General features: G+C 42.3%; 1 protein-coding gene across 1 annotated transcript; it reads left to right on the top strand.

Moving 5' to 3' along the window:
• Window positions 1-74,047: 74,047 nt before the first annotated feature.
• On the top strand, window positions 74,048-128,083 carry BOD1L1 (biorientation of chromosomes in cell division 1 like 1). The gene is given in 27 exon segments (XM_055326360.1): window positions 74,048-74,489; window positions 79,476-79,600; window positions 84,050-84,240; window positions 84,944-85,558; window positions 86,160-86,309; window positions 88,870-89,036; window positions 90,517-90,628; window positions 91,250-91,388; window positions 92,379-92,451; window positions 94,391-100,424; window positions 102,246-102,310; window positions 103,213-103,297; window positions 107,972-108,015; window positions 109,628-109,688; window positions 111,355-111,425; window positions 112,004-112,076; window positions 113,521-113,600; window positions 115,241-115,325; window positions 115,664-115,737; window positions 117,255-117,330; window positions 117,531-117,565; window positions 118,633-118,678; window positions 120,964-121,013; window positions 121,111-121,195; window positions 121,609-121,762; window positions 127,843-127,883; window positions 127,886-128,083. Coding segments are annotated over 27 exon segments (9,111 nt in total). The 5' UTR covers window positions 74,048-74,183; the 3' UTR covers window positions 127,960-128,083.
• The last annotated feature ends 16,096 nt before the right edge of the window (window positions 128,084-144,179 follow it).

Here is a 144,179-nt window from a genome sequence, read left to right as displayed (position 1 = left end):
AGTTAGGAGTCTCAAAGTCACTTTAAAAGCCCTTTTTGCCTCATGTAACTTCTCTGAGTGTAATACATAAGATGAAGTGGTACCAGATTTCTCCTAAGTTCTGCTCCTCCAGGAACCTCCAGGAATATCCTCCCATTGTGAATGGCCAAACAAGAGATAGAAACTCCATTTTTAATGCTTCCAGGAACTGCATTCATAACCCACCCAGCAACCTTGTGAAGTTGGCAAAAACATCCCCATTTAACAGATGAGAGAAAGCAACTAGCAGATTAGTTTGGTAAATTTCCCAGTGATGTCCAGCTGTGCAGCAAGTCCGGGATGTGAATGCAGGTCCCTGCACTTCAAAACATGTTCCAGCCATGCACCTGACTCCTTCTGTGGCTGCAAGCCATACTTTGATGGGCTCTGTCAAGGAGGCACATCTGAGCTCACCCACCTTCAGTTAAACCACCTTCAGGGAGTAGAAATGAGGTCGTCAGGAAAACTTCCCGTAATGACCACTTTGTAAGGGAAAAAAGACAGGAAGTTCAGACTTAGCCCTTGGGAACAAGCAGTTGGCAGAGAAGGCCAAGATGTTCTTATCAATAATCCCATTCACTTTTACCCAAAAGGACCTACATTCTGGTTTATTGTGACTCTGCCTAGTTGAGTCTAGCATTGGCTTTTTTTTTTTAATATTATGGGCCCAAATAACACTTCATGGCATAACTGAAGCTTTAGCCAATGTAATCCTATTTGGTTAATAACCTTATCTAGATGCACAGGGTTAGCAAGGCCTGCCTGGGAAGACCGAAGGGAGGCCTGCTGTTGGAAGCAAATGCCACCACATCCTTTCATTTACAATCATGTTGAGCAGAAATGAAATGGAATTTTCAAAAGAGGAATGTCCTTATGAGCCTTTCCATCCTTCCCTCTGTCAAAAACCAGCTTTGGTCCAGATAAAGGATTGCCTCAGTTAAGAAAACAAGAAAAATAACAATTTATTCCAAGGTTTTGAGTTTGAATGGGCCCAGATCAGGTGATTAAAGCACAATTTACAGGGTTTCTTCCCCATGTTCCTCTCCCAAGATTACTCATTTTATCTATAGCTGGTCTTATAAATGCCAATTCTAGAATCTTTAACTTCTTCACACCCCTATCCCATTTCCATGAAGACTAGGCTCCACTCTTGTCTAGGCAAAAGGATGGAGAGAAGTGAATGAATTGAAGGGCTCTGAAGAGGTAGATTTCAGGGCTTGGTGACTGATGAGGTGTTGGAAGGGAAAAAATCTAGGATGACTCCCAGGCTTCTCCACAGAGCTCCTCAATTGTTTCCTTGTTTGGCATATCAAGACTGGCAATGGCTCTGGTTCTGCACAGGAAATTGGCCTCAGAAAATGCCATTTCCCCTTGCTGATCCAGAGGCTAAGATTGCACACATCTTCATGTAATCAAGTGAAAGAAGAATAATGTAAATATGAACATAGATTTGTAGCAGAAAATTGTATAGGCAGACCCTGACTCGCAGCAGGAAGGCTCTACAAAGCATAGTCCATGATATTCTCAGGTCATTCAGATCCCAAGTATTTCTTAGTTAAAAAGATTTGTGTAGATAAAGGTAAAAGTTGTGCATTAGCACTTGGTTTAATTTCTTCTTACTTTGATGTGCCCAAAGTGTTTGCAAGTTTGAGACTCATCAAGCATTCCTTACCATGCATACTTCTCCTAAAAATATCCTCCCTGTATATGCTTTCTTCTTTTGTTTATGAGAGCATGTGCCAAAGCACAGTCCAAAATTCTTGCAAAAAATGCATCATGGGCTTTTAACTTTGACTGTTATAAAAGAGTGAAAAAAATGTTTAACATGTGTCTACTGTGTGAAGGCATAGTGCACCGGCTATATATCAGAAATGGTGAAAATGTTAGCCAGCCCTTTCAGGGTCTTATATATACATCAGTGCTTCTCAAACTTTTCAGCTGTGGAGGTGCCTACATCAGCACACAGAAGTGGTGTGTACAGCTGGGGAGCTCTAAAGATAGCCTGAAGTGAACAATACAAAAGGAAAACTTTCCAAATCATATATTTTAGATTATGCATTCATGGAAATTTTGCATTATACTCCCAAACATGCTTGCTGTTATATTGATAGAAGAAAATTCTTTGTGCTTGCTTGTCCTATAGTTTTACATTACTCCCATCATGTCCCTATGTGTCCAGATGCAGCTATACCTTAGGGGAAGGAATACTGACTTCAAGTGTGTGTCCTAAAGACCATAGCCCTACCACACGCTGGGTTCAACACAGAAATGGGGCTCTGACCCTCTCACATCGATGACAGCCTTATTTCCCATTCCCCATGGAGTACTCTCTGCTTGTGAACCTAACTACAATTTAATTTGATTTTGCTCCATTTCTCTTCATCTAACATGAATCCTTGGCACTGTTTTCTGGCTCTAACTTTTACCTTGCTCCTTCATTCTCATTCTCAATGTGGTCCCACTGACCACATTGTTTTGACACTCTTTGGTCCCTCCCAGAGCCAGTCTCTATCTTTGCTGAGACTATCCATGTGATATACCCTTATCAGATTCTCCCTGGATCCAGGAGTGAGTCCCCACCCTCCACGGAAAATGTTAATATTTGTCTCACAAAGTGTTAAGAAGACCAAGTCTGGGGCTCAAGTAATATCCGATGTATATATCCTAGGGCTGTCCTAACAAAGTATCACCAAGGTAGCTTATAACAACAGAAATCTATTCTCTCACAGCTCTGAAGGACAGAAATCTGAAATCAAGATGTGAGGAGGGCCATGCTTCTCCAAAGGCCCTAGGGGAAGAAACTTTCTTGCCTTTTCTTGCTCCTGATGGTTGTCAGTAATTTTTGGCCTTTGGTTTGTAACTACATGACTTCTGTCTACCTCTATTCTCATATATGTTCTCCCCATGCATCTCTTCCTCAGTTTTCTCTTCATACGAAGGACCTCAGTCATTAGATTAGAGCCCACCCTAATCCATATGACCTCATGTTAATGCATTACATTTGCAAAGACGTATTTCCTAATAAGGCCATATTCTAAGGCCGCAAGTAGACATGAATTTGAGGAAGACACTACTAGTCCCACTACCCCAATAAGCACTGATTCTTTCCTCTGAAATGTTGGGAAAGGGAGAGGTGATGGGCTATATGATTTGTATCAGAACTGAAGGTATTGGACAGTCTGGGTGGCTCAGCGGTTTAGTGCCGCCTTCAGCCCAGGGTGTGATCCTGGAAACCAGGGATTGAGTCCCACATCGGGCTCCCTGCATGGAGCCTGCTTCTCCCTCTGCCTGTGTCTCTGCCTTTCTCTCTGTATCTCTCATGAATAAATAAATAAAATCTTAAAAAAAAAAAAGAACTGAAGGTCTTTAAATCATTTTATTGGTCTGTGAATTCTTCAACTCTGGTGCCCTCCCTTAGACACCTTCTTGTCACTGGATAGTGCCTATGCTTTGGGACACCTGAGACAATTGCCACATTTTGCAAAGTCCCAGGAATGATCTGGAAACTTTTGATCTTGTGTTTGTTGTAAGAATAGGGACTGTACCAGGCACACCCCAGAGTTCTCAAGTGAACCAATTCCCACACTCCTGATGACTTCGTTTGCCTTCACTAGACTCTGAGCACTCCATATGACCAATGATTGATGTTTACATCCTTCCCAGTACATGTTCGCTAGTTGTTTTTGAGTTAAACACATAAAACAATACCAATAATGCACTTAACAATTACTGAGGAGGGGGGAGGGGCAAGATGGCGGAAGAGCAGGGTCCCCAAATCACCTGTCCCCACCAAGTTACCTAGATAACCTTCAAACCATCCTGAAAATCTACGAATTCGGCCTGAGATGTAAAGAGAGACCAGCTGGAACGCTACAGTGAGAAGAGTTCGCGCTTCTATCAAGGTAGGAAGACGGGGAAAAAGAAATAAAGAAACAAAAGGCCTCCGAGGGGGAGGGGCCCCGCGAGGAGCCGGGCTGAGGCCGGGGCGAGTGTCCCCAGGACAGGAGAGCCCCGTCCCGTCCCGGAGGAGCAGGAGCTGCATCAACCTTCCCGGGCGGGCGGAAAGGGGCTCGCAGGGAGTTGGAGCAGGACCCAGGAGGGCGGGGATGTCCTCGGGCTCCCGGGGACACTAACAGACACCTGCGAGCGCAGGAGAGTGCGCCGAGCTCCCTAAGGGCTGCAGCGCGCACGGCGGGACCCGGAGCAGCTCGGAGGGGCTCGGGCGGCGGCTCCGCGGAGGGGGCTGCGGGGCGGGAGCGCGAATCCCACAGCGCAGGCCCCGGAGCACAGGGCGCCGGGACACAGCCCAGGATCCGGCCTCCCCCGGGACAGGCAGAGGCCGGGAGGGCCCAGGACAGCAAGGACGCTCCTGCCCCGAGCTGAGCAGATCAGCGGCCCCGCCCCCGAGCCTCCAGGCCCTGCGGACGGAGAACCGAGAGCCCCGAGCCCCGTAGTTCCTGCGGAGGCTGAATCCAGGCTTCCAGAGTTGCCATAGCAACTGCGGCTGTTCCTCCCTGGGTCCCACGGGGTAAACAACCCCCGCTGAGCCCGGCAGCAGGCAGGGGCAGAGCAGCTCCCCCAAGTGCTGACACCTGAGAATCAGCACAGCAGGCCCCTCCCCCAGAAGACCAGCTGGACGGACCAGTGATACTCCCCCGTGTTCCAATACAACTTGTTTTTGGCCACTCTGCACTGAGCAAAATGACTAGAAGGAAAACCTCACTTCAAAAGAAAGAATCAGAAACAGCCCTCTTTCCCACAGAGTTACAAAATCTGGATTACACTTCAATGTCAGAAAGCCAATTCAGAAGCACCATTATACAGCTACTGGTGGCTCTAGAAAAAAGCATTAAGGACTCACGAGACTTCATGACTGCAGAATTTAGATCCAATCAGGCAGAAATTAAAAATCAATTGAATGAGATGCAATCCAAACTAGAAGTCCTAACAACGAGGGTTAACGAGGTGGAAGAACGAGTGAGTGACATAGAAGACAAGTTAATGGCAAAGAGGGAAACTGAGGAAAAAAGAGACAGACAATTAAGGGACCATGAAGACAGATTAAGGCAAATAAATGACAGTCTGAGGAAGAAAAACCTACGTTTAATTGGGGTTCCCGAGGGCGCCGAAAGGGACAGAGGGCCAGAATATGTATTTGAACAAATCCTAGCTGAAAACTTTCCCAATCTGGGAAGGGAAACAGGCATTCAGATCCAGGAAATAGAGAGATCCCCCCTAAAATCAATAAAAACCGTTCAACACCTCGACATCTAATAGTGAAGCTTGCAAATTCCAAAGATAAAGAGAAGATCCTTAAAGCAGCAAGAGACAAGAAGTCCCTGACTTTCATGGGGAGGAATATTAGGGTAACAGCAGACCTCTCCACAGAGACGTGGCAGGCCAGAAAGGGCTGGCAGGATATATTCAGGGTCCTAAATGAGAAGAACATGCAACCAAGAATACTTTATCCAGCAAGGCTCTCATTCAAAATGGAAGGAGAGATAAAGAGCTTCCAAGACAGGCAGGAACTGAAAGAATATGTGACCTCCAAACCAGCTCTGCAAGAAATTTTAAGGGGGACTCTTAAAACTCCCCTTTAAGAAGAAGTTCAAGTAACTCTGAACGTGAATGGGCTTAATGACCCCATCAAAAGGCGCAGGGTTTCAGACTGGATAAAAAAACAGGACCCATCTATTTGCTGTCTACAAGAGACTCATTTTAGACAGAAGGACACCTACAACCTGAAAATAAAAGGTTGGAGAACCATTTACCATTCAAATGGTTCTCAAAATATACCCTAAAAACTACAGAACACTTCTGAAAGAAATTGAGGAAGACACAAAGAGATGGAAAAATATTCCATGCTCATGGATTGGCAGAATTAATATTGTGAAAATGTCAATGTTACCCAGGGCAATTTACACGTATAATGCAATCCCTATCAAAATACCATGGACTTTCTTCAGAGACTTAGAACAAATTATTTTAAGATTTGTGTGGAATCAGAAAAGACCCCAAACAGCCAGGGGAATTTTAAAAAAAGAAAACCATATCTGGGGGCATCACAATGCCAGATTTCAGGTTGTACTACAAAGCTGTGTTCATCAAGACAGTGTGGTACTGGCACAAAAACAGACATATAGATCAATGGAACAGAACAGAGAACCCAGAAGTGGACCCTGAACTTTATGCTCAACTAATATACAATAAAGGAGGAAAGACGATCCACTAGAAGAAAGACAGTCTCTTCAATAAATGGTGCTGGGAAAATTGGACATCCACATGCAGAAGAATGAAACTGGACCACTCTCATGCACCATACACAAAGATAAACTCAAAATGGATGAAAGATCTAAATGTGAGACAAGATTCCATCAAAATCCCAGAGGAGAACTCAGGCAACACCCTTTTTGAACTTGGCCACAGTAACCGGAGAAGGACAAACAGTGTATGTTCTCATTCATTTGGGGAATATGAATAATAGCGAAAGGGAATATAGGGGAAGGGAGAAGAAATGTGTGGGAGATATCAGAAAGGGAGACAGAACATAAAGACTTCTAACTCTGGGAAATGAACTAGGGGTGGTGGAGGGGGAGGAGGGTGGGGGGTGGGGGTGAATGGGTGACGGGCACTAAGGGGTACACTTGACGGGATGAGCACTGGGTGTTATTCTGTATGTTGGTAAATTGAACACCAATAAAAATTAATTTATAAAAAAAAAAAAAAAAAAACAATTACTGAGGGTTTACTACTTTCTAAGCCAAAACTATCTAATAGAAATACAATGCAAGCTGAATATGTTACTTCTAAATATTTTGGTAGCCACATTTTAAAAAGCAAAAAGAACTAGGTAAAACTCATTTTTAAAATATGTTGTATTTAACCCAATTTGCCTAAATATTGTCATTTCAACCCAATATATCCAAAATATCATTTCAGTATTTTAAAATTCTTAAAATGCACTTTACTTTTTTTTTTCATCCTAAGTCTTCAAATCCAGGGTGCATTTTCTATCCACAGTACATCTCAATTTGGACTAGCCACATTTAAGGGTCAGCAGCCACATGTGGCCAGTCACTACCATATCAAAACAGTACAGTTTTGGGAACTATGCTAATACTTAGCAAATATTAATTATTTAAATGTCATGGTAACCTGCAAGAAGATATCATATGTGTTCATATTTTTCAGATGAAGAAAATGAGACCCACAGAGGTTGTATGATTTGCCCAAAGCAACAGAACTAATGATTGCACAGCAAGGATTCAGCTGTATTTTTGATAGGATCCTATGCTCTGAACTGTTGCACTACATCAACACCCAGCCTGGATAAATGGATGGGTGGATGAACATAAGTTCTTTAGAGGTTACTCTTTGGATTCTGGCTGCTTGATCCCTTTTTTTCCCCCATTTTACTGCCCTCCAACAAGCAAGTACATGCAGACACATACACTCATGTGCTTGACCAATACTCTTCAACTCTCCTCAAATTAGTTACCACCTGTGGGGATCCCTGGGTGGCTCAGTGATTTGGTGCCTGCCTTTGGCCCAGGGTGCGATCCTGGAGTCCCGGGATCGAGTCCCGCGTCAGGCTCCCAGCATGGAGCCTGCTTCTCCCTCCTCCTGTGTCTCTGCCTCTCTCTCTCTCTCCCTCCTTCTCTCTGTGTCTACCATAAATAAATAAATAAATCTTTAAAAAAAATTAGTTACCACCTGCATCAGAATCATCTGGGCCTTTCAGATTTCCAGGATCTACTCCTATATGATTCCTACCCAGGAGATAAACAAAAGCTCGAGTTTGTGCTATTAATTTTCCAGATTAGTGATTTGGATGCCCACTAAAATCGTGTTCACAACATTGGCTGATAATAGAATCACCTGGAACTCAAAAAAATACCATGCTCAGGCTTCATCCCCAAGCACACTCATGTAACTAGTCTGGGATAGGACCTGAGCATAAGTATTTTAAGATGGACAGCTGGAGTTGAAAATTCTGCACTGAAGTAGGATATTCACTCTTATGCATCTCTCTTCCAAACCAGTCTGAATAATTATGCATGATAATATTTCGAAGAATCCAGAGAAATGAATTTAAAGCTGCTAAGCTTCCAGGTATCCAGGTGGTCAATTAGGACAATGAACCAAACTGAAAATAACAATTGAGGCTTTATTTACCCACTTCAACAATGAAAGCAAGAAACAAAAAAAGAGGGGCTGATTCCCCAGTGCTTCACTTTTCATCCTGGCACCAGGTAAGTTCAGATGGATGCAGCACAAATGGGGGGATGACCTGGCCTCCTACTTTTTTATGAACATGTAAGCAAAGGGTATAGAAGGGAAGGGTAGAGATAGAAAGATACTGAGTCAGAGTGAAGAAAAGTGCCTCAGCCAAGGCTCCCAATAGAGGCCTCTGAATGAATGTACCCATCTTGGAATTGCAGATAAATGTTTATGAGCATGGCTGCTCAAGGGGGAATCCTGAATCCTTGCATCTCCTTCCAGAAAACAGCATTGCAAGTTCAGTATAGGGAGGGTAGCTTCCTTCCCATGAGACCTGCCAGGCAAAGCCTTGTAATTGCCTTTAGTTTTGTCTAAAAGATCACATGTAGGTTTTTGGCCAACTCCTCAAAACATCTATTAGTCTTATAGCTGTGTCGGACATTTTAAGTCAATCTGCACATCCCAAATTCTCTGTACAGGCCTGTTTTGAAGAGCAAGCCAGCTCCTGACCATTGTGAATTAGTCAAAGCTAGTCATTAATGATCCACTTTAACACCCTGACTGGCTTCCATAGGGAGTCCTTTACTATATGCTTCCTTAGACACCCAGGACTATTGGCTACTCCAGGTATAAGTACTCATTGGGATTTTTATCAGTTAAAAATGACAGAAAATCATTTTAGACTAGCTTAAACCATAAAGACAGTTTTTCTTCCAAGCAACTAAACAGACCAGATGCATGGATGACTTTAAACGTAGTGAAATACAAAGGTCCAAATATGCCATCAGGAATCATTCTTTCCAACATTCTTTTCTCCTGCTCTCCATCACAAGGGCATCATCCTCAGGAAGCTCTTTGTACAACCATGAGAGATAGCCACCAGCAGCTCCAAGCTTACCCTTGCTCGCAGCTAGCTTTCTGAGGGAAGAGAGCAGCACCTTACCCACCAGCGACCACAGCAAATTCAAGTAAAAACTGATTACCTCCTCTAGGTCATGTGTCCATTCCTGAGCCAATCACTGTGGCAAGGACAGCAGAGCTACAGAATTGTCAGCCCCACCAAAAATACTTGGAGAGAGAGAGGAGAGTTCTCAAAAGGAAGAGATAGTCTTTGGGCAAAGTATGTTACAAAGGAAGAACTAAGCAACATTCTATCAAGGCTTGATGTGAGGAAATAGCTTTGAAAAGTTTTTTTTTTTTTAAGAAAACTGCTATGTTTGCAGATCCTATGTTCCTGAAGAGCATAAACCACTTCCAAAAGAAATGTTTCTTTTCCCAGAATACTTAACAGGAATCAAGTCATTAAGCCAAGAGAAGAAAGAGGAGTTTCTTAGTGGACTGCACAGGCACTGAATCTAGCAATTTTTCTTTCATTTTTTTAAATCATTTCTTTTTTTTTTCATCATCATAAGTGAAGTCTTTAATCCCTGTCTTCTATTCCACACATCCCCTACCCACTTCCTCTCTGGTAACCATCAGTTTGTTATTTATAGTTAAGAGTCTGTTTCTTGGTTTCTCTCTCTCTCTCTTTTTTTTTTTACTTTGCTCATTCATTTTTTTTGTTAAATTCCACATATGAGTGAGATCTTATGGTATTTGTGTTTCTCTGACTAGCTTATTTCCCTCAGCATTACACTGTCTAGCTCCATCCATGTTGTTGCAAATGGCAAGATTTCATTCATTTTATGGATAAATAATATTCTAATATATATATATATATACACACACACATATATGTGTGTGTATACATGCATATATATCATATCTTCTGTATCCATCCATCTATAATGGACATTTGGGCTGCTTCCATAGTTCAGCTATTGTAAATAATGCTTCAATAAACATAGCAGTGCATGTAGACTTTCAGTGTTTTCGTATTTTTGAGGGTAAATACTCAGTAGTGCAATTACTGAATCATAGAGTAGCTCTATTTTTTTTTATTTTTTGAGCTCCATATTGTTTTCCACAGTGGTTATAGCAGTTTGCATTCCCACCAACAGGACACAAGAGTCTCTTTTTCTCCACATCTTTGCCAATACTTGTTTTTTCTTGTGTTTGAGTTTAGCCAATCTGACAGGTGTGACGGGCCATTCAATTTAAAGAGGCAGACTCAGAGCACCTGGGTCACTCAGTCAGCTAAGGGGTCAAATCTTGGTTTCAATTCAGGTCATGATCTCAGGGTCCTGGGATTGAGCCCTATGTTGTGCTCCAAGCTCAGTGGAGAGTCTGCTAAAGTTTCTCTTTCCCTATCCCTCTGCCCACCCCTGACCCAGCCCAGCTCATGCATTCTCCTTCTCTCTCTCAAATAAAGAAATAAATAAATATTTAAAAATAAATAAAGAGACCAACTCATGGAAGCCTCGGAACCACCACCAGGCAAGATGAGAAAACTGGCGTCCAAGATAAGGCACTTGCTCAAGAACCCAGAACTAGTACGTGATAGAGCAGCTCTTCTACGCCATGTTCATTCTCTAATAAAAATGCTATGTTTTCTTACCATGACCACCTGGGCTTTCCTACAACATGATTATATATTATCTCATTTGATCTTCACAAGAGTGAAGAAGGAAAATAAGGCAAACATTATTATAGTTATTTGGTAATACTTCCTTGAGGTCAGTCCCTAGAAATAAAGTTGTGGAAATCCATCAGGGAAATAAAACATTAGAGTGTATAAGGAATCCCTGGCACCTCTGAACATCACATCATCCAATCAGGTGAGAGGACAGTGACATTCCTGGCTCCACCTATCTTCAAGTGGAATCTCCCAGAGAGAAATAACACATTCCTGGTGCATCTTCTATGTGTCCCCATTCCTTTCCCATAGGCCCTCCCTGGAGGACACCAAGGAGACTGACCCAGCCCAGGTCTGGTTGTGTCCCTAAGCACAATAGCCCATCACAATTGAGAGTGCTCAAATGCTCATAAAATCAAACTAATTTGATTTACTTTACATAATGGCACTTGGTGCTTAAACTTTTCTAGTCATTAAGGAAAAAATATAAGGTAATGGGAAGAATTCAATCTGTGGAAGAGGGCAGCCCAGGTGGCTCAGCAGTTTGGCGCCACCTTCGGCCCAGGGCATGATCCTGGAGACCCGGGATAGACTCCCACATCAGGCTCCCTGCATGGAGCCTGCTTTTCCCTCTACCTGTGTCTCTGCCTCTCTGTGTGTGTCTTTTGTGAATAGATAAATAAAACCTTTTTAAAAAAAAATCTGTGGAATAAAGTAGATGATGGTTTGAATCCTGTCTAGGACAGTTTCCAGCACATAGGAGGTGTATACGCTGTTGGGTTTTTTTCCCCCCTTCTTCAACTGTATATTTCAATCCAAATGTAATGAAGTGGAAAAAACTTGAACTAGAAGCCAGAAAATGTGTATTCCAGCCTTCCTTCTGCCACTATTTTCCTCTGTGACCTTTGGAAGGTGATGTAGGCTCAATGTTCCCTGGTTTCCTCAATCTTTAAATGAAAACAATAATGCCAGTCTCACTCAACTCCAGACTATTGCAGGGATTGAATAAATGAATGTTCATGAATTCACTGTAAAAAGTATAAAGAGCTACCTAGATATTAGGGATCACACTGGGGCATAGCCTTCATCAATAATCTTTGGGACAGCCTTTAGGGAACAGGAATGCTGGCAGAAAAAATGCAAAGTAGCTGTTACCTTTGCAAGGTCACTGCTGTGCTACAGGCATTGACAAGCCTGAAGAAAATGCAGGTCGAATACCAGGAAAATCTTTCATGCAACAGAAGATTTTTGTCAGCAAAACTGAGTGGAATGCCAAGTCACAGACGGTTCCCTAAAAGCATGGTTAACTTCCTGATCAACATTTTGAAGCAATTTAGAAAAATCATCAGAAGTTTAGATGAGGAAGGGAACCTCGTAATTTATAAATCCCAAATATTTCCTTTTCCATTTGAGGAAACTGAGGCCTGGATTCACACTGCTAATTTCAAGTCTGTATTCCTTTCTACTACACCAAGTATTTCCTTATGATATAAACTAGGAATAAGAATGCTCAAACTCCTAAAAATCATTTAAGTAGAGTCATTACTGCATAGAGCCTTTCAACCTGGACCTCAGAGGGCATTGAACCCTCAAAGGGTTTAAAATATGGGCAGAATACAGAATCCCCATAGACAGCATAATTTGTAAAATTAGCATGGCATTTGAGGCACTTCAGATGAAAGTCACCACAGAAATGCCCAGCTTTTTGTGAAATAACTAGAAGGAATAGAGGGTTTCACATTATATTATAGCTCGCAGGTTTCCATCACATTTCAAAGTTGCTGTGTTTAGTTGAAAGAGTTCGGCCCTTCCTGAAATGACTAACTCCAGAGTTTTAACTTTTCTTTGGTAATTTAATATGACCCTGTAAATTTTTCCTCCAGGCTAGAAACTGGGTTTTGCCACAGAAGAGGTGACACAAAAATGAGGTAGCCCCCAGCAAATGGTCCCACCAATAAGGAAGTAGGAGGCCTCTTTGTCTTTATTCATTGGAACACTATGATCTTGTTAGGATAATGAGAGAGTTGTGTTCACCGAAGCAGAAGTAGCTCACAGAGGGCAGGCTCACAAACGCTGTGTAATCCTGGAGATGAGTCACACTCTTCCTACCTGCAAAGAAAACACCTAAAAAGCATCCTCCTACAGTCTCAGGCTTGAAAGACCATTAGATATTCCATTATTACACCTCAACCTTTCATAAATGTGATACGCTTAGATACTTTCTGTTATAGTTTTCATTGTAGCCCCCAAAAAGATACATTAAAACCCTAACCCCCAATGCCCTATAATGTGACCTTACTTTGATATAGGGTCTTTGCTGAGGAAATTGGTTAAGATGAGGGTAGACCCTGTTGTAGGGTAGACCCTTCATCCAATATGACTGGTGTCCTTATAAGAAGAGTAGAGATACACGGGGCACCTGGTTGGCTCAATCAGTTAAGCATCCAACTCTGGATTTTGGCTCAGGTCATGATCTCAGAGTTGTGAGATCCAGTCCTGTATTGGGCTCCATGCTGGGCATGGAGCCTGCTCCTGCTTGAGATTCTCTCTCTCCTTCTCTCTCTGCCCTCCACCTACTCAAGAAAAAAAGAAAGAAGAAAGAAAGAAAGAGAAAGAAAGAAAGAAAGAAAGAAAGAAAGAAAGAAAGAAAGAAAGAAAGAAAAAACAGAGTCATACACAGAAAATGCCATGTGACAATAGAGTTAGATTAGAGTAATGAGGTTGCAAGCCATAGAACTTCAAGGATCACCAGCAACATCAGAAGCCAAAATAAAGGCATGGAATGGCTTGTCCCCTAGAGCCATCACAGCAGGCACAGCCCTGCTGACATTTTGATCTGGAACTTCCAGCCTCCAGAGCTGTAAAGGAGTAAGTTTCTATCGCTTTAAGCCCACTCAGTTTGCAGTGTTTTGTTGTAGAAGCCCTGGGAAATGAATACACCTTTCAACTGCAAGAAGGACAAAAAAATCAGACCTGGGACAAGAAAAGGCAATGGGACAGGAGTGCAGAGCAAGTCAGCCAACTTCTTCACCTGGCAGGATGGGCACTTAAACTCAGGTTTGAAAAATGGTCTCTCCTGTCACGCGGCTTTGGAGAAAGGGTGAAGCCACCTTTATTGCTGACCTGGCATCATAAAAATAATTAGCAAATTGCCACAAGGTGCTTCTGGAAGGTGATTCAGATGTCCTTGTCGTTCAGCCTGGTAGAGTAGCACAGGGTGGCCGCCAGCCTGCTAATGCATCACTCTCTGAGCGAACAGCCATGTTTATGAGCAATTATTACTCTAAATTGTTCTCCACAGCACAGAACATCTTTTCTGCACCAGAGCCATCCAGACTTAGCTCACAGAGAACACCCTCAGGTGAGCAATCAAGGTCAAGTCTTTCTGAATAAGTGGATGTGACAGCTCCCATCAGGCTCTGAAGCCAAAGGACAGCCAGTGGGGCCACCTGGGACCAGGAAGATTGGTTGTCCAACTTCCCACAAATGGGCCATTGCCCAGGAAGTTTAGAATGCTGGACAAGGGCCCTCAAAATCAGTACCTGCGGAGCTTCACAGGCCTATAAGCATCTAAAAAAGGAAAAGTTAAGTGCTTCGCTCTAAATATGTTTGGTAAGATGCTCTCAAACTTGATGCCCGAGCTCCACCTCAAGTTCTAGCTCTCATTCTTTAACCCAACCCTAAGCATGCTTTATTTTATGTACATATGTAAGGAATCATTTCATGGCTATCATTTTAATTTTCATTTTCTATTATGCACTGCAAAGTTACATGTTGACCTTGAATGTAGAAACAACAGGGCAAGACAGAGAGAGCAAATGATGATTCTTGCTACTACCATCTACTGATGGTTTGGGCATTCCAAACAGCATGCTGAACTCTTTAGCTATATGATGTCTTTTCATCCTTATTATTCTGAAATCACAGATGAGGAAATCAAGTCTCAGATAATTTATATGGATTGTCTTCCCCAAATCCCATCACAAGATCAGGCACAGGTGTAATTCAAGTAGAGAGCTGTTTGCCTTCAAAATCTGTGCTACATATACTGCCTCATTTTTGCAAAGGAGAAAAAAAAAACTGGGTCCAGTTTGTGATTCTAACACTGTGAGTGAATCTCCATGGATCTCAGGGACATTCTCTCTATATTTCCCAGGGCAAGTAAAGATCTGTACACTGCAAAGTGTCATCCTGTAGCCAATGGACAAGTTTCTCTTTTGCCTCCCCCCTCCCCTGCCACTGGCAATGTTTAGCACGTGCCTAGCAGGCACTTTCTCTGCTTCCACAGGATTTTGAACAAAGCCAGTTGTGTAGATGCTCTATGCAAGGCAGGCAGCATGAGCAAGCAATTGATTTTTAAAATGAGATTAGTAGCAAGGGGAAGGGAGGAGGCACAAAATGAAGTGGATTCTCTACCCAGTATAGGAACGGGGGAGAAGGCAAAGGAAGTCTCTAGACAAAGATAGTAATTAAGTCAACACAATCAAGGTACAGAACTATCCTTGGTTCTCCCTTGTGAGAGTCTCTGACTCATGGGGGAAAAAAATCAATTGAGAGCTTGCAACAAAAAGCAACTTACTTTGGATTATTGGAGAGCACCCTTCTCCCTGTTGGAACATATAAAATGTCTTACTTCCCTGCTTTTATTTTTTTTTTATTTTTTTTTTTACTTCCCTGCTTTTAAATCAAAAACAGGGAACTTTATTCAATAAGTTCCACAAATGGTTAAATAAATTAAGGTATAACTAACTATAGATTAGAATAGTATGGCCTTAATAGAAATCATATTTTCAGAATATTTAATGCCATGGGACAATGCTAATAAGAGAATTTAAGCATAAAAAATAGGATTCCAAATGAAATATTTAAAAAAAAAAGGAATTCAAGGGTGCTTGAGTGGATTTGGGGTCTGATCTTTCATTTCAACTCAGTCATGCTTTCATGGTCGTGATCTCAGGGTCATGGAAACAAGCCCCACGTTGGACTCTGCACTGAGCGTGGAGCCTGCTTGAGATTCTCTCTCCCTTTACCTCTGCCTCTCCTTTGCTCATTCTCCCACTCTTTTTCTCTCTCTCTAAAAAAAAAAAAAAACCAAGATTCCAATGGGACTCTATAACAGAATCATATCTCTTTGAAACATATATAATGTTTGTTGATCTGATGGAAAAGAGTGAAATGAAACATACCAAAATTATTAATGGTGGTTATCTCTGGATGAAGTGATAGCAGTTGATTTTTATTTTTTATATATAGTTTTCTATATTTTTACATTTAATTTAATTAATTCATTTATTTATACCTTTTATTTAAATCCAATTAACTAACATATAATGTATTATTGGTTTCAGAGATAGAGGTCAGTAATTCATCATTCTTATATAACACCCCATGCTCATCATATCACCTGTCCTCCTTAAAGCTCATCATCCAGTTACCTTATCCCCCCATTCACCTCCCCTCCAGTGACCTTCAGTTTGTTTTCTATGATTAAAAGTCTCTTACGGTTTGTCTCCCTCTCTGATTTCATCTTGTTTTATTTTTTCCTTCCCTTCCCCTATGATCCTGTTTTGCTTTTTAAATGCCACATATGAGTGAGAGCATATGATAATTCTCTTTCTCTGATTGACTTATTTTGCTCCTCATAATACCTTCTAGTTCCATCCACGTTGTTGCAAATGGCAAGATTTCAGTTTTCTTGATGGCTGAGTAGTATTCCATATCTTCTTTATCCATTCATCTGTCGATGGACATCTGGGCTCTTTCAATAGTTTGGCTATTGTGGATATTGGTGCTATGAACACTGGATGCTGTACCCTTTCGTTTCACTGTATATGTATCTTTGGGGTAAATACCCAGTAGTGCAATTGCTGGGTCATAGGGTAGCTCTATTTTCAACTTTTTGAGGAAACTCCATGCTGTTTTCCAGAATGGCTGAACCAGCTTGCATTTCTGCCAACAGTGTGCAAGGGTTCCCCTTTCTCCACATCCTCACCAACATTTGTCATTTCCTGATTTATTAATTTTCTGTATTTTTAAACATATTTTAAACAAAGGCTATATAATGTTTTATAGCAAGAAAAACTAATCAATGTATTTAAATATTTCTGGCAAATACTAAATAAGAATATTGAGCACAAAATCACAAGAGCCACATTTCCAGTCCAACTCTGCTTCAAATCCCTTCCCTGGGCCACCTCAGTTTCCTCATGGACAAAACACAGGTTACTGTTAATATCTAGGGTCCCATGCCTCCTTTATACACCAGGCCCAGGCAAACATTTACATTGTAAATGTAGGCAAGCAGAAAGCATGTAGAAGAAATTGAAAAGAGCGGGAGATATGGAGGAGTCAGACAGGGAAGAAAAATTGAGGGAAGAAAAATTGAGAGAAGAAAGAGAGCCAAGGACCGAGGGATACAGAAAAAGCAGGTGTGAATGCAGAAGATTTTTTAGATGAATGCTGACTTTAAGCCACTGCCTACTGTTAATTGGGCCCTATGTTTAAGTCACAGCACTTAGAATTTTATTCTTCACAGATTTTCCATCTGCTTTAATTATTAAAATTCTAAACATCTTGCCTAATGGTTTTACCACACAAGCCCACCAGGATAAAAATTAATCTCTGTGTCAAGGCAGGAGAAACTAGAGGAATGTGATGAATTCAAACCAAAATCTGGATCTGGTGCCTCAGGCTAGAAATTACTCACCCTTAAAATAAAGCAATTATTTGCCTTATCTGCCCACTTCACCTTTGGCCTTTGGTTTATATTGAAAACAATTCAGTTAAAGACGGTACTGATTAACTCCACTCCACCAAAACACTTACAGATCCTTTCACTTTTGACCCCCCCCCCCCCCCCCCCCGCACTAGTGACCTGAGAACAAAACTCTCTCCTGTCTGAAGGCTCCCAGGGCCTGTGTTCTGAAGAGCATGATGTGGGAAACAATCGTTTTCACTCTACTAATAACATTGAGATCTCCCTTTCTTGTCTCAGTAATGTCCTTCAGAACATCCAGCTACTCCAAATACAGGACACACTCAATAAATACTTGAACTCTGGGGCAATCATGATTTTTCAAGCCTAAAGACCTTCATGGAAAATCAGAAGCCATCAAAATCAAGGAACAAAATATAGTAGAACTTTAGCTAGAACCATAGAATGATTGGACCATTATATTATCAGAAGAAATTCCTTAATTCCTTACAAGTACACACCACTTTAGAGTCCACTCATTCATAACCTGGGGATAGGCAGGAAAGCATTGACTTTCTGAATTTATAAAAGTTACTCAGATTTCAATATTTTCGTTCAGGAGACTTAGGGCTGAATCCCCTCCTGATAAGATTTTACTCATTTCTGCAAGAGGCATTGAGTGAAGTAGTTGAGAAAGCAGATCCTGGGGCCAGATGTCTGTGTTCAAATTCTGACTTTGGCACATACTAGTTACTTAACTCTCTGTGGCTCAATTTTTCTCAACCGTTAAATGAGGTAAGATTATGGTACCACATAGAGTCATCATAAAAATTAATTAGTTAAGCTCTTTACCTAGTCCCTGACATAGTACCTGAAATCATTTTAGGGAAATGGAGTAATCACCAACTCCTACTTGATTATAGATGTGCTTAGAATTTATCCCTTACCTAATTTCTACGAATTTGAGGAAACTCACAATATAGGAATATCAAGGAATAAGTATACTTTGCAAGTTAGTCAATGTGTTTTGTTACTCATATCAGAAAGTATCTGAGCCCTGAGAGGAATGAGAGAGCCCAACAGGAGACTGGGCAACCTGCAGTATGTTCATACAGTAGAATACTACTCAGCAATAAGATTTAAGGGGAAAAAACTGCTACATGTGATAATAGGGCTAAACTCACATAAATATGGTATGGAAGAAGTAAGATGCAAAAGAGCACAAACATTTGACTCCAGCAAATAACTAGGCAAACTTAATCAGAATTGTGGGCACCACTGTGACCAGCTATCCTGATTTGCCTGGAACTTTCCCAATTTTAGCACTGAAAGTTTCACATGTCAGGAACCCCCTCATCTCCAGGCAAACTGTGACTATTGGTCACCCTATGACCAGTCCATAAGAGGATTTGCAGACTAGAAAGAGTCACAGAAGAAATCCATTGAGACTGGGAGTAGAGAACTTGATTTGTGTGTGGTTACAAGCTCTGTACACATGCAAAAATCATCATGCTGAGCAGCAAAGATTAGCATACCCTGTGCACATTATAGTATGTATATCCGGCCTTTAAAAAAATGAACTAGGTGTAGAAAAGATACTGAGCAGCTGGAAAAATGAGATGGCCAACAGTGCAGGAGATGGCACCCAAAGTGGGTATTTCCCTTCCCCTACAGATCTCTGCATCCACCTCCTCACATCTGACTATTGATCCCCAGGATTTGGCACTGCATCTGTCCTCAAGGAAGGAAGAGGTGGTTGAAGGAGCCAGAATTCAGCAATCCATCAGCTTTTTATTCATGGTCCAAACCAATTGTGAAAGACAATTTGATTAAAGATGGTACTGACTAACTCCATTCCACCAAAACACTCACAGGTCCTTTCCTTCCAGACCTTCACACACTGTCAACTTGGGGACAGAACTCCCTCTTGTCTCAGTGCTACCAAGGCCTCAATGCTCTCAAGAGCTTGACATGGAGTCATGAGGAGTCACCTCTCCCACAAAGCCCCTGAGGCTATACTCCCACTGAATCCAAAGCCACCTTTGGAATTAGTCAACACTACTTGTGCTGCCCCCACTTTCTCTGACTTTCATGGACCTGGCTTCCATTCCTGAAAAGCCCCTTCTGACTGGTATTTTAGTCATGTTGTTTGGCTCTCTCTAGCCAGCTTCACCTCTGGAAGCCTCTGGAAGACAGAGAACTTAATCTCCAGACCCAACATGCCTGAACATTCCCAGCATTACCATAGTCCCTACTCCTACCACTGGAGAAATCTCCTGGTGGTCCTAAGAAGCCTGCCCTCATCCTCTGTCTCTATCCAAAGAATTGGTTGTTGAGTATTTGGCATACACATCTTCAATCTGCCCTACCATACCCTCAACAGAGATCACTCATCAATGCTGATTCTCTTCTTTGGACATGGATGAGGTGTTGGAGTCTTCATTAGCCCAGGGCTCTGTGTGTGAATCATGGTTGAGAGAAAATGAAACTGACTTGCTATCCCCACACTGGCTTCCAAGTTCCCGGAGAGACCTAATTAGCTTTGTACAAGGCCAGAGAAGCAAAGGCAAAATGGTGCCTGCAGTCTGGCCAGCTTATATGCTACTTGTAGATCACCTCAGCCCCCTAGCTTCGTGTAATGAATTTAGTCAATTCTCCAAGCAATTGGTCTGGCCGGGGTAGGTTTGCCCTCCTAAGGTCCTAATCACCCCAAGTATCAGCTGCCCCACTTCTCTTTGTTATTTGTATTATTTTTATTGGTGTACTGATATCAGTAAAGTGCACTCATCTTAGATGTTCAGCTTGATGGGTTTTGCCAAATGTACCCTGGGCCCTGTAACCACAACCCAAAACAAGACAACATTTTCCATCCCTTCCAAAAGTTCCTTGACGGTAGAACATTGGCAAAGTTATCTATCACGGTGAAAAGCTGGCAAAGTTATCTATTCCCTTTACACGAATGGGATCAGATTCCTAGCTGTCTTGTTAAATTGCACTCTTTCAAGGGACTAGTCCAACTACAGCTATAACCTCAAACAGCGCCTTGTAATTTTCTATCTAAAACAAAGAAAACTCCATTTTGTTTCTGTCCCTGAACTATTGAGTTTTATCTCCCCAGGCTTTGTTGACCTTCTAAAGGTTTTTTATATGTTTTCTTATATCCTGGTTTCTCCGCTTATCTTCTTTATTGAAGTATCAGTTTTTCAGAATAGACTGTGTAAGTCCTTTTATAGTGTTGCACAGCAATCTTATATATTAGGTATCTGGTAGGAGAGCTGTAAACTCAGGAGATTGTGGTGGGTATAGTGCTTGGGACCTGCTAATCTTTTTTGTGTCTTCGCTCCCTGTAATATCACACATGATTAGAGTGTCTGACTTAAAATCCATCTGGTTCTCAACCTGTGGGTTATGTGATATGTTCCACATAATCTTTCCATCCTATTCCAGAATTTTCTCAAATCCATAGACCCCACAAAAGGAGAAGGGTTTGTTAGAAATGCAAAGAGTCATGAAGTGACCTCGACTTCCATAAGGCAGTCATTTTGCCAGACGAAGAGTATGTGCCAGGTTCTGTGGTTCTAGGTACTTGCCAACCTCTATGCCCAAGCAAGTTAGGAATAAAACATTTCCAGGTATTTCCATATGATTCAGCAGTGACCTGGACAGTACAAACATGAAAGACACCCAACTTGATTCATCTGAAAAGAGACAGACACAGGCAAAAGCATGAAGGAGGGAGTGAGAGGTCCTGTCCCTGCTGTGTTTCAGACCTTCATTGCTGCCTGGCTGGATTATTTCAAAAGCCTCCTAATTGGTCCCCTGACACTGGTCTCACCCCAGCTCTGCCCTCTATACTACTTCCATGGCTTCCTATATCAATCTGCAATGGCTTCCCCATAACTTTAAATGAAGTCCGAACCCCACTATGCTGTTCAAAGATCTCCAGAGAGTAGCTCACCTCTCCCCTGCCTCCTCTGTTCCTACTGCTACACCTGAGGGTTATCTTCTGCTGTTCTACAGACCTTGGCCAGGACAACCTGCTATCCCAGATTCCCTTACATCCACAGCTGCTTTTTCCTCTGCCTATGTTTGTTTCTCTTTCTCGTTAGTTCTGCATCATCATGAATTAGCCTGGATGTCATGTCTTCAAAAACTCTTCCCAAATACTTCTGAATAGCTCATGTCTCCCCCTCTACACTCCTGTAACCCTCTGTCATAGCCTCTTCAGTGCTTCTGCACACCCCCCAACTGCAGGGATACCATTCCCATTGAATACAATGAATGGGACTCCCTGGAGTTATCCAACATGGAGGCACTGAGCCTTTGCCCCTGAATCAGTTGTGTACCTGCCTATCTCCCACCCTCTCCTCCCACTACCCCCACAGTTAATCTTCCACTTATAGCCATGACAACAGCTCTTTTTCAGAAACTCTCTCCTCCACCTGTGTGTCTCAGGTTCCCTTCTGGATCTGCCCATCCTTGAAACCTATTGACTCGACTCCATCAAACAAACGCCTTTTGCAGACTGTATGTTTTGGAGTTTGAAAGTGTTCATTTTTTTCCAATAGTTCTCAAGTTCACCTCTGTCTGAGTCAGTATCACTGACTTCCACTAGGGTCGTATCTGCCATGGATAGGCAGTACAAATCCCCACACAGCCCTAAGCCCCAAAACTCCACCCTGGCCAGAGTCCCAGGGCTCCTTCCAAAAATGAGAATTTAGCCACACAGTGGTAATATGGAAGGGTTTGAGACCCCCCCCCCTTGCCTCTTTAGTCTCAGTATTAGCTCCTTACAGACAGCGGTCGCATCTTCTATCTCTTTAAATCTTTTCTCTCTCCTCAGGTGGAGTGACTTCATTTTGAAGGCCAAAGAGGTTGACTCCATGGTCCTACTAGACTCGGTGGCATTTAGGTTAATTTCAGTCCCAGAGAGCAGCCATCAACTTGTCTTTACTCTGGCTGCTGCTTCTAACAAAGGCTTAAGGAGAATGAATTAGAAACAGCCCTGTTCTTTGATGCACATACTCTTTGTTTCTAGGTTTGGGCAAGCCAAGGATGCTGACAGGTTGGTCAGTGCTGCTGCTGCATAAGTAAGGATAGAAGGCAAATTTGCATTGAAGCTTCATTAAAAAAAAAAAAAATCGAGCAGCCCCAGGGGCTCAGCGGTTTAGCGCTGCCTTCAGCCCAGGGTGTGTTGCTGGAGTCCCTGGATCGAGTCCCACAACAGGCTCCCTGCATGGAGCCTGCTTCTCCCTCTGCCTGTGTCTCTGCCTCTCTCTCTCTCTCTCTCTCTCTCTCTCTCTCTCTCTCTCTCTCTTTGTGTGTGTGTGTGTATAAAATATTTAAAAAATAAAAATAAATAAAAATTTAAAAAATCTATTTATAAGACACTCAACAGCCAAATTAGGCTTTGAGCAGATCTTATCTAACAACAGTAACTTCGGACAGAGCAGGAAGCCCACCTGACCATGGCATTAGCCCCAGGGCACTGTGTTCGCCAGTTTCTGTGTAGAACACAGGCATCTTGGGATCCTTGTTCTTATTTTTCAAGATTTATTTGTGTATTTATTTATTTTCAAGATTTGTTTATTTATTTATTTGTTTATTTACTTATTTACTTATTTATTTGTTTATTTATTTATTTATTTATTTGAGAGAGAAAGAGATATCATGAATCAGGAGGAGAGGAAGAAGCAGACTCCCCACTGAGCTGAGAGTCCAACGTGGGGCTCAATCCCAGGACCCTGGGATCATACCTGAGCCCAAAGCAGATATTAACTGACTGAGCCACCCAGGTGCTTGGGATCCTTGTTCTAATGTTTTCCTAGTCTTAGGGATGAGAGGGCTGGTAAGACAAACAAACAATAAAAAAAAAAAACACTCACCTTTCTCTTTTCCAATTCACTAAATTATAAGGTGTACACAGTAATTACTCATTTAATGATTTTTAGGTAAATGCACTTATAAATTAATGAATAATTTGGAGGTAAGAAACATTCTTTATCTTTAGTTGAGAGACATATATTCTTAAAATAACAAATAAAAACTAAACCACAACCCTTTTTGAAACATAAGAATCTATGCGCTATCTTGTTGATTTTATTACTATACATTTTCTGCAAACATGAGAAGAGTTGCTTCTAAAAGCCTGGAAGAACAAATCATAACAAAATGCCCAATTTGGTACCTATGATCAATAGACAATCTCTTTGACAGGGAGCATCCTCCATGATGGATAGGTTGTATTTTCCTTACAGGTTGAGTGTTGCAGATTCTCAGTTTATTCCTAGAGACAGTAAAGTCTCCCAAAATCATATATTAAAGGCAGATGTACCATGAGAGAGAGGAGGATGGGAGCAGTGGGGTAGAAGGCAGCTTATCGGTTTATTTCCTGACCATGGAAGAGCATCGTTCTCTGCTTTCAACCTTGGTCCTGTAGCAACCTTGAGTTTCCCACTTTCTGGAACAGCCCATAGCCCTAGAGAATCAATCTGCCTGAATGAATTTTTCCTCATTAAAAAAAAAAATCAACTTGCTCTTTTGAAACCTTCGATAGTCAAGTGAAATAATTTGTTTCTTACTCTCGAATCCTCGCTCTGCTAGGTAGCTAACAGTGGTTGGCGTGTCTGCCTCTGGATCTTTGGTCAAGTTCAGATCATATTCCATTCATCATTGTTGATTATAAATCAGTTCTTCTGGTCTTTTAATCACCCATGTTGTGTTCTAAACTGGCTCCAGGGCAGTAAATCAATTAGGAAATGTTTGTAAAGTGGCTTTAAAAAATAGAAAGTATGGATAAGTACAGCACATCATAGAAACAGGTCAGTGCACTTAACAGTGAATCTGGTGCTCTAGGTATGGCCTTTGTGAGCACTGGGGCATTCTTCTAATAAATTTCACAGTTATGTACTGAGGTGGATTGATTCATTTCCCCTTTGATATTTCTCTTATTTCCTAGAAGCAAAACCAAATCATTTTTCTTTGAGATATTTGCCTGGGTTGAAGGGAATTTTTTTTTTTTAACAGCAGGAGAGATTGTATTTGGATACGAACTTTCTGATGGCTAAACAAGCAAAGAGATGATCAACAAAAGAAGACTGGAGATTCCATCAATGGAGATCTTCAGGAAAATAAACAAACAAGCAAAAAGAGAGTGTGCTTGAATTAAGACCAAGGATTTATTTCTCATTCATTTGGGGAATATAAATAATAGTGAAAGGGAATATAAGGGAAGGGAGAAGAAATGTGTGGGAAATATCAGAAAGGGAGACAGAACATGAAGACTTCTAACTCTGGGAAACGAACTAGGGGTGGTGGAAGGGGAGGAGGGCAGGGGGTGGGGATGGGTGGGTGACGGGCACTGAGGGGGACACTTGACGGGATGAGCACTGGGTGTTATTCTGTATGTTGGCAAATTGAACACCAATAAAAAATAAATTTATTATAAAAAAAAAGACCAAGGATTTAAAAAAAATAGGCCTCAAGTTAAGTTGAATTTGGATCAGCTCTGATCCACTGGTAGCAGCCACCTGTAAAATGGTTTTAATCAAGAATGTGGAGGCCATGTCCAGGCTCATCACTATTAGCAATCCCTTCCTTGAGTGTAGAGAAGGCAGATAGAGGCATGCATAGTACCTATCTGCCTTTTGATGTTAGACTACCTGAAGGCAAGATTTATAGATGCTGGTCTGACATAAGAAATCCATTACCCTGCTGTCAGAGATTCCACATTTTGATTAAAACAACCTCACATATGCTCCACATTCCATATAGGATATGAAGCCTATCAACTAACATAAACTGTATGATTGTTCCATACGGAGATCTATGCTAAGTTGGAGGTGGTGAGCAAATGCATTCCACTTGTTTTATACTGAAGTTTACAAACATTTACACCTATGTTTTCTTATTTTACACTCATTTCATTTTCAACATGTGTATTTTGTGCCTAGTAGGAGTTAGGTAGTACATTAAGAGCTGGACATAACTACTACATTGAAAATAAAACAAGGCTCTGGCTCTCTGGACTTTACATTTTCAGGAAGGATAAGAGGGAAGAAAACATTCTGTATGGAACCCAATTTGGAAATAAGAAAACTGATGTTCAAATAACACATATAATTTGTCCATTAAAAAAAAAAAGTGACAGGCAGAAGAACAGGACTCTAGCCAGCAGTTCCCAGTGTCATTTCTCTCTGCTTAGACTTAGCTTCTACTCCATTGTTTCACCCAACCCCCATCCCAGAGCTGGGATCCCACTGCTTCCCCTGCTCTGACACCCTGAGGATTGCTTATCTCCTGGGCAAAGCTGACATTCCGGGGCCCCCTCCAACACCATGAGGGCTTCTCCAGTGATAACCTCAATGCCACAGACCCCTGATGGCTCCTTCAGAAAATAAGGACCTGGTCTGGAAGGGTCAAGAGGTTCTTGACAAGCAATGTGGAGTCAAGCCTGACTTCAAACAGCAGTTAAGATCTGAGGTAGAGAAGAGAAGGAAAGGTGTTATGAGTGGAATGGAATGTAAGAAGCAGAAAGGGCATGAGCTGCATGTGAAGGTAAAAAAATCACAAAAGAGGTAGGTGCCTTCAGGGAACAATGAGTAGACAGCTTTAATTACCAAAGGGAAAAATATATATATATATAATATAAAAATATAAAAATAAAATATAAAAAATTATATATATACAATTATATATATATATATATATATACACATACCTGCCATAGGCACTGAAAAATTCCATTTAATCCTCACAGCTACTGCATAAGTAAGGAAAGCAGACATCTTCACTCATCACAGATGAGTAACTAATTTTCATCGCTGTTAAGTAACATGCCCAAGGTCACAGACTAATAAGTGTCAGAGCCAGGATTCATACTCAGGTCTGCCCCTCTCCACAGCCAGCGTTCCCTCGTTGTGAGTTCATGGCGAAGCATGCAAGATCCTTGGACACAGGAAGGCAAGACTGGGGGAAAGAGCGAAAGCAGTTATCAAATTGGGTGTAAGAGAAGACAGGCAGACCAGCTTTGCCAATTTGACAATGTTGTTGTTATCCATCCTGGCCTGATGCATGATGTGTTCAGGGGAAGATGGGAGGCAGCTCTCCATCAACAAATCCAAGCCTTCTGTCTGCCATGAAAAGAAACCCTTGACTGTTTCTATTTTAAGGAAAGTTAGAAACCTAGAGATAAATTCCTCATAGGTCCTCAGTTTTCTCCTGCCACCTTTTCTCTCTAGTCAATTCCCTCCCCACCTCTTTGTCTCTTGCTAAAGACACAGCTGGTTGGCTTCTTAGTACTGACCCCTCTCCTTCATCTTTCCTACAGAAGCTCAGCTTTGCTCCTTCACATCCTCCCTCCTCTATAAGGCCATGTGTGTCAGAGAAGGCAGAATGGACCCCCAATCTCAGCAGGGGATTCCACCTTAATCTAATCTACTCTAATCTAAGCCAGACATGGTGTCCCATTCCCCTTACTCATGTGGACTTAGATGTGAGCATGTGATACAATTGGGCCAATGAGATATGAGGATGAGTCAGCCTGGAAGCTTCTGGGAGATGATTCACTTTCAAAGGATTACAAGGGAGAAATGATCTCTACTTCTTCGGGATATATATTTTTTTCATCTCTGTGTGATGCCTGGAACTGTGGCAGCCATGTTGCAAACACAAGGGGACCAGGCTAAGGACAGACCAAGGTCACAGACTAGTAAGTGGCAGAGCCAAGATCTATACCAATTTAATAGCATTGCCCTTACCAGCTCTTGCCTGACATGTAATATTTTTTTAAAAGATTTATTTATTTATTCATGAGCAACACAGAGAGAGAAAGAGGGGCGGAGACATAGGCAGAGGGAGAAGCAGACTCCCCAAAGGGAGCCCAATGCAGGACTTCATCCGGGATCCCGGGATCTCACCCTGAGCCCAAGGCAGAAGCTCAACCGCTGAGCCAAGCAGGTGTCCCTGACATGTGATGTATTAAAAGGAAGATGGTATCCTGTGCTGATTCACTGTGCGAGAGAGTGGTTTTTTTTGGGGGGGGGAGGGATGCTTGACAAAAAAGGAGGTTCTGAAAAGGGGAGGAGTATGAACTATAGGAGAACGGGGATGGAAAAAAATTATAAGAAATATCACTTCAGTTATTAAGTAACATCCTTTGAGAGGAAGGAAAAAATAATGGAACTTTTAAAAATTTTTTGGTTGTTGAACGATGCTTCTTGAATGGAACTTTTTAAAAATTTTTGGTTATTGAACGGTCACTCGGAAACTAGACCACAGTGATCACGGCTTCAATGGCATGAAAACAGGACTAAAGGAAATGAGTCACAGCACAGGAGGCAGCTGTCATATGCACATTTGTTGGTTTTGTGTACTCTTTACCATGGAACGGGGGTCAGCAAAGTGCAGCCCTGTGGCCAATTCAAGCCTGCTCCCTGTTTTTATAAATAAAGTTTTGTTGGAACACAGCCAAATCCACTTGTTTACATATTGTCCAGAGCTGCTTTTGTGCTAAAATGTCAGTGTTGAGTAATCACAGCAGAGACTGTATAGCTCGTAAAGCTGACCATACTTTCTATCTGTCCCTTTACGGAAAGTTTGCCACCCCTGATTTAGAAGGAAGAGAACTGAATTGACAGGCTGAGTATACAAATGATATATATATCATCTACAAATAAGATTTGGTGGATGACTCCCCTTTCTATAGCTAGTTCAGGATAAATAGCCTTCACTTTTCTCATCTGGCTGATCTCTGTTGATTTCCACAGAACTGAGAGAATTTGAGTCCTCATCCTGGATCTGCCAGTCACTCCATATGTGACATTGAATAATTCACCTCACCTGTAAGAAAATAAAAATTAAAAATTAAAGAGGCAGAGTCCCTGTTCGCAGTAGTTCAAAGGCTACATATACTACAAGGGTGAGATTATTACCATTGTGTGTGTGGGTGTGTGTATACATATATATACACATATACAGCCAACTAAATATAAAAATGACTCACCTATACATGTGGCCAACAAGCACACAAGAAAATGCTCCACATCACTGGTCATCAGGGAAATACAAATCAAAACCACAATGAAATACCACCTCACACCAGTGAGACTGGGGAAAATTAACAAGACAGGAAACAACAAATGTTGGAGAGGATGTGGAGAAAGGGGAATCCTCTGGCACTGTTGGTGGGAATGTGAACTGGTGCAGCCACTCTGGAAAACTGTGTGGAAGTTCCTCAAAGAGTTAAAAATAGATCTGCCCTACGATCCAGCAATTGCACTGCTGGGGATTTACCCCAAAGATACAGATGCAGTGACACCTACACCCCAAAGTTTATAGCAGCAATGTCCACAATAGCCAAACTGTGGAAGGAGCCTCGGTGTCCATCGAAAGATGAATGGATAAAGAAGATGTGGTTTATGTATACAATGGAATATTACTCAGCTGAAGTAAGTCAATCGGAGAAGGACAAACAGTGTATGTTCTCATTCATTTGGGGAATATAAATAATAGTGAAAGGGAATATAAGGGAAGGGAGAAGAAATATGTGGGAAATATCAGAAAGGGAGACAGAACATAAAGACTCCTAACTCTGGGAAACGAACTAGGGGTGGTGGAAGGGGAGGAGGGCGGGGGGTGGGGATGAGTGGGTGACGGGCACTGATGGGGACACTTGACGGGATGAGCACTGGGTGTTATTCTGTATGTTGGTAAATTGAACACCAACAAAAAATTAATTTATTTTAAAAAAAAGAATATTACTCAGCCATCAGAAAGGACAAATATCCTGCTTCGACATGGATGGAACTGGAGGATATTATGCTGAGTGACATAAGTCAATCGGAGAAAGACCATCATTATATGGTTTCACTCATATGGGGAATATAAGAAATAGTGGAAGTTATTAAAGGGAAAAGGAGAGAAAATGAGTGGGAAATATCAGTGAGGGTGATAGCACATGAGAGACTCCTAACTCTGGGAAATGAACAAGGGGTAGCAGAAGGGGAGGCAGGCAAGGGGATGGGGTGACTGAGTGACGGGCACTGAGGAGGGCACTTGACGGGATGAGCACTGGGTGTTATACTATATGTTGGCCAATCGAACTCCAGTAAATATATATATATTTTTTATATATATACATATATAAAGAAAAAAATGACTCACCTAAAGCCATGTGAATTCTGATCCACAATCTGCAGCAACCAACCTAAGAAACCAATCCATGACCCACAAGAACCAGCTCAGGAAGCCAACATACTAACTGTAAGTCAGACTTGTTGGAAGTGAGACCATTATCTCTAGAAACTGATCCAGAAAGTCAAACAATAAATCCCGTAACAATCAGGGCAAAACAATCAGGTCTTGATTAATAACTGACAACTCTCCTAATTTGCATCTTCACTTCCAACAAAGGACCAACCAGAGAAAGTCAAATATGCACCCCAACCAATCACACAGGATATTTAGCTTCGAAATATCCTGCCTGCAGCTTTCCTGTGCCCACAGTCTCCAGTCAGGACATACCTGAAGCCTTCTTTGTTTCCCACTAACATGCTTTCTCATTTCTCTGCCTGTCTTTGAGTCTGCCAAAACACAAGTGATGGTAGATGACTCTTTTGCTATATTAAGTTCAGAATAGATAGCCTTTGCTTTCCTCATTTCGTTGATCTCTTGTTTATTTCCATAGAACTTTGAATCAAAGGATCTCAGTTCTAATCCTCGATCTGCCACTCATTCCATATGTGACATTGAATTACTTGCCTCATCAGTTAAAAAAAAATTAAAAAAATAAAAAAATAAAAATAAAAAAATAATTTAAGAATTTAAAAAAAATTAAAAAGGTAGTGTCCCTACCCATCATATCTCATAGGCTACGAACACTCTAAGAGTGAGATCATTGCCAAACTGAAACTATGTGCAAAGGACAGAGGTAGCTCTGAAGAAGGAATGACAGGTTGCACCTGAGCCCAGCACTGATTAATTGATAATCATTGTTTTCTTTAGCCATTATGAATAGAGTCATTGAGAAACTATCTCTCTCCTAAATTCACAAACTTCTTCCTTCCCAAGCAATACTACAATCCATTCATTTCAAATTATGATACAGTCATTTGTTCGAAAATCCAGTTTCACAAATGGCTCATCTGTTAAAGTAATATTTTAATGGATCTTGATTCAAACTTTACTCAAACCTTCTTTTCTAAGCTTTCCATTAGTAGACTCAGTTGAGTTTGTCCAAAGCACTATCGGTTTGTGTCATGGGTGCTTAGAAATTTCCACAAATGACACACTTCTGAATATTTTTGGGTGTCCTTAATCTTTTGCAGAATACCTACTTGGTTTATGGTGTGCAAAACAAAAGACCAGTTTACAGAGCTTTCATTAAAATATAATCAAGTTCCTTAGGTAATATTATCATGATTTTATTGTCTATGATCATTCTACAAATGTCCTTAACCTTTTAAAGCTACAGTTTCCATTAGTTAAAAAAGCAAGATATAAATATTTATTTGGATTTTTTAGCTGTAGCCCAAATGTTATGTGACATATAAGCAAAACCCATCTTATAAGTTCTGTAACATCCCAGATTCTCCTACTATATACAAATTGAAAAGTACACTGGACAGTTTGGGGAATCCTGGCGTCCAGTCTGGAATCTACCCCTGATTAAGCTCCAGACACTAACATTACAATTTTGGATCCTTATTTCCTCTTATAGGCTATTACTAAAGTTCATCTCAAGACTAAAAAGCTGGGCAGCCCGGCTGGCTCAGCGGTTTAGCGCCGCCTTCAGCCTAGGGCGTGATCCTGGAGACCTGGGATCAAGTCCCATGTCGGACTCCCTGCATGGAGCCTGCTTCTCCCTCTGCCTGTGTCTCTGCCTCTCACAAATAAATAAATCTTTTAAAAAAAAAAAAAGATTAAAAAGCTATCATCCGGGACACCTTGGGTGGCTCAGTGGTTGAGCATCTACCTTTGGCCCAAGGCATGATCCTGGTATCTCAGGATCAAGTCCCACATCCTGCCTCCTGCATGGAGCCTGCTTCTCCTTCTGCCTATGTCTCTGCCTCTCTCTCTCTATTTCATAAATATATAAATAAAATCTTAAAAAAAAGGAAGCTAACATCAGTGAGCTCCATGAATTTTAAGAAATTGTAACAGAAAATGACATTTTCCAGATACTCAACTGGATGGTGTCCATCTGGAGGAGGTTTAATATCATGGAATCTCAGCAGTTCACCTCAAGGAGCACTAGATTCAAAGTGGAATCTAGGATGACTCCTGTTGAGATAGTGTTCCTAGACAGAACAATATTTAGTTAGAGTCATCAGCATGGATGATTGAAAACGTCAATGAGGGGAAGGCCTTGACTCAGTCACTTATAGAGCAAGGGCTAGGGATTTGGGAGTAAGACACTACCCCTCCAGATGCCACAGCAAGTGAGGAGAGAAGTCATTTGCAAATGAATAGAGACCATTCACTTGGCTCTGATCTCACTGCAGGACCCATCTGGTAAGGGAATATAAGGGAAGGGAGAAGAAATGTGTGGGAAATATCAGAAAGGGAGACAGAACATAAAGACTCCTAACTCTGGGAAACGAACTAGGGGTGGTGGAAGGGGAAGAGGGCGGGGGGTGGGGGTGAATGGGTGACGGGCACTGAGGGGGACACTTGACAGGATGAGCACTGGGTGTTATTCTGTATGTTGGTAAATTGAACACCAATAAAAATTAATTTATTTTAAAAAAATAAATAAAGATATAAATGATTCTTTTTTATCATCCTAGGTAGTGTGGTAGTTACCAGCAGTAAGTCTGAAACCATGCTTCCAGGGTTCAAATCCCCACTTTGCCACTGGCCAACTTTGTGATCCTGAGTGTTACCTAGAAGTCCTCTGTCTTAGGCTTTTCCTGATCTAGAAAGCATGCATAATAGCAAGAGTTTTTGCTAATAGCAAAACTCATGAAGTTTTCTGAGTATTAATTAATCAATATGCTATTTCACATTAGAATCCACAGTACCATACATCTTAAGGCAGAGTTGTTAGAGAACTATAGCTTCAAAGTGCAAGTGATGCAAATATTTTTATTTCCCACAAGAGGGCCAACAAAACACTGTGAGATTCTTCTGATACTGTACAACAATCTAAATTAATAATGGTGAAACAAAACAAACTGCCATTTATATTTAACAAGTATGAATCGCCACACGTGAAAAGCACAACCAACAGACCGCCCTGATGATGCATAATAACTGATTGTCCCTCCAGAATATAGTGGGAATGCCAGCCTGGATGCAGCCATCCGTGGGAGGCTGTTTTTTTTTTTAATTTTATTTATTCATTTGAGAGAGAGAGAGAGCAAGAGCAGAAGGTAGAGGTGGCAGAGGGAGAGGGAGAAGTAGACTCCCCACTGAGTGGGGAGCCCTACTTGGAGCTCGATCCCAGGACCCTGAGATCATGACCTAGCTGAAGGCAAACACTTAACCAACTGAGCCACCCAGGCACCCCCATCTGTGGGAGCTTCTTGAGGCTGCCTGACTTTTTGCTGAACACCAATTTCAGCCTTCCACAAATTCCAATAATATTTAACTTCAATTTCTAAATACTAAAATTTAATATCCCTTAATGAATCACATAAAAGGTAGAAGTGCATGGTATTCGGTTGTAGAAAAGAGAGAAGAAAGAGGAAGAAGGAAGGAATGAGGGAGGAAGAGTAAGAAAATCTCTGGAATTTTCATCATCTACCAATAAGAATTAAAGAAAGGATATCCTCCTAATTTTTAAAACCCTTTCCTCCGAAAAGAAGAAAAAAAAAAAAACTTTCCTCCCAAAGTCTAGCGTACAGTCCGGACTATGTGTGCCTTTTCTTTTCACTGGAGCTGGGAAATTCTAGGAGGTCATGGTCAACCCAAAAGGAGAAATCCCATCTGGCTTCATCCTATAGTTCTGTCACTTCCACTTCACCAACCAATTAACAATTCATAATTAGGTCCAGAGTCAAAATTCCTTAGTCACTGCCCCCTGTGAGGGGAAGTTTTCAGTAAAACAAGACAAAAAATATGTCACACTTTTCCACTTGGAGCTGGATCAAGCCCACAGCAGTTAGCTGGAGAGGTGTGTGAGCCCCCGTCACTACCCTACCTCTGAGCACCTGTGGCCAGGCAAGACAGCTGGCCCACTCCCTTCAGAGAATCACAGGACTCTTATTACACCTTTAAGGACGGCACTTCCGAGCATCTTCACCTGTACCCACATCCTCTTCTCTGCTGGCTTGTTTCCCCTCTCACGCCTTGATTTCCGTGAATATCTCTGTGGGTTTTATTAATACAAATGACCCCCCCACACACATAGTAGTAGGTACATGGCTTCATTTTAGCATATACCAACATTGAATTCCAGCCCAAGTCTTGGTGACTCTAAAATACCACATCTACCACCTTTTCTCATTCATTTTTCTTTCTTATAATCTGTCCATTTGTATGGAGATTCTGAGACCATAATTCCCCCCTCCTTTAAAACTGTTCTTTCCTCTAAGTCCCCAGACACAGTCTGCATCTCCGTTCTCTCTGAGTCAGACTTATTATCATCCGGAGCAATTATTTCTGTGAATGTTTCTCCCTTCCTGTCTGTATTAGTTTCCTAGGACTGCCTTATCAAAGTTCCAGAAACCTGGGTGGCTTAAAATGACAGAATTGGGGACATCTGGGTGGCTCAGTGGTTGAGCGTCTGCCTTCAACTCAGGGCATGATCCCAGGTTCTCTGGATTGAGAACCTCTCCCACATTGGGCTCCCTGCAGGAAGACTGATTCTCCCTCTCTCCCTCTGCCTATGTCTCTACCTCTCTCTCTGTGCCTCTCATGAATAAATAAATAAAATATTTTTTTAAAATGACACAAATGCATTAATGGTCTTGCAGTTCTGGAAGTTAGAAGTGCAAAAAGCTGTTTCTTTCTACAGCCTCTGAGGGACAATCCATCCCATGCCTCTCTCCTAGCCAGCAATCCATGATGTCCTTGGCTTTAGAGGCATCACTTCAATCTCTGTCTTCACAGGGTCTTCTTCTAAGGACACCAATCATTGGAATTAGGGACACCCTAACTCAGTATAGCCTTGTCCTGACCAATTACATCTGCAAGATCCTATTGCCAAATAAAGTCACATTCGCAGGTACCGGGGTTAAGACTTCAACATACCTTTTTGAGGAGACATGATTCTACTGAGAACATCATTCCTTTTCATTTTATTTTCTTTAAGATTTTATTTATTTATTCATGATAGACACACAGAGAGAGACAGAGACAGAGGAAATAGACAGAGGGAGAAGCAGGCTCCTCACAGGGAGCGAGATGCAGGACTCGATCCCTGGACCCAGGATTACGTCCTGAGCTGAAGACAGGGTAGATCAACTGCTGAGCTACCCAGGCATCCCTCCTTTTTATTTTAGATCCTTATGCTTCAGTCAGCTGAACTTCAGAACAATTGACCTGTTCTTTATCCCCAGGGATGGAGCTAGCCCAAGGAGCCATCACCATCTCCTCCTGAGCTTGGAATGCCAATCCCATGATGCAACCCCATGTACACAGCCAGCCATGGCCCTCCCAAAACTGCCACTCCCTAACAAGATCAAAATATCTATCAGAAAAATAATGAAGCCCTGCCTGTGTTTTCCTTCTTTGTGGGAACCTTTCCCTGCTGGTGCTGTTTTTCCACACCTACTTAGGAGGAGCTGATAATAAGGTACAGTAGGCCCTAGGTCACAACCTAAACATACCCATCATGAAGACATCCAGGTTCCATTTTGGCCAGATTAGGTGGTGAGAATGAAGACACTTATCAGACATATCTGGATGTAGTTAAATCCTGGCTTTGCCATTTACCACCTATATGACCAGAAACAAGATATCTCACCTCTTTTTGCCTCAGATTTTATATCTGAAAACGAAGTTATTAACAGTATCAGTCGTGGGATTATTATAAACATTAAAAATGATTACAGATTTTAGGAGGGAGGGGCAAGATGGCGGAAGAGCAGGGTCCCCGAGTCACCTGTCCCCACCAAATTACCTAGATAACCTTCAAACCATCCTGAAAATTTACGAATTCGGCCTGAGATGTAAAGAGAGACCAGCTGGAAGGCTACAGTGAGAAGAGTCCGCGCTTCTATCAAGGTAGGAAGACGGGGAAAAAGAAATAAAGGAACAAAAGGCCTCCGAGGGGGAGGGGCCCCGCGAGGAGCCGGGCTGAGGCCGGGGCGAGTGTCCCCAGGACAGGAGAGCCCCGTCCCTCCGGAGGAGCAGGAGCTGCACCAACCTTCCCGGGCGGGCGGAAAGGGGCTCGCAGGGAGTTGGAGCAGGACCCAGGAGAGCGGGGATGCCCTCGGGCTCCCGGGGACACTAACAGACACCTGCGAGCGCAGGGGAGTGCGCCGAGCTCCCTAAGGGCTGCAGCGCGCACGGCGGGACCGACCGGAGCAGCTCGGAGGGGCTCGGGGGCGGCTCCGCGGAGGGGGCTGCGGGGCGGGAGCGCGAATCCACCAGCGCAGGCCCCGGAGCACAGGGCGCCGGGACACAGCCCAGGATCCGGCCTCCCCCGGGACAGGCAGAGGCCGGGAGGGCCCAGGACAGCGAGGACGCTCCTGCCCCGAGCTGAGCAGATCAGCGGCCCCGCCCCGGAGCCTCCAGGCCCTGCGGACAGAGAACCGAGAGCCCCGAGCCCCGTAGTTCCTGCGGAGGCTGAATCCAGGCTTCCAGAGTTGCCATAGCAACTGCGGCTGATCCTCCTGGGGCCCCACGGGGTAAACAACCCCCGCTGAGCCCTGCAGCAGGCAGGGGCAGAGCAGCTCCCCCAAGTGCTCACACCTGAGAATCAGCACAGCAGGCCCCTCCCCCAGAAGACCAGCTGGACGGACCAGTGATACTCCCCGTGTTCCAAGACAACTTGTTTTTGGCCACTCTGCACTGAGCAAAATGACTAGAAGGAAAACCTCACCTCAAAAGAAAGAATCAGAAACAGCCCTCTCTCCCACAGAGTTACAAAATCTGGATTACACTTCAATGTCAGAAAGCCAATTCAGAAGCACCATTATACAGCTACTGGTGGCTCTAGAAAAAAGCATTAAGGCCTCACGAGACTTCATGACTGCAGAATTTAGATCCAATCAGGCAGAAATTAAAAATCAATTGAATGAGATGCAATCCAAACTAGAAGTCCTAACGACGAGGGTTAACGAGGTGGAAGAACGAGTGAGTGACATAGAAGACAAGTTAATGGCAAAGAGGGAAACTGAGGAAAAAAGAGACAATCAATTAAGGGACCATGAAGACAGATTAAGGCAAATAAATGACACTCTAAGGAAGAAAAACCTACGTTTAATTGGGGTTCCCGAGGGCGCCGAAAGGGACAGAGGGCCAGAATATGTATTTGAACAAATCCTAGCTGAAAACTTTCCCAATCTGGGAAGGGAAACAGGCATTCAGATCCAGGAAATAGAGAGATCCCCCCCTAAAATCAATAAAAACCGTTCAACACCTCGACATCTAATAGTGAAGCTTGCAAATTCCAAAGATAAAGAGAAGATCCTTAAAGCAGCAAGAGACAAGAAGTCCCTGACTTTCATGGGGAGGAATATTAGGGTAACAGCAGACCTCTCCACAGAGACCTGGCAGGCCAGAAAGGGCTGGCAGGATATATTCAGGGTCCTAAATGAGAAGAACATGCAACCAAGAATACTTTATCCAGCAAGGCTCTCATTCAAAATGGAAGGAGAGATAAAGAGCTTCCAAGACAGGCAGGAACTGAAAGAATATGTGACCTCCAAACCAGCTCTGCAAGAAATTTTAAGGGGGACTCTTAAAACTCCCCTTTAAGAAGAAGTTCAAGTAACTCTGAACGTGAATGGGCTTAATGACCCCATCAAAAGGCGCAGAGTTTCAGACTGGATAAAAAAACAGGACCCATCTATTTGCTGTCTACAAGAGACTCATTTTAGACAGAAGGACACCTACAACCTGAAAATAAAAGGTTGGAGAACCATTTACCATTCAAATGGTTCTCAAAATATACCCTAAAAACTACAGAACACTTCTGAAAGAAATTGAGGAAGACACAAAGAGATGGAAAAATATTCCATGCTCATGGATTGGCAGAATTAATATTGTGAAAATGTCAATGTTACCCAGGGCAATTTACACGTATAATGCAATCCCTATCAAAATACCATGGACTTTCTTCAGAGACTTAGAACAAATTATTTTAAGATTTGTGTGGAATCAGAAAAGACCCCAAACAGCCAGGGGAATTTTAAAAAAAGAAAACCATATCTGGGGGCATCACAATGCCAGATTTCAGGTTGTACTACAAAGCTGTGTTCATCAAGACAGTGTGGTACTGGCACAAAAACAGACATATAGATCAATGGAACAGAACAGAGAACCCAGAAGTGGACCCTGAACTTTATGGTCAACTAATATACGATAAAGGAGGAAAGACGATCCACTGGAAGAAAGACAGTCTCTTCAATAAATGGTGCTGGGAAAATTGGACATCCACATGCAGAAGAATGAAACTGGACCACTCTCTTGCACCATACACAAAGATAAACTCAAAATAGATGAAAGATCTAAATGTGAGACAAGATTCCATCAAAATCCCAGAGAAGAACTCAGGCAACACCCTTTTTGAACTTGGCCACAGTAACCGGAGAAGGACAAACAGTGTATGTTCTCATTCATTTGGGGAATATGAATAATAGCGAAAGGGAATATAAGGGAAGGGAGAAGAAATGTGTGAGAAATATCAGAAAGGGAGACAGAACATAAAGACTTCTAACTCTGGGAAATGAACTAGGGGTGGTGGAGGGGGAGGAGGGTGGGGGGTGGGGGTGAATGGGTGACGGGCACTGAGGGGTACACTTGACGGGATGAGCACTGGGTGTTATTCTGTATGTTGGTAAATCGAACACCAATAAAAATTAATTTATAAAAAAAAAATGATTACAAAAAATGTCTGCCTTGATGTCTGTCATGAGCTGAACTGTGACCCTCTGAAATTCATATATTGAAGCCCTAAGCCCCAGTACCCAGAATGTGACTGTATTTGGAGGTGGGACCTTTAAAGAAGTGAATAAGTAAAAATGAGGCTGTTAGAGTGGGCCCTAATCCAATCTGACGGTGTTCTCATAAAAAGGAATTTGGAAGCAGAGAAAGACACCAAAGATGCGTGCACAGAGAAAAACCCTGTGAGGACACAAAGCACGCACATCTGTAAACCAGGACCAAGCCTGTCCAAACCTTGATCTTGGACTTCCAGCCTCCAGAGCTGTGAGGGAATACATTTCTGTTGTTTAAGCCATCCAGACTGTGGTATTTGAGGTGTTTTTTTTCCTTCTGGTTTTCTTGAGGTAAACTTGACAAATAAAAATTGAATATATTTCATGTGCACACTGTGATGTTTTGATACAAGTATGCATTGTGAAACAATTACCACAATCAAGCTAAATGACATAGCCATCACCTCACATAGTTACCATCTTTCTTGTGTGGTGGGAACACTTAAGATCTACTCTCAGCAAATTTCATGTGTACAATACAGTATTATTAACTACAGTCACCATATTGCACAGTAGATCTCCAGAACTTACGCATCTTGCATAACTGAAACTTTATACCCTTTGACCAACATCTCTTTATTTCCCCTTCCCCTCAACTCCTGGAAACCACCATTTTACTCTCTGCTGCTATGAGTCCAACATTTTTAAACCCCACATATCAGTGAGGTCGTGTAGTATTTGTCTTTCGGTATCAAGCTTATTTCACTTAGCGTAACATCCTCCAGGTTCATCCATATCGACATGAAAGATAAGATTTCCTTCTGCTTTTCAGTGAGTAATATTCCATTGTAGTTATACACTGCATTTTCTTTATTCATTCATCCATCAACAGACAGTTGAGTTGTTTTCATATCTTGGCTATTGCAAATGATACTGTCATGAATATGGGGGTGCAAATAATGAGATGCTGATTTCATTTCCTTTATATATAGACACCTAGAAGTGAGACCACTTCTTAATTTTTTGAAGAACCTCCCTACTGTTTTCCATGGCAGCTCTACTAATCTACACTCCCACCAACAGGATACGTGGGTTCCAATTTCTCCACATGCCCAACGGCATTTATTATCTTTTCTTTTTGGTAATCACCATTGTAACAGGTAAGGTTAGGGACACCCTAACTCAATGTCATTATAGTTGTTTTGTTTTGTTTTTTTGGTCTTGGTTTTAGTTTTTTTGTCATTGTAATTTTGATTTGCACTTCCCTGATAACTAGTGATGTTATGCACCTTTTCATACACATGCTGGCCATTTCTAAGTCTTTTCTGGGAAAAAGTCTATTCAGATCCTTTGTCCATTTTTTTAAATCAGGCGTATTGTTTTTCTTAAACTAGTAAGTTGTTTTGAGTTTCTTATATTTTTGGGGTATTAACCCCTTGTCAGATACATGGCTTGCTGCTCTTGCCTTCTTCCTCCATCAATCAAATTCCAAAAGTCTTTCAAACTTTAGCTAAAATTCTGCCTCCTTGATAAATGCTTCCACTGGGAATCATCTACCCTTTCTCTGCCACCTCCCGGATGCCTGGAAACAGAGTCCAGATCCACCTCCATTTGGCTTCTCTGTATGTATGAGCACAAGGCCCCACAAATTCTGTTTGAAATGAGGGAAAGTAAACATAAAGCTGCAGCCTAGAGTAGAGACGAGGAGTGCCAGTGCATTGTCTACTTAGGAAACAGCTTTATGTTTGCAACTTTGGCAAAATTCAAAACAGGAAACCCTCACAACTTGAATTCCAAATCCAATTGCATTCTCAGGGAGGGAGTTCTACCAACCTCTCCAAGAGACATGAATCCCCCAGGCACAATGAGGGGAAAAAATTTCTTGCCTAGTACCCCAGATTCTCAGCAGCTCCTGAGTGAAGGAAAACGAGTGGCTTCCGGAGGGAACCGCAGAGGTGGCAGCGGTTCCAATGGTCTCTACACAGCTAAAGACACAAAGCTTAAATGGCTTTATAGGGTAATTTAAATGAAAATGAATAAAACCTAAGTGCTGTCAGAGGCAAGCTGCAAAAGTTGAAACCTCAGTGTGTACCCTCCACAACACGCACTGGAGCACTGGGTCCCCAACCCCCAGGAGGCAGGCTGGCCCGCAGGGGGCATCAGAGACAAGAACTGGACCTCATAGCCAGATGGCCCCATTGTTTATCGACAGGATAACTTTGGACAACTTACTTAACCCTTCTGGGCCTCAGTTTCCACTTATCCAAAACTAAAGCCTTATGAGTTAACGTTGAGCTCTTACCACACACCAGATGCTTTGCCATTGGCAGTATGTAACAGGATTGAGTGAGTTTACATGTTTAGGGCTCCTGGATCAGAATCCAACACAGGGTCCACACTGAAAACAGTAAATGGTGATTATTGTTGCTGCAAAGAAAGATATTATCTCTCGAGCCTATGGTCAGATGGATTGACGGATTTTTCGTTTCTAAGAAACTTCAAGCCCTGGCTTTGTCCTCCACCAGCTACATGGTCTTAGGTAAACTTCTGAAGCTTCTCAGCCTCCCTGCCTCTGATCTTCCAAATGTGCATAACAGCCTCAGCTTCACAAGGTCATTGGGATACCCAGGTGAGATCTGGAGGTGAAAGGCCTTGAAACTTAATGTATTGAATGCACATATCAAATTATTCTGATTACTGCTCCCACCACTGTGTTATTTTCTGCCCCCATTCCCATGGTAAATGGCCATGATGACTTCATGCTTCAGGGAAGAGAAGCTGTATACCAGGCCTCCCCAAGAGCAAGTGCATGGTGGCAAGCTGTGACTCCATGCTATGTGTCACCCCAGAGGTCTGAGCCTTCTATCCTTCAAATTTAGAGGCCACTAATAAGCCACACCCTGGTAAGGTCAACAGAGCAATAAGTGAGCCAGCCTATCAATTCGGTCAATCTCTCTGTTATCTCCACAGCTGTCACACCACTCGGGCTGCAAGGAGGACCAGTCTACTTATAAGGTAGTTGCAATGACAATGAACTGCATGATAGCCTGACCAAATAATGGTGGGGTGGAAGTGGGGTGATTCGAAAGGGAAACATGGATTTTGGAAATGCACAAGAAATGTATACTTCTAGCCCCTGCCTAAGTGTACTTCTCCTAAAGTCTCTCCTGACCATGGTGTCTTACATATCCCACCTTTCCTCATGACTTTTTAGCTCTGTGCCTCAGTTTCCCCTTCTAAAATGAAAGTAATAATTATACCTCTTTTAGGACAATGATATGGATGAAATGGCCCATATAGGAAAATGTTTACAACAAGTATGGCACACGGTGTTTCAGCCTTTATAGGAAGGACTGTCTCTGCACTAAGTGCTTAATAAATATCAGTTGGTTGGATGAATGAATAATTGAATGAGTGAATGAATAAACACTCCCCACACTCACCAGACTCATCTCTCCCATCCCAACAATATATTTATAGAATGCAGTTTCTTACGTAAAGTTTTGGCATGAAGAAATAGGGGCATTGAAAAATCAACTTGTCCACATAGGAATGTGGGTGAGCAGTAGGCCAGCTCTATGCCAGGCACCAGATAAAACCCACTGATTGACCGTTGACTGATTTATCCAGCTTTGCGGTCCTCTCATTCCATAAATATATATTAAGTTCCTGTCCTGGATCATGCACGGGGCTCCTCTGCCCCATCCACAAGGAGGCTGCCTTTAATCTAAGGCTGTACCCCACTGTTGTAACCTCAGTATACACGTCAGAAAGCAAGACTTGGAGTAGATCTCACAGTGAAGGGGAAGCCAGGGGTCACAGCCCCCCCACAGCATCCCTCCTGAAGCATCTGAAAGCACAGTGGAGTCTTTTCTCCCTGTGACACCTGATTTCCTCTTAGATGACTGTCACAGCCAGAGCTACATTGTCCCAAGGACAAGGCCATCGGGGTTCAGTTTCGAGAGCCTGCAAGTGTAGCTTTGTTTGTTCCAGTGGGGGCGGGGGTGGGAGGATGTTGATAAGCATCACCATGATCCATGACTTACCGTTCATTTCCTAATCAGTCATCACATTTTGTTCAAGCTTAATGCTGACCTATCGTATTTAACGCTACGTTCCGCAGCAAAAAGCTACTGCTGAGATTACTGAGGGAAACCCGCCAGCTCTTGGCCTTGCTGCTGCAGCAAGCAAAAGAAACTTAGATTTTCAGGATATTTTCCCTCTTGTTATCTAAGGGTTTTCACGTTGTTCAAAGACTGCGTCCCCCTCTTCTTTCCTTTTTCCCTCCATGGTGCTGAGACAACTTGAATTACTGAAAGCAGAGCCATATTTGGCTACTATTTCGACCTGCTCTCCCTGCTTCATCCCTCCCCACCCCAAAACTGCACACACACAAATGCGCATACACGCACACACGTTAGTAGCCAACAGAACTCTGTGACCTTCGGCCAGTCACCTCCCTCTCAGCTTACATTTCATCAACTCTAAAATGGGGAGATTGGACTGGATCAACTTTTTCTGTTCTGAAATGACACAATTCCAATTTTCCTTCTGATTTTAAAATGATGGCATTAGAGTCCTGAATTATCTGAGATGGAAGGCACGTGTAGAAATAATCCAATACGGCATCCTCCACGTTTCAACCATTTAGAGCCATTTCATTGTGTTACAGCATCTACATACCCCCATCCTATATTTACTCAACTATTTTCCTTTAGGTTGACTTTTTTGCCTAAATGCCTGCTTTTAAAAAGGACAACATATCACTACTATAAACAGAAAACCATAATCTTTTGTCATAAATAGAATCATAACCAAAGAGAAATAAAACAACCAAAGAAAATTCTAGCTGGGTACTATTGCCCCCCCCACCCAAGGACACCAGCCTGCTGCTTGTACCTCTCTGTTGAAAGGGCACTGTAGCTCTTGTTGAAAAGTTGCTAAAGTGTTGCTTCCACAAAAGGTGATTTCTCCTGGTCCTACTCAGCATTGGAAAGGGCGACAGCTCTCTCCCCAGGTGTGCTGGTGATATTTGTCACAGAGGCTGGATGCCATGCCACCCAAGATCACTCTCACATACTTCACTTGGGGTAAAAAGTCTTCAAGGTTGTTATTTGTTCACTATTGTACTTAGTCCATGCGATGTTCCAAAGTGTCCAAATCTGCATCTTGACCATCTCCTTCATCTGTGAGCACTGCCAGGGAGTGGGGATGAGGACGCAGGAATCCTCAAACATACACTCACACACAAGCACGAAATGCTCCCCTGCAGCTTGGAAACAGCACTCTGCCGCCTTCCCTGGCACTTCCCCAAGTCCACAGCTCTGGGCATCTCTGACCTTGGGCAGTTCAATGCTGCTGCCTTTTGAAAGGAATCACTGCCAGTATACACCCAAGAACAGCTTCCCCCTAAACATCTGAGGAGCCTCTCAGGGGCAGCTTCTCCTTCTCCCTTTTCTCTCTTCAGAGACACCAAGAGGAGAGAGAGCAGGACAGAGACTGGGGGCAGAGGCAGCAAAGAGAGCACAGGGGGAGGCACTGCCTTGGTTTATTTAGTATGATGTCGGGGAAAAAAACACTTCAGTGTTTCCTCCTTGGTTGCAGTCTGGCACCCATCTCCAATTCTATCATTTTGCAGCAACATAAACTTGGGTGAGTTGCTCATTCTCTCTGAGCTTTCATCTCGTCCTTTGCAAAATGGCTCCTATTGTGAAGATGTGAGGAGTTCTGGCAGGAACCGGGCCAGCCAGGCGCAGAGACAAACATTCCCCCAAGATTCATTCTTTCAGCCTTTCTTAACTTTGGCACCCTTTGTGAAGGTCCCAAATCTGCCCCGTTCATATTTGTTTGTTTATTTGTTTGTTTTGCCTTCCAAATCCTGGGTCTCATCTGCAAAGTAAAACAAAGAGAGAGAGAGAGCACGCGCTGTGAATTTTCATAATTTAAGGGTTTTCTCCTCCGACCTGATTATGGAAAGTATGTATGGGGGCCCGAGTGGAATGACAAGGGAGCAGAGAAGAGGGAAGAAAGACTTTACACCGGCAAGCCCAATAATCAGCCCCTTTTGAATAATCATTAGCAGCCTGCTGGAAGCTCCAAGTCCCCAAAAGGTTTTCGGGATGAGAGAGCAACACCATGAATCTAGAAAATGTGGTGCATTTTGTGCATAGATTTGAATTAGAGAATTCTTGGTTGGTTTTGCATCTGAAGTTGGGGAGTTAGACGAAGGCACAAAGAAAAACGGAGAAACACTTCCCCCTGCTGGCAGAATGGTAAATAGCAGCATAGATGTAAAAAATTTCCATGAGCATGGATGTAAAAAATTTCCACTCATGCCCTAAATGTTTGCAAAGGATTCACTATGTGCATTTGAATTTGAATTTTATGGAATACATTTCCCCATCTGAAGCTACCTTCAAAGGTTGTAAAAATGATCACAGAACAGAGGCCTGCTTTCCAACGATTATGTTCTTCACTGGGCATTTTGCTATTTCTTTACTTGAACAGGAAATGCATTGACAGGATTTTAAAATCAAAACAATATAAAAGCTATAGGTTGAAAAATCTCACCCCTGTTTCTGCCTTCTATCCTTATCAGATATTGTTATTGTCTTTTTTAATATAAATATAAGCAAACATAGCTATATTTTTTTCCTCCTTTCTCATACAATAGGTAGCTACTCAACACTGTTCTGCATATTGCTTTTGTCACTGACCACCACACCTCAAAGATGTTTCCATTTCGGGACACTATAAGCTTCCTCCTTCTTTTTTCACCAATACATTTTAAATATAGAAAAAAAATACATTGCCAGTTGGGAAACCATATACATTTGTTGACTTATTGCAAAATGTCAGTAATACAAATTTTTAGTATAGAAATAACGATCGGCCCACATCACCCACAAACACTGTCCATGACCCTTTGTAATAAACTTGTCTCCTGCTTAGATTTTTATTCTGGTGTTCCTGCTGATTAGCATCTCTCGCCTTGGTACCCACTGCGTTCCATGCCAGAACAGAGCTTTGTCACCAGTGAACTTTACAAGCTGGCGCTCAGAACTAAAACGGCTTCATGCCACCAAGATTTCTATTAAAAACCCAGGGTGAAGAAAAAAGCTTTTTGCTTCAGCTGAAATGCTCTTGTAAAGGGCAAAATGGAAAATACAAACACTACTGCCTTTTTACTGGTTGGGTACCGCAGCCATCAGCACCTCCTGAACGTGGCAGTGGGAGCCAGGTTTGGCTTATTATATTTGAAACAGTTAGAAAATGGTGCTTCCAGTGTAGACAGCAAGCCGGTGAGATTGTCAAGGTCAAAGAAAAAATTATCTATAGCAAACACTGACCGTACAATTAAATTATACCAGTCAGAAAACGTTTGATCCTCTGCAACTGGCTTTTCCAGAAAATTCACCCTTACATCAGTCTGTGTCATTGATTGGCATCCAGCTGACCAACTTCCTTTTGTCATCCAGCATCCTGCAACATGTCACTAGTAAATACGTCGGTGCCCACTTACATCTCTGTAGTCCAGCCTAGAATTCACCCACAGCTTCAGTGGAGTTCCCATGCACACATGGAGTTCCCGTGCACACAGATATCTTATCATCAATGAACTGCTTCTCAGTGCCCAAGGGCTTTTTCTGGCTGCAGAACTATGCCCTGGCCAGTCCAAGCATGCAAGACAGGACAAAAGCACCAGGATGCTAAGGCCCCCATAGAGCAATGCTCAACCAATGAGGGATGGAAATTGTTGGATTCATACCATTCATATTCAGCCCCCTTGCCTCTTGCTGGAGCAATACTGAACTGTGTGGCACCCCGACTCTCAAGGTGACGCAAGTGTGAATGAGTGTCAAGTGCACTCATTAGCACATTCTTTATTGGCTTTTTTCCTTCTCCTCTCCCTCGGGTCACCTCCTATGATAATCTGGGTCCAATCAAAAGACAGAAACCTTAGTAACTCGAACAGAACAAGTTTAGTACAAAGAACCACGAATGATGATTGAGTAACTGTAAGATACAAGGAAACTTTACAAGGCACCTTATGGCTTAGGATGAGTATCCATGCAAGAACCAAACTTGGGAAGGATCCGGACATCTCTGGAAAAGGTGTGACTCTGCCCACTGGAGAGCAGAAAAGTCTACTGCTTTGGCCAGGCTGGGGCTGATCAAGAAGTGCTAGGAGTGCAAGAAGCCACCCTCCAGAGAGCATGTGAGAAAGTAGACAACCAGAAACTGATCTTAGAATGGGGAGTCAGGGAGCCAACAGGCCCAGGAGTCCTTCAGAGAGTATGGCTATGCTGCCATGTTGAAAGGGCTGCACAAAGCCTTTGCAGAGCCTGCAAAGTTGCCAAAGGGCCGCATTTTGGCCCATAGCTAATGGAGGCCGCATTGAATGTCCTCACCCCCTTCATTGAGCTCTATCTGGTAGAAAAATGGCAGGAGACCTTCCTCTTCTGCAATATCCATCCCTCCAGCACCCCCTACTGAGAAGATTGACTTCATGCTCACTTTAAAGGAGAAATACGTAAGGGAATTCCTTTATCATGGAGCATATATTGAAGGGTGCTTCAGAGTTGAGGAGCAATATATTAATAACATATACTCCCTCCAAATAAACTACTAGCACCCACATCCTTCTCCTGGAGGCTGCTTTTGAAAGAACCCAAATCAGACTTGATTTCAAGGTTGGCTCTGTGATCTGGAGGAAGGAATTCAGCAGTGTAGAGTCCTCACTTTCTCATTTGTAAAATGGAAGTAATAGTAAACAATATCGACCTCCCAGGGTGTTAAGAGAATGAAATAGACTATGTGCAATTCATCTGGTACAAAACAAGTGCTCAAAAATGTCTTCATCAGAATGAGCACTGGGAGGGATGCCTGAGTGGCTCAGCGATTGGGCGTCTGCCTTCAGCTCAGGTCGTGATCCTGGAGTCCTGGGATCGAGTCCCACGTGGGGCTCCTGCGTGGAGCCTGCTTCTTCCTCTGCCTGTGTCTCTGCCTCTCTCTCTGCATCTCTCATGAATAAATAAATAAAATCTTTAAAAAGAGAGAGAGAGAGAATGAGCACTGGGTGTTATATGCAACTGATGAATCACTAAATTCTACCTCTGAAACTAATGCTACACTATATGTTAATTAAACTGAATTTAAATTTAAAAAAATTTAGGGACACCTGGGTGGGCACCTGCATTCAGCTTAGGGCATGATCCTGGGGTTCCAGAATCGAGTGCCACATGGGGCTCCTTGCATGGAGCCTGCTTCTCCCCCTGCCTGTGTCTCTGCCTCTCTCTCTTTATGTCTCTCATGAATAAATAAATAAAATCTTTCTTAAAAAATAAAATAAATTTTTTTAAATGTCATCTTCTGTCTTTCCCCAAATCACAACCCCAAGGTTTCTTCTTAGTGTTAGGATGCTCCGAGCTACTCGGCCTAAAACATTTTGTCCTTGACTGTGGTTTGGGATAGCTTTGGTGGGGAAGGGATTAAAAGGACACTTGGACCTGGAAAAGGATTGTTTGAAGTATTGGAAACAAAAGATAAAGCTAAACTAGTGCTTCTCTACAGAGAAAAGTTCAAAAGAAGAATTTCCCCAGCAATGTAATGCACCAATTTCTGTTGGCACTTAAATAAATGAGCTTTAAAGGGATATAATAATAGGTACCATGTATGGAGATCTCGCTATGTGCCAGGGATTTGTATTCATAATCTGGCTTAATCCTCACAGCAAGTTTTTAAGGTAAATGTTATTTTTTAATCTCAGCTTCACAAATGATGAAACAAAAGCTCAGAAAGATGAAGCAGTTTGTCTAAGGTCAGAGCTAGCATTGGAACCCAAGTCTACTTGACTCAAAGACCCAGATCCAACTGCAATTGTGGACAGAATCTTCATGTAGACCAAGGAGTCAGGAGACTATGGTCCATGCCCCAAGTCCTTGCATGATCCAGGAGACAATTCTTTTCCCAAGATTTCCCCCATCCATAGAATGAAGGTGTTGAATTAGACCTGTGGTTCTCATGGGGATCGTACGAAGGATATTTTGGGAATTTGGGGGATAATTGGCACTGTGACAAGAGGGCATTACCTGGTATTTCACAATTGAGGACCATAAAGAGTAGACACTCTTTGTGATGCATGAAATAATCCTGTTCAATGAAGGATATGTGTCATGCCACATATTTCCCACAGAATGTTCCAGTAGTTGAAGAAGTTATTTGAACCTAGACCCCAATTACATTTCACATAAAGAAAGCATTCTGACACAGTTTTAACAGGCAATTAATTTTCCAGAAGCAAGTGAGGGAAGATTGTACTATTATACTATCTTCTATTAGAAATATTACCAAAAGTTGATCACCACTTGGAAAATCACACCAACAACAGTGCAACTCAAGACAGGAGTTACAAGACCATCAGATCTCTCTCACCTCACTCTGCATTTGTATGGATCACATGTATAGCTGCAAGTTACCCATGTGTCTCATTGTGTCTTCCGATGCAGTCATCCCCAGGCATTTGTATATTGAAATTCTCATTACCTTACTATAAATTACTTTCTTTAGTTTTTCCTTTGTAGAAGAGTTAAAACACCATAGTGATTTAAAAAAAAAAGATATGTGGGCAGCCCCAGTGGCACAGCGGTTTAGCACCGCCTGCAGCCTGGGGTGTGATCCTGGAGTCCTAGGATCGAGTTCCACATTGGGCTCCTTGCATGGAGCCTGCTTCTCCCTCTGCCTGTGTCTCTGCCTCTCTCTCTCTCTCTCTCTCTCTCTCTCTCTCTCTGTCTCTCTCTGTGCTCTCTCTCTCATGTGTGTGTCTCATGAATAAATAAATAAATGAAATCCTAAAAAAAAAAAAAAGTCAATCTTTTTAAGGGTGGGGGTGGCCTGGGTGGCTCAGTCAATTGAACATCTGACTCTTAATTTGGGATCAAGTCATGATCTCAGGGTTGCGAGTTTGAGCCCCTACCTCAGGCTCCACACTCAGTGGGGAGTCTGCTTGAGATTCTCTCTCCCTCTCCCTCTCTGTCCCTCCGTGCCTGCTCACACTCTTGCTCTCTCTCTCTCTCTCTCTCTCTGTACAAAATTAAAAAAATACGAAAATATCTGTTTTAACAGGGTTGTTCTGGGCACAGGGAGAGAGAGTCTGACCTCTGTTCAATGAAACATGACAGCCCCGAAATGAAGCTGAAAACCAAAATGCACAGTATGCAAATATTTTCATGTACTCACCAACAGCTCATTAGCACTGACTCTGAGCCAGGAGCTGCCGTGGGTTCTGGGGATGTAGCAGAGATGGAGCCCCTGCTCTGACTCTGTGGAGCTTCCACTGGAAAAGGCAATATCTATTGAAGTTAAATAGTCACCACACCTGTGGTCCAGTAATTACACTAGTAGGCATACACTCAAGAGAATAAAGGCATATATTCATTCACCCAAAGACATTACAAGAACATTGACAGCAGTTTTATTAACAATAAGCAAAAATTGTAAATAATCCAAATGTCTCCTAAGAGGGCATTAGATAAATAAATTGGGATGTATTCTTAACAACAGATTAAAAAGACAAAGTACTAATACATTATGATAAATCTCACAGACATTATGTTGAACCAAGAAGCAAGATGCAAAAGCAAAATTACTGTAAAATGCCATTTTTATCGAGTTAAAGAACAGTCAAATCACTGAGGGTAAGTATTAGAATAGTGGTCATCTCTAGGTGAAGAGGTTATTGACTGAGAAAACACACAAAGGAATCGTCTAGAAAGGTGAGAAAGTTCTGGAATTTAATCTACTCCTGGTTATAAGGTGTATTTAAATTACCCGATCTATTTAAGAATTTCACAAGCTATACAATTAAAATTAGTGCACTTTGACAAATCTTAAACTACTTCATTTTGCCTCAGTTTTTTTAAAGGACTCTACTTGAAAACCCCAGTTTAACAGTTAGTAATTGCAAATAAGGCCTCTGGAGTCAGAGTTCTGGGTTCAAGTCTCATTTCCACCACTTCCTACCTTGTGAGAACTTGAGAAATCTACTTATTCCATCTGAGCATCAACTTCCTCATGTATAAAATGGGGATAATAACTCAATCATCTCCAGTTTGTGGAGAGGATTCTAGACGTAACACCTGTAAAAGCACCTACCACTACCAGATATTGTGCTCAATAGCCATGCATTTCTTCTCCAGGAATTTCACACTCCCTTAGCTTTGATTTCCCCAAAGCAGGGGGGAAACCCAAAGCAGAGTTTGTGTCTGTGATGGAAAATGTGGGGTGGTGCTATCCCCCACTGTCCCTTCCTGAGTCTGAGGACATGGCTAATCAGTGATGCTCCTTTTCCCTGCTGACCCCTAAAATTCATCTCTACAAGGTTCTCCCTGAAGTGCACATTCCATGAGGGCTGTCACATGCAATAAAACCTATGTACCATTCTGACCCAGGTCATATTCATCTTTGCCTTGTCTGTAGCATCTAGTACAAAGACTTGTCGAGCTTGTGAAAAATGATAAAGGAACTGATATTTATTTAGCATCTAAAGCTCAATAAACTCAGGCCAGGGTTATATATACATATATGGTATCTCTTAAATCTTCACAAAAATCTTGTGAGAGAAGCATAATTCTTGTTGAGTAGTCAAAGAAAATGATGCCTAGGCTTATTGAAGTAAGAAGCACCAGTCCACAGATTATAGGTGGCTAAGGCAGGTTCAAATCCAGGTCTGTCTGCCCCAGTGCCCAAGGTCTGTCCACCATGGCATGCCTTGCTTCATCAACTATGGAAATCCAATGCATATCTAACATTAGACAATAGACAATTATGGACAAATTATTCAGAATCCAGAATAAGGGAAATAGACATGCATGATGCTATTAGGAGTGAGTTAAAAAGAGAGTATAGGAAATGATTTCACGCCAAGAAGTAAATAAAAATAAGTGAGCCCTGATGGTTACAAAGGAGCAAAACAGAATCAACAGTCTACAACAGTAACAATTTATTGGCTGCTAATTCTGCAGATTTGCTTTTTCAAACAGGAGCACATTAGGGTACTCTGCTAATGCAGCAGAGAGCGCCTTGACTTATCCCAGGTGAAGTACAGCTACCCATTCTGCAAAGCCCTGCCTACTTTTCTTGCTTTCGGTTTGGTCTGCTTTCCTGCCAGTTTCAGGTACCTCATCAGAGACCAGAGGTGGGAAAACAGAGCTGGCCCTTGACAAAACAGAGCTCTTTGCTGAGGAGGACTGAGAGGACCCAGAGAGCACAGGCCCTGTGCTATTTTGAATCTGGAAATACACATTGTAAAGCCCTATCTCCTGGGGAGGAAGAGGAAACAGGAGAAAAGACAAGGAGGGATAAGAATGCCAGGATGTTAGAGCCAGGAGGACCTGGCTCCCAATTCCCCAAATGCCGATCATGACTGCCATGTTCCTATACCATTATTCTTCCTTTATTCTCTTCCTTTAAATAAGTCCACTTACTTGACTGTATTGACCCTCATCCTAGGCAATAGATCAGTGAAATTATATATTTGATGTGCTAGTTGTATTTTTCTTAAAGATATTAAAATAAATATGGTAGCTATGAAACTTAAAAATATTCATCCAAAACCACAATAAGATATCACCTCACACCTCGAATGACTAACTAAATTAAAACCCCAGAAACAGCTAGTGTTGATGAGGATGTGGAGAAAAGGAAATCCTTATGCACTGTTGGTAGGAATGTAAATTGCTGCAGCCAGTATAGCAAAAATATGAAGGTTCTTCCAAAAATTAAAAATAGTAAGAGGACACTTATAATGATAACCACTGAATAATGCATCAAATTATTGAATCAATATATTATACAGCTGAAACTAATATAACACTGTATGTTAATTATACTTCAATAAAAAAGAAATAAAAAATTAAATATAGAACTATATTATTATCCAGCAATTCCACTCCTGGGTATCTATCCAAAGGAATCAAAACCACTATTTCAACAAAATATTTGCACCCTCATATTTTATGACAGCATTATTTTTAAGAGCCAAGACATGGAAATAGCCCAAGTGTCCACTTATGGCCAAATGGATGAAGAAAACGTGGAATGTAAATGCAATAGAATATAATTTAGTCACAAAAAAAGAACAAAATCCTGCCAATTGTGATAACATGGATGAACCTTGAAGGCAGTATGCTAAGTGAAATAAGTTAGACAAGAATGACAAATACTATATAATCTCATTTATATGTGTTATCTAAACACTGAACTCATAGAGACTATATTGGTGGTTGTTAGAGGCAGAGTATGAGAGAAGGGAGAAAATAGTTATAAAATAAATAAGTACAGAGGGATGTAATGTACAGCATGTAACATACAGTTTCTTCTCACTCCATCCCTATACTATAGATTTGAAAAATTGCTCAGAAAGTAGATCTTAAAAAGTTCTTATCACAAGAAAAAAATTGTAACTATTGTGGTTATGGATGGTAACTAGATTACTGTGGTGATCATTTTGTGATCTATACGATATCCAATCATTACATTGTACACCTGAAACTCATATAATGTTACGGGTCAAGTGTATCTTAAAAAAAATGTTCAGCCATCAAACATGTAAAATTAACAATGCATCCCTCTAGTGGGACATGCATCGCACATGTATGACAAAATCTTGCTAAGGTTTGTTGGATTCTAGTCTTTTTTTTTTTTTATAGCAGAAATTTAGTGGTATAGACACCTGACTGGCTCAGTCAGTAGAGCATTCGACTCTTGATCTCAGGATCATGAGTTCAAGACCCATGTTGGGTATAGAGATTACTTAAAATAAGTAAAAAAGATTTTTTTTTTTAAATTTAAGTGTCCATTTCTAGGAGCACCTGGCTGGTAGAGCAGCAACTTTTGATCTCAGGGTTCTGAATTTGAGCCCCACATTGGGCATAGAGCTCATGAAAAATAAATAAATAATTTTTTAAAAAAGACATTTAGTGGTACTAGGGGATTTGAAGGAACTCCACCTACCCAGTGTAAAGCACAGAACCACTCTGATGAAAGTAGAGTAGGGTGGCCAGGAAACCCAGCCCTTCAGTATCCACATCACTGCCACGTCATCTCAAGTCCTTGGCAGTCCCTTGTAGATCACAGAAAGTGAAACGAGCAGCATTTGGGACACTGTTCTAGCTCTAGCCTCCTGTTGGACAGAGGAAAAAACTGAGCACAAGGGAAAGAGCGGATGAGCAAAGCTTGCATGCAAAGTTATTGTAGGAAAGATCTTGAGCCCAGGGCCTCTGACCTATATCTGGAGAATTCTGTATGACCCTGTGCCCTCCAAAAGCTTCCATCCTGGGTCAAGGAGATGGCACATGGTCTCCCCTCCTGCTCTTTCTCCCTTCACACCTTCTGGAACAACTTTGAAAGGAGCGAAGAGGCAATCTGGGCCAGGAAGGAAGGCAGCACAGTGGATTTGGACAACCATGGCCAGGATGCTATTGTTCTGAAAGCTCTTTGCATCAAGGATGTAAAACTAATGCATGGGATCTTCAAGGGAATAGATACAATTCAAATGCACATAGACCATTTGGATCCCCTATTCTCCCTTGACAGACATTTCAACTGGCTGAAGCATATAGAAACATACCCACAAACAAGCCCAAATCCTACTCTAGAAGCATCAGAGAATAATTTCAAACAGCTTCCATACCTCTATCTCTTTCCTTTACACCTCCCTGTTTCTTCTCACCCCATCCCTCTCCAGCCATACCCCTCCAGCATCCCTTCTCAGGTTCTTTCTCTCTCAGGGTATCCAGTATCTTTTCATGGGGAGAGCACCCCAGCCTCTGCTGATGTCCCCATCCATCATGCTACTCCACACAACACAGGCAGAGCCACCCACCCTGCCGGCGATGGAGTCTTTCTCTTTTGAAAGCTGGAGGTGGGATCATAAATAATGAAACTTGAACAATATTTCTCTGTCCACTAGATTTTTTTTAAGACTTTATTTATTTATTCATGAGAGACACAGAGAGAGAGAAGCAGAGACATAGGCAGGAGAAGCAGGCTTCCTGCAAGGAGCCTGATGTGGGACTTGATCCCAACCCCAGGATTATGCCCACAGCCAAAGGCAGATACTCAAGCAGTGAGCCACTCAGGCATCCCTGCCCACCAAATTTTAGATCAATATAAGGCATCATTTTCCAGAGCAAGAAGGAGAGCAAGCAAATAACACAGGGCCCATAACCTGCCTTTCAATGAAGAGCCTCATCGCTCCAGCTAACGTGGTTTTCTTCACTGGTGATCCTGTAAGAGTTTGTGATCACGGGGTTGCATTGGCTGGGGACTGTGAGAGGATACAAGATGTGGTACTCGCTGTCCAAAGAAGCAGTTCTGATTAGATGCTGATAAGCACAACTAATTAGTAACAGAGATAACAGTAAGACATTACATCTCATTTATTATTCTCAACTGCCCTGCAAGGTTGCCATTCATATCAAATCCATTTACACAGACTAGACCAGCTTACCCAGAACACACTGGATCCTAAAATTTGTAGAAACTAAGGAAACTATAATCTCTGGTGTTTTGTGTGGTAAAAACTTCAAATTACCTTTGGGGCAAGTTGTCCTTTTTTTTTTTTTTTAATAAATTTATTTTTTATTGGTGTTCAATTTGCCAACATATAGAATAACACCCAGTGCTCATCCCATCAAGTGCCCCCCTCAGTGCCCGTCACCCAGTCACACACACACACACACACACACACCCGCCCACCTCCCTTTCTACCACTCCTAGTTCGTTTCCCAGAGTTAGGAGTCTCTCATGTTCTGTCTCCCTCTCTGATATTTCCTACTCATTTTTCCTTCTTTCCCCTTTATTCCCTTTCACTATTTTTTATATTCCCCAAATGAATGAGACCATATAATGTTTGTCCTTCTCCAACTGACTTATTTCACTCAGCATAATACCCTCCAGTTCCATCCACGTCGAAGCAAATGGTGAGAAAATGCTCCGCAAGTTGTCCTTTGTCTTGGAAATAACCCTTTCAGTAATCCCTCTGAGTTACATATATGCAAAGTAAGTGCATTTCTACCCAGTGATTCTGGGAAGGCAAGAGGGTGTTTTATTTTATTTTTTTTTAAGATTTTATTTATTTATTCATGAGAGACACAAAGAGAGAGGCAGAGACACAGGCAGAGAGAGAAGCAGGCTCCATGCAGGGAGCCCAACGTGGGACTCGATCCTGGGTCTCCAGGATCACACCCTGGGCTGAAGGCGGCACTAAACCACTGAGCCACCCGGGCTACCGGACAAGAGGCTGTTTTAGTGGAGAGGGAGCTTGAGATAAGCTTATGTTTAGAAAAGAAAGGCTGATAAGTAAGGTGATAATGGATCCTCAATCACATATTTTTGTGTAATTTTTGTTAATTGTTTTTACATTTTTTAAAATATATGTGAATCTACTCAATGGGCCCAGAAACCTTCTGGGAGAAGCGGGGTTTGGTATTTACCTACTAGTTACATGTATTAGAACACATCTGATGAACAAGGATTGACCCATCTGAAGCTAGAGAATGAGAAGAGAAAAAAAGGGATCTCCAAGAGGAAATTCATCAGGAAAGAGCAGTATGGACTGAGCACCCCTAGCATAGCTTGTTGGAGCAGAGTGCTGGTTCTGAGTCATGAGTGGATGATGCTATAACTCATGACACTGCTCTCTGGGAACTGGGCCGTGCCTTAGGAAATATGGTTGTTCTTGTGTGGAGTGGAAGATCTGACATCTGAGGGGCCATAACACTGGCAACCCAGGCCAGTCAGAGAGGAGTATCCCAAGCCAAAGGTAAGCCAAGAGAAGGAGGGACTGTTCTGAGGGACCACTGCAAGGGCTAGCATTTCTGCTGACCACAGGGATGGCCCAGCTTCAGCATGGTGACATTGCACTGAGGCTAATCTAAGCAGGTGGAGGATTACAGACGCAAAGTGACTGATAGCAAAGGAGACCATGTTGTGTTTATGTGTGCTGTTGAGGTCCAGGGACTTCCAGGTTGTGAGTATATGGACCAGCTGAGGCGTAGAGAGTCTTCATAAGACGATCTCAGCAATGCTTAACCCTCACTACTCACAGAATTATCGAGGGAACTTCTAAAACAAACTGATGTTGGGGTTGAAACCCAGTCCAATTGAATCAGTCTGTTGGAGTGGAGCCAAAGAATCGATAATTTTTGAAAAGCTCCCTAGGTAAATCTAATGTGTGGCCAGGTTGTGAAGCATTGGACTAACTCTAGATGGATGAATAGATGGGCGCAGGGGTGGGGGTGGGGGGCTCCCATTTTAAGGATTAGGAAGCTGGGGGCTAGATATTCAAATGAGTAGCCCCAGGTCACAGCAGAATCAAATGTCACATCTAGGTCTGTCTGATTGCTGACCCCACGTTGCTCTTACTCTATCATGTTGACTTCCTGACTCTGGAAAATGAAATAAAAAAGGAACCAAGGCAGACAAAATAAAACAGAAACACCCTCCAACCCTTCAGCGTCCTACCTGTTAAAAACATCCTTGCCGTGAGTAAAAGGAGGATTTTGCACCCTGACACAAAATACTCCTGCGTATCAATGCAAAGACATCCTGGCCAAATCAACACATTTCAAGATAGGTTTCTTGGGATCCCTGGGTGGCGCAGCGGTTTGGCGCCTGCCTTTGGCCCAGGGCGCGATCCTGGAGACCCGGGATCGGATCCCACGTCGGGCTCCCGGTGCATGGAGCCTGCTTCTCCCCCTGCCTGTGTCTCTGCCTCTCTCTCTTTCTCTCTCTGTGACTATCATAAATAAGTAAAAAAAAAAAATTTAAAAAAAAAAAAAAAAGATAGGTTTCTTAATCCCCATTTCTTGGAAATGGAGCTGGAAATGCTGTCAAGCTTGAAGTACTTGAGGTATCACTGGAGGCAGGCACAGAACGCAAGGGAAAAAGTATGTGGTTGGTGTGGCTTGGAATACAAGGGACTCACACCTGCGGCGGGGCTCCCAGCTGCATGGGGCAGAGACAGACAGAGACTGCCACCCTGTGGGAGAAATCGTGCAAGCCAGCCTGGTTCTGGGCCTTCAGACATCACCAGGGATGCAGGGCTTCTGGCAACTAGTGCTTTGCCAGCACTTCCAGGGCAGGATCCCTCTGACTGTCTGTGAATACATGGTGAATTTAAATTAGAGCTTCATTTAGAATTTCATCAGAGCTATCATTTATTGAAAACTGACAATGCACCAAGTTCTAAGCAGAGCCTTTCATGGACACCCTTCACTACCCACCCCTGTCAACCACACACATACACACACAAACCATGGGAATTACAGTATTCTAGCATTCTCTATAGTGATGAGGCGACAGTCCTAGAGATGTGAGTAATTGACCAGCTCAAGTCACAGAGCAAGTCGTGATGAACTAGGATTCAATGCTGAGGCGGGAAGGGAGGTAGGGGAATGAGAGAGACCCTCATTTGCTATTAGGAATATGGGGTCCATTTGACTGCAGAACTCTTGGCAGAGTGTGTGATGGGGGAAAATGCAAGCAGGATAAAGAATGCCAGCCAAAAACCTGTCCTGGCAACTGTCCCACTGTCTTTCCACGTCCCCTCCTTGGTCTGTAACTGGGCAGGAAAAAAATGTGAACCTGAGGGGCGCTGGAGTAATGTACTGATAAGTATTTAAAAACTAGCTCTGTTGGGAGGGACCCCTCATTTGTGGCATTTTCCAATGTCTGTGGTATAAGTACTCCCACTGTGGCCAATTTCAGGCTACCAACTTGGCATCAACTACTTCACAAATTTCCTGAAAGTGTAACACAGACTGGTTTGAACTGGCTCCACTACACCTATGGAATCAATTCCATTCTAAGAAAGTAATATTTGGTAGTTAGAAGTAGGGACTTCCCCCATCCCCCAGTCCCAAATATTCCAAATTGTTTTGGCCTCCCTCAGTGATCTCATTCAGATTTCTTCTCACAAGGGCTAATGTGTAATTTCCTTCATTTTGGCAGATCCACACAATCTGGTTGTGAGGTTGGCATCACACACAGAAAGCTAATGAATGAAAGCTCTGGGTTCTATGGACTGAAAACTCAAGTTAGTGACATCCTAACCAGAAGAATAGGTTTCATGAAGCAAACTGGGAAAAACGTCCACGTCAAGATTGGGTTCAATTAATGTAAGAACAAATTAGAAACCTTAAAAATGCAAAAGCCAAGTGAGAATGGAGATGAACCACACACGTGTATATACATGTATTCTATATATATATGGACTCTTTCTCCTCTTTCTCCTGTTCTCTCTTCTGTGTCCATAAATGCATAATGTGTTTTATATATATACATAGGTGGGGAAGAGGGGAGAGAGGTCACAGTGAATTACAGCATATTAGTCTTTGAAAATTAATATAGGGCAGCCTGGGTGGCTCAGCAGTTTAGTGCTGCTTTCGGCCCAGGGTGTGATCCTGGAGTCCCAGGATCAAGTCCCATGTCAGACTTCCTACATGGAGCCTGATTTTCCCTCTGCCTGTGTCTCTGCCTGTGTGTGTGTGTGTGTGTCATGAATAAATAAAATTTAAAAAAAAGAAAATTAATATAAATTTAAACAGATAATAATGGGAATTCCATAAAAGAAAAAGGAGAACGGTAGTGGTACCTGGGTGGTTCAGTCGGTTGAGCAGTTGACTCTTGATTTCGCCTGAGGTCATGGTCTTGGGGTCCTGAAACCAAGCCCTGCATGGGGCTCCACCCTCAGCAAGGAGTCTGCTTAAGATTCTTTCCGTCTCCCTCACCCTCTGCCTCTCCCCCACTCATTCTCTCTCTCTCTCTCTCTCTCTCTCTCTATCTCTATCTCTCCCTCTCTCTCTCCCTCTCTGAAATAAATAAAACTTTAAAAAAAAGAAGGAAAATGGAGTATGGTAACTAGGGATCATGAATGAGTGTGAACATTTATCCACATTTATTTCAAGTTATTGGCAAAGGATAAGACTTTGAAAAAACTAGTTCAAAGATTTTCTTTGTGGAGAAAAACAAATGTGATTTAATGAACACTACTCAAATGGAGGTTTAAAAGATGAATGTGTGGTTTATAGATTATTAGGATAGCATCAGGCTTAAAAAAGCACTGTACCTTGAATATTCGGTTAAAAGTTATTGGGTGCATCTAAAGAATAAGAGTTATCAGAATGGAGTCAATCTAACTTACCAGAAGACTAAATTGCATTAAAGTCCATCAGAAAAAAATACCAGTGCTTTATCAGGTAGGCTAGATCCTTCCCAAAGGAGCTGAAAATCACATCTGCCCATAAAGTTCTGCCCCGGATCAGATTTGGAGTGATTTCCTTTCATGGTAACCATCACATTGGGTTGATGTGAGGATTAAAAGAAGTGCTAACAGCAGTTAACATATACTGAATGTTTATCCTGTGCCAGGACCACTGGTGAGCATCCATTATGAAATCATGTCATTCACCAGCTTAAAATTCTCTAGAGCTTTCTCCTTGCCTTTAAGACAAAATACATTTCCTAATCTTGATGTCAGAGCCCGACATGATCTGATTCATCTGCTACCCCCTTACCCCTTGCCCAATCCTCCAGCTGCAATGACCTTATTTCTGGTCCTCAAATGCAATAAAGCTGATTCCTGCCTCAGGACTTTCACACTAGCTGTTCTCTCTGCCAGGACTGCATCTCTTCATTTTCTCATGACTGGATTCCCTAGGGCATTCAGATCTGAGAAAGACCCTCCCTAACCTGCAAGCTGCTATCCCCTCACCCTCTATCATATGGATCTACTTAATCTTCTGCAGGGCACTTATCTCTGTCTGGTATGTTATTCATACATTTATTTGTTGACCAGCTAATTCTACCAGATAGAAGCACTGTTATCACAAAGGTTTGTCTATCTGGCTTACCTGCTTTCTCTCCAACATCTAGAACATTTCCTGACATGTAGTAGGAGCCCAAAACACACTTGTGGAATGAATGAATGATCTCAATCATTATCTTCTCCCAATCCCTATGGTTGATCTATTATTCTCTGTATTTAACAAATAAGAAAACATGGCTCAGAGAGATGGAGCAATTTGCCCACAGTCACAACTAGGAAACAGCAAAACTGAAATGAAAACCCAGTTGTTCCTCCAAAGCCCTCAAACTCTACCCCTTTATAGTCATGCCTGTAAAAATAAACTTCTTCACTCACATAATGTTTTATATATTATACATAATCTGTTTTATATATTATACCGTTAGGAAATGGGAATAAATTTCCTTTTGCTTTAGACTTAAGTTAGTTCCTCTGCATTCATTAGTCAAAGGGCTATCCACTATTTTATGTAAATCAAAATTAAGAAAAATACTCACTTCAGGATGAGTATGCCAATTTTTGTATGACTATGTTTTCTTCATGTCTGACCTTGAAAATTAAGCTAGCTTACTTACTTATGCCTTCCACACCCCCTGCATATCCAGTGTCCATCATCTCTTTCACAACCAAGTTCAAGGCTGCCTTCCTATGGAGTGCTTCGCTGATCAACTTGGCTCACCCCAGCCTCTTCCACATGTAAACACATTCATCTTCTTCCATTTTCCCCTCATTTTTACATGATCCTATGATACTTATTTTATTTCAAATATGTATTATAATTTAAATTAAAGCTTAAAAACTGTGTATTGTATGTGCCTGCAAAGCATGTTTTGTCTTTACCATGAGCACTTTGGCCCCCTGAGAATGGGGCTCATGGCCACTGGGCTTCCCAGCTTAGGCAAATCTACATGGGACCAACAAGATAGCAGAAAACATCCATTCAGCTGTCTATTTTTTTAAAATTTTTATTTATTTATGATAGTCACAGAGAGAGAGAGAGAGGCAGAGACACAGGCAGAGGGAGAAGCAGGCTCCATGCACCGGGAGCCCGACGTGGGATTCGATCCCGGGTCTCCAGGATCGCGCCCTGGGCCAAAGGCAGGCGCCAAACCGCTGTGCCACCCAGGGATCCCCATTCAGCTGTCTATTAAGAGAAAATGTGAATATATAAATAAAAATGCACTTTTTTCTCTCTTTCTTTCCTGTTGAAATGTCTGGATTTGAGGAACAACACAAATGCTTTCTTTATTGCAAAACTCACTGTTTAGCCATCACTGTAACTTGTTCAACATATTTATCACATCAAAGTATATATTTCCAATATCCTAAAATAATAGAAATTCAAGTTTACACGTTTAATCAAAAAGAATCCTGACAACTACTCAGGCTTTTTTTTTTTTTTTTTTTTTTTTTTAAGAAAGGGCAGCAGGGTGGCGCAGAGGAAGAGGGAGAGAAATCTCAAGCAGACTCCATGCCCAGCACAGAGCCCAATGAGGGGCACATTCTCATGACCCTGAGATCAAGCCCTGAGCCTCAATTAGGAGTTGGATGACACTCAATTGACTAAGCCACCAAGGCACCCTGGCTCCAGCTACTCAAGATTTAATATTTATTTATTTATTTATTTTTAGGATTTTATTTATTTACTCATCAGAGACACAGAGAGAGAGGCAGAGACATAGGCAGAGGGAGAAGCAGGCTCCCTATGGGGAGCCTGATGTGCAACTCGATCCTAGGACCCTTGAGCCAAAGGCAGACGCTCAACCACTGAGCCACCCAGGTGCCCCGACTTTTATTATTTTTTAAATGGTTACCTGAATCTCACCTGTTAATGTGATCTCACTCACCTTTCTCACAGAAAGAGTGTGCAAAACATTCAAACAAATTCCTGGCTTAAATCCAGAGGAGCACAATCTTTGGTTCATTATTCATTGCCAAAATACATTACTGATGAATATTTTATCCAATTTTCTTTCAAGAAGCTAGCATTTGTCTTGTCTTTTTCCACCTAACAATAATATCTCTTGAGGCATGTGGTTCAACTCCATGGAAATCGTTCTTGAGTCAAATCTTTGTAGCAAGAGAGTTCCTTGCACTTAAAGAGTTGTTGCCACACAATCCATGGCCTCCCTGAGTAACTGAGGTACTTAGGAAAAGAACAGTTCATCGGGCTTGAAGAATATAACATTCATATTGACCCTGTGACACATCAGCATCAATTAGCAGCAAGTGTCAGGCCAAGGCGGTTTACAAAGGGGTGAACACTAATGAATGTTGGTGTTCATTAGGTTCCTGTGCATCTGCCACCACTTTTCACCAACGCTTCTCATTTTAGTTCCATCCCATAACCATAGCAAGGCACATTCCATGTTAAACAACAGGACTTTCAGGACACCTGGGTGGCTCAGTGGTTGAGCCTTCGGCTCAGGTGTGATCCCGGGTCCCAGGATTGAGTCTCACATCGGGCTCCATATGGGGGGCCTGCTTCTCCCTCTGCCTGTGTCTCTGCTTCTCTCTGTGTGTGTCTCTCGTGAATAAATAAATAAAATCTTAAAACAAACAAACAAAACAGGACTTTCATCAGTTAGGATTTTTTAAATTTAAATTCAATTAGCCAACACAGTACATCATTAGTTTCAGGTGTATTATTATTATGGATTATTGTTCAATAATTCATCAGTTGTGTATAGCTCCCAGAGTTAGGATTTTTTTTTTAATTTGTTTCACATAATCAAATAGTGATAGGACAAGTAACTGGGCTATGGGAATATATGAAATGGAGGAAGAGCCTTCGCTGTCCATCTTTTGTCTGTGCTTCACTCTGTGGATTGGCAGATTTTTTTTTTCCTCCCAGACTGGCTCTGTTCATGTGGCAGAGGATCTGGTGGTTTACTACTACACCAGAGATAGATACCAATTACCTTCAAAAGTCCCAAGGACGGTTCTAATTGGTTCAGCTCAGATCAAGGGCTTAACCTTATCTTGTTAGCTGTTGTCCGTAAACCTCTATATTTTCCTCATTGTCTACAAAGAACATGAGTCACCAGTGTATTGGTGCCATTTGAATTTAAAGCCAATAAAATTGGCATAAATGATGGACCTGAGATAGACCAGCTGGCCACCCAGACTGAGCCCCATGACAATGGCTCAGTTGGTTCACCACAGTGTGGATCCAGCCTTGAGTCTTGCAAGGTCAGAAGGTGAATAGCAGAACACAAAGAATGGATCTGAATCCAGATAGTTTAACATTAACCAAACTCTTAGAGTTTTATGCATAAAAATCATTCAGGGGACAGGAATTAAAATAAAAACTTAAAAGTATTCATAGGGAGAAACCACCGAGGAGAAAGCTTCCTCTGTGTGCTGAACACCAGCTTTCCTTCCTATAGTAAAATCCAAATGTGAAGGGACACCTGGGTGGCTCAAAGGTTGAACTTCTGCCTTTGTTTCAGGGCGTGATCCCGGGGGTCTGGGATGAAGTCCTACATCGGGCTCCTTGCACGGAGCCTGCTTCTCCCTCTACCTATGTCTCTGCCTCTCTCTGTGTGTCTCTCATGAATAAATAAATAAAATCTTAAAAAAAAATCCAAATGTGAAGCCAAATATGCTATCTAATGTTCACAGAGTCCTAAGAGGAACAACTATGATCATCTAATCGACCTTTATGGCTGGCACCTAATAGCTAAAGGGGTTCAGAACAAGTATCTCCAAAATATGCCACTTTGGTATGAGGATTATTTTGAACTAAAAGTAATCAAAACCCAGCATGGGGTGCTTGGGTGGCTCAGTAGGTAAAACATCTGCCTTCATTTCAGGTTATGGTCCTCACGTCCTGGATCCCTGGATTGAGCCCAGAGTCAGGCTCCCTACTCCGTGGGGAGCCTGCTTCTCCCTCTCCTTCGGCCCCTCCCCCTGCTTGTGCATTCTCTCTTTCTCCTTGTCAAATAAATAAATAAAATTCTCTATAAAAAATACAGCAGATTCAGGAAAAGCTCTTTAACTTCACCTCAGCGAAGTTTACCCAGGAAAGGGAGCCTGTAACAAGAAGAGGACTGTTACCAGAAGACACTTTTTTTAAAAAAGTTCAGCCTTTTATTAGACATGTTACAAAAGAGGTTCAGTCAGAAAGAGCAAAGCCCATGTCATCATCAGATTCCTCAGACTCTTCTTCCTTTCCTTCCAGTTTCTTCTCCTCAGCTGGGGTGGCAGTGGTGGAGGGGACAGGAGCTCCCGCTGGAGCAGCAACAGCTGCTTGGGAGGCCCACCAGCTCCTACACTGCTGAGGCTGCTGAGGTTCCCGGATGTTGACATTGGCCAGGGCCATTGCAAACAAGCCTGGCCAGAAAACTTCAACATTTACACTGGGCTGCTTTACTGGGGCCACTGGTCTCATCCTCATTGTCTTGCAGATTAAGAGATGAGTGGATGAGTGGATGCAGTCCTGCTGAGGGATGGGAGGCCAAATAGGTGACTGCTTGGTAGAGCTGCCAGGCACTATGCTAGTCGCTCATGAAGGAGGGCCTCACCTCAACATGGCCTTAGCTTCCTCTGAAGGACTGAGCACCTTAGTGGCAGCTGAAGAAGGGCGCTAGAAGATCCCTTCTTACCTACGAAGCTTATCTGCTGAGCCTGGCAAGCTTTGGCCTCCAAATGTCTCTCACCTTCCTGTGAATAGCCTTCCTTCCCTTGGTATCCCCAGACCCTTGCGCCTTTTGTTAGCTAGCATGTTATATAAGCCTCTGTTACCTGGCTGCTCTTCAGATTCTCCTGTACGTACAGAATTACATTTCTTTTTCTCCTGTTAATCAATCTCATGTCCATTTAGTTGTTTTGATGTAGGAAAAGATGTTAGGGTTCAAAGCCAAAGGCCAAGAAAGAATTCTGAGACATCTTTGGTGCAAAAGGTGATTTTATTCAAGAAGGGGGACAGGACCAGAGTACTGCAGCTCTTTCTGCATCAGGGTCTTTTTTTTTTTTTTTTTTAAGATTTTATTTATTTATTCATGAGAGACACAAAGAGAGGCAGAGACACAGGCAGAGGGAGAAGCAGGCCCCATGCAGGGAGCCTGATGTAGGACTTGATCCCAGGTCTCCAGAATCACACTCTGGGCCAAAGGCAGTGCTAAACTGCTGAGCCACCCGGGCTGCCCTGCATCCGGGTCTTGAGGATTGGTCTATTATATACTTTCAAGTTAGGACAGGGCTAGAGGTTAGCAGAAGTCTCTAAGGAATTTGGAAGCAAGGTTTCCAGGACCTTGAGGGGGCCTAGCTGTTATCAGGAAAAGGTCATTTATTACTGTCTAATAAAAGGGGTCTAATGAGACCCTTCAGATGTATAGCAGTGGGCCATAGCCTTGGGGAATGACTGCCAATACATATCTTGGGGGGGGGTAAAGATAATAGAAATTTCTTTTTTTTTTATTTTATTAATTTTTTTATAAATTTATTTTTTATTGGGTGTTCAATTTCCCAACATATATATAAATAACACCCAGTGCTCATCCCATCAATTGCCCCCCTCAGTGCCCGTCACCCAGTCACCCCCACCCCCTCCCACCTCCCCTTCTACCACCCCTAGTTCATTTCCCAGAGTTAGGAGTCTCTCATGTTCTGTCTCCCTCCCTGATATTTCCCACTCATTTTTTCTTCTTTCCCCTTTATTCCCTTTCACTATTTTTTATATTCCCCAAATAAATGAGACCATATAATGTTTGTCCTTCTCCGACTTCTTTCACTCAGCATAATACCCTCCAGTTCTATCCAAGTCGAAGCAAATGGCAAAGCAAATGGTGGGTATTTCTAAAGGAATTTTTATATGTTAAAGTAGACTTACAGGATCCTGGGGATCAGGCTATAAGATTGCCTTTTGCCCTTAGCAAAGTAGTAACATTGAGGCACTTGAGTCCCTAGAGGAAGGTCATTCTGCCTGTTTCAAGGACTTTTCAGTGGCTGTGAGTAGTAAGGAAATTTAATAATGTTCCTTCTGCCTTTGTTTCCTACATCAGTTTGACCAGCCAAATAACCTAGCAGGGAACAAGGGAAAATTCTTCTGGCCCTACATAGCAAACATTTCCTCTCCCTAGAGATAGTGTCAATTCTAGACACTTTGATCCCGCCTTTTCATGGATGCCTGTCAGCCATCTCCTCTCTGGAAATATTCCCTACTTCAGAGGTAGAATATTCCCATTATTTATGTATGTAATTTCTTGCTTATAATCACTATTTTCTCCTCCTCAGAATTTCTTTTTCTTTTTTTTTTTTTTTTTTTATGATAGTCACAGAGAGAGAGAGAGGCAGAGACATAGGCAGAAGGAGAAGCAGGCTCCATGCACTGGGAGCCCGACGTGGGATTCAATCCCGGGTCTCCAGGATCGCGCCCTGGGCCAAAGGCAGGCGCCAAACCGCTGCGCCACCCAGGGATCCCCTCCTCAGAATTTCTATCTAGATTCTACCTTGACCTGGATTTAGGCATTGAGATATTATCACATAAATTCTATGGGTCTTCCTTTTACTTCTATCTTTCCTAATTTCCTTCTTGAGGTGTGATTTAGTTTTCAGGGTAGCATCTACCATCTAGAATATTCAAGAAACATATACACACACCAAAGCTATTTTTAAAATAAAGACAATCTTCATGAAGACCCTTAAAAATGCAGGGCTCCTTTCCATCTTTATAAGCACATCTGTTATAAAGTCACTCCAATTGTCAAAATAGCCAGTAACTCAATAACATTAATAGACACTGGCTACTCAACTTTATAATCTTACTTTTGAGGGGCGCCTAGGTGGCTCAGTCAGTTAAACACCTGTCTTCAACTCAGGTCATGATTTAAGGATCTGGGATCGAGCCCCAAATCAGGGCTCCCTGTTTGAAACCTGCTTCTCCCTCTACCTGCCACTCTGCCTACTTGTTCTCTGTCAAATAAATAAATAAATAAATAAATAAATAAATAAATAAATCTTACTTTTGTTCATCTGATTGCTATAATTATATGTTTAAGTCTTAAAAACAAATATGAAAACAAGTGATGTTACCTGCATTAAAGGAATATCTTTAAGATTGTATTTGAGACAGTAAGAGAGATAGAGCAAGCGTGCACGCACACATGAGCAGGGGTGATATGGGAGAGCTAGGTTCTTGTCTCACAGTTGAAGAATGAATCTCACAGGCTATGGACAGTGAGTAAAAGGATAGAAGTTTATTAAATAAACATAAGGAGAAAGCCCTCAGAAGCGAGAAGGGTCCCGACAAGGTTGCCACTGGGGCTTATAGGGTTGGTCTTTTATTGAGAGCCTATTCAGGGAACTAAATCCTTTTAACATACCTGTTGATATCGCCATTGAATAAGGACAAGTGATAACATCTTTAATGGCTTACTTCCTTTTTAGAGTCTGATGATTTTGTGTTGGTTATACGAAGCTGTTATAACAAGACACCTCCACCTACAACCTTAGGGCAGGGTGGTCTGGCTTGTTCTCTTATCTCTGGTTTCTGTTATAACAAGACACCTCCACCTCCACCTTAGGGCAGGGTGGTCTGGCTTGTTCTCTTATCTCTGGTTTCTGTACCTCAGCATTTTGGGGATTTTTGTGAGCCTGCTTCAGTGGTCCCCTACCTAGTCCTGCCTAGCCCTGTTTGTCCCTAACTCAGGAGGAGGAGCAGAGGGGAGAGGGAGAAGCATACTCCCCGCTGAGCAAGGAGCCCACTGTAGTGCTCCATACAAGGAATCTAGGAGCATGACCCAAGCTAAAGGTAGATGCTTAATCGACTGAGCTACCCAGGCACCCCAAAAGAATATCTTCTTATGAAAAAAAAAAAAAAAAAGAAGTGTTCAAACTAGAAAGCATGGAAAAAATATGACAAAAAGGCAATCACTTAAATGAAAGATAAATGGCTATCAGGGTTCCCCAAACATAGATGAGAAAATTCATATTTTAGAATTCTATATTGCTATACCCATTACCTCCCTCCCCCAAGGCCAAGAGCAATTTCTTTACAAAGTACCAAATCTGCATGTATCTTAACGGACAGTTTAATGTTAATTGATGGGCTACATCACAGAGTATTTCTAAAAGAAATGAAATAAATATCCCACAATAAATAAACATCCCCTATACACATAGTATGTACCCAGTGCCATACTAAAGACCTGGTTTTCTACCTTGATTATAATCTCATTAGTGGCACACTCTGAACCTCTTCCTTTATAGCCTGATCTTTCCTTAACTTACAGAGCTTTTCGTTTCTCTCTTGCCAAATTCCACCCATTCTTTTTTTTTTTTTTTTTAGGCTTTATATTTATTTACTTACTTACTTACTTATTTTAGAGAGAACTCAAGGAGGAGAGGCAGGAGAGAATCTCAGATGTGGGGCTCGGCCTCACCACCTTGAGATCATGACCTGCGCTGAAATCCAGAGACAGATACTTAACTGACTGGGCCACAGAGGCACCCCACAAAGTCTACCCATTTGTAATGATTCACTTTATCTGGGCTGCATATTACAAACCACTGTCATTTATGTGACTTGGCTATACCCTGTGAATTAGGCATTATCTCCTCTGTTCAGGGAAGCAACTTGTTATCTAGTGAATGGCAGTTCTTGAATACAGCTGGAAAGTCTCACAACCACACCTTTGCTGCCTTTCAGCCCAACTGTTGGCAAACCTTTTCTATAAAGGGCCATATGGTAATTTGTCTCACCTTTGCCAACCATACAACTTGCAGCCAAAGCAGCCAGACAATGGACACAAAGCAAACGCAATGGGCATGGCTATGTTCCATGAATATTTATAGACAGGTAAACCAGATTAGGCCTGTGGGGTGTGGCTTGTCTAGTCTGTTATTTCTCAGATGGTGACCCAACATTTGTTGAAAACACAAAGTATCAGGCCCTGTCCCAGACCTACCAAATCAGACCCTGGGCAAGCAGCCGGCACTGTGTGTTGACCAGCCCTCCAGGAGATTTCTGACACGTGCAAAAGTTTGAGAACCACAGCTAATCTTCCAGATTACCCACACTAGGACTCTCCCATTGCATAAAGTATGAATAACTATGGTGACTGATATCCCACTTCATAAGAAAGCATCCCTTCCCCGCCCCCCTCCTGATTTCTCTCCACCTCTGGAGTTCTTGCCCCAATATACCAGGGGCTTATTATGTAGTCCAGTCCTGGTTCTTTGCTGCCACTCCTACAATCTTGCTGTCCCAGTCTCCATCATCCATTTTCCTATCAGCTAGGTCTCAGCTGCCTTCTTGAATTCTGCAGCTCTTCCAGGTAACATGCGCTCATACAGCCACCATTTCCAAAGCACCTCTACTCTTAAGCTTCCAGACTGGCAAGGAATGAGGTTTCCAGTGTCCGCCAAATGTTGCTGTGGAACCACTCCTCTCCCCCTCTAACCTACCATCCCCCTGTGCCACCCTACCTTTGTCCTGACCCCAGAGCAAGTGGCAATTCTTTCAAGTTCCTTCAAGAGAAAAAGCAATCAATCCCCCCTTCTCACATTCACATTTTATAATGCTCTGACTAACCACTATCTCTACCTGTACTGGTGACTTTATACTGCAACAGAAATAGAGGGAAACCTGAGAGCATGGAGTATGCGGTGGAAAGGCAAATAATACTTCTCTCCCACACAACCTTACAAAACCTTAATAGGTGCTTGAACCCCACCTAAAAATATGTTCTATTGTCATTGAAAACATGAACTTTCAAGGTTTCAACTGGGCTTTGCAGTTGATGGAGGGCCATTTAGGAAATTATATTGGTCAGTCTTTTGATTATGAAAGGCAAGGCCTCAGGCCTGGTTTTGGGTGGGGAAGACCTGGGGAGGTGAGGGAAAGGAAATGATCCTGCCCAATCAGTAGATGCGGGTTAGGAGATAGTCCTATTACAAAACCAATGGTTGACCTTCACTGGATCAGCCTCAGAGACTGGGTTTAGAGGATGGGGTAGGGGTGAGGCAGGCTGGTCTATAGAAGAGAGGACATCACAGGGGCCAGATACTTGGCAGGAGTATGGTGTCCAAGGGTACAAATGACTATCAGTAAGTTATAACTGACAACAATTTATATTATTATAACAAATAATATAAATTTAGCAACATATTGTATTATTCCCTTCATCCGCAAAGTATTAATGAAGTTTGTTAACTATCACCTTAGCATCAGACTTTAGAAACAAAATGAGAGGTCAATCACCTTCAGAGAGATAAGTATTTGGTTCTTGTCAGAATGTTCTGAATTCAGACACAGACGATGGGGTTGGGGAACAATGGCAATTTTTTTTTTTCAAGACCTCACACTATTGCCAAAATTATATTACTGTTTCTAAAGAAAGTCACAGGAGAGATCAAAGAAGTCATGGGTAAGAAATGATGACTGCTTAAAACAATTTTTTAAATTTAAATATATGCCATTTCCCCTTCAGTTATTCAAAATACTCCTCTCTAGGACTTGTCTTGAAGAGTAAAGAACAGTATCTTTGAACAGTACAGATCAGTGCCCCTCATTCTGTTCAATGTAACCAGCTTATTTTATAAGGCTGCAAAACTGTTCAAGTTATACTGTATCTACTATATATGTACCCAGTGTAACTTGAACCCATGGATACAAATATTGTTATTTCTTTTAAATTCAATGTGTTATGCAGTAAGACAGTTAACACACATTTTATAATATCACTTGTGAATCATCTATTTAAATTACGATCACTTCTCATCTTACTACATTTTTTTTTTTAAGATTTTATTTAATTATTCATGAGAGACACAAAGAGAGAGGCAGAGACACAGGCAGAGGGAGTAGCAGGCTCCATGCAGGGAGCCTGACATGGGACTTGATCCGGGGTCTCCAGAATCACACCCTGGACTGAAGGCAGCGCTAAACCACTGAGCCACTGGGGCTGCCCTCATCTTACTACATTTTAGAAAATATTTAGGATTTTCTATATGTTGTTTACAAAACAAAATTTTTTTAAGATTTTGTTTATTTGAGAGAGATCATCGAACACAGGAGCATGAGTAGGGGGGAGGGGCATAGGGAGAGGGAGAAGCAGACACCCTGCAGAGCAGGGAGCCTGAAGCTGGATCCCAGGACCCCGAGATCATGACCTGAGCTGAAGGCAGACCACTAAGCCACCCAGGACCCTAAAACAAAAAACTTACCAGCCACTGGACCAGTTTATTTTTAGCAGCAAATGTCTTATTGTTTCAACATATTTTTTTCAAAGTTTGATCACTCTTCCTAATTAAATTTACGGAGTCTTGTTGAATTTTTATGGATGATTCTTAGTTATTCCCCAAAAGCTAAATAAATGATACATGCACCCATATATACTAAATAAATGCCATGTCTTTCTACACGCTTAACAAGTGAATAACGTATTATTCAGCAACATATTGTATTGCATTGTTGATAATTAAGGGAAACATCAAATTTGCATCTTATTTTCAGTACTAATTTTGAAAATGGATAAAACAATTGTCTTACACTATTTTAATCTTCACTGCTTTTAGTAAACAATCTTTTAAGATTCATTCCATCACTTTTTCTCTCTGCAGTCTTCATTAGAATCCTCAAAAGTCATGACACTTTATTTGAATTGAAACAATGAAGCTGGGCAGCCCCGGTGGCGCAGTGGTTTGGTGCCGCCTGCAGCCTGGGGTGTGATCCTGGAGACCTGGGATCGAGTCCTGCATCGGGCTCCCTGCATGGAGCCTGCTTCTCCCTCTCCCTCTGCCTGTGTCTCTGCCTCTCTCTCTCTGTGTCTATGAATAAATAAATAAAATCTTAAAAAAAAAAAAAAAAAGAAGATGAAACAATGAAGCCAAACTGCTTCTCATGGAAAGTAAATCCAATTTGGCTAGTTTGACATGAAAACAGGCTCTGTTAATTAGGGTATATGTCAAACATTTTGCATGCTTGACAAAGTTTCAACCTGAATGAGCTGTATCATTATCTGCAAAGTTCTGACAAAAACAAAACTGAATAATCGGCTAAGGAAACAAAATTTTAAAAAGCAATTTATCTAAAACCATTTATGACAATGTACAATGTCTAGATTTTCTCCAAACTTTTTAAAGATTCTTTATTCATTTATTCATGAGAGACACGGTGGGGGGAGAGAGAGGGAGAGAGAGAGAGAGGCAGAGACACAGGCAGAGGGAGAAGTAGGCTCCATGCAGGGAGCTCGATGTGGGACTCGATCCCGGGTCTCCGGGATCATGCACTCCCTGGGCTGAAAGCAGGTGCTAAAATGCTGAGCCACCCAGGCGTCCCAGTTTTCTCCAAACGTTTGAGTATATCAGGTTTAAAAAGGTACATCTCATTGAAGAAAGAAAAAAAAAATCTCATTTATAGTCATTTGATACTTTAATAAAGTCTATTTGTTATGTGTCCCAGAAACTGAAAAAGTCTGTTTATATGAATGCAGCTTCTCAGGGCATACAACTGGAGGAGGAGGAGGAGGAGGAGGAGGAGGAGGAGGAGGAGGAGGAGGAGGAGATGCTCAGCCTTTCTTTCTTTTTCCACCAATAGGACATATTCATCCACAGACATATAGATTTGTAAAAGCAACAACATCCAATTCGCCGAGATGCATTTTCCAATAAACTTTACAGTTGACTAAAGAATCACGAAAATATTACACTATTTTGCTTTCACATTGTAAGAACAGTAATTTAAAAACAAACAAAACAAAACAAACAACAAAAAAAAACCTCAGTCCAGAATCAGGGGATCGTCTTGCTGTCCCTACTATAAACTCTGGCATTTTTACTGAAGGTCTCAGGGCACCACCTGGGCGGCTCAGCGGTTGACCTGCCGACTTTGGCTCAGCGCGTGATCCCGGGGTCCATGGAGCCTGCTTCTCTGTGTGTGTGTGTATGTCTCTTATGAATAAATAAAAACCTGAAAAAAAAAATAATAATAAGGGTCTCAGGGCCTTGGCTTCCTGATTTGCAAATTGCGGACGGTACCAAGACTAGGTCATTCTTGTTCTGCAGCCTGAGCGCCCTGCCTGGGCCCGAGCGCGAGCCGTATCCGCCTCACCTGTTACCATCAGAGTGATGGGGGGGGGGGACCCTCGGAACTAAAAGCCGCAGGCACACTCGGGAGAGCGAGCGCCGACGCCCACGGGAACGCGGGGGGGGGGGGGCGGGGACACGGACGGGAGGCCCCTGCAACCACCTGCTCGGAGCCACCTGCCTGGGGCCACCTGCTCGGAGCCACCTGCTCGGAGTTACCTGCTCGGAAGCAAGCGGGGCCTGTGACGCGGGAAACGGACAGGCCAGCTCAGACATCAGACAGGCAGCGGCGCCTGCGGTTGGCGCCGTGAACGAGTGTGGACCTCGGCTGCTCCGTGAAGCAGGAGCAAGAGCCTCAGGCCACATGCCACCGCGCGCGGCGCCGGGCCAGTCCCCGCGGGCGCCCAGCCGGCACCCGGCCCGAGGAGTCGCGTGGCTCCACGCCCGACCACCCCGGACTCCTGGACCGCGCCTTTTGGCCCCGGCCCCGCGCGGTGCCTCCGCGGCGCCGCCGCCGCCGCCGCCGCCGCCGCCGCCGCCGCAGCCGGGCCTCGCGAGGGCGCCCGCGGGCGGCCGGAACTGGCCCCTCGCGGCCCCCGTCGCCGCACGGTCCTTGGTGGTGTCGCCGCCTTTTCGCCTCTTCCCCTGGTTCCCTTTCGCTTCCGGGGTTGCTCCGGATCCGCTGGTTCCGTCACAACATCCCGTTGGCTTCCCTCAGGCGGCGGGACCGGTGCAGTCGCCGCCTCCCCGGAGCGCCCGCCCGGGCCCGCGCCTTCCCCGGCCCAGGCCTCCATGGCCACCAACCCGCAGCCGCAGCCGCCTCCTCCGGCGCCGCCGCCGCCGCCGCCGCAGCCGCAGCCGCCGCAGCCGCCGCAGCCGCCGCAGCCGCCGCCGCCGGGCCCCGGGACTGGCCCCGGCGCGGGCGCGGGCGCGGGCGCGGCGGGTGGCGCGGCGGGTGGCGCGGCGGGTGGCGCGGCGGGTGGCGCGGGGGCCGGCGCCGGGGACCCGCAGCTCGTGGCCATGATCGTGAACCACCTCAAGAGCCAGGGGCTCTTCGACCAGTTCCGCCGGGACTGCCTGGCCGACGTGGACACTAAGGTTCGGGGCGCGCGGGGGCTGCGGGCACGGGGCTGCGGGCACGGGGCGGGGGGCGGGCGGCGGGGGGCGGGGGCCAGCGCCTCGGGCACTCCCGGCCTCCGCGCCCGGGTCCTGCTCGAGCGGCCGCCGGCCCACGGCGCGGGGTGCGGCGCTGGGCTCGCCGCGCTCATTCATTCGCCGCCGCCCGGCCGTTTAGCCGGCTGGTGCCCGGCGTCCCCGGGGTGCGGGGCCGCGTCCGCGCGGGGGGCACAGCGGGCGGCAAGGCCAGGGCTTGTTCCAGGGCGGCGCGCCCGGAAGCACTGACGGGCTTCCACGTCGGGTGGTTCCTTGTGGCGGCTTCTTTGTATCCAGGGGACTCTGGGTCGTCCCGAGGCCTCCTGGGCGGTAAGAGCCCCGTGTGCGTCCTTTGGAGGGACCGTTAAGTGGCAGAGCGCCCACTCGTCGGCAGGGCGCGGTGCTGGACCCGGGGGGGGGCGGGGTGCGCGCTGAGGCAAGGCGGCCGGGCGCACGCGGAAAAGTGGCGCAGGAGGCTCGGGACCGCGATTCCCCCGGAGACGGCCGCCGGGTGGAGGTGGGTTAGGCCGGGTCGCTGCTCTCAAGTGACGAGGGGCTGGGGATGCGGCCACGCGAGCCGTTCAGTGCGGAGAGGGTGGAGGAGGAGGACGGGGGGCCGCGGAGATTGGCGTGGAAGGACGGGGCCCAAGGCGGCGATGTGCACAGCGCCGGGGAGGAGGGAGAAGCCAGCCGGGGCCTCCTCGTGCGGGAAGAGGGGCTCAAGGGGCAAGGATTTCGTGCCGCATGCCGGTCGGGGTGAGAGGGGAGGTAGCAGGAACCGGCACCCTCGGCCGGGGCTGCAGAGAAGGAGCCGAGGACCCCAGGAGGGAGCAGCCGGAGGGAGAAAGGAGTCGCGTTCTGGAAACCGGGTGAGGCGGGAAGCTTCAGCTGGAAACAGAGTTGGAGGTTTTGGCTTATATCCGGCTGGATCCTTCGGATTGGGGTTTTGGTAGGATGAAGATTTTCTCAGCACATTCAGACTTTCTTTTTTTTTTTTTTTTTTTAAGATTTTATTTATTTATTCGTGAGAGACACAGGCAGAGGGAGAAGCAGGCTCCCTGCGGGGACTCGATCCCCGGTCCCCAGGATCACGCCCTGGGCTGCAGGCGGCGCTCAACCGCTGAGCCCCCCGGGCCGCCCCACATTCAGCCTTTCTTTTTCTTTTTTCTTTTCTTTTTTTTTTTTAAGATTTTATTTATTCATGAGAATACACAGAGAGGAGAGAGAGAGAGAGAGAGCGAGAGAGGCAGAGACACAGGCGGAGGGAGAAGCAGGCTCCATGCAGGGAGCCCGACCTGGGACTCGATCCCGGCTCTCCAGGAGCACGCCCTGGGCTGAAGGCAGAGGATCAACCACTGAGCCACCCGGGCGTCCCACATTCAGCCTTTCTGAGGAAACCCCATGTCTTTGAGAAAAGAGCGTTTGCAGATTCCACAGATTCTTCCTCGGGAGATGCAAAGTTCACACCAGGATCGAATGAAAACTGCACGCGATTCTGCTGTCTCCTCTGGGCAGTCTGGGGATACCCCCTGGTCCACCTTGTAGACCTAGTAGAAGGGCACCTGTTTACAGTGTTGGGGTTTTAACACCACAGAGAATCCAGTATGCCTGGGGATGTTTTTCTATGTAGGAAGTATATAGTTTACCCTCTTTGTTTTAGGGAATTTGCGCAGCCGTCTTTTTGAGAATAATGCCAATTCCCCCCCCCCTTTTTTTTTTCCTTAATGGGAGATCAGACAAGTCCAGGTAGACGTTACCCAAAGCTGGTTATTTGTACCGAGCAAGCAGAGATCTCACTTTGCTGTTCTCAGAAACTTAGAGATCTGTCTGTATTTTGTCTTTGTGTACCCACATTGGAAACTTAAATATGCTGATGGAGGCACTACAGTATCTAAGGCTCAACTTTTTCTTCATCTCGTTGCCACTAAATGTTATTGTTGCATGTTGGTAATGTCCCTGCCACATCCTCTCAAAGTGGAGTCTTAAAACCTTTATTGGTGGGAAGGAAGGAAGCACAGTTGCCTTTACAATCTCCTAAGAAAAATGGACATGTACACATTAAAATACAGTCTTTATAATTCAGAAATGGTTTACTATGATCAATTACACATGGCTCAACCTAGTATATAGTTTCAAGGAGTTCAGTGGCCGCAGAATAAGGTCCCTTGTTTTAATGTTTGAAACTAGAGAAGAGTAGAACTGAAATGATAGCCCTTCCCTGGCAGAAGAGGAAGCCTGGGTATGGTGGAAATTCTCTCCTCACCTCTCATGTCTCTTTCTTCACTCCTGATGCCTCCCCTCTTTTTCCCTTTGTCTTTCTACCTCTGTGCCTGCTGTTTCTGGTTGATTATCTTGCTGCTTTCTCCCATGATTGTCTTCCTCCTCTGTAGCTTTACAATCATGTAGATTTTAATTTAAAGTATTTGTTCTTATTTTGTAGCATCTTATACTTCCTTTCCTTATTTAAATAAAAAAAAAGACTTAAGTTTGAAAGTCTCAGAAAACATACAGAAGCCAAGGGTTTTTTTTTTTTTTTTTTTCTTTTTTCATATGAGCTCAACATCCTCTCAATGTGATGAATGGGCCAGAATAGACATAAGATTCCCTCATGCAAAGGAGCATCACTTTAATGGAACTGTTGAGTCTCAGCTGTAAGAACACCTTATAATTGAGACCACTTGTGGTATGGTGCTTTTGATAATTGACACCCTGAAGACTGACCTGCTTTATGTCAAACTCTGACCTGCAGTATATACTGTATAGGGTTGTAGCAGTAACTGGAGTGTCAGTCACATGCATACTTAAAAATCAAGACATTTAATACCTATCAGGCGCTTTCCAAGAGCAAAACTGTCATCCAGTCCTGTGTGTTTAAAGCAAGATGAGAAATTCCATAGTCTGCTGCCACTCCACAAGACTGTAAAACCCTCCAAACTATCCTGGGGTCATTGATGGTCCTTAACCAACCAAGAGAGGACTGACCATAGCAGACCAAATCAGCCTTCTACCCAAAGAATTGGAGCCTTGGACATCAAGATCTAACTACTGCTGAGGCTCCTCTGCTGTATAGATTCCTAGTTCCCAGATTCCTGGAGCAAGCGGAGAGATTACAAGGCTATTCTGACCCTTTTGTTCTGAGGTCACACTGGAGAGTGGAGAGGGAAGATCAAGAGAGGCCCATCATTCTGTCCCAGGCAGGGAGCTCACCAGCCTTTCTCCCCAAGTAACAGAGGCCGATTTTTGGATACTTTCTCAGTTACAAATGGCTTCTAGTCACTGTGATTATTGCCTTTTTCTTTTTAGATTTGAAAGGAATATCAAAGAGCATATATATTTATTCACCCAACAAATATGTACCAGGCACTGTGTTAGATGCCAGGATATTGCAGTGAACAAAACCTCCCTGCTGTTATGGAGCTTGCATCCCAGCAGAGAAAAACAGGCAGGAAGTAATGTGTCATAGGTTCTATGGAATAAATAATGCAGGGTGAGGGTAGAAAGGGTTGCTGATTTGTGTTCAGTAAGTTTTCCGGGGAAGATTTCAGTAAGGTGATACTTGAGCCATCACTGAAGGACCTGAAGGAGCCATCTAGCTATATGGAGCTGAGCATTCGAAGTAGAAACCAGTCAGTGTGGAAGGACTGAGGCAGAATCTGGTGAAGGAGAAAGTGATAGAAGTTAAGATTAGGAGTGGCCCCCCTGCCCTCCACCCTCTTTGCAGACCTGGTAGATTGAAAACATGAGTTGGAGGGCGGGGGGGGGGGGGGTCGGTGAGAGGAGCCTCTATGAATGGAGTATGCAGTCCTGCTGGAGTGGTCAAATACTCCTTCCTTTTAAGAAGTGACACAATCTGTGTCTTCTCTCCTGCTCCCCTTACCTTAGGGGTCCTCACCTTCAGCACTGATGATGTTTTTTGGCTGGATGGTTCTTTGTTGTTCTGGGTTACCCTCTGCACTCTAGGCTATTCAGCAGCATCTCTCCCCTCTACCCACGAGATACCAGTAGCAGCTCCCTGAGGTTTGACAACCAAAAACGTCTCCAGACATCATCTGTTGATTGTCCCCTGGGGTGGAGGGGACAAAATCATTCCCAACTACCTTACATCAAATTTAGTGCCTAGTTCTAGTGTTGGCCCTCTATAACTTCTCTTGGTTCCATGCCTTTCAGCCCATTTCTACCACCCTAATATAGACCTTCATCACTGGAGTTATTGCATCCTTTTCTAAGTATATTTTGTGTCTCTTTACCCTCTATCAGAAGATTGATTATCAGAAAATTCAGCTATCACATTTCACTCTGCTTGTGTGCAGTGGGTTCCAGTTCTAAACCCCCTAATCCCAGTCTTGTTATATAGGTACCCGAAGCCCTTCAAACCCCGCCCCCAAGCTGTCTCCAACCTCATATCACTCCTTTTTTATATTCTCTTCTCCAAACAAATTGAATGCCTCCAAACCCACCCGACCTCCACGTTTTCTCGTCCAGTTGGTCTTTGCTTCTATTGTTGGCTGTATGTGCAAGGCCCACCTTTCCAATTATCAGCTCTGTGTTGGGGAAACCTTGAAGGTCCAACTCAAATGCCTTGTTCTCAATGAAGACTTAATTCCTCTACTCCTCTCCTTTTCTTTGCTCCAAATCAGCTAACACTAATATCTGTGTCTTGTTTTCTAGTCCCTTGTATATAAATAAGAGGGTTGTCTTACTTCTTTGTGTTCTTTACATCTCCAAACATTGTGTCTTAGACAAAATAAGTAGCAGTTGAATGTCTTCAGTTGTCCTGAAGTGGCATGGTCCTAAACTAAGAAACTTAGTTGCCACATTGATACTGTAATCTAAAAAAAAATAACACTTAAAGATTCTCAAATTCCTGAGGCTGTAAATATTGATATTGTATAACATTGGAGATTTTTTAACATTTTTTTTTTTCCTCTCCAGCCTGCCTACCAGAACCTGAGGCAACGTGTTGACAACTTTGTTGCGAACCACTTGGCAACTCATACTTGGAGTCCCCACCTCAATAAGAACCAGCTACGAAACAACATTAGACAGCAAGTGCTCAAGTAGGTCTCAGCCTGGAGGCTAGCTTGACAATGTCTACCTACCCTGGAAGGCAGAGACGTTACATGGAAGTCTGATGATGTTTTGTCAAGTTTGGTTGGCCACTTTATATATGTTACAGTATAATTTTAGAGTGAGCTCTAAAATTCTAAATTTTAGAATTCTAAAGTGAATTCTAAAATTCACTTCACATTCCTCCATAAATTTTAGTCTGATTTTCTCCTGTAGACCTGTGGAAATACCTGAAGGAAAGGATGACAATGTGACTTAAAACAAAACAAAAAACCAGAGGGTAGAATATTAATAGATAATTAAAATAGATTAATAGATGATAAGTGCCAGAATATCTTCATTCACAACCATTTTCTTAACCCTAAAAAATCAGGCTTTTTTCTTGCTCTTTGACAAATAAAAAAGATATTCTAGATTATTGCAATTAAAATAATTTCCTCTGATCTGATTTGAGGCTGTGTCTTCTATCTTCTAATACACCCACCACCACCACCTTTTTTGGCACTTAACTATGACTTTTAACTCTGCTTTTTAGTGATGCTATGGGAAAAAAAAAAAAAAGGAAAGTGTGTTGGGACCTGTCAGAGCCACTTTTGAGTAAACATAAGATAAAGAGAATGAAAAGAGCTGAAATGTTTAGAGGGACCTAAAAAAAAACCCCACCATATTTGTTCCCAAAAAAGCAGATTTACAATACTATCTTGTTCTTGAATATAAATATTTGCCAAGACAAGAAGACCTTGACACTGGATCTCTGCTTCACCCTCCCAGCTGAAGGGGTGCCTGTTATTTAAAGAGTGCCTAGTCTTCCTCTCTTGACAAAAATTTTCGTTCAAGCCCATCTTTTAGAAGGAAATGTGACTTTTAAACTGTTAAGCAAATCCATTTTCTCCCTGCCACCTCTTCATACCCTCTTCTCCCGTAGGAACCTTGACAGCCTATAGTGTGCATACTTCACTGATAGTTGTACCTGCAGGAAACTCCACAAACAGAACTGCATACTCTGGTTCAAAGAGCCATTTAGCCCCAGGTAATCTTAGAAACTGGGAGCCTGGGGGCTCAGACTGTCTCCTACCACCTGAGAAGGGGGAAATTTAACAATAGGTTTAAAGTCTACATTTTAAAGGATGTTTGAGGAACCTTTTAAAAAGCCCAGGAGAGATGAAAAGTTGCCAGGGAGGATTGCATTGTAAGACTGAGAAAAACCAAAGCCTTTCCTGAAAACCTGAGGCAGTAGAGGTCTGTTGGGTGTGGGGAGACAAACCTAGGGGTAACTACTCTCTGGGTTTTCAGGAGAACAGTAGCCATAATAGCAAGGGGGGAGGATGGGGGGCACTGGGTCTGGAAGCCTACCAACAATGTCATGCACACTCCCTACTTCTACAGAGTACTCCTAATTACTGAGTGCTTTCACCCTTGTCACAAATGATTATATTGCTTTAAAAACAGTTTTTTCAGGGGTTGGGGGGGTGCATTCTTTTTTTTCATATGTTAAGATACTAAATTGGAAGGCTGATTTACTGCTTAGCATACAAAATCTAGAGGAGAGAAGCAGTCATTTATTAGTTTCTTGTCCTTGTAAAATCAAGCACTTAACAGTTCTTAGAGCACCAATAAAAGTTATTTTCACAGAATCTTGTTTGGTGAGGGGTTGCTGTACCCCATCATTAATGGGTTCTTGTGACTACCAGCAGTTACTATGTGGCGGATGCGGAACTGGCTTCTAGAGATGTTTTGGAAGGAAAGGGTGTTCTCTTGGAGAATTTAGTCATTGCTCTACTTGGGACATCTGTCAATTTTTTTTCTAGCTATGCTATTTATTTTTAAGTAAAATATTCTCTCATTTAAATTCCATTAGTAAAGTTATATGTTACTGTTTATAACATTTTCAGGTTTCCTTAAAGAAAGACGCTACAGTATTTAGTCGTGTCCAACTACTGGTATAGGAAGGGACTAACCCCTATAAACACAATTTCAAAACAATTTTTCACACAGAGACTTTGAGAAATATTCAGTTGACCATTAGCTTGAACCATCTACAATTGCCATTTTTGTGGAACAAAACCTGGCTAATATCAGCACTTTTGAATGGTTCGATTTAATCATTGGTATTCTGACACTTTGAAAAAAAAAACAACTGGGTATCTGCATTTATGTTCTTTCTCAATATTTGCCAGAGTTTAGTATTTAAATGAAGACTACAGCCTACCTGTAATCACAATTCCATATCACCACATGTATTCTGCATTGGCTTTTATTTAATTAAAAAGCTAATTTCAAATCTACATTAGGCTGAATACAAAGACTTAGTGAAGGAGGCCTGGTGGTCTTGTTTATAAAAAAGAGCTACTGTCCTTTGGCCTTAAAACTTCAGGAAAGAAACTTCAAACGGCTTTGTGTTTTGCATGTTTCAGTGCCAGAGCATAGGAATAGACCCGGGCATCCACTGTCAGGTGTTCTTCAGCTACCAGAACATCTAGTAGTCTTTTTATGCATTCATTTGAACAGCAGAACCTAAAATGCTAGCTAGATAGTTCTAAATAGTGATCTTAACTGAATAATTTAAAAGGAAAACAAGGAAGGAGCTCTAATCAGGAAAATACCACCTACTGGCGCTTTTGCCTTTGTCCTTAGATGGATACAGGGCTTCGCCTTCTCCCTTCTGGTGAGGCACCTGTGACCACACCGCACTCGAGTAAGCCCACTAAGAGCTGACCTCAGTGGGAGACTAGACTGAAGTAGACAAAGACCTGGAATATAGGCAGAGAGAGGCCACAGCAATAATTTTAGGGTCGGTGGGTTTTATTTTTTATGTGATACCTTTGCATTGTGCCTTAAAACATTTTTGCTTGTCCTTGTTTTCTTTTCCACCTGCTACATTTTGAAGGCACCTCTAAGATATAACAATGTTTGTATGATTTGCGCTTTTTTTTTTCAGTCTTAGAACTTTAAAAAGCAGGTTACCTACTTTGTGCAGTGTTGACTCATTTTTCTCTATGGCCCACATAAGTAAAATCATAGTATCACAAGGCAGCAAAGTGCCTCAGGAAATGGAAATCAAATTCATCCTCTACTCCAAACAGAGCTGCACTCAAAAATAACATTGTAAAAATATAAGGAGAACCCCCCCCCCCCCATTCTGCAGAGAGAGCCTGAAGCCTAGAAGCTGGAATGGACAGCCCCTGGCTCTTCCAGCACTATCCAAGGAACATTAGCTCCTCAGGTGGTTCGGTCTACTTTGCTGTGTTTTGTTTTAGAAATAAGTTTTAGGTACATTACTTAAATCTGTGTCTTCTTATTTTACTCACACTTTTGTGATTTTCTGCACTTTCAGACTTTGTTGTCTCCTTTGCTCCTCTGTCTCTTGTGTTTATCTCTCTAAACCCATTCTTCTTTGTGTGCAAATCAAGGCTTAGTACAAATGTCTCCCCTTTGTGAAGCATTCCCAGATTACCTTAAACATATCTAGTGATTCTTTATTCCACTCTTTCCCTACAGTATATGGTGTATTGTAATGCCTATTACCTGGTATTTTAATTGTTTGTGTCTATCTCTCCTGCCAGACCAAGGATCAGGTCTGATTTGTAGAGAACCAGTGACTAGCATGGTGCCTGTTAAGAAGACACTCATAATTGTTGAATGAATAAATCATAAGTTTTTATAGCAGGAAGATATTCAAAGAAAGCCAGAAGTCTTAGGTTTTATTTTTGTTTTTCTAAAGCTTGCTTGCTTGCCCCCCCCCCTTTTTTTTTTTTGGTAAGTTTGATGAAATTATACTCTGTATGTGTTCTTCAGTTTTTCTAGAGATCCTAATACTTATAAAAGGCTTACATATTTCTGCTTAAAAAGGGGGGGGGGCAGCCCGGGTGGCTCAGCGGTTTAAGCGCCATCTTCAGCCCAGGGCGTGATCCTGGGGGCCCGGGATCGAGTCCCACGTCGGGCTCCCTGCGTGGAGCCTGCTTCTCCCTCTGCCTGTGTCTCTGCCTCTCTCTGTGTGTGTGTCTCTCATGAATAAATAAATAAAATCTTTAAAAAAAAAATAGTTGTAGAGTCCATAGGTTTATTTTATACCCAGAACTCAGCTTTTATGTTCATTTACTCCCATATGCCCTGCCAGGGTTAGGGTAAGGTACGCATCACTTCTAAGTGTGGGCTCTAGATATAGTGTATTGTATCTAGTTTTAAGGGCGTTTTGTTTTTTATTTTGTCTACTTCAGTATTTCCACTTGTGACACTGGTGGTAAAAGGTATACAGACTTTCTTGTAGTGTGGTATATTTCCCACTGCCTGTTCTCTCCATATATGGAGGTGAGTGGTTTGGGGCAATTTAAGGTTGAACATATATGTAATAGATAACAATTTTATTTAAAAGTAATTAATGCAGATAAAGTAAAAAAAAAAATTGTTTACCTCTCTGTAAAAATTACCTTGTGTTTCAGATCAGGAATGTTGGAGTCTGGTATTGACCGAATTATTTCTCAGGTTGTGGATCCAAAGATCAACCACACATTTAGACCTCAAGTGGAGAAAGCTGTGCATGAGTTTTTGGCTACACTAAATCACAAAGAGGAAGCAAGTGGCAGTACAGTCCCTGATGATGAGAAACCAGACTCTTCCATCATTACACAAGGTGCCTTGTTTTTACTCTTGGTCAGTTCCATTGCTTTGCTTCTTGAACTGAGTATCAAGTTAGAGTTATTTAGTTCCTTAAAACATCTCTCCTTGGCTACTCTAGTGAAATTATATTTGTTTTAAATATCCCCTATACTCCTCAACTGACAGAACATTTCTTTTTTACAATAATGCAAAATAATAGACATTTTACTAATATACTGAATGTATGTGTGTGTGTTTCAATAGAAGGAATAATTAAAATTTAAACTAAAGAGAATTACCAGATTTGCATGGTAGCTTTCCTATGATTTAGTATTAGAACAGTAGAGAATTTATAATATGCTAGGTATTAGCACTGGTATCTGAAAGTCTAAAGGTATATGAATGGCCTTTATAGCATGTGTGTCTTATAAAGATGATAGTGGCTTGTAGCATTAATTCAGAGGGGCTTACCTTCTGCATATATTTTTTCTTTTTTTACTTTAAATATTTATTTATTTGTTTATTTTAGAGAACGCACGCACGATCACAGGGAGGGGAAGAGGGAGAGGGAGAGAATCCTCAAGCAGACTCCCCACCAAGTATGGAGCCCCATGTGGGGCTCTGTCCCAGGACCCTGAGATCATGACCTGAGCCAGAATCAAGAGTCGGCCATTCAATCAACAGCTATCAAGGTGCCCTTGCATAAATTTTTTCTAATATTTGTCTTTTCCTCAAAGGTATCCCAACTCCTGGACCCAGTGCTAATGTAGCCAGTGATGCCATGTCAATCTTGGAAACCATAACTTCTCTTAACCAAGAAGCTAGTGCAGCCAGGGCTTCGACAGAAACATCAAATGCCAAGACCAGTGAGAGAGTATCCAAAAAACTCCCTTCTCAGCCAAGCATGGACACTAGTACTGAAAAGGAGAGAACTTCAGAGGACATGGCCGAAAAAGAAAAATCTGCATCCGACTCTGCAGGGGAAGGACAGGAAACAGCCCCTAAGTCTGAAGAATTTACTGATCTCCCTTGTCCAGTTGAAGAAATTAAAAATCATACAAAAGAGAGCAATAGTTCAATTCAGTTAATTAAGGAGGTTCAACAGGAAAACAGTGACCAAAAAAACAAATCAACAGACAAAGGTGAAAAGAAGCCAGAGAGCAATGACAAAGGAGAAAGAAAGAAAGAAAAGAAGGAAAAGACTGAAAAGAAATTTGATCACTCAAAAAGGAGTGAGGAATTACAAAAAGTGAAAGAGGAAAAGCAAGTAAAGGAAAAAGAAGTAGAGTGTTCAAAACTCCCTTCAGAAAAGAACAGTAATAAAGCTAAAACCATTGAAGGGACAAAAGAAGGTATATAAAAACTTGCAAAAATCTACAACTGTTTACAGATCAAAAATTATCCGGGTGGGGGTGTCAAATTATCTTTCAAATTTTAATAAATTTATTTGATACTTGTGTTTCAAAAGCCTAAAAACTCATATCCCCTTTGCTAAAGAATAAAAAAACATTTGTATATTCTATGTCAGTGTACCAACTCACAAAGTAAATCAATAGAGAAGCTCTAAACCTTATCATTTTACCTGTAATTTATGCACACATTATTTCAGGCAATTTAATTCATTAGTTGTACATCCTAATCTTTAAAATATTAGTAAATATTTCACTTTCTTAACATTTGCTGTTGTGTATGTCATTTACATCATAAATTAGTTATTTTTATAGAATACTAGTTTGCCTTTTTTTTCCCCCAAAACAGCTCTACCTTGATACTCGTTATAAATGACGAGAGACTTCTATTTCTTTCCATTTTTTGAGCAATTTTTATTTTTAAAGTTGAAGGTCTTTGACATGTACTTAATGCAGAAAATTATAAATGTAATTTAGGAACTGGGTGCTGAATATGTTCTTGTAACAACATGATTTATCTTCATGTTTTATTTCCTTCTTGAAGATTGCTCTTTGATAGATTCTGATGTGGATGGACTTACAGACATCACAGTTAGCTCTGTCCATACCAGTGACCTCTCATCTTTTGAAGAAGACACTGAGGAGGAAGTTGTAATGTCTGATAGCATGGAAGAAGGAGAGATTACATCAGATGGTAAAGCATTTTACTTAATAATGCCTCTGTGAAGCTTCCCGTCAAGCATTATTTGTATATTCAGATGGCTATATCGTGAAAGACAGTGTGGTATAGTGGCAAGAGCATGGGACTTTGTAGTTGGAAGATTTGTTTCTGAGTCCCAGCTCCGAGGTTGTCTGTCTGAGCAAGCTTGGTAAGTTACTCAATAAGCCTTGGTTCTCCATCTTTTAACTCCATTCCCCAGGTTTATTAGAAGATGTAGATGAGACAGTGTATATTAAGATGCTGTATGTGTGAGTGTATGTATCTGGGTTCGTATGGGTGATGTTGAAGGAGCATAGTCCACAAGATTGTTCTTACTTCTGACACCAGTTGCAAATGTGGGGTCTTCAAGCCTACACTTAGGTTTGATAATTTCCTAGAAGGACTCACAGAACTCACTGAAATCGGCTTTAAAATGTATGATGATGGTTTATTACAGCTGAGGTACACACATTAAAATTAGCCAAGGTAACAGGCACATAGGCTGGAGTCCAAGAAAGTTCCAGACATGGAGCTTCCAGTTGTCCTTTTCCAGTGGAGTCATGGAGAGCATTACTTTTCCTGGCATTGATATCAGACAATATATATGACTAATTGCCAACCAGGGAAGCTCGCATAAGCCCCAGTGTCCAAAGTTTTTGCTGGGGCTCTATCACGTAGGCACGGTGTCTGATCTCAGTCCCCAACGCCTCCAAAGATCAAGCTGACACCCCCTGTCCCAAATCTCCCAACCCAGATCATACTGTTAGATGAGTTAACTTGACTGTAGACCCCCAGGCAAACAGATCCTCCTGTTGACATGACATTCCAGAGACTTCGAAATTGATTCCACCCAAGAAGCTAGAACATAGTTTTGTCTTGTCCCAGGGCAAAACCATACTTCATGGTTTGTTTTTCAGCTAACCCATATTAAGCGCACTGTGATCCAGGCATTGTATTAAGTTATCACACTGCTCTGTGTACTAGCTTCTGTAATCCTCACAGTAGCCCTGAGAAGTAGGTCCAGGTGAGGAAATAGTCATCAAGAGAAGGGATCCTGTCTAGGGTCACACAGCTTTTGAGCTCCAGTGCCAATTTCAAACCTGAGACTGGGCTTCTAACCAACACTTTGTGCTCCTCTGTATCCCATAATTAAGTTCTGCTTATGACTTTTTTTAAAAATCAAATATTTCAATTACTTATAAATAGCATTTTGTAAATTTGCCATTGGCTTTTGGAGAGAACACCTCGAGAGAAAATCCTAGAGGAGAAAAAGTGGATGCTTTTAATTCCATGGATATATTTTTCAGTCTCTCCTGTTTTACATTCTTAATATCCCCAAAAAACAAAATGACCAGCCCGAAAAGCAACATCAGCATTCACTATTTTTCATATCTCCTTGTGAGGTCAGTTCTGTAGGCCCTATGTAGGATGAATACCATTCATCCTGTGAGCACCCTACTTTCTGAAGCCTGATTAAAATTCTCATTCTAGGTGCTTTTGTGGGGCTTCTCAAATTTTTCCCTGGACAGGACTAGGGTTTTACATGTGTAATATCCAAAAAGTAAGAAGGTGGGGCACTTGGGTGGCTCAGTAGGTTAAGCGTCTGCCTTCGGCTCAGGTCATGATCCAAAAGTCCTGGGATCGAGTCCCATATCAGGCTCCCTGTTCAGTGAGAAGCCTGCTTCTCCCTCTCCCCCTGCCTGCTGCTCCACCTGTTTGTTCTCTCTCTCTCTCTCTCTCTCTCTCTCTGTCTCGTCTCTGTTAAATAAGTAAAATCTTTAAAAAAGTAAGATGATTATTTTAAGAGTACTAAGTGGTAGGAAATAAAAACCTTGCTTACAGATTTTCTACTTGTTATATAATGGGGCAACGTGCCTTCCTAAGGTAGAGGCATTTTATTTTTAAGATTTTATTTATTTATTTATTTATTTGAGAATAAGCAGAGGGAAAGGGGCAGAGGGAGAGAGAGAAGTAGGCTTCCTGCTGAGTGTGGAGCCCAACACAGGGCTCAGTCCCAGGACCCTGAAATCAGGACCTGAGCTGAAGTCAGGTACTTAACCGACTGCCTACCCAGGCACTCCAAAGCAGAAGGGTTTTAGTATATACTTGGTGGAGGGCCAGTTATTAACTTGCCTCTTGCATAAATGAGAGACTTTTAGGTAGTCATTAAAATCTTGAATTAAAAAAAATAAAGTGTGGCTTAGAGTAAATCTGTTCAGTCTTATAATGGTAGAATATTCATACCAAGTCCACTGGCATACAAATGAGAATTAACTGTTTGTTTAGGGACCATAAATGACAAGAGATATAATTTTTCTTTTTCTTTGCTTTCTTTATGTGTGAGAAGCTAATTGTAAAAAAATAAAGTAAGATATGGATTACAGCCTTCAAAAATGTTTATTTCTGATTTTTTGCATACTGATATTTCCCATTGGACCTACAAATACACTTTAACTACATTGGTATTGCTTTTGCTGCTTGATGTTGATCAAGCATAGTATTGATTTTATTGGCATTTCATAGAAGCACTCCTTTTTTATTGGCTTTCTTCCAGATGAAGAGAAGAACAAGCAGAACAAAACAAAAACTCAAACCAGTGATCCCAGTGAAGGAAAAGCAAAAAGTGTACGGCATGCTTATGTTCACAAACCATATCTTTACTCAAAGTATTACAGTGATTCTGACGATGAGCTTACTGTAGAACAAAGGCGCCAGTCAATTGTAAGTCAGACTTGATCTCTTGCTATTTTAACCTATTTAATAAGGTTTGAAAACTAGTCTGTGTACAAGGCACTGGGCAGCGCAACAAACCGTGGCACATCAGTTCTGCCTTTGGAACCTAGTGTTTAATGAGGGAGAACAGACATAAACATGGGACATAGGTGTTCGTGTCATTATGATCAATAGTGAAAAACTAGTAATGAATGCTTCACAGGATGGACATGTTTGAAACCAATGTGGATTGAGCAGTACAGAGGATGTGCAGCCATCAACAGATGGGAAGTGCAGTCTACATATTTTCTAGTTACAAGATGTGTCCTTGGATTATTATACCTTCTTTGAGAAAAAAATTGTTGCTTCATCATGTGTGTATATCAGTTTTAAGATGATTCAGTTTTAGAAACATTAAAATAGGAATTGGACATCTTAGAATGAGAAAATATTAGAAAAATTATTTGAAGGAAGTAGAAATGCTGATAGTGGCTTATCTCTTTTTTTTTTTTTTAAGTTGTATTTATTTATTCATGAGAGACACAGAGAGAGAGAGGCAGAGACACAGGCAGAGGGAGAAGCAGGCTCCATGCAGGGAGCCCGACGTGGGACTTGATCCCAGGTCTCCAGGATCACACCCTGGGCCAAAGGCGGCGCCAAACCGCTGAGCCACCTGGGCTGCCCAGTGGCTTATCTTTTGAGAAACTTACTTCATCAGGAGTTAATGCCTGTACTTAGGGTTTTTGGCACTTTGAGACTTTGAGTTCTGAGCAGAGAAAGGATGGTGGGAGTAACCAAGAATGACTGGATTCTTGGTTTGTTTTTTTTTTTAAATAGGAAAGCAAAAAATCCCATGTTCAAAACCTGGGTCCTGAGAGCATAACTAGCAAGTTGTATTTGTTGTACCTACTAACTAGTCCTTTACCTGGCGTTTGCTTCAACTTTTCAACCTTCTCCTTGAAGAATAATTTAAAGGTTAACAGAGATTTGCCTATGTATACTTGATGTTCATATATATTTTCACAACTATTTTTTTTAATGCAATAGGATTTTGTTTATTGTGGTTTTTTGGTTTTTTTGAGAGTGAGAGCAGTGGGGCAGAGGGCAGAGGGAGGCAGAGAGACAGAATCTTAAGCAGACTCCATGCACAGTGTAGAGCCCCACATGGGACCTAGTCTTACAAACCTGAGATGATGACCTGAGCTGAAATCAAGAGTCAGATGCTTAACTGAGCCACCCAGGTGCACTTCACAGCTCTCCTTCTAATTAAACTAACTGGTTTATTAAACCACCATTTCCCAAAATAATGCCTTTGGCATCGTAACTGTCTGTTACTCTTCTGGTAGTTTCCAAATTGTGTAATGAATATGCACCTTTGCAAAGCTTATTATTTTGTAAGAACATTTGAAGGGCAAACTTTTTTTTTTCAGTTGTTTTTGCTTTTTCCTGATGGTTGGTTAGGATAATTGTGAATATTTTGTGGTTTTAGGCTAAAGAAAAAGAAGAAAGGCTTTTAAGAAGGCAAATTAATAGAGAGAAACTTGAAGAAAAACGAAAGCAGAAAGCTGAAAAAACAAAGTCTTCGAAAGCTAAGAGTCAAGGTATAGGACATGTTAACTTTAATATTTTAAAATATATACTTCATTGTTTTCTATATATTCATATTATGAAATTATAAAATGATCTAAATTCCATCTCAGAAAAGCTGCTGTATGAAGAAATGTGTATTTTCTTTAGGTATGGGAGATTTCCTATTTAATCTGATGTGTTGGATCACATTTTAAATTCTATTTCTGTGTCTAAACATTCTATCAGGTACCAGCTTATACAACTCATTTATTTCCCAATGATTGTGGAATTGAATTATCGTTGGAAAATGAATTGTTAACCTGTGAGTAATCAAGCCTTGCTGGTGATGTTAGTAGAATTAATCTATGCTTTATGTTAACTAAAGTGACAGACATTTGTCTAGAATTGAACAAAACTGAACTTCCTCTGGGCACTGATCCTCAGTAGTATATAAAACCATACACACATACATATGCATTTGAAATAAAGGTAAGACTCCTCCATCTAAAATTCTATTTTATTCCACCATAACATCAGAATACTAAAGCCATAAAGCATTTTTGCAGTGATTAGAAAATCTTAATGAAAACGAAATATTACACTGTTTATAAACTCCGTTCTGAAATTCAGTTTATTGATTCCTTCTTTCCTAGGCAAAAATAGTGTGGACTTAGAAGAATCATCAACAAAGAGTTTGGAGCCTAAAACCCCCAGGATTAAAGAAGTCCTTAAAGAACGGAAAGTTTTAGAGAAAAAGGTAGCCTTAAGCAAAAAAAGAAAGAAAGATTCAAGGTACATATTTTATCTGGCAGCATTCCCATTGTCACATTCCCTGGCATGCTTTCAGAAGAGAGCATTGGCAGTGACAATAAAGAGCCATACTGTGAATGTGTGTATCATTGTATGTTTATGAAAACTGTGGAGTCTCACTTTTCATATCATAATTCATTGTGTTAGTATCTATAGTTCAAAGTAGTGTATCTTACTCTCTTTTTGGGGGGAGATCCCCAGTGCTTTTTCATAATCTGACAGCAGCTTTGGATTCTCCCTGGAAAAACGCACATCCATAGACAGTTTTTTCTAGAATTTCAGCGAGTTTCTAGACCCTCTAGAACACTCAGGAAATATCCCCACTATGGACATTCAATAACCTTTTATTTACAATGACTGCTCCCATCTTCCGGGCTTTTGGGCATTCTCTTCAACAGTACCTTATGCTTCCCCCCCATAAACCAGAGGGCTGAACCAAATTCTTACTTATCATTGCATTCTCAGAGTGAATTCCATAAAACTTAGAAAGCTGGAGACTGAAAATAACTCTGACATGCTGGGAGCCATAGGCAATAATCGGGGTGCAATTATGTACATTTGTCACAGACTTCAGGGTAGCTGAATCAGTAGTTGACAGAACTCAGAGAAGTCTGCTCTCGGTTTTCTTACTGTAACTTATTCCTGTTGATCTGAATAAATATGACTTTACTGTTTACTCAAAACATGGTAAGACTTTCAAAATCTATAGCCCATAAAATATTCATCTTTAAGCAACAAATCAGGAATTTTTTTTCAAGTATCCTTTGCTTTAGCACCAAAAGTAAGTTAGTCTGTGTCACTTTGAGAATTGTGTTTGCTTCTGTTAACTAAGATAGGAGTTAAATTGAAATGTAACGAGTCTTCATTTATGGATTGTTTATAATAAAGGAAAGAAAGCTAACCTTTTTTTTTTAACCTTCCTAAGAAATTCTTATATTTGATTCAAATATATGACTTTTTCCTCCCACTTAGGAATGTTGAAGAGAATTCTAAAAAGAAACTGCAATCTGAAGAAGATTCCAAAGAAACTCTCAAGACAAGTGAGGTGTGTCTTAATAAAACCCATTTTAAATGTTCTTTTGTTAGATACAGGCCACTCAGTCCTTTGAAGGAAAACTTAGAGCTAAGTTTGGTCTTTTCCAAGTTAAATTAAAAAATCCCTCACCCTCATCATTCTTGAATCGCCATCCTGTTATGGCCTGAATTCCTCATTTTGGCCAGTTGATTCCCATGCTCTTTTATCGAGGTAATACCTACTTTTTTCTACTTTCCTTTCCCTTACCCCCCCCAACCCCCCGCCCATTTCTTATATTGACAATAACAAAGTTGCTAGTAGTGATAATGGGAAAGAAAGCGGAGGGAGGCATTTCATTCTCTTGCATTTCATTCTCTTCCACAAATGTACATAATTTTTTAGAGTAGATGTAATCTTGCAAAAGGATTTTAACATTCCCTCTTACTCAGCATTACCTTCTAAGCTTCTAATCCTATATTTAATGATTGTATAGTATTCTATTGAATAGACATACCATCATTTAAGCATTTCCTTAGAGTTGACCACTTAGATTACTTCCAAGTTCTGATCAATTTAAATAGTAAAAATATATTCAGTGAGTTCATTTCTTTATCTCATTTGGATTATTTTCTTGGGATAAACTTTTGCTTTCACTGGGTTTAAATCTTTATTTACTCTGCCATATTTATAATTCTGAAGCCAAACATTTTTTAAGTAGGCTCCACATCCAACCTGGGGCTTGAACTCATGACCCTGAGAGATCAAGAGTTTCATGTTCTTCCAAATGAGCCAGCCAGGCACCCCCATACCTAAACTATGCTAACATTTCCAAGGGAAAACTAATAATTTAGTAATTATTTGTTCATAGCCAATAAATCTTGATTTCTTTATTCGGAAATTAGAGGCATATTTATAAATATGTCCTGATGTTTTTAATGGCATATTTTAAAATATTTAACTTCATTTTGTAATAAATTTCTTTGAAAAATTATCTCATAAAATTTTATTAACATTAATTGGTTGGAACTCACTATAAAATTAGGTTGATAAAATCCTAATTTTTTTCTTTGATGAGTTTAATTTTAATGTATTTTTTAATATTTTGCTGTGTCCTACTCTGAGTTAGTAGAATTGCGTTAATCTTTGTGTTGCATTGTAAGGAAGGTGCAATGATAAACTGACCCAAAGACACAGATCTTTCTGAGACCTTCAGCACATTATTTGAATAAGCATAATTACAGTTGTAGTCAGTGAGTGTATTTAGTCAGCATTCACTTGTTAATATTAATAATCTCCTCAGTGCCATACTGTGGGGCAGGAAGGAAGGGTCAGATGCACTAGTTCATCAGTGTCTTCCTTTGGATACATAAACATAGCATGCTTTATATGTGATACAGTTACTTACAGTGAGTTATTCTGTTATTGTGTGTATTGAATGTCCTACAAGCAGCCTGGATTCATGAGGTTTCCATAAATAATTCATGCTCCTAAATTAAAATTTAGGAAACCTTTATTTCAGTGAAATTTTTAAATTGTCTTCATCATCAGGTATTATGCTTTAGGTCTAAAAAGAACATCAACTATTATTCATGCAGCTTATATTTATTAGTACTTACTGGGTATTAATGAGCTTTAACAATTTGGAGTTAAAGTCCTCCCAAGTGATGGATAAGTCTAAGGAGAAATAACTAGTCTCTGCACAAACATCTATGATGTAGTGGGAAGAGTCTTCAACTGAGAATGAAATCCTCAAACTTGTTGTCTGGTTATCAGGTTATGAAGTCACGCTGAGTTTCAGTTTCCTGGTGCATAAAAGGAGATCACCAGTACCTACCACAGGTTGCTGGCTAAGATTAAGTGACATGTGACACATGGTAGCATTCAGCATATCCACTGTATCTAAATATTAAGTTTGAAAATAAAAATTGACTTTAGTATTGCTCATATTTTAACTTTTGTTTTTTTACAGCATTGTGAAAAGGAAAAGGTATCTTCTTCAAAGGATCTGAAGCATGTTCATGCCAAAAGTGAACCAAGTAAACCTGCCCGGAGACTTTCAGAGTCTTTGCATCCAGCTGATGAAAACAAAAATGAATCCAAAATAGAAAGAGAACATAAAAGACGCACATCTACCCCTGTTGTGGTGGAAGGGCCCCAAGAAGAGCCTGATACAAGAGATGGGAAAAGGCAAGTGGAACGGTCAGAAATTGGCACAGAAGAGCCCCAGAAACAGAAAAGCACACTTAAAAACGAAAAGCATCTAAAAAAAGATGATTCTGAAACCCCACATATGAAGAGCCTACCTAAGAAAGAGGCTAAATCCTCTAAGGAGAAGCCTGAAAAAGAGAAGACTCTGTCAGAAGACAAATTATTTGTAAAACATAAATATAAAGGTGACTGTCTGCACAAAACAAGTGATGAGTCTGAGCTTCACTCTTCCGAGAAAAGTTTAAAAGTGGATGAAAATATTCAAAAGCAAAGTCAACAAACCAAACTTTCTTCAGATGATAAAACTGAACGAAAAAGTAAACATAAGAATGAAAGGAAATTATCCATCTTAGGCAAAGATGGAAAGCCGGTTTCTGAATATATTATAAAAACAGATGAGAATGTTCGTAAAGAAAACAACAAAAAAGAGCGGCACATATCAGCCGAAAAAACTAAGGCAGAGCACAAATCAAGAAGATCAAGTGATTCTAAAATTCAGAAAGATTCTCTGAGTTCCAAGCAACATGGAATCACATTACAGAGAAGAAGTGAAAGTTATTCAGAGGATAAGTGTGATACAGACTCAACTAATTTAGATAGTAATTCAAAACCAGAAGAGGTTGTTCACAAGGAAAAGCGAAAAACAAAGAGCTTACTAGAGGAGAAACTTACGTTAAGGTCTAACCAAAAGCCAAAAAGTCAAGGTAAACAGTTAAAAGTAGTTGAAATGGAATCACAAGAAACTGTCACAAAACAGACAGCCACTCCAAAACCAGATAAGGAGAAGAATACAGAGGAGAATGACCCAGATAAACAGCGAAAGTCTAAAGTTGAAGACAAACCTGAGGAAAGTGGTGTTGAAGCTGTATCGGATAGTGCCTCTACTTCACATGGTGCACAGAAGGATTCTAATCACAGAACCAAGTTAGCGTTAGCAAAGGAGAAATATAAGGCTGATAAAGATTCAGGCTCCTCCAGACCTGAGAGGAAGTTATCAGATGGGCACAAAAGCAGAAGCTTCAAGCATGGTAGTAAGGAAGTGAAAAAGAAGGAAGAAAAATCAGATGACAAGGATGGTAAAGAAGTTGACAGTAACCATGAAAAGGGCAGAGGGAATAGTTCACTTATGGAAAAGAAATTAAGTAGAAGGTTATGTGAAAACCGAAGAGGAAGCTTGTCCCAAGAAATGACCAAAGGAGAAGAAAAATCAGCAAACTCTTTGAGTGCTCCCAATATTTCCTCTGTTCAGAAACCGAAAAAGACCAGTGATGTCACATTAATGCCTGAACAAGAGCCAATGGAAATTGATTCTGAGCCAGCTGTTGAAAATGTATTTGAAGTATCTAAAACCCAAGACAGCAATAATAATAATTCGCAGCAAGACACTGACTCTGAAAATATTATGAAACATAAAACCACTATCATGGTTCTAAATGATGAATTAAGAACTTCCACAGTAGATTCAAAAACAGCAGTTGTAGCCTGTAAATCAGGACGTGGGACAGTTGTTAGTAATTCAGAAAAACACGCTGACCATAAGGGCACCCTGACTAAGAAAGTGCATATCCAAAGTACTGTGTCCAAACTGAATCCTGGGGAGAAAGAACCCATTCAACAGGGAACTTATGAAACAAACACAGACTCTGAAACTAGTCATAGACCAATGTGTCGAGCCCCATCAGAAAATGATAGGACACAAAAGAATCTGAAAAACACAACCGGACCCACTGAAGAACATGTTGCTCAAGGACATGCTGATCATGAACATTCCCCAAATTTAGATCCTTCACCATCCTTAAGTTCAGTAACTGTTATGCCTCAGAAACAATCTTGTGATGCAGATGTAAATCCTTTGATTGAGAAAACAACTGTTTTAGAAGGCAGCACAGCCAGCACCTCACTCGTGGAGCACTCTGATATTCCTAACCAAAGTGTGACTGTTAGAGAACCAGAAGTCCCTAGGACACATGACAGCAAGGAAAGTGGGGTAGTTTCCACAGTAGATACACCAACAAAAGCAAACATGGATAGCAGAAGACACATTCCAGAAGATGACCAGCCCACTGTGCTGCACACTAGACAAGGAAAAGTAAACATTGACAGCAAGCTAACAGATGTGAATATGGAAAATGAGAATGCTAACAAGGCAGGCAGCTTGATGGACATGACCAGGAGAGAAAGTGACTTTAACACAGAGCCTAGTTCAAAGCAGACAGTGAGAGCTGTACTAGAAAATGGCAAAAAGCATAGCATCACTATTGACCCTGCAGTAGGCATGAGTACAGAACAAGATGCTGAGACTGTACAACATAAATGTAGTAGTGGCCCAGGTGATACAGAAGACACATCAGTTGCAGTTGAAAGAAGGACTGAAAACAATGAGGTTGACACCAGTGCTGGAAGTAATGCTGCTTTCTCCGTGTTACAGCAGAGGAATGAAAAGACTGCCAATGGGGCAGCTGGGTCTGGCAGAGCAGAGAAGACTTCTCTTGCCACTAGTACTGCAGGAAAGGATGAAGGTGTTCCCTTACACACAGTAAAGGCAGGGGATGCCACAACCACTTCCTCAGAAACAGGAGAGGGTGAGGTAGCTGTGCCCTGCACCAGCATTGAGGCAGATGAAGGCTTCATAACAGGTGCATGTTCTAGAAACAATCCTCTCCATGCTGGGGCAGAAGCCAGTGAATGCACTGTCTTTGCTGCAGCTGAAGAAGGTGGAGGTATTGTCACAGAAGGATTTGCTGAAAGTGAAACTTTCCTCACAAGCACCAAGGAAGGAGAGAGTGGAGAGTGTGCCATGGTTGAATCTGAAGAAAGGGCAGTGGAGCCTGTGGTTGCTCACACAATTACGGTTGAAGACAATGTCAACAGTGGTGTGACAGAAGAGAAAGATGATGCTGTCACTAGTGCTGGCTCTGAAGAAAAGTGTGATGGTTCTTCACGTAGAGACTCGGAAATGGCTGAGGGAACTGTTGCCTTTATTATTAGTGAAGTTGAAAGTGATGGCGCAGTGACAAGTGCTGGAACAGAAATAAGGGAGGGCTCCTTAAGCAGTGAAGAGGTGGATGGATTTCAGAGAAATATGACAAGAATGGACCCCAAAAAAGAGACTGAGGGGACTGTGACATGCACCGGAGCAGAAAGGAGAAGTGCTACCTCTGTTATGTGCTCTGTAACAGGCGCCGAGCAACAAGAGGAGCATGTGGCCCTGGTCAGTAACGACACACCACCAGGAACCAGTGCCCCCCAGGAAGGAGATGCTTCTGTGAATGATGGGGCAGAAGGCGAAAGTGCCGTCACCAGCACAGGAATAACAGAAGAAGATGGAGAGGGGCCAGCGAGCTGCACAGGTTCAGAAGAGGGCAGTGAGGGCTTTGCTCTAAGTTCTGAATCAGAAGACAGTGGAGAGAGTGCAATGGACAGCACAGTAGCCACAGAAGCCACTAATGTGCCATCGGTTGCCGCTGGGCCATGTGATGATGAAGGAATCGTAACTAGCACAGGTGCAAAAGAGGAGGATGAGGAAGGCGAAGGGGTGGTGACCAGTACTGGAAGAGGAAATGAAATTGGTCATGCATCCATTTGCACTGGGACAGAGGAGGAAAGCGAAGGTGTATCGATTTGTGGAAGTGCTGAAGAAGGTGATAGTCAGATCGGTACTGCAGCAGGGTGCATGGGAGCTGATGCCGGACCTGCCATCACCAATGCCAATGAGAGCAATGTTGACAGCATGAGTGGTGTGGAGAAGGGCATGAAACAAGTAGAGATCTGCTCCAGTGCAAAAGGGATTGTAGAAAGTAGTGTGACCAGTGCAGCTTCAGGGAAGGGTGAAGTGGCACCGGTTCCCGAGGGTTGCGAGGGTCCCATGACTAGTGCTGCTTCAGGTCAGAGTGACAGTCTGCTCAACAGAAAAGAAAAAGTTGAGGATACCACTATTTCAACTGGCTTGGTGGGAGGCAGTTATGAGGTACTTGCATCAGGGGCAGTCCCAGAACGGGAAGCTGGTCACACATCACCCAATGGAAAAGAAGACGAAGGTATCATCACTTCTGTGGACCATGAAGAATGTGATGGCCTTATGGCCACCACAGCCAGTGATAGTGTTACCAACCAAACTTGTGTAGCTGGGGCCAAAAGTCCAGGCAAAGGCTTGATGATTTCCACCAGCACCACAAATGACTACACCTCTCAGTTAAGCACAGTTACAGGCATGGAAGAAGGTCATTCAAGCGCCCTTCGAACTGGAGAAAGTATAGAAGGCACCAGAATAAACATGGAGGAATTTGAGGCCCCCATGCCTAGTGCGGTGTCAGGAGATGGAAGCCAACTCCCCGTGATGAGAAATGAAGAGAAAGATGAGTGTGCCATGATTTCCACGAGCATAGGGGAAGAGTTCGAAGTGCCCATTTCCAGCGCCACAACCGTCACATGTGTGGAGAGTCAGCCGCCAGTGGCTGCTGCCGAAGAAAGCACTCCAGGCCCCAGCCTGGCGAGCACTGATGACTTTGAGGGTCCCATGCCCAGCGCTCCCGCAGAAGTTGAAAGCCCTCTTGCCTCAACCAGCAAGGAGGAAAAAGATGAGTGTGCACTCATTTCCACCAGCATAGCAGAGGAGTGCGAGGCCTCTATTTCTGGTGTCCTTGCAGAAAGTGAAAAGGTGCGACCTGCTACCATCCTAGAAGAGAAAGACGGGAGTGCCATCATCTCCACCAGCTCGGGAGAAGACTGTGAGGGCCCTGTGTCCAGCGCTGCCCCTCGGGAGGAAGTCCAGCCCTCGGTCACACGAGTGGAGGAGATCAGTGACACCACCATGATTTCCACGAGCACCTCTGAAGGCCGCGAGGCAGTCATGATGGGCGCTGCCCCGCAGGATGATGAGCCACCCACCGCAGCAAGGATGGAGGACTTGAGTGATGCTGCCATCATCTCCACCAGCACAGCCGAGTGCATGCTGGCGCCCACTGGCCTCGACAGGCATGAGGAGGGCCCACAGACCGCAAGCAACCTGGATGGGAAAGAGGACACGTCAGCCACCAGGATGAACAAGAGCGAAGCCCCAAGTCCCAGCCTGATGGCTGAGAACAGCCATCTGCCCCCTGGGCCGCTGGCAGGGAACAGAGCCATGGGTCCCGAGGAGGGGCACCACAGGCTGGCTGTCAACGTGCAGTCTGCTGTGGGTGGCCAACTAGGTGCTACGGGAGCACTGGAAGAGGGGTGCAGCAAGGATGGGCCCCATGAGGTGCCGCTGGCAGGGAAGGGACAGAGTCAGAACAGTTCGTGCCTCGGAAATGCTGCAGACAGGAGTGTGTGGCTGAGCTCTGTTCAGGGAGGGCAGGGCAGCCAGGAAGCAACTCCTGCAGGGCATAGCACCTGTTGGGCAGGGAGGGGCTTGAAGAGGGGAGCAGACTCACCTGAGGATCCAATGGGACCAGAGCAAATGGCAGGGCCGAGAGCTGAGGACCCTTCCCTTAGGACCTCCTGTTTGCCAGCAGTAAGTCTCGGTGCTAAGAAAGCCGATGATGTGCCACCTGCCAGAGACTCCGCAGGGGAGCTGCCCTCCCCTGAGCAGTCCTGGCCCTCAGCCCCCGTGAAGACCACCACTGAATGTATTAATGGCCAAGAATCAGAAATTGGCCCTTCCCAGGTGCCAGCCCTTCCAGCTGCCTATGATGGCAAACGGCTGGTTCAAGGGTCCAGTGAGAAAGCAGGAGATGGTAATGGCATGAGGAAATCATCCCAGCAGGAAGGAGACCTCAAGGTCACTATTCCACCTGAAGAAAATTTTCATGACCTAGGTGAGAATCTTTTAATAGTACATTTTAGCATTTTACAAAGATAATTGCATGTAGAGTACATTTAAGACAGTCTTCTGAAAGATGGTTTTGCTTCCAGAATGTCACAAAATAACTTCTAATGGGAAGGTTGAGCTTAGAAATTTGGATTTAAAAGCTGAAAACCTTAGACCCATTTCCCGTGTGCCGGGAGAGCAGAGGCAGGAAGCTAGAGGACAGGAAGTCAGCCAGCCATGTGCCATCTGCGTGATTACTGCAAGTTACTAAACCTCTGACCTTCAGGCTTCTTGTCAAAATAAATACTAGCTTACTGCAGCCCTGTGAAATGAGTATTTTTATCATCCTCATTTTACAAATAGGAAATAGATTCTGAGAGTTTAAATAACTTGCATAATACTTGAGGCCCTTTAGGAAAAAGTACCTCTGAGCCTCAGTTTTCTGTTGTAGGAAATGGGGATTATAGAGCAAAAACACACCAATCCAGCCCTCATTAATGTCCTCTAAACTGGTAGTATGTGTCATTTCAGTCCATCTGGCTGGCTACTTGTGATCAGGGGAGCACATTATTTCCTGAGTGTTTAGTTCAGGTAAAATGAATTCTGGTTTGGAATTTGAAAGTGAAAGGAAACATGTTCCCTCCTGACATTTCAGAGAGTGTCGATCTTGCTAGAAATACTTGATAACTTTCAAAGGGGTAAACTTTGGCGTCAGTCACTGGCACACTGTGCCATCCAACTTGGGACACTTCTGTGCTAGGTTCTTGGGATGCAAAGATAACTTCAAAATGGGGGGCAGCTGTGAATCCAGCCTTGTTTTTTAAGTAGGCAGTGACTCTGGTGGCAAGTGCTTAGATGATGTGAGAATTCAAGGGGATGTCATGGGCTGGATTTGAGAGGTCAGGGATATTGACTCTTCTACTCTGGTTGTACAAATTGGAGTGTCCTCAACTTTTAAACTGCACCAGACCTTGGATGTCATCAAATACAGCCTCAGGAAGCTGAGGCCAGTAGATTGAGTCCTGTTCGTTATAGGGACTTAAAAGGGGTGTTAAGTGTTCCGAGGGTTGAAATAAGGAACTTGAAAATTTTCCATTGAGTTTAGCTTGAGCAAATTGAATGCTCTGCAGATTTTTATGACTTAACCATTGACTACAGCCTGTTACTCCTTCCTCCTCACCTTTGTTTCCCTGAAGGAGCAAAAACAAGAGATTTTAGCAAGGAAAAGCCTGCAGCCTGTAGAAAAAGGAAGGTTTTTCTCTGGAGGCTTCTGCATGGGTGGGTGAAAGAACTGGAAGCCATGGTCACAGACAAGGGAGAGAGAAAGGACTGCAGCAGGGATAAGGTTGAGTCTCCACCAGGGAAAATGCCATTTTATTTTGTCTGACTCATAGCTTCCTAACTTGATCAACTTTGCTGCGTCAGGGTGAAGCAAGCAAAGTGAGTCTGTTTATAAACATTTTCTTTGTTGAGAATATATCTCAGCAACCCAGAATATTTTCTTTTAGGGCCAAACTTGATGCAGAACATGTAGAAAAATATTTGGAAATATGATGTCTCCAGAAATAATCTTTTGTTATTCTTTCTGGGCAGCTATCTTAATAGTAAGAAACAATTTCACACACACACCCTGCAAAATGAGCAAATGACCCTTGTGTTTCATCCAAGATTTTTCATCGGCATTCCTTTTATTGTTACGTACTGACAGCAAAATAAAACAACAGGGGAAGAGGCCAGGGCATGCTAAATAATATTCTGTTACCTTTTGATTCAGCATGTATTTTGTAAGCTGATTCTTAAATTGGTTTAATGGTCTGAATTTCATTAGGTGTTGAAGAGTCTCCGTTGAATGTTTCGGGAGGACAGGCACTGAAAGGCACCTTGAAAACTGAGGTATGGCTGATGGTTTAGTTACACTGAGCCATAGATGGTGTGAGTACCATGTACTGCACTCAGACATGTGTATCCTTAAGCATTGCACGGCTCCTGTTCCCACTGCACTTAAGACACTTACACATTGTTATCATATCCTGTGGCTGGGAAGCTAAGAACCTCAATAATTTCAGTAAATAGCGCTGTCATAGTTCCATTTACTCAAACCAAACACCAGAAGTCACCCTCAGTCTCTTCCTGTCTCCCCACATTTAATCCATTGCCAGTTCTTAACATGTTCCATTTCCAAAATATAACTTGAATCTCTATATCCCATTTGCAGCCTGATTTCATGGCACCCTCTAAATATATGAGAGACAAGGTAGCAGTAAACATGAGGTCTATGTATAGTGCAGAGGAGACTCACTTACCAGCAGGAACAATGGGTACACAGATGGGAGGGCTTGCAAGGACATTTGAGTGGGGTTTTACATGTAAAGTAGAGGTTTACCAGAGGAGAAAGAAACAAAAGAGCCATGCAGGCAAAAGTGTGTTCTGCACATGAAACAGGAGGGTCCATTGTGAGCTATGGGCACTGCAGTGATGCAAGATGTGTTGTGGAGAAATGCAGACCTAACTAGGGAGGGGATGTGATCAGCAGGAGTCTCATACTAAGTTGGAGATTTACTTTTAAAGCAATGGGAAAACCATTGATGAGTGAACTATGAGATTAGATTGATTTGGGTTTTTTTTTGTTTGTTTTTGAAGGTTGGCAGGTACTCATTTTCAATTTTGCACAGACTTGAAAGTAGTCTTTCATGTTACAAGATGCTAGATGTTTTAATTAAGTTGAGGTTAGTCTTGCCTTCTTGTTGTAAAAACCTCAGTTAACTTAATCTTTTATGGTGCTTTGGACTTTTTAGACATCTGTATCATCAGAGGAAGAGAAAAAACATGAAATTCTAGCAGCACCAAAAAGTCCATGTGGGAGAAAGCCAAGTGGAGTAGGTAAGCTCCTTTCAATGGTTGTTCACATTGTTTTCTCAGCCTGTGGTTTTACCTTTGGTTACAGCTTAAAATCAATAGCTGAGGGGCACCTGGGTGGCTCAGTTGGTTAAATGTCTGCTTTCGACTCAGGTCAATATCTTGGGATCGAGCCCCACATCAGGTTCCCTACTCAGTAGGGAGTCTGCTTCTCTCCCCGCCCCCCACCCATGCTCACTCTTGCTCTATCTCAAATAAATAAGTAAATCTTTATTTATTTATCTTTTTAAAGTGAATCTTTAAAAAAATAAAATCAATAACTGATTCATAACAAAACACTGACAGGCTATATGAATTTGCCTCTCACTTTTAAAATAGGTTGGAGAGAATTCTGTTTCATTCTCAGCATATACTTTTTCTCATAAGTTGTCAATTTTATGTAAGATAATTGTTTCAATCTCTTATCTCCAGATACGTATGACAAAGAAAGCAAGCTACTTTGGAGCAAACTCTTGCTCTTTCCCCAAAATGTATCTCCATGTGCCTTCCTGCCCTTGAAGGTGCTGTCACATCTCCTTTCCAAAAGCTAGCCTGCAGCCCATGCACCCACTCAGACCTCTGCCTGCTGGCCCTAGCACTCTGGCTGGGCCCCAGTGATCACTGACATGGCTGCCAGTCTCTGTGCACTATCTTCAGGATCCACTTCATGTTTTGTAGGAGAGAGCCTCAGGATCAGGAAGGATTAAGGCAGCAGCTCCCAAACACTTTGGTCTCAGAACCACTTTACACTCTTAAAAATTGAGGATCCCAGGGATGCTTGGATGGCTCAGCAGATAAGCATCTGCCTTTAGCTCAGGGCATGATCCTGGAGTTCCAGAATCTAGTCCCACATCAGGCTCCCTGCATGGAGCCTGCTTTTCCCTCTGCTTATGTCTCTGCCTCTCTTTCTGTGTCTCTCATGAATAAATAAATACAATCTTAAAAGAAAAAAAAAGAGTAAAAATTGAGGATCCCAGAGAACTTTTGTTTTTTTTTTGTTTTGTTTTCTTTTTTTTTTAATAATAAATTTATTTTTTATTGGTGTTCAATTTGCCAACATACAGAATAACACCCAGTGCTCATCCCATCAAGTGCCTTCCTCAGTGCCCATCACCCATTCCCCCCCCCCCGCCCTCCTCCCCTTCCACCACCCCTAGTTGTTTCCCAGAGTTAGGAGTCTTTATGGAGAACTTTTGTTACGTGGATTTTACCTGTTGACATTTACTAAGTAAGAAAGTGAAACTGAGAGGGTTGTAAGGTATGTATTCATTCAATATAACTGAATTCATTGTTCACTGTAGGTTAACATAAATAATATTTTCATGAAAAATAACAAATTTTCCCCAATGACAAAATGTAGTAAGAAAATTGACATTGTTTTGCATTTTTACAAATCTCTTTAAGTCTGGTTTAATAGAAAGCAGCTGGTACTCATGGCTGTTTCTGTAGTTAGCATGTTGTTATCTTGGTTGAAGTATATGAAGAAAATTCAGCATCACACTTACATGGTTGGATTTTAATAGCCTTTTCAGATAATTCAGGAACATCACATTGCCTCTGGAAAATTGCAGTCTCCCTTGATGGAAGATTTCAGGAGTCCCAGGGGTCTTTGGACCACACTTTGAGAACCACTGCGTTAGGGAAATATAAATGAGAATTGTGACAATGGACAATTATTTCTGGTCTGTATTCTAGTCATTTTTGTATCATCTCTTCTGATCTGCACATTAACTAGGGAAAAGAGCAATAGGAACTTTAGAGCATGTGACCAAATTTATGCCAGTTCTTCCCCCCCCCCCCCCCCCCATGCTGAAATGTCCATGTAAGCCTTGTAGAGCAGTCAGGGTGATTTTAGTTGCAAGTTACAGAAAACTCTACAAATGTTTATAGAAAATGTATTAGTTCACTGTTTTAGGCAGTTCAAGCTGTTAGAACAGAATTCCAAAGACTGAGTGCTTAAGCACCAAATTGACCCCGCTGGAGGCTGGAGATCCAAATTCAGGGTGCCAGCATGGGTGGGTTCTTGGTAAGGACTCTATCTTTTTGGTTATGTTTTTGCATGTATGAATGCAGAGAAAGAAATCTCTCTTTCTTATTTCCATAAGGACACTAATCCCAGCGCAATGTTCCACCCTCATAACATTTAAACCTCTTAAGGGCCCCACCTCTAAATACTATCAGATTGGAGATTTAGGATTTCTTTTTTTTTTATTTTATTTTTATATTTTATTTCTTTATTCATGAGAGAGAAGCAGAGACACAGGAAGAGGGTGAAGCAGGGAGCCTGATGTAGAACTCAATCCTGGACCCCAGGATCAGGACTTTAGCAAAAGGCAGGTGGTCAACCACTGAGCCACCCAGGTGTTCCTTTTGGGTTTCAATATATGGATTTGAGGGGGGTCTCAAACGTCCAGTCCATAGTATTCACAAAATTGCAAAGTTCAGGCAGAGCATCATCCGAGAACATGATAATATCCCCAAAAAACCATATTGCAAAGACCCGGTTTCTCCCCTTTCCCTCAGTCCCCAGCAGAGGTAATTGCTTTCTCGTTTGTAAGCCTCTAGGGAAATACCTTTGTCCTCTCATTCCTGGCTGAAATCCTGAGACTTACTCTGATTCAGCTTAGGTACCTTTGTCCAACCTAAACTAATTACTGTAATCAGATGAATGTAACTTGCTGATTGATTTAAAGTAAATCAAATGCTTTATTCTTGGAGTGAGAGTAGAGTTGATGTCCCTGGAAACACATTGTGCCCCAGGCCACATTCTAAGCTGTTGGGCAGGGTGCTAGGAAAGAAATTATATGTTTACTATGTGATGACTTGGTTCTTTCAATTATTCCCCCAATAAAGATTGGTAAGCAAGGTACTTGTGAGTGCTAAGGAAATTGAGGTAAAGAATGCACATCCTGTCAGCGTTCAGGGAGTTTGCAGAAGTAACCTGCCAGGGAGTTTCTCTCCGCAATAAAGATACATCCAGGGCAGCCGGGTGGCTTAGCGGTTTAGCGCTGCCTTCGGCCAGGGGCGTGATCCTGGAGACCTGGGATTGAGTCCCACGTCGGGCTCCCTGCAGGGAGCCTGCTTCTCCCTCTGCCTGTGTCTCTGCCTCTCTCTCTCTCTCTCTTTATCTATCTATCTTATCTATCTATCTATCTATGTCTCTCGTGAATAAATAAATACAATCTTAAAAAAAAAAAGATACATCCATGTCTGGTGGGGTCAGCTTTGCTGGGGAAGGCCTTGAGGAGGGCCTGGGTTTAAGCTGAACCAATTTCTCTCCCTGTTAATTTCTTTTTTTTAACTCGGTGTTAATGTATACAGATTGACTTAATTTAAATTGAAAGTAATCTGTAATGCGTTTTCCCATTTGTTAGATCTTTAGTGGTCTCCAGTTTTTATAGTATATACTATTATAAATAAAGCTGCAGTGAACTTTCATATGTGTTATGTGTTTCCCCAAGTATTTCCTTGAAAGAGAATTGAAGGGTCAAAGAATATGTAAGTTTTGAATTTTCATAAGTACTCATCACTCCTCCTAAGTTGGAGCCAAATATCAAAGGATGAGTAAGTGTGCATTAGGTAGAGAAGGCAAAGGGAAGGGCAGTGTGTAAGGAGTAGCGTATATAAACCCTCACCTAGGACTATCTGGAGTGATCAGGGCAGGCACTTTTCCAAGGCAAGACCATCTGAAGAGGTGACCTTCAAAGTATGTGATCTCAAGAGCCTTATAAACAGAAGTATCAAGCAGTCCTGAAGGACCACCCCAAGGCCTGAGAAGCCATTCATGCAGACATATTAAAACGTTAACGATGACTAATTTATCCAAAACTTCAATGGTTTAGTTAAAACTTGTTTATATGTGTTAAAGTACAAATAATTGGGCACCTAGGTGGCCCAGTCAGTTAAGTGTCTGCCTTCAGCTCAGGTCGTGATCCCAGGAGTCCCAAGTCAAGCTTGCCGTTCAGTGGAGAGTCTGCTTCTCCTTCTACCCCTCCCCCAGCTCATGCTTTCTCTTTCTCAAATAAATAAAATCTCTACAAAGAAAAAAAGTACAAATAATTAACATCCCCTTTGTTAATTGTCAAGAAGATAACATTTCTGGATTCTGAAGCCCTTTGTTCCCGCAGTATATTCCAGATGACTTCACTGTGTTTAGGTACGATTCAATAAGAGATCTACTTACGTAAAAGGAAGTTGTTTAAAAGAAAAATGTGCGTTCTGTCACTGTTGAGTAGAAACAGTAGACCTTGTACTTCAAGTTTCCAGAGAATATAAATAGACCATTGCTGTTTGAAGGGATAGAATCTAACTTTTCACTTGATGGCATTATTTTTAGATTAACTAGTGTCACTTTGTAGCTGAACAGTTACAGCAAAGGTCTACCTTTCTTCTGAGCTTCACATTACCAACATAGGTGCAGGGATTTAATGGACCACTGCCATCATTATAAAAATGCAGGCAACATTCATTTCTGTTGTTATTCTGGCATAATGGCAGGCACAGATTATAGAAAATAATAGGTCAGAATTTTATAGTTCACAAGGCAGGTGGACCAGTTAGCGACATAGTCCTGGTTTACCATAAAAAATTCTAAATTTGTTTCTCTATGGTTCAGAAACTATTCAGTTTCCTTAATTTCTCATTTTTATTTTTGAACAGCTGAGCAACAGAGGGAGCCTTTCTTGGCGAATGAATCACTTAATGTAAGTCACTGTAATGCTTTGGGGTTTATTGTGGGCCTTGGTATTTTGAGAGTGAATGGAAAGTGGGCATCTAGCAGAGGGGTTGTCTGTGCATCCTTTAGGAGATAGGAGGCTATTTGTGGTGTGCTCTCCCCTGGAGTGCAACATAACAACTGAGATGTTCAGGCCAACCTTCCACTATATCCACTGATGTCATAGAATTTAGTTGTCTTCCTCCAGAGAAAAAGAGTCACTCTGAATTCAACAGCACTGCATTCTACTGGCTCCTTAGGCCAATGTCTTAAAACATTGAAAGAAACAGAAGGCCCACATAACTCAGACTAGGAAACTCACCTGGGATTTACTAATGAAATCCTTCAATGAATTGTGAACTTTCTAATTTTCATTATTTTTTTTTAATTTTTATTTATTTATGATAGTCACACAGAGAGAGAGAGAGGCAGAGACACAGGCAGAGAGAGAAGCAGGCTCCATGCACCGGGAGCCCGACGTGGGATTCGATCCTGGGTCTCCAGGATCGCGCCCTGGGCCAAAGGCAGGCGCTAAACCGCTGCGCCACCCAGGGATCCCTAATTTTCATTATTGTAATGAATTTTATGGTTGTTTTGCAACTCCTGAAATAATCCTGGTACTATAAACAAAACATTTTATTTTGAAAACTAAAGTTCATTTTGTGTCTCTGGAAAGTTTTTCTGAAGATACTAAACTGTAATTGCCAGGGATACATATTCTTTCCCAGCTGTGGCTATCCTAATCTCTTGTGCTTGAAAGAAATTTTATGTCTTTCTTAATGCACAGAGAACCTGATATCTTACCAGGAGAGAACATTTTGTAAAATGCTTGTAATCTGCAAAGAGACATTATTTCCAGTGCCCTGAGAGAACTCCTGGGTGTTCTATGCACTGCCAGACATCAGAGGGCTATCCTCACCTCTTTGAAACATCCTGTTTTATAGCTAGAAACTCCTACGCAGTCAGCTGAGTAAGAAGAAAGAGCAAAGCACACTTGGTTTCATTCAGATTTACCCTCTAAAAGGATTCCAAACGTAGAGCCAGTGTTCCACCGTACTTTATTTCCCAGAGGGCCCCCAGCATCTAACTTTCCCCATTCTGAGAGTATCACTAGCCTTCCCAAATATGCATGAAATTCTGTAGCTAGGATTTAGAATGTTGTAGGGTATTCTGAGGTGCTTCCCTCAGTTAAAAAAATAAAAGTACAATTGACAAGATTTGCCGAAGACAGATGATGATGACAGAGGATCCTTTAGCATTTTTAAGTAAAGAAAAAAAAATCATGAGGGATCATTGGGTGGGAAGAGAATCCATAGAATTCAGAAAAAAAAAATTTTTTTTTACTTCTTATACTTTTGCCATAACCCTTTTAAATACGAGAAGAATAAAACACAGGATGATAATTCGCTAAACCAAAACTTCTTCAAAAGGAAGATGTTCTGTGCTCTTGAGCTTTGGGTGAAATTTTAAAAAGCATGTATTCCAGTCCATTTCTACATTCCAACAAACAGGTTATATCAGTTCTCCTCCTTATTTGTTTTTTCTGCCTTTAGGTCTTTGGTGAGAATATCCATAAATAACCTTTTCTCTGGTATATTTAGGTAAAAAATTCAGGCTCAAGAGCAAATGAAGAAATTCATAGCAAATCTTCCAACAAAGAAGGTAAGTTAATGAATTTCATAGTATTAATGTTGATATTAATTAATTATCTCCCATTTGTTGAGTGCCTTCTATATGCCAGATCCTGTGCTAATTACTTCACAAATTTTCTCTTACTAATTCATATCATTTGGTGGGTATTAACAGCATTACTTCTCTAGCTGGGGAAACCAAGGCTTGGAGAGAGGTCCAGTGCCTTGTTCCAGGCCCTGTAGCTTATAAGTGGGGCTTTGTCATAAAATAGCTACTAGAACTTTGCCAGTAACCTCACAGTGGACTTAATCCAATTGAATACAAAATGTATAGTTGCCTGAGATTTGTGCTTTAGAAGTTCTTCACTAAATACTTGTGTTTACTTCTGACAGGCAGTCTTAGTTCGGTAGATGAAGGGGTGTCACGTTTGTGTGGCTCTTCTCCTGGGGGTCAGGCTTCATTCCCTGAAACCTGTGGAGGCCACCATCTCCAGAGGGATAATTCTCTCAAACATAACATAGAATGTTGTTGATTCCTACATTGTTACCTTATGCCAAGAGTGGGGAAAGAGGTCTTTTTTTATAATAATATATTATCCCATATTTCAAAGTAAAGTAGTAGTAATTATAAACATGTATTCATCACCTAGTTTTTGTCATATTTTTAAAAATTTAGTAGATTTGCTTTTTAAGAAAAATGTTACAGATAGAGTTGAAATCGCATATGCCTCCCCAGTCTTAATCTCTCTTCTACTCCAAAGGGAGCCACTATTCTGCAATTGCTATATATATTTCTATAAAAATATGTAGCCTGATGTTGCATGTTTAAGGAAAGGGTATCACATTAGCAAAAGTATCTCTACCTTATTTTTTCATTCAGAGTTATGCTCTGAAATTTTGTCATATTGATGTGTATAACCATAGTTACTTTCTTTTCTTTCCTTTTTTTTTTATTGAAGTTTATTGAAGTTCCAACATATAACTCCCAGTGCTCCTCCCATCAAGTGCTCTCCTCAGTGCCCGTCACCCAGTTACTCCCATCCCCCTGCCCGCCTCCCCTTCCGCTACCCTTTTAGTTTCCCAGAGTTCCTAGTTACTTTATTTCAGTTACTGTTTAGTATTGTGTGAATTGTGTGAATATACCACCATGATTCTTTTTGGCTTTTGTTGGTGGACATTTGGTTTTTTTGCAACTTTTCCCAAAGAGTTCTGTGGTGCATGATCTTGTACCTGTCTCCCAGTGCATCGTGATATACCTGAAACTTAGGTATGGAATTGCTGGGTTGGCTGGCACCTCCTCAGCTTTACCGAATGTGCCAAACTGTCCCCATGTGGTGTACCAATTGTAACTCCATGCCTTCTCCTGTGTTTGATATTACCAGACTGGTATATGCTTGCTAATCTGATGGGTATGAAATAATACCTACTTGTTTTCCTTGGACACATCTTCCCACTGTGTTGCCCCATGAGCTGGAGGAAAACTGGCTCTGAAGTCAATGCGTAGAGTCCAGCAGCCCTCATCCTTCCACGACCCATTTACTTACATTCTGCAAATGGAAATCATGGAGTTTAACTGATATAGTTGGTGTGAGGACACTGTCTGTGATTTATAAAGTGTCCTTCCTGCTGCCATGCAGACCCTTCAAATAAGTATTGAAATAAATAAATACTTTTTTTTTCTCTTTTGTATTTATTAGAGATATCCAACAGCAGAAAAGACAACACAGAAGCCTTAAGAGATTACAGTGTTGAAGCAAATCCTAAAGAGGTGGGTTTTCTTAAGAAACACAAATATTTCATGTTTTGTTCATCGTGCTTTGAGTGATACACAAAGAAAAGGTTTACATCTTTGTATGTATTAAAAATTAAATGGATCTCCAGATCACTTTTATCTGTTTATACTCTTGTGTGGGTAATTATTGGGATGTGTCCATGTTGTACAGTCAGAGTCAGGAAGGGTAAATGATACTTCTTAAACTGCCTTCCCTTGGCTCTTTGCTGGGCCACTGAAAGAGAAGAACACTAAATCAATTAATTTAGGACATGTCATTGATTCTAAGACATAGCTTGACTTCAGAGATGGTAAAAGGAGAAATATTTTTTTTAAAACATTGTAGAATTGTTGGAATACAATGTCTAACCAGAAACAGATTTGCATGTTTTGTGTGGATTTAAAATAAAGACTCAAAGCTTACAAATAAGTCTCATCCAAATGGATGCCTAAAGTGTTAGTCTAGATTTTTTAAAAATTTATTTCAAAAACTGGAAGCTAATGTGTTGTCATTTCAGTCGATTTTTGTTCCAAATTCTATTGACTGTAATATATATACTCATTCTTTATTCCAGGTTGAAGAGGAAGAAAGGCAGATGCCTAAAAGAAAAAGAAAGAAGCATTATCCCTCCTCAGAAGATGAACTGGGTATTTAGAATATATATGTTCCTTTTTCAGACATCTTTGAAGATTGTATTATTTTTACATCCAAGATACTGTGCCAATATCACAGAAAATTTTTGAGAGTATTAATTGCTCACTTTTATAACTCTTGAGTCCAGTTTGTATCCAAACTGGCTTGCCACCTCCAGGGTCTTTTCTGAACTTGATTTAGAAACTACATTGTTATTACAGAAGATTCAACCCCTGGAATTCACACAAACCTAGGCTCCCTCTGACACCGTGCCTGGGACCCAGACAGATCCACCAAGTTCTTCATTTTATATCATCCCATGCCCCACAGAGCTAGTGAAGCACATCGTAAAGGTTCATGTAGTAGCCATTCTGTGCTTCGTACTGTTGGTTTTCCTATGGTCGATAACAGTGCCATCCAATATAACTTGCCACAATGATGAAAATGTTCTATATTTGTTTTGTCTAGTACAGTAGCCAATAGCCACATGTGACTCTTGAGCAGTTAAATGTCAATGTGAATGAAAGACTGGATTTATAATTGCATTCAATTTTTTTTTTAAGATTTTATTTATTTATTCATGAGAGACACCGAGAGAGAGAGAGAGAGAGAGAGAGAGAGGCAGAGACACAGGCAGAGGGAGGAGCAGGCTCCATGCAGGGAGCCCAACGCCGGACTCGATCCTGGGTCTCCAGGATTAGGCCCTGGGCTGAAGGCCTCACTAAACAGCTGAGTCACCAAGCTGCCCAGTTGCATTCAATTTTAATTTAAATTTCAACAGCCACATGTAGCTAATGGCTACCATATTGGATGGTACAGACTTATATTTTGATACCTGACACAAAGTACAATTGCAATAAAAAGTTATTGATATGTGAGAAAGAATGGAAAAAATGCTTTCCTTTTTTGCTTAGAAGCATGTAATTATTACTTAATTCTTGAGTTCATATTTTAGTTACTATCCATGTTATTTTATCCACATTCATAATGACTGTGAGTTAGGCATCATCACCATTTTAAAAGTAAAGAAATTAAGATTTGGCGAGGTTGTGACTTTATTCCCACCAAGTAAATCTGATTCATAACCCCTTGGTCTCAGTCACTAAGCCATACCTCCTAGGTGATAACTCATGCAGGAAGTTAAAAGTATCTCTGGGATCTCTTATAGGCCCTAAGCCCTTTCCATAGAATCTGCTGTTTAATTGGTGTCAGCTGAGCATTTGTGGCTTTTTATTTTATTTTTTTATATTTTATTTTTTACTTTTTTGGTTTTGCCAAGGCCACAGTCAAGTGTTCAGTGCTCAAATCACATGACACTAAATACATTTAGAATAACTTTTGGCTTCACTGTATCACAAGACTAAAAAAGAAGTCTTAAACTGTCTTAAAATAGAACTGTGCATTTCATTTTTCATTTAGCTTTTATTCCTTTGTGATTCTGTCCAAACTGATTTACAGATGATAATCCAGATGTCCTAGATTCCAAAATAGAAACAGCACAGAGGCAATGTTCTGAAACTGAACCACAAGATACAAAGGTATTTTTTTTCCACATATTAATTTAAGTTTTGGGGGTAACCTAATTGCATCACTGAACACTTATTATTCTTTTTCATTCTAGTATCCTTTTTACTCTATATTTCTCTATTATAAAAGGTATATTTTTTAGCATCCTGCAAAAGAAACAAATATTTTACTTTATAATTTTAAACCATAAGAGTAGTGTTAATATCATAGTTTATACAGAAACTTGCTCAGGTTTCTGTTCAGTGATGTCATTGATTTAAGGCTTCTAGATGTTTCCTTCCCAAGTGTTGTATGCTTTACCACAGATGTGTTTGCACCAAAACATCAAAATACGGTGATATATATTATTTTAAAATTTTAATACCCTGCCTTCTCTCTACTTTCTGTGCCTAAAATATAAGTAGTCCAAAGATTGGCCTCCCTCTTTGCCTTTTTTTCATATGATCTTATTTTCATCTAATGACTCAGGAAGGTGGCTCACAAACTTTTATTTCTGCCCCTACTCTATAGTCCCAGATTTTTGCATTTCCTGGTAGATACCTCTTGGGCATGCTTCCATTTTTGAGACTTGGTGCTGCTCATTGTGTATTCCAAACTAGCTCTATCTCCTTCTTCACTCTTTCCCTAATTTATTTTTTTCCACCATGTTTCCAAAGTGTTTAATTAAGTCAGCTTATAAAAATATATACAGTTGAATTCTAGCTTAGTAAAACCAGTTCAAAATCTCTGTTTTCTGCCAGTGACTGATGAACTAAATAAAAAGTAGTAGAAGAATTTTAACAACCAAGGAGGGAGTCATGTATCATCATGAATTTCAATTGGTTGTGGTGAAGGAAAGAAACCAGATTTTAACCCCATCCTTCCCCCTGCCTTATCTAGAACAAGAATCCTGAGACAATACTCCTAAATTTGGAGAGAGGCAGATTGAAGGGGGTCTCTTTTTATTTCCCCTTCAATTTCATGTAAGTTATTTAATGCTAAATTTAAGTAAAATATACCAGCAATTTTCACTAAAAAAATCACCTCTAGATAGATAATGTTTTCAGTGTTAAGATAGAATTCCAATTTTATATTTGTGTGTGTGTGTGTGTGTGTGTGTGTGTGTGTTCAATATACTATATTACTTTTACAGTACACTTTGGTATTTCATGCCGAAAATTTTTTCACCTAAGGGTGAATGATTTAACTGGTGAAAGATTATTACTCTAAATCAGCCCAGCTGTATACCCCCGAAATTCCTTTAGTCACTTTCTTCCTTATCCCTTCCCCCAATCCCCTCCTTCACCACCCAACAAAGAAAAGAAATCTGTTGCAAACTCCTATCAGTTCCTTCTCTGGAGTTTCTCTCAAAGACAAAATTTAGGTTGAGGGAGGAAAAGAGTGATTTCTATGTTGCAGGGAAAAAAATAATGCCTTTGTTGCTTTATAGTTAAGCTTTATCTCATGCTGTCCTACCTTCAGAATTTGTATCTCTTTGTATGCCTCACTAGCCACGGAATAGTTGCTTTTTAAAAATTCTGCAACAAACTTGTTAAAAAAAAAAAAACACTAGAAAATTGTTTTTGAAATAGAAAGCAAAACTTTGGGGAGGACAAGTGGAGACAGGGCTAAGCTTGTTCAACTTAAGAAGTCTTATTCAACTTCTCCACAGGAGGAGAACGCTGGAGATTTGGAAGAATTCTCTAAAACAAGTTCTAAGACAAACAGCACTGCTTCAAGGGCCATGGATGAAAAAGGTGAGTAATATACGGACTTAGATAAATTGTTAAGACAAGACTAACCTTTCATCAGGCTTTGCAGCCTAAAGCACAGCTGACTAATTTGCCATCCCTGGAGAATATACTTCATACCCACAGGGCTTGGAGATCATTTGGAATTGGGATCTTAAGTCGACCCAAAGTGTGCTTATCAGTTAGCCAGACTTCTGCTTATTAACTTGCGTGGTGTAGGCCCTGCAGATGGTGTGTGTGTGCTCCTGCCTGTGTGACTGGGACCGCTCAGGCCACCTGGGCAGGTATGCCAATGCGGCTGACTGTGGTCCCCAGCCCTGAGCTGAGCTCTGCTGTCTCTGCAGATGAATACAGCAGCGGCGAAGCTGCTAGTGAAAAGATGGAGCAGAATGACGATGACAACATGAAGTCTCAGGAGGTAAGGGATGTCTTGCGTTCTTCCTGTTCAGGTAGTTGAATACTAATGACAAATAAAATGCATTAAATGCTATTACCCAAAGTCTTTGTCAAATGCTTTTGAAGTAGTTCATTTTTTTTAGTGCAGTGGGATAGCCATTTCATACTGTGCATTTTATCAGTGTCAGTTTGATTAATTTTGTTCTATTCATTTTTATTTCATCCCAACATTTATATTAGACCTATTTCTGTCAAGACCACATAGGACCAGGGACACCTGGGTGGCTAAGCAGTTGAGCGTCTGTCTTTGGCTCAGGGCATGATCCAGGGTTCCAGGATTGAGTGCCACATTGGGCTCCCTACAGGGAGCCTGCTTCTCCCTCTGCCTATGTCTCTGCCTCTCTCTCTCTCTCTCTCTCTCATGAATGAATAAATAAAATCTTAAAAAAAAAAAAAAAAAGACCACATAGGATCAGCCCAGAGCTGTACCTCAGTGTTGAAGTCCCGTTCCTGTCCTGGCAGCAGGGCATGGCCAAGCCAGGCACATGTTTAGGTCAGAGAACAGAGCTGCTGAGCCCTAGAGTCTGGACAGGACTAAACGGAAGCAGCACAACAGAGTGTGCAGAAGGTCCGCAGCAGGTGCCCAGTGCCAAGTGGGGGATTCCTGGGTGGCTGCAAAAGCAGGCCAGTCTCTGGCCCTGCCCCACCCCTGCCTTAGGGGATGTGCAGACAGGCCCAGTGAGGGATGGAATCCACTGGCCTGAAACAAGCCCAGAAATTGAGGGAAACAACCTGTACCCCAACCACATCTAGATAACCATTACCAAAGTTTGCCTGTCTGACACAATCGTCTTTTTTTTTTTTTTTTCAGATTCTGTTTAAATTCAGGTTAACATATACCACATTATTAGTTTCAGAGGTAGAATTTAGTGATTCATCAGTTACATATAACACCCAGCACTCATCATGTCCCATGCCCTCCTCAGTGCCCATCCCCAGGAACCCCATCCCCCTACCCACCTCCCCTCCAGCAACCCTCAGTTTGTTTCCTAGAGTTAAGAGTCTATTCTGGTTTGCCTCCCTCTCTGTTTTTATCGTACTTACTTCATTTTTCCTTCCCTTTCCCTATGTTTATTAGTTTTGTTTCTTAAATTCCACTTAATATACTTTTTTTTAATAGTTCTTTTTTGTTTTCTCACACTTCTGTATGAGAAGTTCAGTGGCCTCTTTTATTTTTCATAAGGGATAACATTTGGTCACCAGTGACTAAGACTAAATCCGCATTTAAATGTACATGCATACCGATTGCAGAAGTCAAAGCTGATATGGAGCACTCACTTCTACTTCATCTCATTCCTCACTACTGCGTGGATATGGTTCTCAGTGTTTATCAGCTGACGGAATACACTGAGAAATGAAGCGTGAAGTCATGTATTGTTTAAGTGACAGAGCTAGGATCTGAGCCCTCGTAGGAGGAAACACTAAATCTCATTTTGAAATCTTTTATTGCTCTTTTGTTTTTTTTCCTTTACCCCTTAGGAAGATCAGCCAGTAATTATTAAAAGGAAAAGAGGAAGACCTCGTAAACACCCCGTAGAAACCATGTTAAAAACAAGTAGGTGTTTGTTATGTTTCAGTTCACATGCAAGACATTTTCAGGGGCGAATAGCTGGCTTGGTGGGTAGAGCGTGCACCTCTTGATCGGAGAGTCATGAGTTCAGCACCACGTTAATGTGGAGCCTACTTTTAAAAAAAATTTAAAAAGACATTTCCAAACTGGTTTTCTAAGTGAGATTTTTATTTTTTACTTTTTAGAAGAGGACTGCAAAACAGATACTGGCACCGTCAATGTGAGTAATTGCAACAGATAGGAACTCTGGAAGTGTTTGCCCTTGACCTGGATAGTGTATACGGCAGGATTTCTATTTTGTATTCCTTTCGTTTTTTAAATATTTGAAAAACATTAAAAGAATACCTTAAATAAAACACTGAATAACCATTTAAATAATATTTCAAGTACTAATATTTTTACATAAATATACTGTTCTTTAATCTGATCCCATCCTCATATGTGAGTTTGCTTATATAAAAATTATCTAGGGACTTCCCTTCTTGTGGTCAATCTTGATTAATACATGAAAATAGTTGTGTTATGTGATTTTTAGGTAATGGCTTTCTTTATGGAAACCTGAAGTGTGTCTTACCTGTTACTACTCTCTCTGGAGTTTCTTTCATAATAAAATATACACTTGATTTTGATTCAGGAAAATCCTCCATGACACTTCATCTTTTTAAACATTCTTCGTTTTTGACCCTAAAGCATATAGTCTACAAAATCATTCTATCAAGACTTCATTACATGAGTTTCAATGACAGCACTGTTAGAAGGTCAAACATATGGCAGTGTTCTACCAACAGCTAATGAGGTCCAAGCCTCAGCTCTGCCACTTACTCCCAGAACTGTGACACTGGGCTAATCTTGTGACCCCCTTGAAACCCCTATTTCCTTGAATATAAAGTAGTGTAATGATATCTGTAAGTACTACAGTACTTACCTCCATAGAATTATTACAGAACAGCAAAACCAAAGTGCCATAGGTCAATGCATTTACCAGCATGTAAGACAGTTTGCCAGATTTGGGGAATACTAATGATGGTCATGCCATGTCACCTCCCATGCTCATCTCCCAGTGTCACAGGAGAGTGGCTGGAGAAGAGGCTTGTGGCAGCCCAATTCTCCTTTGGAAAGACCATGTGTTCAGAAGCAGGGCATCCATTTTTGCTTGGTGTTTTTTACGGCAAAAGATAGGTTCCGAATACTCTGCCTGCATAATGATGATCCTCCCTTACATAATTAATGACTTCTTTGTGATGATGACTAACTACTGACTTCAGTTTTTTGTTTGTTTAAATTTAGGTAGAACAGTCTTCACCTGGCAGCAAACCAAAATTAACACAGACAGGTGTGTACCTAGAGCATTGCTCTGCATGTGATCTAAGGAAGGGGCAAGGGCGGCTGACAGTTGGGGAAGGTTTTAGAGTTTCATTCTCAATGAAGTAGGTTAAAACGGTTGTTCTTGTAGACATACAAGACTATAGCCATTGCCTTTTCTTGTGATCTGAACCCTTCTTGGTTTTAGAAGTCTCCAGGAAGCCTCCAAAGAGGAGGGGGAAGGCAACAGAAAGTACAGTAGGGACTGCACTGGGGTGTCCAAACCCTAATTTACTGGATATGTTTAAAGGAGAAATAGATCAGCCTAGAGACCAGACCATCTTACTGGGAAGACAGGAATTTACTCAAGAGCCTATTGTTCTCAGAAGAATTTTGAAAGCAGCCTGTGTAGCTTCTAGAGCCAGAATGCAAGAGATAAAACTGTTTGAATTATTTTTGTCCTCATTCCAAGGAGAAAAATAGTCCCAAAATGTTGATACTGATTGGCTGTGGGTAGTGGGATAATGGGAACATTCTGTGTTGTTACTATTGCTTGAATTCTCCAGAATTTTTACAGTGTGTGTTTATTAATTTCATTGTTAAAATTTTTTTATGTAAAAACAACAAGATTGGGGTGCCTGGGTGGCTCATCAATTACGCATCCGACTCTTGATTTTGGTTCAGATCCTGATCTCAGGGTTGTGAGATGGAGTCCCAAGTCAGGCTCCAGGGCTCAGCAGGGAATCTGCTTGAGATTCTTTCTCTCCCCCTTTCCCACCTTTCCACACCCATGTGCTCTCATGAATGTGCTTTCTCTCTCTCAAATAGAACCTTTAAAAAAAAAAAGTAATAAGACCTTTTGGTGGGTTTTAAAGGGTTGACATAGGCAAAAAACATGAATGTGACAACTCTGTTGGGTAAAACAAATAGCTGATTAGATCAGAAAAGTACAAAAAAAAAGTACATAATCAAGGTAAAGCAAATATGTAATTTAGAAACCTCCACATTGAACTATGTGTGATCTTGTGATTGTATTTCAGTTTTTCTTGTCTCTTGGAGAATTAAGGCTGATTTATTATTTTTTCTACAAGGGGAGAGTTTGCTTATGTTTGGTTTTTAACAGTTTTTATTCCTAATGTTATAATATTTTGAATCCATACAACAAGAAACCTTTATAATTTGAATGTCCTTTAAAGACTCTAATTTGAGCTGTGTAGTTATGTTTTGGTGGTGTTTAGCAGTGATTTTCTGAGTCTGGGTAATGATGACCAGTTATGACAGGCTCCTTCACTGTCAGCCTTCTTGGTATAATGTTTCCATCCGCATCAGTGTACTGAACTTGCAAAAAGGATGAATGTGGACCTCACCACCAACGAGAAGTACCTTTGGGTTATCTGTCAGGTGTCCAGTGAGCATCCCCATAACTTTAACTTCAAACAGTGCATTAAACTAAATATTCTTTTCTGATACATTGTCAGAAAACTGTAACATCCACAGAAAGCAAATATATAAAGCATAGGCATACACAACCTACAATAGGCTTATAATATATACTTTTCTAATAGCTCTGATGTAACTTATAGTCAAAAGAATTCCAGCTACCGCACTACTTATTAGTTATGTGACTGAAGAAATTATTATTATTATTATTATTATTATTATTATTTTTAAAGATTTTATTTATTCATGAGAGACCCAGAGAGAGAGAGGGAGAGGCAGAGACACAGGCAGAGTGAGAAGCAGGCTCCATGCAAGGAGCCTGACGTGAGACTCGACCTGGGGTCTTCAGGATCACGCCCGGGGCTAAAGGTGGCGCTGAACCCCTGAGCCACCCAGGCTGCCCTGAAGAAATTATTTAAATCAAATTACTTGAACCTTTTTTTTCCTAATTATAAAACAGGGGTTGTAATAGAAAGAGAGCTACATTGAGATATCATTATGGTTTGTAATCCTGACCTGCAAGTCCTGGTAAGATTTGAGGGCTCCCTAGTTGCCCCTCCTTGATCTGAAAGGGACCATACAGGTAACCCATGTTTTTATCTTATGGATGAAAACCTGAGGTTTGAGGAATTTAAGTAATTTTCCCAGATTGCATAGGTTATTTATGACAAGTCTGAAATGTGCGCATTTGGAGGTTCTGACTTGTAATTGAGTGTACTTTCTGCTAGGTATTATTCTTATCTGATACAAAATAATGCTATATTGTTGAACAATGCTTTAATCAGCACTGGTACATTCAGAGACAACAAGCCAGGCTGTTGAAAGTTAATTTTACACTAAGAGAGTATTAATGCAGACATTTTCGTTTTCTTAAAGATGAGTCCAATAAAGAAACCACTACCCCACAAGAAAGAAGTATGAGCAACGTAAGTGTCAATTTTCTTATCAAAGTATGTCTTTTAGGAATAAACTTAGTAAATGTTCACTTAACCATCCTTTCGGTTTTAATTTTACTGCTTCTAGGATGATGGCGAAGAAAAAACAGTAGCAAATGTGCGTCGGAGAGGAAGAAAGCCCAAGCGTTCGCTCACTCTGTCAGATGATGCTGGTATGTTTCTGACACATTCTTAATTGTGGAGTCTTATCATTTCAAAATCACCTTTTTAAGAGTTTTTCTCTACACGAAGAAAAATCCAGTGGGGCACAGCTAGTATTAATATTACATAAATATGTGTGAAATGGCTCTAATCCCATGTCAGAAATGGTACATCCCAGATGCTTTTTTGAGTACATGTGAATTTTTCATGAATGCTGGCTGTGAACTGCCTAAGTAAACTATCCCAAATGTGTTTGAGATTAAGTTAAACAGTTGTGAATTGCAAGTGCTGAAACAAAAGGAAATGGAAAAGCACTTCTTCTGCCTCCAAGTCCCTAATATCCTACATCCTACACTCCATGACTCTCCTTTGGAAGTGTCTTGGGGAATTGTACAGTCCAGGTGTTACCCTTCTATTTGAACAGAATCTTCAGAACCAGAAAGAAAACGCCAGAAATCAGTTTCTGAAGCCACTGAGGACAAGAAAGACCAGGAGTCTGAGGAAGAAGAGGAAGAGGAGGAAGAGGATGAGCCCTCAGGAGCCACCACAAGATCCACCACCAGATCAGAGGCTCAGAGGTAATGGGGGCAACGGAGAGATTCTAAAGGCCTTCACCGACTTCTCCATCAGAAGGCAGCTTTGGATTTCATGGTATTCTCTTTTCGTTGACTCACACATGCCACAGTGTAAGCCATTTCCTTCTGTTTTTATCTTCAGCAGAGAGCACATGTTCTTAGCCCTTGGACTAGTTCTTCATGGAGAAACCCACCTTCCATCTTAAACAATTGTTGAGGATCATATCAGAGTCTGCCAGGTTCTAAATACCTGTTTGGTAGAACTCATTTAGTTCCTGTACAGATATTTATTGAGCCTCAGTAGGAGTCTCAGATACTATGCTGGGCCCATGGGTGAAAGCAGACCCTGTGTACAATATAGTTCCTACATGCAGCATGCTCAGTTCCAGTGTGAGGGACAAGGCAGGTGTACCTATGCATGTAATCAGTGCTGTGGTATAGGGTGACCATGTGAAATTGCCCATATGTGACCATTTTTTACTAACAGAACTTAATCTCATGTTTCCCAAAATTTATTCTCCCAAATCTTAGTATAGCCAGAAGTCCCTGGAAAAAAGTGTCATGGTCAGATGAGTTTTAGGAATGCCAGTGAATTCCTTCTCCTGAACTTCGTAAATCACAGTGCATGTTAAAATATTAAGGGCTCAGTATAGTCCTAAAGGAAACAAACCTGTTTAACTTTGTCTGAACAAACATTTGCCAATTATACCCCCACCCACTCCCATTAATATCAACCAGTATTTTCCCCACAGCACATTTTGAGACATGTTGCATCTTTTAGTCTATTAACTTACTCAAGCAAGAATATTTTCCATTTTCAAAGTGATTCACAAGCTGTTAATCTTGGTATCATCTTCTGTCATTTCATTACCCAAGATTAATCAAAATTTCACCGACGTTCATTTCAAGAATATCACTTATTACACCTGTCACCACATTGGGGTTTTTTCCCCGTTTTTTAATATTTTTTATTGAAGTTTGATTTGCCAGTATATAGTATAACACCCAGTGTTCATCCCGTCAAGTGCCCCCCTCAGTACCCATCACCCAGTTACCCCGTCCCCCCACCCACCTCCCCTTCCACTACCCTTTGTTCATTTCCCAGAGTTAGAAGTCTCTCATGTTTTTTCACCCTCTAATTTTTCCCACTCATTTTCCCTCCTTTCCCCTACAATTCCTTTCACTATTTCTTATATTCCCCATATGAGTGAAATCATATGGGGAATCCCTGGGTGGTTCAGCGGTTTAGCGCCTGCCTTTGGCCCAGGGTGTGATCCTGGAGACCAGGGATCGAATCCCATGTCAGGTTCCCTGCATGGAACCTGTTTCTCTCACTGCCTGTGTCTCTGCCTCCCTCTCTCTCTCTCTCTCTCTCTCTCTCTCTCTGTCTCTCATGAATAAATCTTAAAAAAAAAAAAAAAAAGAAAAGGAAACCATATGATGATTGTCCTCTAATTGGCTTACTTCACTCAGCATAATACCCTCCAGTTCCATCCATGTCAAAGCAAATGGTGGGTATACATCCTTTCTAATGGCTGAGTAATATTCCATTGTATACATAGACCACAGCTGCTTATTCATTCATCTATCTAAGGACATCGACCTGTCACCACATTGTAACAGTAATAGTGTCTTGTGTTTATATAAAGACTTAAAATCAATCTATTTCTGCTTATTCCACATTGCATTTTATTAGTCATTCATACCACGGTTTGATTTCTGAGAGTCAGGTTTTAGGGCCACAGGACTTTAGGAGCTCACACAAGCTGAAGGTAAGATAGTAGTCTTATACTTGTTTTTTTTAGGTGGAGCACCTCAGATAAATAGAAGAGAAAGAATCAAATTTCCTGCTGATGGGAGAAGGTGGGGGCGCTGCAGCACAGCACCCCTGCATTCGGTACAGATCCACCCCAGCACCACTGCCTCCCCCTTAAACATTGCAGAAAGATCACCCAGGAGAGTAGGGACCACCTCATACAAAGTTCTGTAGGCCTTCTTGCTGTCTTTGAGTGTCTAAAAGTAGTGGTCAGGTTTGCCTTTTAAAATTTGTTCTTTGCAAACAAATCTTACTTGACTTATACGATTCTTTCATCACCTAGACTGTCAGTGCCCTTCCTTAACATACCTTGAGAACTTTTAATTTACAACTGGATTCTTCTCTTATTGTAGATTCCTTGGCATCAGTTAGTTGACTCTAGGGCTCTTCCATCATCCTAGTTCGATTCTTGAGGGTGGTTGGGGTCTTCACGGGCTAGTGCTGCTGGCCCATCAGTGCCTCGCTGTCTGCTCACGTCTGCAGCAGCAGCTCCTCAGAAAGTATCTTTCTACGTGCAGGCTCCTCAGTAGCAGGGAAGTCCCCTCACTCTTCTCTTCCTTGTGTCCAGTGGAGGCTGGCCTCCCTGAGGAGTCTGCTCTACCACTTCTGCTCTTGGGGCTTCCCTACAGCATTTCCCTAAATATTTAAGGGCAGCTTCCAAGTCCTCTCTTATTTTAATCCCCATCATCATCCCTGTTTATTCTCCTGAATTTATGTGCTCCCCTTTCTAAGGCAGCACATGGTCTGCACAAAGCATGTGGGCTAATGAACTCAGAAGAGGATTGCCCCACCCTATCCTGCAGGGTCTCAGCTGGACCCGCACGCCAGCTCAGCAAGTCTTTTCTCTTGGCCATTGCACTGGCAGGCCTGCTCTTCCATCCCCTGGTCCTCGAGTAGTCGACCACTTGGACCTGACCAGCTGGCCTTGTGAATTGTACTGCCTTGGCCCCTTCTCTGCTGCAGTGAGCACTTTGGGAATTGTCATCTTGTCAGCCAGTGTATTTTTTATCACAGAGTCCTCTTTGTCTAAATCATGATAAAATACTTTACACAGTAAAAGCAAAGACACAGTCACACAGACAGTCGTAGATGACATCAGATCTTCTTTTTACCAGCAGTCCAGAAAACCAACCATTTTCTGCTTTTCACCCCCATTCTCTGACTCTGACTCACCTACGAGGAGCCTCATCCTTTCTGAAGAGGCGCCGGGACTGGTCTGTTCAGTGTACCACTGCCCGGTGTTTCTGTAATCTGTTTCAGAAAGCATCATAGCAAGCCACCAGCATGTGCAACATCCACCCTTGGCAACCCAGAAACAATTTCCGCTAGAAATCGCCAAAAATTAGCAAAAGAGAAGTTCTCTACCAGCGAAAAAGTTAGTAAATCTCCCCCATTAGGAAGGTAAGTCCCTGCTTACACTTCAAGTCATTTTTAATCCCCTATGACTGTTTTTGGTACAGTAATGTTTTCTTCCCAAGTTCCTTTAGGATCTTTGTCTTGTCAGATAACTGTCTTCTGGGATCATTGGTTTCCCGAATGGAAACCTACTCCAAAAGGAATTGGAGGGGCTGCATAAGGCATGTCAGACCTCGCTTCACGCCCCCTCCCCACACACACTTGCCCTTGACCTTTGTGAGCGTTACATGCTGACTCCATCCACCAGGACCAAAGGCGAGGGGTGTTTCTTCCCAAGGGGTCACAGGTCTGAGTACTTGGCTAAACCAGCCCAGCATAGTCAGGCACCACACAGGCCAGAATCATTTGTTTTAGTCAGAGCATTGGGAGAGGTGATGGGGTCACAGTAAAATAGCCACTTCCAGCTCAGCCTCTGGCGGGGCTTCCACCCTCCACAGCCTCCTTAACCCTCCTGCTTCCCACAGGCTGCGCCCAGGCCTCCTTTGTGGCCTTGGCTCGTGCTGGTTCGTGAGTGCCCTTTCTACCAGCCGCCAGCGAGGCAGGCTCTGCTATCCTTCACCCTCCGTCCTCAGGAGGCCCCAGTGCTTCACTTCCTTCTCTGTCCGTCGTGCGGCACCTCTAGCCTGCCGTGCAGAGGCTGGTGGTATATGTATGCCCTCTCTGAACTACAAGCTTCTTCCTTTCTGTACATGAGAGCATCAACAGATAAAAGATTCTTCACAGTGCACAAAACTTGGACAGTCGATCTTCACAGCGTATGGATAATATATGTGTGTGTTACTATCCCCATGTCCCAGAGAGGGAAGCCGCTAAGGTGCCACGCATCCAATAAGGTGGATTCTCCCATTCCGTCCCCACTATGTGAAATGTTATATTTGTCCTCATTTTATAAGTGAGGGAATGAATCTCAAAAAGTTCTGGTCCCTATTTCTCATAATGGAATTGCAGACGAGTTGGGGAAACTCTTGCTGAGATGAAGATTCTGATTCTGTAGGTCTGGGATGGGGCCTGAGAGTCTGCATATCTAATAGCTCCCAGGTGATGCTGGTGCCAGTGGTCACAGACCTCACCTCGGGTGCAGGAGGGGGCTCACACGGCCGGGAAGAAGCATTCTGACTCAAAGCCGCTGTCCCTGCTACGTGGCATCTAGCACATAGCATGCCAACTGCTCGGTTGGTAGGTTCTCACCCAGTGGCCAGTGGCTTTCCCTGACTCGGCCTTAAATGGGAGATCAACAAGCACTGCTTTTTGGCCATTCTCAGCACAGGCGTATATGCTGGAACTGTGTCCTGTACAAGAGTGTGTGACCTGGTTTGTGTTTATTTACTTGTGCTCTCGAAGGAACAATAAGCAAGACAAGCAAAACATCTTATCCATGCAGCCCCATTGGACCATCTCCTGCAATTTTGATTTTCCAGGTCTTTTCCTTCATAGATAGAACCATGGCAGCTTGGCGACGTGTGCCTTGGTGCTAGGTACTGGGGAGAGGAAGAGGAGAAGCATTCTAGCAGGGGAGACATGTGTACATGACTTAGAAGCTTTTTTGGCACCACCTGGCTAAAACTATATCTTGTTGGAGTACAACCAGTGCTCACATGCTGCCGCTGTCACTGCAACATAATTCTCATAAACCAAATTTAATAGAAGTTATACCAATGGTATTTCCTATTGTGGTCTCTTTGAGAATTGTTTTAAAATAATGACTATAGCCTACAGTTGGAAAAAATCAACAGGTAAATCACAGTGGTAAGTGCTGTGGTGGAGACACAAAGTGCCTTGGGATTTCCAGAGAGTGGCTTGCTCCATGATGAGGAAGGTTTCCCATAAGGAGGAGTTGCTTTTGAACTGGAGCTTAAAGACAAGGGCGTTTGCTAGGTGGGAGGTGTGGGGTGATTCTCCAAAAACTCCCATGCATAAAATGCATAAAAATGTGAAAGAATGTCATGTGTTCGGGATTGGCAGGACCATAGTCCAGCATGGTGCAGAAGTCAGGGCAAATTATAAAGGACTTTGTGAAATCTTGGGATGACTTTATCCTGAAAGCATCAGATAGTTACGAGGAATATATGTGTAACAGATAAACAGGACAGTGACATGATTCATTGGGATTTCTGACAGATAATTCTGCTGGCAGATGGGAGAACGGGGATGGGCTAGGGGCAGGGTGATTGGCCAGAATGCTCCTCTGAAGTTCCCCTGCCTTTTTAACACTGCTGCCTCTCCTCAGTTGTATTGGCCCATGAGATGGGATTGGGCACCCACCCAGACGGAGTCCCCCATTCTGCTGTGCTCCTGCTCAGTAGCCTCAACTTGGGGCAATGCGTGAAGGACTGGCTGTTAATTGTTTTGTTTTGTTTTGTTTTTGCTAAAGATTTATTATTCATGAGAGACACACAAAGAGAGAGAGAGGCAGAGACACAGAGGGAGAAGCAGGCTCCATGCAGGGAGCCCAACGTGGGACTCGATCCCTGGTCTCCACGATCACACCCTGAGCTGAAGGCAGCACTAAACCGCTGAGCCATCCGGGCTGCCCTGTTAATTGTTTTCTAGCTCGAAGAACTAGGACCCAGAGAAGAAGGCAGATTTGAGCCAGGCTGGCCCTGGGAGTGTGACCGGGCCGGAACCAGAGTGCGGGTCTCCAAGCTCCTCCTGTTGTGCCCTGTGGATGTGGGGCTGGTTGCACATAACCAGTTAGCACTGCTCTTCTAGAGTCTTCTCTTCCTATATAAACATGACCTGGGTTTTCTCTCAGCTCTGAAGTTCAAAATTCTTCCCTTTTTTAAAGAACTCCCAAATTATGGAAGCCACTCCTGTCAGCTCTCACCACTGCCTTGACTTTTGTTTACTGCAGATCGAAGGCCCAGCTCTCCCCTTCCAGCAAGCGCAAGAGGGAAGCCAGCCCCCCGGAGCCCGGACTAGAGGCCAGCAGAGGGTGGAAGAAGCCCCTCCGAAGAAGGCCAAGCGGTAATCCTGGTCACCACCACCACCATGCCCCTGGCGTGTTGGAGACACAGGCGAGAGGAGAGAGTAAGCCTCGGGGCCAGAAGCTTTTTTTTTTTTTTAACCAGGGAAAGGACATGCATGTGCTGTAAGTTCCTAGGTGCAAGCTTTTTCTTGTTCTGTTTTAAACAGCTTTATAAACTATTGTTCATAGAAGATATTATGTACATTTATTTCAGATAAAGGAAAATAAGTTTACTTTGTATCTGAACTCAAAACAAAGTAGTTGTATATTTTAACATCTGAAATTGGGATTTCCCGATGTGACACATCACTAATGCAAACCCTTCCAGCCTATCAGACACCAGGCTGCCTACCGGTAATCTGTGTACAGTATATAAACATGTAAAAATAGGTTGTATTTTACTCTATGTATGATGCTAATCAATGAACACTTTATTTATTTTACAGAGAAAACTTATCTGTGAACTTTACTATATATCTGTTTATTTTATTTTATTATTTTTTTTAATAAAAAAAGGGTTTTAAATGCTATGCAGTCATTAGTAGAAACGTTTTAGGATGCTGCCTGCCTTGTTACTCTCTATGGTCTGGCAGGAAATACAGGATCTTCTCGCATGTATCCAAGTGAAGTAGTTTAGCTCAAGAAAGGGTCTGCATTGCTTCCCTGTTCACAGTTGTGACTTTTTTAAGAATGTAACTTGATTTTAGATTATGCTCACATCTGTGACTTTACTTCCAGCCCCACTGGCGTGAGAGGTTCTGGTTCAGGTAAAGTTACATCCTGTCACCTGCAGCAAAAACGCCTCTGTCGGTGTTCATCCGACGCCTCTGTGCTGTTCCGAGGCCTCCACTCGTTCTCTTTCCATGTTGTCCTTTTCAGTGAAGAGAAATGCATTGAGATTAGGTCACTCCTGTCTACTGAGCTTCAGGATTTTATGTTGTTTTATACACAATTATTTCATGATAGAAACTGGCTTTATTGCCGGATTTCTTTTTTAAACATATTTTAACTCCCATACGAACAAACTGTCCAACTTAAGTTTTTCATAAGATTAAATTTTTCTTAAGATCAAATTTGTCTCTAGCAATGATGTGATGAGTTGCCAAATAATTGAGATTATTTTAAAATGTTTTGTTCATATTGTTTTATAATTAAAATTTACATTCAGTGTGTGTGAATTTTTTTTGACTCTTAATGTAAGGTGGATATTTCTGTCATTTTACATGGTTTCTTACAAGATTTTATATATAAATTATAAAATGTTTCCAAAACTTGAGTGGTAAGAATTTTTTTTTTCTGTATTTTAAGTTTTCTCTCTGTGAAAACTACTTCCTCTCCAAATACTTGGTGTTAGAAATGCTGTTCCATTTTCACTTTCAAATATGAGTCAGTGATGGTGTCTCAATAGAATTGAATGTTGGATCTGGAAAGGACCTTGGAGATAAGGAACAAGATGAATTTAACCAAAACCGGGAAAGCTAAAGTGATTTTCCCTAAAGTTAGTCAAGGGAAGAAGCCAGAGTAGGTTCCAAAGCTCTAAAGTCCTTGACCAACAACAGTCTGCATTGTGAGTTGTAGATTGGTTCACCAAAATGCACACCTGAAAATGTGTTCTCCGTGGGAAACCAGTGTATTCAGTCTAGTCACGCCCGCTGTAGGCATGACCTCACAGGGACTAAGTAGTTGGGTTGTGAGGCATTGCTGCCTCTTAATAAAGTTGGAACTAAAGATTGGTACCAGAATATGGAATTTTCTGGCAGGAACTCAGCTAGACCACTTGGTTTCCAGTTGTTCTGAAACCCAGGTGGGACAGAGGGGCACCGGAACTGCCGGGGGCATTCTTGATCGTCATGGTAATTTGATCCTGCTAGTAGTTAGTAGAAGGAAGGAGGCTGGGAACGCTACACGTTGTACAGCACACAAGGCAGTCCTTGCCTCTACAGAAATGTCCTTGTCAAATGCCTGCAGCGTACACCTACAAACCCCTGAGACACACGGACCATCTCCACACTTGCCTTTCCCTGGTCTGGGCTCACAGCTCCTCTGTGAGCAGCCTGAAAGACAGCACATGTCAGACCTGACAGGGCTGGGAGGAGTCAGCAGGAGCACCCCTGATTGGAAGTGATGTGGCTAATTCCTCAGCTGGAGCTGGAGCCCAAGACCACAGTCCTTTTTCCCTACTTCAGGCCTCCCTCCTCAGCATTACAACCCTTGACCCCCGCCCACCACCACCACTAGCTAGACTTTTTAAAGACTAGAACCTACTAATAATGGCTTGTCCTGAGCACCCCAGTTAGGATCGGCCATCACGTGGCATTCCTCTTGATGAGGTCTCACACTCCTAGTGATTGGTGGCAAAGTTGGGTCCTAACTCTAATCACCTAGGGGTCAGAATTCTTTGTGCTGGGCCCCATGGAAGTGGGACACTGATGGACCTCAGCACCAGGCCCAGAGACCTAAGGATGGTGATCTAGTGGAGGTTTGCCCCAAACATCCTAGCAACTGATTAACCTAAGCAGCTTGAGATTGGGGGTTGATTCCAGTTCAGAAATGCTGAAAAGGTTTGCTTTTTTATTTTTTACTTTTATGTCTTATCCTACATGCAAGAGCACTTTCCATTTCCCAAAATTACTGCTTAGCTACTATTGTGTGATTAAATCAAGAACAAGGCAGTTTTCATTATCCGTTGACAGACACCTCTCTCAGGAGGAAATGTTTCTAGAGCCAGCATCTTCCCACTGAAACTGCCATGCTGGAGGATACACACCTGATGAGCTCCTGCCCTGGGATTGGTGTCCAGTCACAGGACACAGCAGGGGGAAGAAGATTTCCTTCCTGAGGGGAGCCAGATGAAGAACTAACTCCTGACAGACAAGAGGAAGAGTGGTTTTGGTGGTGTTTTCTTGTGTCTAGATTTTTTTTTTTTTTAAGTATAAAATAGAGTTTTAAGTACCGTTAGAAAAAAAGGGATGTATGGGTGGCTCAGTGGGTGAGCATCTGCCTTCAGCCCAGGGCGTGATCTTGGAGTCCCGGAATTGAGTCCCGCCTCAGGCTCCTTGCGAGGAGCCTGCTTTTCCCTCTACTTAGGTCTCTGCCTCTCTCTGTCTCTCATGAATAAAAAATAAAATCTTTTTTTTAAATTTTTATTTATTTATGATAGTCACAGAGAGAGAGAGAGGCAGAGACATAGGCAGAGGGAGAAGCAGGCTCCATGCACCGGGAGCCCGACGTGGGATCGATCCCGGGTCTCCAGGATCGCACCCTGGGCCAAAGGCAGGAGCCAAACCGCTGCGCCACCCAGGGATCCCCCCCCCCTTTTTTTTTAAAGTACGGTTAGAACATACAGAAAAGAGCAATTTGGAAGCTGAGTAACAGGGAGAACTGGAACTGGAACAGGTGCCATTTTTACCACTAAGTCAACCTTCTAGAAGCTTCCTGGAGAAGATCCAGACAGGTAACCATTTATATAGCTCTACATCACACAGGACACTGGTCCCACGAGCTGCCTCCTCACATTGCAGCCCTTCTGAGAAGTTCACTGGGCACATCAGTAGTACATACAAATTTCCAAGAAGTCAGGTGAACTTTTTCCATAGTTATTAAACCTAAAACCCCCTGTTTCCTCACCCCCAACAGACACACAAACTTAATTCAACATCCATGGGAAACTTCACTCAGTTGTTCAACTAACAGCCCTGTGAAGGAGCGTCAGACTCCCTACTTTGTAGTTGGTGGAGGTGAAGCTCAGGTGATAGGACTCACTTTGAGGAACACGCAAGTTACACGTTGCTGGGACTGAAACCAAGGTGCTGGAAGTCTTCTCTCCCAGGGTGGCCTTGCCAGTGCCTGCCTTGGCAGGTCCGTGTCACCTGTGGGTGCATGCAGGATATGGTTATGTCACATTCTCTTAGTTGTTTGCTTGACTTCTTTTTCAACAAATAATATAAAATCTGACTTTTGCTAAATATTTTTTTAATAAATTTTATTTATTTATTCATGAGAGACACAGAGAGAGAGGCAGAGACACAGGCAGAGGGAGAAGCAGGCTCCATGCGGGAGCCGGACGTGGGACTCAATCCTGGAACCCCAGGATCATGCCCTGGGCCGAAGGTGGCGCTAAACCACTGAGCCACCCAGGGATCCTAAATATTATTTTCTAAAATTAATGTCTTCATCATAGAAAAACAGTAGGCAAAGATGAAAAAAAAACACTTGTAAACCCACAAGACAGGCATGTTATCTCTTCAACATCTAATTCCTCCAGAATTTTCTATTTACATATGAGTAAAACTTAACATATTTCATCTAAGATGCTGTTGGCTATAAAATGCATCATCATTACTCTATATACTCCTAAGAAAAAAACCTAAAGGTATGACACAAAAATTAATCACATTGTCACCAGATGCATGAATCCATCATATTCACATGGCTATTGCTTTGAAATGTCTTTTTTCTATTCCAATCATCTATTTGATGATTCCTCCTGCTGGTAGCTGTGTGACTGGGAATGCACTGGAAAATCTTTTGCAGTATCTCAGGAACAAAATGCAACAGCCTTACCTACCCTGGAATATCTTCCTTTCTTAGGTCTCAGAAGTTACTTGGTTGTTACTCTGCAAGAAAAATGAGATCACAGATACTTCTCTAAGACTATTTGCCTCACTCATATAAAATGTTTTTTTTTTAAGATTTTATTTATTTGACAGGGTGAGGAAGCACAAGCAGGGAGAGGGGCAGAGGGAGAGGCAGGCTCCCTGCTCAAGATCCCAGGCGGGCATTGATCCCAGAACCCAGAGATCACAACCTGAGCAGATGGCAGATGCCCAGCCAACTGAGCCACCCAAGGACCCCTAAAATGTATTTCTTGCTTCCAGGTTCCTGTAACTTTCTGATTTCACAATACCTCTGTTTTGAAGCCAAATCATAATGTAATCTTTTAAAAGACATTTTAAGTGGTTAAAATCAAAGCACATAGAATCGATGATCCACCTAATTAATTGACAGCAATATCAATAGCTAGAAAACAGAACACCCATGTAATGACAACATAGCTTAACTGCCACTTGTTCAGTAGCAATTTTAAGATACTTTCTAATCTCAGGGGTGTTAAAACATGAGAGGAAAAGGTGTGCCTTTGAATTAATGAAATATGTAGATAGATTTTTTTTTTACAAAAATGAGATTTTACATATCTACCTTCCTATGCCCTTTTAAAAATATATAAATAACTGTACTGAATATTTTTTACAATCAAAAAGATAGAAAATAAGGCACCTGGGTGGCTCAGTCCATTAAGTGTCTGCCTTCTAGGCTCAGGTCATGATCCCAGAGTCCAGGGATCAGGCTCCATGTTGGGCTTCCTGGTTAGCAGGAAGTCTGCTTCACCCTCTGTCTCTCCCTGCTCATGCTTGTGCCCCCCCATTCTGAAATAAATAAATAAACAAACAATCTAAAAAAAGAAAACTATTACATATACATATATAACATATGTGTACATACATGTGATATATATATACAAGTAGATAATAATATATATAATATATGATATGTCTGTATGGATATATCATGTGTTTATGCACATAAGATTATATATATAAAGTAATATCTGTATATATATATATAATGAACAACATATGGTAAAAACAACAGTTTCTTTAAAATCCCATTTACCACCCTTCAGCTTGAGACATAGAATAATAGCAGCCCCTTGGAAGCTTCCAGCAAATCCTTCAATATTACCAACATTCTAAATATAAGTTGATCATATATATATATATATATATATATATATATATATCATATATATACAGCTCTAAACAGCATTTTTAAGTTGTGAATGTTTTTTCACTTTCCATATAAATAGAATCATATTTTAAGGATCATTTGAGACCTACTTTTTCTTTCACACTGTTTTGAAAATCATCTATAGTAACGGCTGTAGCTCCAGTCCATTTTCACTGCTGTATTGTATCCCACTGAAAGCCTGTATCTCAATAGACTAAAGCCATTTAGTTGCCTGGTGCTGGTCTTTGTGCTGTTCCCAGGTTAACAGTGCTGCTGCTATGAGTACTCTATGAATATGTTGGGGGCAGACCTTCCCGAAGTTATTAATATTGTTGTACGTAATAGAAAATTGTATTTGTAGGCACAGTGACATAAGCAGAAAGACAAGGCTGCTTGCTGCCTGAGGACACCATCACCTGTGAACCAGAAGACCAGGTCAGCCAGCCACTTGGATGGCTAGAAGATCATTATATCCCCATTTTCTTTTTTTTTTAATTTTTATTTATTTACGATAGTCACAGAGAGAGAGAGAGACAGAGAGAGAGAGAGAGAGGCATAGACACAGGCAGAGGGAGAAGCAGGCTCCATGCACCGGGAACCCGATGTGGGATTTGATTCTGGGTCTCCAGGATCGCGCCCTGGGCCAAAGGCAGGCGCCAAACCGCTGCGCCACCCAGGGATCCCTATCCCCATTTTCTACACCAAGACACATGCAGCTTTCTGCTCCAGGGGTACAACTGCTAATTCCTAGGGTAAGCGTGTTTTCAGCTTTGCAGCGTAATGTCCAAGTGGTTCCCAAATGTTTTTACCACCTTGGACCCCTACCAGCTAGGTACTTCTTTTCCTTGATATTTGGTAAGTTTAGACCTTCTCGATTTTTGCCTATTTGGTAAATATAAAATATATCACTGGGGGTTTTATTTGCACTGGTTTCAAGAAGGTTGAACATCTTTTCATGTATTTTCCATCTTATTTCCTCTTCTGTGAAATGCCTGTTCCTCACTTTTGTTCATTTTCCCATTTGTTTTTTTTTTTTGTATGTGTGCTTTTCTTATTGATTTGTGTGAGCTCTTTATATATTTCTATATAAAGATATAAATATAGGGGTGCCTGAGTGGTTCAGTCCATTAAGCATCCAACTCTTAGTTTTGTCTGGGGTCTAGTCTCAGGGTTGTGAGATTGAGCACCATATCAGGCTCCTCACTCAGCACAGAGTCTGCTTCAGTTTCTCTCACCCCCTGCCACATTTCTGCCTCCCAAATAAATAAATGAATCTTACTAAAAAGATATAAATAGGGACACCTGGATGGCTCAGTAGTTGAGCATCTGCCTTGGGCTCAGGTCATGATCCCGGGGTCCAGGGATCAAGTCCTGCATCAGGCTCCCCACAGGGAGTCTGCTTCTCCCTCTACCTGTGTCTCTGCCTCTCTCTGTGTGTTTCTCATGAATAAATAAATAAAATCTTCATTAAAAAAGATATAAATATATGGGCAGCCCGGTAGCTCAGAGGTTTAGTGCCACCTTCAGCCCAGGGCCTGATCCTGGAGACCCGGGATCGAGTCCCACGTCAGGCTCCCTGCATGGAGCCTGCTTCTCTGCCTGTGTCTCTGCCTCCCTCCCTCTCTCTCTGTGTGTGTGTTTCTCATGAACAAATAAATAAAATCTTTAAAAAATATATAAATATATAGCTCTAGTATTTGGGGCAATAACCTTTGTGTATATGTGTCACAAATAACCACCCTCTCACATGAACACAGCACACCACACATGCACACACATGCACACATACATATATTGTGTGGTTTATCCTTTCACTTTCTTTGTGGTACTTTTGGTGGATAGTTTTAAATTTTAATGTAATTGAATGTAAATTTCATTTTGTACTTAGCTCTTGTGTGTGTCTTAAGATTTGAAATCAAATAGATACCCTCCTACAAGTTTTGATGTTTTGCTTCTCACCTTTAGGGTATGGCAAGGAAAGTAAGGGCTGTATTAGCATAAGATCCAGGCAACCAAGTACACGAAGACATCTAGCCAAGTTCTCCCAGCCCAAAGCCAAAAGGCATCTCGCTGAAAACAGCTCTCCACCTACCATCTCTTGGGTCATGCTCCACCAGTGAGGACTGGCTGCTCCTTCATCCTGGGGTCCTCTAACCACTGCCCTGGGGATCCCCTAGGGCCTGTATCATACACCTTCATCTGCTTGTTTACTCCCTTATTTTGATGAAGCAGCAGTAGCAGTCTGAGAAATGGCCTCTGTGATAATATGAAGGACCACCTGTCAAATCAGATTCATCTAAATTGGAGCTCATGTCCAGCATCAAGTGTTGCTAATTTTTTTAAAGATTTTTTTTAAAGATTTTTATTTATTTATTCATGAGAGACACAGAGAGAGAGAGAGAAAGGAAGAGACACAGGCAGAGGGAGAAGCAGGCTCCATGTAGGGAGCCCAATGTGGGACTCGATCCCGGGTCTCCAGGATCAGGCCATGAACTGAAGGCAGCACTAAACCGCTGAGCCACTTGGGCTGCCCTAAAAAAGTTTTATTTATTTATTCATGAGAGACACACAGAGAATGGCAGAGATAGAGGCAGAAGGGGAAGCAGGCTCCCTGCAGGGAGCTCGATGTGGGACTCGACCTCAGGACCCCAGGATCATGACTTGAGCCGAAGGCAGAGATGCTCAATCACTGAGCCCTCCAGGTGCCCCTCAAGTGTTACTTATAATGTCAAGGACACAAGTAGTTGTGGGCACAAATAAAGCACAGAGGTCTGGAACAGATCCCACTTCCTCAGCCCTCTCTTATCAGGACACACATGTGCCCAGATGAACGCATGAAGTATCTAAAAACTACCTGCATCTCCATTCCTTACACAGAAAGAAGGCGCTTCAAGTCATGGAACATCCCTCCTCGGATGGTTACGCAGCCTGTGTGACATTTTCCAGGGACTATGCCCATAAATCATAGATTCCAAGTGGGGATTGCTTGTTTGTTGTGTTGTTGCTATAAGCAATGCTGGAGGGACTGGGTAGGTCCTGCCAAATATTCCATATCGAGTCTCCCACTAGCAAACACCATCACTTGTTTGCCTGGGGGCCCATCGTTAGCAAGCTTACAAGAATTTCTAGCTCCAGGTCACCCACCCTTTCTTTCTTTCTTTCTTTCTTTCTTTCTTTCTTTCTTTCTTTCTTTCTTTCTTTCTTCTTTTTTAGATTTTATTTATTTATTCATGAGAGACACAGAGAGAGAGGCAGAGATACAGTCAGAGGGATAAACAAGCTCCATGCAGGGAGCCTGATGTGGGACTCGATTCTGGAACTCCAAGATCATGCCCTGGGCCGAAGGCAGACGCTCAACCGCTGAGCCACCCAGGCATCCCCAGGTCACTTTCTTTCTTTCTCGGGGCATCTCTCAGTATTGGATGAAAGGCCTGATGTTATTCATATTCTTCCTAGGACATTCTAGGAAATCACTGCAGGCCTGGTCCAGTCAGCTACGAGAAACCACATCAGTTAGTGTAATGAGTAAGTAATTCAATATAGGGAACCAGCTTTGACTAACAAGCGCAAGGGTGACACAGATGTAATACAGAGTAACTTCAGAAAGCAACCATCACCTCAGCGTGGCTTGGGGAATACAAAGGAAAGGTTGAGTCTGGCAGGAAACCCAAGGAGAAGCCCTGCAGTGCTCAGGGACTCAGAGGAGTGCTGCCTGGGAGGTGCTGGCCTCTCTGAGACAGGACAGGAGGACTCGGGGTCCAGGGGAGTGGGGAAAACTGGAGCTAAAGCCAGCTGTGACCAATCAGCTGCCACCACTGGGGTGAAGAAATGTTGCAGGGGTGATGCTAACAAGAGTGAGCCAACAGGAAGCAGTAAACTTCTTCCCAGCTTCACCCTTAGTCTCTTCTTAATGCCTCCAAAGACAGACCATGGAGAGCCAGCTGGCCAGGGAGAAACCCGGGCTGCAGAGAGCTGGGCCCAGCACCATCAAGCAGATTTGAGAGGCATGGCTCAGGAGCTAAGAAGTAACAGCCTAAGCGTTATCAACAATAGCCAGGGGTGCCTGGGTGGCTCAGTCTGTTAAGCATCTGCTTTCAGCACAGGTCATGACCCTGGGGTCCTGGGATCAGGCCCCATGTCAGGCCCCCTCCTCGGCGGGGACTCTGCTTCTCTCTCTCCCTTTGCCTCTCTCTTGTGATTCCGCTCTCTCTCTCTCTCTCAAATAAATAAAAAAAAATTTTTTTTAAATAGCCGGAATTTGGAGAGAGCCCACATGTCCATCAACAGATGAATGAAGAAAGAAGATGTGGTACGTATGTACAGTGGAATATTATAAATATTATTCAGCCATCAAAAAGAAAGAAATCTTCTCATTTGCAATGACATAGATAGAACTAGAGAGTATTGTGCTAAGCCAAATAAGTCAATCAGAGAAAGACAATTATCATGTGATCTCACTCATATATGGGAATTAAGAAACAAAACAAATGAACATATGAGGAAGGGGGAAAGAGAGAGGAAAACAAAGCATAAGACTAACAATGATTAGAGGGGCACCTGGGTGGCTCAGCGGTTGAGCATCTGCCTTTGACTCAGGTCATGATCCCAGGGTCCCAGGATTGAGTCCCACATCAGGCTCCTCACAGGGAGCCTGCTTCTCCCTCTGCCTGTGTCTCTCTGCCTCTGTGTGTGTGTGTCTCAAATAAATAAATAAATAAATAAATAAATAATAAATCTTAAAAAAATAAAAAAGACTCTCAATGATAGAGAATAGACTGAAGGTTGAAGGAGGGAGGTAAGTGAGGGGATGGGCTGGATGACAGGCATTAAGGAGGGCACTTGTGATGAGCACTGGGTATTGCATGTAAGTGATGAATCAGTGAATTCTACTTCAGAAAGCAATATTGCCCTGTATATTAGCTAAGTAAAATTTAAATAAATAAATTCTTTTTAAAAAGAAACAATAGCTTAATATTTGGCACACAGCACACTTCTGACTATTCACAGCCCCACACCCTGATGCACATACTGAAATTTCCACACAGAAACAACGGGTGGCTTGTGCATTTCCCTCATTCTCCAGCGAGCCGAGCAATGCACGTTAAGCCTGCAATCCAAGCATGGAAATCATCTAGCATCTGGGTGTTTGCTGCAGTTGGGCCTTGGTAAGTTCCTACCATGGCATGCTTTCTAAAGTGGTGATTCCAAATACATGTTTCAAATCTTCCGCAGAAATCGTTTGTGTCCTCATTCACTCAGTTTCTATCTTCTGAAGGACCGGCCTCTGTGTTAGCTTCTAATAAATGTGTTCCCTAGGATCACTAGCAGCATCTGTGCAATGCTTTCTTTAAAATGTCATCTTTTCAAAATGAATTTATCATCAAAATGCCGAGTTGTTTTTATTTGCGGAAACCAGTCTGTCAGTCTTCAGCAAGCCTTACTTGAAATAGGCAACATTTTCTCCACCAAAAGGAAGTACTCAACAGGAGCTGGCCTTTTCCTATTTTTGGCTCATGTGTCCCTGTTTACCCTCATTGTTGTTCATTTCATCTCTGTCAGGTTGAAGTCCTCTGGCCCTTTCCCCAGCAAACACTACTAGAGCTTAAAAGGATATAGTTGGCGGGGAGGAGACGGGCCGCATCTGGGTGGCTCAGTTGGTCAAGTGTCCAACTCCTGACATCAGCGCAAGTCATGATCTTGGGGTCATGGGATTGAGCCCTGCCTGAGGCTCTGAGCTCAGCAGGGAATCTGCTTGAGATTCTCTGTCTCCTTCTCTTGCCTCCCCTCCCTGTCTCTCAAATAAGTCTTTAAAAAGTTAAAATTAGGGGATCCCTGGGTGGCTCAGCAGTTTAGAGCCTGCCTTCGGCCCAGGGCGTTATCCTGGAGACCTGGGATCGAGTCCCATGTCGGGCTCCCTGCATGGAGCCTGCTTCTCCCTCTGCCTGTGTCTCTGCCTCTCTCTCTCTCTCTCTCTCTCTCTCTCTCTCTCTGTGTCTCTCATAAATAAAATCTTTTTTAAAAAATTAAAATTAAAATTAAAGAATATAGCTGGTCATTTCGGGTTCTTAAAATTAAAAAAGCAAACCTAGGGCAGCCCTGGTGGCGCAGCGGTTTGGCGCCGCCTGCAGCCCGGGGTTTGATCCTGGGGACCCTGGATCGAGTCCCACATCAGGCTCCCTGCATGGAGCCTGCTTCTCCCTGTGCCTCTGCCCCCTCTCTCTCTGTGTGTCTCTATAAATAAGTAAAATCTTTAAAAAAAATAAAAAATAAAAAAGCAAACCTAACCTTTATATGTATGAAGTCCATGTCTCAGTAAATGTGTCCACCCTCCAACACCCTGAACCCTCCCTCCTTGAATCTGGACTGACTATAGAGCCATGGTTTGGGCAGAAGTTAACTTGCTTTTCTTTTGTGTGCTTCACTAAGAATCCTTTCCGAGCCTAAGCACTTGTCTCCAGCCCGGTTCACCTGCATTTATGCAGGGATTTCTCCAAAGCCTTCTCAAGCTTCTTCCTTTGACAGTTCCCAGGACGGCCCGGTCCCATCTGTTCATCTGACATTCCATTAAGTCGGCGTGCTACCACGATATCCTGTTTTCCCCTTCCTGTTTCTAGCCACACTTATCAGACAGAATGACAGTTTGCTGTAATTCCTTGACATAAATCTCCCTGGTGAGCCTTCTCCCCCACCATACACCCTTTTCTCTGAAAGCACAGCCTTCTGGCCCTTTCCCGTTCGAAGCCTGGTCCAAAATATCTCATAATGGAAATAAACATCTCCAAGTTAGGCCTTAGAAGATGATTTAACAACAACAAAAGAAACTGAAATATGTTATTTGTGCTAAAAACCTAGGGGAACAGCTATGTAACCAAGGATGACAGAGAACTAGCACATTTTATGGAGTAGGCATCCTACAGTGGTGGCCGTGTTCTGCATGACCTTGAATCAACCACGTGGCCCCTCTGAGTCTCAGGTTCCTCATCTGTAACTGCAAATTCTGATACCTGTCCCACCGGTGGCCTAGCATTGTGTGAGGATAAAAGGAGACTATCCACTTAATAAATATTATGTGCCAGGCCCCCGCTAGGCCCTGAGGATGCAACAGGAGTCATTTAGAACATTGTCTTTCTGAGATGCATCCATGCTGCTGCATGTGGCTGTAGGCTGGTGATTCTCATTGCAGCATAGGATCCTATTCTGGGACTATATCATACCTGATTTATCCATTCTATTCTTTTTAATTTCATTTCACTTTTTAAAAAGATTTATTTATTTACTTATGAGAGACACAGAGAGAGAGAGGCAGAGACATAGGCAGAGGGAGAAGCAGGCTCCCCACAGGGAGCCGGATGCAGGACTCGATCCTGGATCCCAGGATCATGTCCTGAGCCAAAGGCAGATGCTCAACCACTGAGCCACCCAGACATCTCCTATTCTTAAAAAAAAAAAAAAAAGATTTTATTCATTTATTTATTGGAGAGAGAGAGCATGAGTGGAGGGAGGAGCAGAGGGGGAGGGAGAGGGATGAGGGAAGAATCTCAGGCAGACTCTGCGCTGCACGGAGCCCGACGTTGAGATCACAACCTGAGCCAAAACCAAGAGCGGGACACTTAACTCACTGAGTCACCCAGGAACCCCTATTATTCTATTCTTTTTTTTTTTTTTCCATTCTATTCTTAAGGAGCCTGCGAGTGGTTTCTAGGTTTTTTGAAACAAGAAAATAGAGCTATGGATAGTCTATGTCTTTGGCAAACTTATGTACATATTTCTGTTGGGTTGCTTCCCTTTCATTTCTTTTCATTAGATCAGAGAGAAAGCCTCAGGTTGGTGCTAGCGTACTGCAACATCTCTCTGGACATGACAAGCGGTGCCTGTAATGGAGGGCCATCCTCAGGCCCCCAATCTTTAGCATCCCACTCTATCTAGCTATTCTACTAACACCATTTTATTGGCATTCGATATTTTTCCAGGTTGATTTGGCAAGGGGTTCTTGGGGCTCCATTTATTTACGTATGTTATTTATACAAAGGTTATTTTGAAAATAAACCATTTTCAAGTTCTTTTCCTATTTAATTTTTTTTTTAATTTTTTAATTTGAATTCAATTTGCCAACATCTAGTATAACACCCAGTGCTCATCCCATCAGGTCTTTTTTCCAACCAAGTTTAAAAAGTATGACATTTAACTAAAGATATTAAGTAACTAATGATTATAAGTGGCTACAGATGGCAAAAAAAATCTGAAAATGGGTATCAAACAAACATAATTTAGGAAATGCTATTCTAAAAAAGCCATGCATTTGAATTAAACATCTTTGTTTATCATCACTGGGTGGCAACTTGCCCAGATGAGCTGGTTTAATTAAAGACAAAGTGTTCAGGTCAGGTGCTCCAGGAAATTATTCTAAAGCCCTGGGTTTCCTCATTTCTGGTGACAACACATAGAGGTGGGAGGGTCCCCAAAAGACTTGGAACTAAAGCAATAACGTGAGCGGAGCCTGGCAGGTGGAGAACAATACCTTAAAAATGATAATAAAGTACATTTTCCTGCTTCTGTGTTCTTTGCCAGTCTTTGTGGATCAGTGGGATCTCCACACTGAGGAACAGGGCAGACCTTGTGTAGGTGGGAGAAACAGGAGCCAAGGTGGGAGGGCTTTCATCCCAACATCACAGCATCACATGGCCAAGTTAGGAATTGGGAAAATAAGGCAGGAGAGCACCCCAGTCATCGATGCCTCCACATATCACTATCATCCTTGACCTCAGAGTCACCAACAACATAAGCATCTCTGAAATCTTGACTAAGTCCCCAAAATCTATGGCCACAGCTCTTCCCAACTCATCTCCCTGATACTCGTGCTCCAGCAAGTATCTTACTCTTCCGGGATTCCTAAGCCATCGATCCCAAACCTATTCATCACCCTCCTCTTGTCATTATTTTTGCCACAATCAGCTTAGACTCCTTCCTTCCATAATCATAAACCCTCCCCAAAGCCCCTGGCTGCTCTTGTTCCCTGTTACTGACCCCACAATCCCCTCACATCGGGAAGCCCAACAGTCTAACCACTCTGTTTTTTTTTTTTTTTATTTTTGGTTTTTGGATTTATTTTGCTTTGCCCAGAGCAAAGGACTGTTGCTGGACAAGAGCACACATCTGTGCTGACTGGCCACACTTTAAATTCATGCATGTGATTCTCAAATACACCCTCAATCCAGCTGAGCTGTTCTCTCCTCTCCTGGTGTCTTCCTTCCCCATTGTCCAAAATGATGATTTCTCACCTCCCTGCAGCTGCCCAATCCTCCCTGCCCCACTCTCCACACTCATCTTGCCCATACTGGTTGAGAGAATGAAATGAAGTAATAAGCATAGAGCACTTGAAGAGTGCCTGGTTTATAATTCGAGCTCAGTAAGTGCCAGCCACGGTTATGATTATCACTTCGTGGCTGGTCACCTCAATAGCCACCTTACAACATTCTCTTTCCCAGAGACCAGCCCTCACTGGGGCTTCCCAGAGAAGCTCTCACTTTCTCCAGGGTTTCATTCGTGCAATTTTCTCTTTTCTCCTGCACTATCATCTGTCCCTCTTTATTAGATTCTTTACACCAATATATAAACATATTCTAGCATCTTCTATCTAAAATTGATACACCAAAAAAATAAATAAATAAATAAAGTTGATACACCAGATGCATTGCCCATCTCAGTGCTCTGTTCTCTTTCATGATCAAACTTCTTTGCACAAGCAGGGGAACCAGGGAGAGAAAGGGAGAAGCAGGTTCTCCCCCAAGCAGGGAGCCCCGTGTGGTGCTTGATCCCAGGACCTTGGGATTATTACCGGAGCCAAAGGCAGATAGATGCTCAACCGACTAAGCCACCCAGGCACCCCTAATCTAGTCTTCTTTCAGCTCATGCCCGGCACCCTGGAAGACAGTGCCTGTCAAGGTAGCCAATGACTTCCATTGGTTAACTCCAAAGGCCAAATCTCTGTCTCCTGCTACTTGAATGCAGCACACTACATGGTCAATCACTCCCTTCTCAGTCTCTTTTGGTGGGTCTCCCTCCACTGCTGAACCCGTTGGACAACCCATGTTGGACTTCTCTCTCATCAGTCTACAATCATTCCCTAGGTGACCTCATCCAGTTCCATCTATGCTACCTACTGTCTGAAAACACTCAACTTTCTGTTTCTGGCACTGACCTCTTCTTGAAATGTTATATTCACTTGCTGACTTCGCACCTCCACATGGATGTCTACAAAGCACCCCAGACATAGTATGTCCCAATATGTCCCCCACTTTCTTCCCACCCTCATTCCCATCGAGTCTCTCAAGTTTGTCCTACCTAGGTGAGCAGCAGCCCTGGTCACCCGAGCCCAAGTCCAGAAAGTAGGGTCACTCCCTTTCCCTCACCTCTCCAGCCAATCCTCCTCATGCTTC

Source organism: Nyctereutes procyonoides, unplaced genomic scaffold (genome assembly GCF_905146905.1).
Source record: "Nyctereutes procyonoides isolate TBG_1078 unplaced genomic scaffold, NYPRO_anot_genome, whole genome shotgun sequence".
In the NCBI taxonomy this organism is placed as follows: domain Eukaryota; kingdom Metazoa; phylum Chordata; class Mammalia; order Carnivora; family Canidae; genus Nyctereutes; species Nyctereutes procyonoides.
This window is presented reverse-complemented; position numbering and strand designations above follow the sequence as displayed.